At 51.6% G+C, this 144,179-nt stretch overlaps 2 protein-coding genes across 5 annotated transcripts in view; both read right to left on the bottom strand.

The window, feature by feature from the left end:
- LOC119973228 (histidine ammonia-lyase-like) overlaps nucleotides 1-46,863 on the bottom strand; it is a 68,559-nt gene extending 21,696 nt beyond the window's left edge. The window contains exons 1-14 of one of the 3 annotated variants that reach the window (XM_038810907.1): nucleotides 46,552-46,863; nucleotides 46,398-46,458; nucleotides 43,720-43,747; nucleotides 39,318-39,392; nucleotides 39,087-39,159; nucleotides 38,853-38,919; nucleotides 36,917-36,954; nucleotides 36,695-36,820; nucleotides 26,832-26,971; nucleotides 15,703-15,750; nucleotides 8,309-8,456; nucleotides 2,631-2,726; nucleotides 2,474-2,532; nucleotides 664-744 (exon numbers count right to left, since the gene is read on the bottom strand). In XM_038810907.1, the coding sequence (XP_038666835.1) occupies nucleotides 664-744; nucleotides 2,474-2,532; nucleotides 2,631-2,726; nucleotides 8,309-8,456; nucleotides 15,703-15,750; nucleotides 26,832-26,971; nucleotides 36,695-36,820; nucleotides 36,917-36,954; nucleotides 38,853-38,919; nucleotides 39,087-39,159; nucleotides 39,318-39,392; nucleotides 43,720-43,747; nucleotides 46,398-46,458; nucleotides 46,552-46,795 (1,284 nt within the window). In that variant the 5' untranslated portion in view covers nucleotides 46,796-46,863. The remainder of the gene's footprint in view (nucleotides 1-663; nucleotides 745-2,473; nucleotides 2,533-2,630; nucleotides 2,727-8,308; nucleotides 8,457-15,702; nucleotides 15,751-26,831; nucleotides 26,972-36,694; nucleotides 36,821-36,916; nucleotides 36,955-38,852; nucleotides 38,920-39,086; nucleotides 39,160-39,317; nucleotides 39,393-43,719; nucleotides 43,748-46,397; nucleotides 46,459-46,551) is intronic. The other 2 variants (XM_038810906.1, XM_038810908.1) reach the window with 2 other exon arrangements.
- Nucleotides 46,864-54,686: 7,823 nt separating this feature from the next.
- On the bottom strand, nucleotides 54,687-143,636 carry LOC119973227 (histidine ammonia-lyase-like). Of its 2 annotated transcripts, none has more exons than XM_038810904.1 (20): nucleotides 143,391-143,636; nucleotides 134,476-134,530; nucleotides 127,974-127,983; nucleotides 127,690-127,764; nucleotides 127,174-127,246; nucleotides 116,261-116,327; nucleotides 112,965-113,002; nucleotides 110,918-111,043; nucleotides 110,185-110,324; nucleotides 94,016-94,063; nucleotides 93,176-93,323; nucleotides 92,568-92,663; nucleotides 92,427-92,485; nucleotides 92,217-92,297; nucleotides 89,896-89,961; nucleotides 76,655-76,820; nucleotides 72,258-72,392; nucleotides 63,548-63,656; nucleotides 56,542-56,611; nucleotides 54,687-54,900 (listed from the first exon to the last, which is right to left on the bottom strand). In XM_038810904.1, the coding sequence occupies exons 2-20, from the start codon at nucleotides 134,484-134,486 to the stop codon at nucleotides 54,862-54,864; spliced, it is 1,557 nt and encodes a 518-aa protein (XP_038666832.1). In that variant the 5' UTR covers nucleotides 134,487-134,530; nucleotides 143,391-143,636; the 3' UTR covers nucleotides 54,687-54,861. The 2 variants fall into 2 exon arrangements, with proteins under 2 accessions (XP_038666832.1, XP_038666833.1); XM_038810905.1 differs by having other exon boundaries at nucleotides 143,415-143,636.
- Between the last annotated feature and the right edge of the window lie 543 nt (nucleotides 143,637-144,179).

The raw sequence follows: 144,179 nt of genomic DNA, 5'->3' as shown, positions 1-144,179 counted from the left end.
CGAGGAGTGGTGTGAACCACTCCGGCGTCAGGCCGCCCCGAAGGTGTGGAATCCTCCGCACCTTCAGGGGCTAGGCCGGCACCGGAGTGTTTGGCGCCGTGCCGGCCAGCACCGAAGGGCCCTCCGCCGTTCGGCGTGAGTTGGCGCATGCGCGGGAGCGCCAGCGTGTGCTGGCGTCATCCCAGCGCATGTGCAGGGGGGTTCTTTTCCGCACCAGCCATGGCGGAGGTTGACAGCGGCTGGTGGGGGGGGAAAGAGTGCCCCCACGGCACAGGCCCGCCCGCGGATCGGTGGGCACCCCCCGGGGCCAGATCCCCCCCCCCCCCCCCCCCCCCCCCCCCCCCGAGGACTCTGCAGGCCGCCTATGGAGCCAGGTCCCGCCGGTAAGGACCTGTTGTGATTTACGCCGGCGGGACTGGCTGAAAACGGGCGGCCACTCAGCCCATCGCGGGCCGGAGAATCGCCGGGGGGCCGCTGCCAACGGCTCCCCCGATCGGCGCGGCGCGATTCCCCCCCCCCCCCCAAAACCCCGGCGCCGGAGAATTCGGCAGCCGGCGGGGGCGGGATTCACGCCCCTTACCTCTGTGCCTCCTTTAGTGTTTCACTGGTAGACCCAGAGTTAACACTCTACAAAAAATTTCACACTAAAATCAGAAAGGATACTGGATTATCTGTGGCACTGTTAATCTCAGTCTCGATTATATTTTTCACAAATGCGATAGTGTCATTCACCACCCCATGCACCTGCAAAAAAACACAATTGTATCAAATCACACAAATGGCAGCAACGTTTTGTTTTACTTCACTGAGCAAGAATGTCCATACTCCCGTAGTCTTCAACCTGCTCAAATGAATGAAAATTTGTTACTGAGTTAATCCTGTACCGGCGGAACGGTGGTACAGTGGTTAGTCCTGCTGCTTCACAGCTCCGGGGACCCGGGTTCAATTCCAGCCTCAGGTGATTGTCTATGTGGAGTTTGCACGCTCTCCCCATGTCTGCAAGGGATCGTCCGGGTGCTCCGGTTTCCTCCCACAGTCCAAAGATGTTCAGGTTAGGTGGATTGGCCGTTATAAATTGCCCTTAGTGTCCAAAAGGGTAGGTAGAGTTACTGGGTAACGGGAATAGGGTGGGGACGTGGGATTAAGTAGGGTGCTCTTGCCAAGGGCCGGTGCAGACCCGATGGGCCGAATGGACTCTTTCTGCACTGTAAATTCTATGATTCTATGAAGTGTCTGCATCTTATCAGAGGAGCTTCTTTTATTCTGAAAATTGGTATCAGCCTTGGCTTAATGATGGAACTGAGCACATACTCCAGGCTGACACCCCAGTGCAGTACCGAGGGAGCTCAGAACCTTGGGAGGCGCCACCTTTCGGATGAGATCTTAAACTGAGGGTTTCAGATGGAAGTAAGAGATGGCATGATGCTGTTTTGAATAAGAGCAAGACAATTTAACCCTAATGTTCTGGCTAATATTTACCCCTCAACCAACATCATTAAACCAAATATCTGGGGCTGGATTCTCCGTTTCAGGGGCTATATCCCTACGCCATCGTGAAAACTGTGGGCTTTTACACCAAACAAACTGGCGACAAAAGTCCACATATTCACAGCCCTGCAGGGGGCAGCAGGGAGCCGTCGTGAAGCTCGCAGCTCCAGCTATGGCCCCCCAGCACTTCCGGGTCAGAGACCGCGCATGCGCCCGGCTGCGGCCTCCAGGGGCCACGGCGTGCTCCATGGCGGACTCAGACCGCAGAGCTGGACCGCGGAAATAGTGTCCCCGATTGGTCGTGCGCAATAAAGGCACTGTCCCGTATGAGGCCCGCCCTGCCCTCCGATTGGCCCGCCCCCTGACCATGGTGACCGCGGACTGAGTCTGCAGACACCTCGCGAGTTTCCTGAACGGCTGGGACCATATTAGGAATACACCGTCGGGACTTTGGCCGGTTGGGGGTGGGGAATAGCGAGGCGGGCCTGAAACAATGGTCGAAGGTCGGGGGTACGTGGCGCGATGGCTTTTCAGGGGCCGGAGAATCGAGGAACCGGCGCCGGTCCCGATTCCATGCAGGAAACTGGATTCTCCGCCCCAGCGCCGGACATGATTTCGGCGTCGGGGTGCGGAGAATCCAGACCCAATCATTATCTCACCATAAACATAGGGATTAGGACTGGGAGTAGGCCACTCGGCCCCTCAGGCCTGCTCTGCCATTCAATAAGATCATCTCTAGGTAGAGCACTCTTTCGGTGGGTTGATGCAGACTCGATGGGCAGAATGGCCTCCTTCTACACCTTAGGGATTCTATGAGTGTGAGGCTGTGAACAGGAAATAGAATGGGGTAATTAGCAGCATCACAGTACGTGTGATCCAGTTCATTAGGGTTTTAATGTGCCAATTATTAGTGTTTGCTGGCTGTAGCCTAGTCAGAAAGGGGTCTGAAACCGTCAGGTTCCAGAGAAGTGTTGGAAGTGCCTACCTGTGGGCAGCATCGTAGGGTATAGGCATCCTGAACACGGTCACAGAACCTGTGGCTTTCTGTGAAGGGAACACAACGTTACAGAAATGCCCAGAAGAAACCTCCAGAAGTGCACTCAAAATCGCCATTAATGGCTTCATACTTAAGAGGGGCTTACCTGCTATTTCCGAGGGATGGTGATCAGACCCCAGCAGTGATCGAAATCGAAAAGCTACCTCCACCTGGCCAGGATGAGGCCGTAACTCATGAATGTCTAAACAGTAATAACAGTGATGCACCATCAATTACACACGAGGCAAGTTGTAGAAAACAAAGTAATGGTTTTAATACTTTAAGATGTAGCCTGTCTGCTGCTGAACCCAGACTGGAGACAGGGCTACAGATCAGTTAACTATCTACAACACACACTGGGGTGGAGCCACGGAAGAACAACAATATATAACACAGTGAGTAACAATGGAACAAACAGTAACTGTAAGTAACAGTGGAACAGCAGTGGAACTACAATAACAGTGGTTCACCACATTCACCCCCTGTTAAAAAAAAGTCCAGCGGGAGTGAAGCAAACTTATAGATTAAGTCTATCAGGAGCTTTAACCATCGGCTGTGATCTCCTCAGTCCCGGCTGTGGTGTGGGCACTGGTGTTGAGACCTGCAACACCGGGAGCGTGTCGTCCACTTCTTCTTCTAGAAGCGTCGACAGAGAGGGAGACGATGTAGGCGCGGGGGCGATGGTAATGGATGTCTACAGTGGAGGGTCGGGTGGGGAACCAGCGGGTGCCAGGTCCCGGAGGGAGACTGTGTCTCGCCGTGGAGAAGCATAACCCGCTCGACCAGCGGATCGGTTTTGTGGTTCCTCACATGCTTCCGGAGGAGGACAGGCCCTGTGGCTGTCAGCCAGGACGGGAGCGAGACCCCCGAGGTGGACTGCCTGGGGAAGGCAAACATATGTTTGTGTGGGGTCTCGTTGGTGTCAGTGCACAGGAGCGACCGGATGGAGTGGAGCGCATCGGGAAGGACCTCCTGCCAGCGGGAGACTTGGAGACTTCTAGACCATAGGGCCAGGAGGACGGCCTTCCTGACCGTTGCGTTCTCCCTCTCCACCTGTCCATTTCCCTGGGGGTTGTAGCTGGTAGCCCTGCTTGAGGCAATGCCCTGGCTGAGCAGGAACTGACGCAGCTCATCACTCATGAACGAGGAGCCCCGATCACTGTGGTTTTGGTGGGGAAACCGAACAAGGTGAAGAGGCTGTGCAGGGCTTTGATGACAGTGGCCGAGGTCATGTCAGGGCATGGGATGGCGAAGGGAAAACGTCAGCACTCATCAACTATGTTGAGGAAGCACACGTTACGGTCATTGGAGCGGAGGGGCCCTTTGAAGTCGATGCTAAGGCGCTCAAAGGGGTGGGAAGCCTTCACCAGGTGCGCTCTGTCTGGCCGATAGAAGTGCGGTTTGCACTCTGTGCAGACCTGGCAGTCCCTGGTCATGGTCCTGACCTCCTCGATGGAGTAGGGCAGGTTGCGGGCCTCGACAAAATGAAAAAAAACGGGTGACTCCCGGGTGACAGAGGTCATTGTGGAGGGCCTGAAGTCGGTCTACTTGTGCGCTGGCACATGTACCGCGGGACAGGACATCTGGGGGCTCATTGACCTTCCCAGGACGTTACAAGATGTCGTAATTGTAGGTTGAGAGTTCGATCCTCCACCTCAGAATCTTGTCGTTCTTGATCTTGCCCCGCTGTGTATTATTGAACATGAAGGCTACTGACCGTTGGTCAGTGAGGAGAATGAATCGCCTGCCGGCCAGGTAATGCCTCCAATATCGCACAGCTTCCACAATGGCTTGGGCTTCTTTCTCGATGGAGGACTGTCGAATTTCGGAGCCCTAGAGGGTACGGGAAAACAAGGCCACGGGTCTGCCTGCTGAGTGAGGGGCTGTGTGAGGGGCTGTGTGCTAGGTGAGGGGCTGGGTGAGGGGCTGTGTGCTGGGTGAGGGGCTGTGTGAGGGGCTGGGTGAGGGGCTGGGTGAGGGGCTGGGTGCTGGGTGAGGGGCTGTGTGCTGGGTGAGGGGCTGGGTGCTAGGTGAGGGGCTGTGTGCTGGGTGAGGGGCTGTGTGCTGGGTGAGGGGCTGTGTGCTGGGTGAGGGGCTGGGTGAGGGGCTGGGTGAGGGGCTGGGTGAGGGGGCTGGGTGAGGGGGCTGGGTGAGGGGGCTGGGTGGGGGGCTGTGTGAGGGGCTGTGTGCTGGGTGGGGGGCTGTGTGAGGGGCTGGGTGAGGGGCTGTGTGAGGGGCTGTGTGCTGGGTGGGGGCTGGGTGCTGGGTGGGGGGCTGTGTGCTGGGTGAGGGGCTGTGTGGTGGGTGAGGGTCTGTGTGCTGGGTGGGGGGCTGTGTGCTGGGTGGGGGGCTGTGTGCTGGGTGAGGGGCTGTGTGCTGGGTGGGGGGCTGTGTGCTGGGTGAGGGGCTGTGTGAGGGGCTGTGTGCTGAGTGAGGGGCTGTGTGCTGGGTGAGGGGCTGTGTGCTGGGTGAGGGGCTGTGTGCTGGGTGAGGGGCTGGGTGCTGGGTGAGGGGCTGTGTGCTGGGTGAGGGGCTGTGTGCTGGGTGGGGGGCTGGGTGCTGAGTGAGGGGCTGTGTGCTGGGTGGGGGGCTGGGTGAGGGGCTGTGTGAGGGGCTGGGTGAGGGGCTGGGTGAGGGGCTGTGTGCTGGGTGAGGGGCTGTGTGCTGAGTGGGGGGCTGTGTGCTGAGTGGGGGGCTGTGTGCTGAGTGGGGGGCTGGGTGAGGGGCTGAGTGCTGGGTGGGGGGCTGTGTGCTGGGTGGGGGGCTGGGTGAGGGGCTGAGTGCTGGGTGGGGGGCTGTGTGCTGAGTGGGGGGCTGGGTGCTGGGCTGGGTGAGGGGCTGAGTGCTGGGTGGGGGGCTGTGTGCTGGGTGGGGGGCTGGGTGCTGGGGGAGGGGCTGGGTGAGGGGCTGTGTGCTGGGTGAGGGGCTGTGTGCTGGGTGGGGGGCTGTGTGCTGGGTGGGGGGCTGTGTGAGGAGCTGTGTGCTGGGTGGGGGGCTGTGTGCTGGGTGGGGGGCTGTGTGCTGGGTGAGGGTCTGTGTGCTGGGTGAGGGGCTGTGTGTTGGGTGGGGGGCTGAGTGCTGGGTGAGGGGCTGGGTGAGGGGATGGGTGCTGGGTGGGTGTCTGTGTGTTGGGTGAGGGGCTGTGTGAGGGGCTGTGTGCTGAGTGAGGGGCTGGGTGCTGGGTGGGGGGCTGAGTGAGGGGCTGGGTACTGGGTGAGGGGCTGTGTGCTGGGTGAGGGGCTGTGTGCTGGGTGAGGGGCTGTGTGCTGAGTGAGGGGCTGGGTGCTGGGTGAGGGGCTGGGTGCTGGGTGAGGGGCTGTGTGCTGGGTGAGGGGCTGTGTGCTGGGTGAGGGGCTGTGTGCTGGGTGGGGGGCTGAGTGGGGGGCTGAGTGAGGGGCTGGGTGGGGGGCTGTGTGCTGGGTGGGGGGCTGTGTGCTGGGTGGGGGGCTGAGTGAGGGGCTGGGTGGGGGGCTGTGTGCTGGGTGGGGAGCTGTGTGCTGGGTGGGGGGCTGTGTGCTGGGTGAGGGGCTGTGTGCTGGGTGGGGGGCTGTGTGCTGGGTGGGGGGCTGTGTGCTGGGTGGGGGGCTGTGTGCTGGGTGGAGGGCTGTGTGAGGGGTCTGTGAAATGGGTGAGAACAAAGAACAATACAGCACAGGAACAGGCCCTTCGGCCCTCCAAGCCATCATTGATCATGAAGCCTGTCTAAATTAAAACCTTTTGCACTACAGGGTCCGTATCACTGTATTCCCATCTGTGGAAACACCACTAGTAACACATTGCATGTATTATAGCACGGTGGCATTGTGGATAGCACAATCGCTTCACAGCTCCAGGGTCCCAGGTTTGATTCTGGCTTGGGTCACTGTCTGTGCGGAATCTGCACATCCTCCACGTGTGTGCGTGGGTTTCCTCCGGGTGCTCCGGTTTCCTCCCACAGTCCAAAGATGTGCATGTTAGGTGGAGTGGCCATGCCAAATTGCCCGTAGTGTCCAAAATTGCCTTTAGTGTTGGGTGGGGTTACTGGGTTATGGGGATAGGGTGGAGGTGTTGACCTTCGGTAGGGTGCTCTTTCCAAGAGCCGGTGCAGACTCGATGGGCTGAATGGCCTCCTTCTGCACTGTAAATTCTATGTAAGTCTATTACGGTAATGCCCATGTATTACAGGTACCATGGTAAGTCCCTGCCTGCTGGCTCCTCTCAGCGGTGTATAAAAGTGTGTTGACTGCTGCACTGCTCCCATTCTGCTGCCAACTACAGGAGGCACATCTTGTTCAATAAAGCCTCGATTGTTTCACCATTCTCGTCTCGTCGTCATTGACGATACATCACCATCCTAATTGTGTATTCGTCAAGCTCCGTGTGAGAGGCTGCGTGATGGGCTGCATGGTAGGTGAGGGGCCATGTGGTGGGTGAGGGGTCTGTGTGGTGGGTGAGGGTCTGTGTGGTGGGTGAGGAGTCTGTGTGGTGAGTGAGGAGTCTGTGCGGTGGGTGAGGGGTCTGTGCGGTGGGTGAGGGGTCTGTGCGGTGGGTGAGGGGTCTGTGCGATGGGTGAGGGGTCTGTGCGGTGGGTGAGGGGTCTGTGCGGTGGGTGAGGGGTCTGTGCGGTGGGTGAGGGGTCTGTGCGGTGGGTGAGGGGTCTGTGCGGTGGGTGAGGGGTCTGTGCGGTGGGTGAGGGGTCTGTGCGGTGGGTGAGGGGTCTGTGTGGTGGGTGAGGAGTCTGTGCGGTGGGTGAGGGGTCTGTGCGGTGGGTGAGAAGTCTGTGTGGTGGGTGAGGGGTCTGTGCGGTGGGTGAGGGGCCATGAGGTGGGTGAGTGGTCTGTGCGGTTGGTGAGGGGTCTGTGCAGTGGGTGAGGGGTCTGTGAGGTCGGTAAGGGGCCGTGTGCTGTGGGTGAGGGGTCTGTGTGGTGGGTGAGGGGTCTGTGAGGTGGGGGAGGGGCTATGTGAGGTGTGAAGGGTCTGTGCGGTGGGTGAGGGGTCTGTGCGGTGGGTGAGGGGTCTGTGCGGTGGGTGAGGGGTCTGTGCGGTGGGTGAGGGGTCTGTGCGGTGGGTGAGGGGTCTGTGCGGTGGGTGAGGGGTCTGTGCGGTGGGTGAGGGGTCTGTGCGGTGGGTGAGGGGTCTGTGCGGTGGGTGAGGGGTCTGTGCGGTGGGTGAGGGGTCTGTGTGGTGGGTGAGGGATCTGTGCGGTGGGTGAGGGGTCTGTGCGGTGAGTGAGGAGTCTGTGTGGTGGGTGAGGGGTCTGTGAGGTGGGGGAGGGGCTATGTGAGGTGTGAAGGGTCTGTGTGGTGGGTGAGGGGTCTGTGTGGTGGGTGAGGGGTCTGTGCGGTGGGTGAGGGGTCTGTGCGGTGAGTGAGGAGTCTGTGCGGTGGGTGAGGAGTCTGTGCGGTGGGTGAGGGGTATGTGCGGTGGGTGAGGGGTATGTGCGGTGGGTGAGGGGTCTGTGTGGGTTGTTAATAAGGGGGCTTTGTTTGGTAATATTTATGAATAGGTTGTGGCACGTGGCCTGATTAGTGCCTTTATGTTAACTCATTACGGGTTGTAGGTGACACTGGTAAAGCCAGCATTTACTGCCTATATCTAAGTGCCATGGAAGAGCAGATAGTCTCATTCTTTCATTCATCCAAACAATCTAATAAATAAATATTCTAGCAAAGATTAAATGCAATAGTTCAGTTTAAAAAGTTGGATTAGGATGGTGGTCAAGGTTATCTCCATGTGTGTACTGTGTGACCCAAGGAGTCAGACTCACCACAGTTGAATATGGAGTAGCCCCCAGTAAGCACTCACCACTGTCAAAGGCTCTGGTTGTGCCTTTCAGAACCTCCAGTGTTAGAGCTGCTATAATGTCTGCCTGTTGAGCAACCGCTGTTGCTCTCTCCACGGCCTCGGCTCCCATCGATGTGATCATCTGAGTCCCGTTGATCAAAGCTAGTCCCTGTGTGATCAAACAGAACACACAATACTCTAATACATACACCATCACTGGGGAATGTGGTTCAGCAACCTCACACCACAAGACAACCAATACAACATGAAAGAACAAATTGAGAATTGCTTGAATGGCCAGAGAATGGGGTGCACAATTTTTTTTTTTAAACAGACAATTTTATTGAGGTATTTTTTGGCATTGTAAACAGCAACAATATACATTAATGTGCAGATACCTATTACAAAAAACATAGCGCAAATAACAGTTCCTCTCTCGCAAATAGACCTGCCTATTCTTCCCCCCTACTCTACACGTTGGCCTTTATCCCCTCCTGGACTCCCAGGTGTTCCGACAGCCCAAACATCGCCACCTCTGGACTCATCACCACCCTTGTTTTCAGTACCTGGGATATGATGTCCGCAAATCCCTGCCAGTATCCCCTGAGTTTTGGACACGCCCAGAACGTGTGGACATGGTTTGCTGATCCTCCCCCACATCGAGCACACTTGTCCTCCAGCCAAAAGAATTTGCTTATCCGGGCCACCGTCATGTGGGCCCGGTGAACTACCTTGAACTGAATCAGGCCGAGCCTGGCACATGTTACGGTTGCAGTTACCGTCCTCAGAGCGTCTGCCCATACGCCTCCCTCCAACTCCCCACCAAGCTCCTCTTCCCATTTGAGTTTCAGTTCCTCGGTCCCTGTGTCCTCCGCTCCCATAAGCTCCTTATAACTATCTGAGACTCCCCCCCTCTCCCCTACCTCACCCCTGGAAATTACCCTGTCCTGGATCCCCCTTGGTGGAAGGTGTGGAAAGGATGGGACCTGTCTGCATACAAAATCCTGCACCTGCAAGTACTGAAAGTCATTCCCCCTCGCCAGCCCGAACTTCTCCTCCAGTGCCCTCATGTTCGCGAAGCTCCCTTCCAGGAACAAGTTGCCCATCCTTACCACCCCCGCCCTCCGCCACGCTCGAAACCCGCCATCCATCTTCCACAGGACAAATCGGTGGTTGTCACATATTGGGGACCAGACCGACACTCCCACTTCCCCCGCATGCTTCCTCCATTGGCCCCAAATCCGCAGAGCCGCCACCACTATAGGGCTGGAGTACCTGGCCGGCAGGAGCGGCAGGGGAGCCGTGACCAGGGCTGCCAAGCTGGTGCCCCTGCACGAAGCAGCCTCCACCCGCTCCCAAACCGACCCTGTACCCACCATCCATTTCCTTATCATGGCTATGTTAGCCGCCCAGTAGTAGTTGCTGATGTTCGGCAACGCCAGTCCCCACTCACTATGGTTCCATTCCAGCATCCCCCTCTTTACCCGCGGGGACTTCCCCGCCCAAACAAATCCCAGGATGGTTTTATTGATTCTTTTAAAGAAGGACCGCGGAATGAAAATAGGGAGACACTGAAAAATAAACAGGAATCTCGGGAGGATCGTCATCTTCATCGTCTGTACTCTCCCTGCTCCCTGCTAGTGACAGCGGGAGCGCATCCCACCTCCGAAACTCGTTCCTCATTTGCTCCACCAGCCTAGACAAGTTCAACTTATGCATCTTGCCCCAGTCACGCGCCACTTGTATCCCTAAATACCTAAAACTTTCCCCAACCAGCCTAAACGGTAGCTCCCTCAGCCTATTCTCCTGACCCCTCGCCTGCACCACAAACATCTCGCTTTTTGCCATGCTCAACTTGTAGCCCGAAAACCGGGCAAATTCCCCTAGGATTTCCATAACCCCGTCCATCCCTGCCGCTGGATCTGACACATACAAAAGCAGGTCATCCGCGTAGAGCGTGACCTTGTGTTCTATCCCCCCCCGACCATTCCCTTCCATCCCCTTGCCGCTCTCAGAGCAATTGCCAGCAGTTCTATGGCCAACGCAAACAGATGTTGTCCTGATCGTCCTTACACTAGCCTCCGGGGCCTGATATAGCAATTTAGCCCAGTCCACAAAGCCCTCTCCAAACCCAAACCGTCCCAGCACCTCCCATAAATAGTCCCACTCCACCCGGTCAAAAGTCTTTTCGGCATCCATTGCAACCACTACCTCCACCTCTCTGCCTTCCGGGGGCATCATAATCACATTGAGTATCCCGATCCGTTCTGTTCCTATGGGCTCGGATTGAGATCAGTTCCCCTCTCACCACCGCCTTCAGCGCCTCCCAGAGCACCGCTTATAGAACAGTACAGCACAGAACAGGCCCTTCGGCCCTCGATGTTGTGCCGAGCAATGATCACCCTTCTCAAACCCACATATCCACCCTATACCCATAACCTAACAACCCCCCCCCCCCCCCAACCTTACTTTTTAGGACACTACGGGCAATTTAGCATGGCCAATCCACCTAACCCGCACATCTTTGGACTGTGGGAGGAAACCGGAGCACCCGGAGGAAACCCACGCACACACGGGGAGGACGTGCAGACTCCGCACAGACAGTGAACCAGCCGGGAATCAAACCTGGGACCCTGGAGCTGTGAAGCGTTTATGCTAACCACCATGCTACCGTGCTGCCCACGCTGCTGAGACTTCCCCTGTATCGTTGACCTGCAGGTAGTCCTGCATGCATTTCCCCAATCTCTCACACACCCTCTCATCTGCCAACAATCCCACCTCTAACCTCCATTGTGGGCGCTGGTAACTTTCTTTGCTGATCTGCAGGTCGACCCAATGTGGAACATGGTCCGAAATAGTGATAGGCGAGTATTCTGTGTCCCTCACCCACTTCAAAAAGTCCCTACTCATAATAAAGAAGTCAATACAAGAATAAACCTTGTGAACATGTGAATAGAACGAGAACTCCTTCCCCGTCAGCCGGCTGATTCCCCAGTGGTTTACCCCCCCCCCCCCCCCCCCCCAATTTGTTCCATGAACCCTCTCAGTTCCATTGCCATTGCCGGCACCCTGCCCGTTCTGGAGCACGACCGGTCCAGGTCGGGATCGAGGGCTGTATTAAAGTCCCCACCCATATCAACTTGTGCGAATCCAAGTCGGGGATTTTCCCCAGCAGTTTGGAGCGTAACCATTCACTAGGACCACCCTCACCCCCTCAAGCTTGCCCCGGACCATGAGAAATCTACCACCCCCATCCGCAACTGTGCTGTCCGCCTCAACTCCGGCGCCACCATGTCTCCCATCTATTGTTCCCCCCCTTCAACACCACCTCCCCAGAATAGCCCTATTTGAGCAATTGCTCTGGGACTGAAACAGAGAGAAAACAAAGAACAAAGCTCGCCCCCGCAATAGTGCAATTCAAACTGTGTAATGAGGTGGGAGCTACCACCCACCCCCCTCCCACCATTCCCAGAAAAATAGCAAAAAGAACCTGAACAGCCCCCCACACCCAACAACTTAAACTTTAACTATAACTTTGGCTTTAACTTTAAAACTTTCAAACAGGCAAACACAAACACAAGAACACCCCCAATATGAAGTAAAAGAGCATGCCGAACGACATCGCTAACACGAAGGGCAATCTGTGAACAAATGCAAACATCCCTTAGTACACTCTGACTTGAGTCCATGGGTCCTCAGTTCGGCACCAGTCCATGCCCCTTAGCGAAGTCCATCGCTTCCTCCGGGTCGTCAAAATAATGTTGCTGTTCCCGGTATGTGACCCAAAGCCGCGCCGGGAAAAGTAGCCCGAACTTGACCTTTTTAAACAGGATCTCTTTAATTTGTCTGTAGTTCTGGCCATCTCCTGGCTCAGATCCTGGTAGATGCGCAGGACACTGTTGTTCCATGAGCAGCTCTTCGTGCTCTTGGCCCACTGTAGAACCCGCTCCTTGTCCACGAACCTATGGAACCTGACCACCATCGCGCCCCCCCCCCCTCGCGGCTGCCTCGCCTGCACTCTGTGTGCCCTGTCCAGCTCCAACGGACGCGGGAAGAAATCATCCCCCACCAGCTTCTGCAGCATGTCTGCCACATATGCCGGGGCATGCACTCCCTCGGGCCCCTCCGGGAGCCCAATGATTCTCAGATTCTGTCGGCGGGACCTGTTTTCCAGGTCCTCCAGCTTGTCCATCAGCCTTGCTTGCTGCTCCATCAACTTTCTAATTTCCACGTCCGCGACCATTTGGAAATCCGCCTGCTCTTCCACTGTCTTCTCCAGTGCCTGGACCTTCTTATCCTGAGCATCCAGCCTCTGGTCCAGTCGCTCCACCACTTTCTGGAGCGGTTCCAAATTATCCCGCTTCAGGGCTGCGAAGCTCTCTTTCATGACCTTCAGCATGTTGTCCAGTGCTGCCTGGACCGTCCTTTCCGTGGTCCGTTCATCGGCCATCTTTCCTCCCACTTGAGCTTCCATACCACCTTTGTTCAGCTCCTTCTTCGCCTGTTTTTGCTCCCTTCCGCTCCTTAAGTCGATACAACTCTGTATGGATTCAGATCTAGAGTGCTATTGCTTTTCACTCCAGCGCTCAAAAGTTCAAAAAAGTCGGGGGAAAAGGTCTTAAAGTCTGACCGGAGTGAGAGCCACCAAATGCGTGACTTACTCCCTCATAGCCGCCACCGGAAGTCATGGGCTGCACAATTTAATGGCCACGTCACGCTTGAGTGAGAGTACAAAGCAGGAATTAGATTGCGGGAGAGGCCAGAATTGGGAAGTGCACCGGGTGCCGATCGGTTTGCGACCTAACCGGCCCGTCCCGGTTGGTAAGAACCGAATCCTGCCACGGAGTGGTGAGAAATCAATAATCACCAATTAAAGCCAATCTATATAGTTATGTGTTATTGATAAACAGTTACTGCTTAACCAAACAATCCTCTAGGCCTCTACATTAGACAACTATAACACAACATGGCGGCATCTCACATCAACAAAACTTCAAAGGAGGTAGGCAGAAAGCAGGAAATTATAGGCCAGTGAGCTTAACTTCGTTAGTAGGGAAGATGCTGGAATCTATCATCAAGGAAGAAATAGCGAGGCATCTGGATAGAAATTGTCCCATTGGGCAGACGCAGCATGGGTTCGTAAAGGGCAGGTCATGCCTAACTAATTTAGTGGAATTTTTTGAGGACATTACCAGTGCAGTAGATAATGGGGAGCTGATGGATGTGGTATATCTGGATTTCCAGAAAGCCTTTGACAAGGTGCCATACAAAAGGTTGCTGCATAAGATAAAGATGCATGGCATTAAGGGTAAAGTAGTAGCATGGATAGAGGATTGGTTAATTAATAGAAAGCAAAGAGTTGGGATAAATGGGTATTTCTCTGGTTGGCAATTAGTAGCTAGTGGTGTCCCTCAGGGATCCGTGTTGGGCCCACAATTGTTCACAATTTACATAGATGATTTGGAGTTGGGGACCAAGGGCAATGTGTCCAAGTTTGCAGATGACACTAAGATGAGTGGTAAAGCGAAAAGTGCAGAGGATACTGGAAGTCTGCAGAGGGATTTGGATAGGTTAAGTGAATGGGCTAGGGTCTGGCAGATGGAATACAATGTTGACAAATGTGAGGTTATCCATTTTGGTAGGAATAACAGCAAACGGGATTATTATTTAAACGATAAAATATTAAAGCATGCCGCTGTTCAGAGAGACTTGGGTATGCTAGTGCATGAGTCACAGAAGGTTGGTTTACAAGTGCAACAGGTGATTAAGAAGGCAAATGGAATTTTGTCCTTCATTGCTAGAGGGATGGAGTTTAAGACTAGGGAGGTTATGTTGCAATTGTATAAGGTGTTAGTGCGGCCACACCTGGAGTATTGTGTTCAGTTTTGGTCTCCTTACTTGAGAAAGGACGTACTGGCGCTGGAGGGTGTGCAGAGGAGATTCACTAGGTTAATCCCAGAGCTGAAGGGGTTGGATTATGAGGAGAGGTTGAGTAGACTGGGACTGTACTCGTTGGAATTTAGAAGGATGAGGGGGGATCTTATAGAAACATTTAAAATTATGAAGGGAATAGATAGGATAGATGCGGGCAGGTTGTTTCCACTGGCGGGTGACAGCAGAACTAGGGGACATAGCCTCAAAATAACGGGAAGTAGATTTAGGACTGAGTTTAGGAGGAACGTCTTCACCCAAAGGGTTGTGAATCTATGGAATTCCTTGCCCAGTGAAGCAGTTGAGGCTCCTTCATTACATGTTTTTAAGGTAAAGATAGATAGTTTTTTGAAGAATAAAGGGATTAAGGGTTATGGTGTTCGGGCCGGAAAGTGGAGCTGAGTCCACAAAAGATCAGCCATGATCTCATTGAATGGCAGAGCAGGCTCGAGGGGCCAGATGGCCTACTCCTGCTCCTAGTTCTTATGTTCTTATTTCATTGCTGTAAAGTGCTTTGAGGTGCCCTGAATTTGTGAAAGGTGCTATATGAATGCAGCTTCTTTCTTTAAACAACCCAGAGCTGATCAGAAAAGACTTAAACACACAGATAGTGGGCTAAATTCTCCGCAGCCCCACGCCGAAATCGCATTTGGTGCGGATGCGGAGAATCGACTTTTAGGGACTGGTTTAGCTCACTGAGCTAAATCGCTGGCTTTTAAAGCAGACCAAGCTGGCCAGCAGTACGGTTCGATTCCCGTACCAGCCTCCCCGGACAGGCGCCGGAACGTGGCGACTAGGGGCTTTTCACAGTAACTTCATTGAAGCCTACTCGTGACAATAAGCGATTTTCATTTCATTTCATTTTCATTTTCAAGCCTGAATTGGGCCCGGCGCCCCTCCCACGATAGAATCGCTCGCCCGCAAATCACGCCGCGCGGCTGGGGGGCCATTGCCAGAGGTCCTCCCAGCGATGCTCCGGTCCCGACCGGCCGGGTTCCTGACGACGTGGTTCTAACCACGTCTGGCCGGTCAGGACTCTTGCGCAGTGGCTGCGGACTCAGTCCGCGGCCAACCTGATGGGGGTGGGGGATCCATCCCCAGGGGGCGGCCTTATGGGCGCCCAGGGCTGGGATCGGACAGGTCAGATGAAGCGGTGCAGGGCCGATCGGGGGGGACCTTCTTTCTTGCTGATGGTCCGTGTGCACCATGGCGCTTGGAGCAGCCGCTGGAGACTGCTATGCACAGACCCAGAACCAGAGGTGCGGGGGCCCGTATCTGCAGCCAAAGCTGCGTGAAGCTCCCCGGATCCCTACTAGCCCCCTGCAGGGAAGGGAACTGCTCTATATTTTTTTCAGGAAAGTCTGGAGTAAAACGCTAGCATGGGGACATAGTCCCACTTTTGGAGAATCCAGCCATGGTTGCTCACAAAAATAGTGCCAGTTATAGAAAGAAAGATCAGCTGGAGATACAAATGCTGGAATTACCTCTTTTGGTTTGAGTGATACAGGTTTCAGTCCATGAGCTTGTAAAACCTAAAGAGAAAATGTTCTATTATTGCACCAGATATTTCCAAGTGATATGTTAAACAGAATACAAATCAAAATTCATGGCGTGGAGGAATATTTAACAAGCTGCTGCTATTGAGTTGAATTCTGTACAATAATGCCTTAAATCCACACAAACTTGTGGAAAATGCAGATTTGATTCAGACTGAATATTTGTTCAGAAGAGGAGGTATCCTACATACTCACCAGGGTGGTTGGAAGTATGTCTACTTCAAGCGAGGAGCATCGGGAATAAGGTTAGTGAGCTTGAAGCATAGATTGGTACCTGGGACTACGATGCTGTGGCCATTATGGAGACGTGAATAGAACAGGGGCAGGAATGGTTGTTGGAGGTTCCGGGGTTTAGATGTTTCAGTAAGATTAGGGAAGTTGGTAAAAGCGGTGGAGGAGTAGCATTGTTAATCAAGGATAGTATAATGGCTGCAGAAAGGCAGTTTGAGGAGGATCTGTCTACTGAGGTGGTGTGTGCTGAAGTTAGAAATAGGAAAGGAGCGGTCACTTTATTAGGAGTTTTCTACAGGCCCTCCAAACAGTAACAGAGATGTGGAGGAAAAGATTGCAATGCAGATTTTGGATAGGTACGGTAATCACAGGGTAGTTGTCATGGGTGACTTTAACTTTCCAAATATTGATTGGAACCACTGTAATTCGAATAGTTTGAATGGGGCTGTTTTATCCAGTGTGTGCAGGAGGGTTTCCTCACACAATATGAGGACAGACCGACAAGAGGCGGGGCCACATTGGATTTGGTTCTGGGTAATGAACCGGGCCAAGTGTTAGATTTGGTTGTGGGAGAGCACTTTGGAGATAGTGACCACAATTCGGTGACTTTCACTACAGTAGTCCCCCGTTATACCGCGCTCCGCAATACCGCGGTTCGCGATATACCGCGGGGGGGGCTTATGGACCCCAACTGTCAGTTGTATCAATTTCAGCGGCCGGCTCACTTTGATCCGGAGAGGGAAGCTGCTCTCTCACTGAAGCAATCAGCCGGCCGCTGAAATTGACACTGCCCGCTGCTCTCTCCCTCCAATCCAACTTTTAAGTTTTAATGTTTCTGATTGGAGGGAGAGAGCAACCGGCAGTGTCAATTTCAGCGGCCGGCTGATTGCTTCAGTGAGAGCAGCTTCCCTCTCCGGATCAAAGTGGGCCGTCCGCTGAAATATGACACTGCCGGCTGCTCTCTCCCTCCAATCAGAAACATTAAAACTTAAAAGTTGGATTGGAGGGAGAGAGCAGCGGGCAGTGTCATATTTCAGCGGACGGCCCACTTTGATCCGGAGAGGGAAGCTGCTCTCACTGAAGCAATCAGCCGGCCGCTGAAATTGACACTGCCGGCTGCTCTCTCCCTCCAATCAGAAACATTAAAACTTAAAAGTTGGATTGGAGGGAGAGAGCAGCGGGCAGTGTCAATTTCAGCGGCCGGCTGATTGCTTCAGTGAGAGCAGCTTCCCTCTCCGGATCAAAGTGAGCCGGCTGCTGAAATTGACACTGTTTTAATTGGATCCACGATGGGGGTTTTAAATTTATTTAAAAATCTATGCTAGCGCTTCCCATTGTGAGTCTACGGGGGTCTGACCTCTCCCCCCGCCCCCCGTAGACTCACAATGGGAAGCGCTAGCATAGATTTTAAAATAAATTTAAAACCCCCATCATGGATATCCGCGGCTCGGATGCAACGCGGGTGGCTGTCTTGGACCCCAACACCCGCGTTATAAAGGGGGACTACTGTATAGCAATGGAGAGGGATAGGAACATACGGCAGGGCAAGATTTATAACTGGGGGAAGGGTAATTACGATGCAATTAGGCAAGAATGGGGGCGCATAATATGGAAACAGGAACTGTTCGGGATAGGCACAATTGAGATGTGGAGCTTTTTCAAGGAGCAAATACTGCGAGTCCTTGATATGTATGTCCCTGTCAGGCAGGGAGGAAATGGTCGAGTGAGGGAACCATGGTTTACAAAAGAGGTTGAATGTCTTGTCAAGAGGAAGAAGGGTGTTTATGTAAGGATGAGAAAACAAGGTTCAGTTAGGGCACTTGAGGGATACAAGATAGCTAGGAATCTGCTCAAGAATGGGCTTAGGAGAGCTAGGAGGAGGCATGAGAAGTCCTTGGCGGGTAGAATCAAGGAAAACCCCAAGGCTTTTTACACTTATGTGAAGAATAAAAGAATGACCAAGGTGAAGTTAGGGCCGGTCAAGGACAGTAGTGGGAGCGTGTGCATGGAGTCTGAAGATATAGGAGAAGCCCTAAATGAATACTTTTCTTTAGTGTTCACAAAGAAGAGGGCCATGTGGTTGAGAAGGATAGTGCGATACAGGCTGCAGGAAGTAGATATTCGGAAGATATGTTAGAAATTTTGAGAAGCCCGAGGATAGATAAGTCCCCTGGGCCTGATGGGATATATCCGAGGATTCTTTGGGAGGCGAGGGATGAGATTGCAGAGCCTTTGGCTTTAATCTTTGTGTCCTCACTGTCTACAGAAATAGTACCAGAAGACTGGAGAGAGGAGAATGTTGTCCCCTTGTTCAAGAAAGGGAATAGGTATAACCCTGGGAATTATAGGCTGGTTAGTCTCACTTCGGTCATAGGTAAATTATTGGAAAGGGTCCTGAGGGATAGGATTTATGACCATTTGGAAAGATACAGCTTAATCCAGAATAGTCAGCACGGATTTGTGAAGGGTAAGTCTTGCCTCACAATTTTGATTGTATTCTTTGAGGAGGTAACTAAGTACATAGATGAAGGTAGAGCAGTTGATGTCGTTAAACATGGATTTTAGTAAGGCTTTTGATAAGGTGTCCCATGGTCGGCTAATGCAGAAAGTAAGGAGGCATGGCATAGAGGGAAATTTGGCCGATTAGATCAGTAACTGGCTATCACATAGAAGACAGAGGGTGGTGGCAGATGGTAAATTTTCATCCTGGAGCCCAGTCACCAGCGGTGTACCACAGGGATCAGTGCTGGCTCCTCTGCTATTTGTGATTTTTATCAATGACTTGGATGATAGAGTTGAAGGTTGGGGTAGTAAATTTGCTGATTACACCAAGATTGGTGGAGTAGTGGATAATGTGGAGGGCTGTTGTAGGCTTAAAGAGAGGTTAATAGGATGCAGAGCTGGGCTGAAAAGTGTCAGATGGAGTTTAAACCTGATAAGTGTGAGGTGATTCATTTTGGTGGGACAAATTTGAATGTGGATTGCAGGGTGAACGGCAGGGTTCTGAAGAATGTGGAGGAGCAGAGAGTTCATTATCATAGATCATTGAAAGTTGCCACCCAAGTGGATAGAGCAATGCAGAAAGCCTATAGTGTGTTCGCATTTATTAACAGGGGGATTGAGTTTAAGAGCCATGAGGTTATGCTGCACCTGTACAAGACCTTGGTTTGACCACATTTGGAGTATTGTGTGCAGCTCTGGTTACCTCATTATAGGAAGGATGTGGAAGCTTTGGAAAAGGTGCAAAGGAGATTTACCAGGATGCTGCCTGGATTAGAGGGTAGGTCTTATGAGGAAAGGTTGAGGGAGCTAGGGCTTTTCTCATTGGAGCGAAGGAGGACGAGAGGTAGCTTAATTGAGGTGTGTAAAATGATGAGAGGGATAGAGTGGACATTCAGTGACTTTTTCCTCCGGTGGATGTAGCTTTTACAGGTGGGCATAACTATAAGGTTTATGGCGGAAGATATAGGAGGGATGTCAGAGGTAGGTTCTTTACTCAGAGTGGTTGGGGCGTGGAACGCAATCCCAGCTATGGTAGTGGAGTCGGACACTTTAGGAACTTTCGAGCGGTTATTGGATAGGCATATGGAGTGCACTAGAATGATTGGGAGTAGGTTGATTTGATCTTATTTTCAGACTAGTTCGGCACAGCATCGTGGGCCGAAGGGTCTGTAATGTGCTGTACAGTTCTATGTTCTATAACCAGTTCCTGAAGATGAAGGCAGTGATTCCAGTGATACGGAATAGTTTCATTGACTCGAGCCCCGCTCAGTTACCAAGGAGTCCAATCTAAGAGGGTCGAAGTCCATTTAATTATCTGCTCAGAACTCCCAGGAGTGTTGCAGGTGAGACTTTCTATTCCGAGTGTCACAGACCGGATTCTCTCTCGGGAATGTTGCAGGCCAGATTTTCTTCTGAGAATGTCGCAGGCCAGATTTTCTTCTGAGAATGTTGCAGGCCATATTTTCTTTTGGGAATGTTGCAGGCCAGATTCTCTGTTGGGAACGTTGCAGACCAGATTCTCTGTTGGGAAAGTTGCAGCTTAGATTCTCTTTTGGGAATGTCACAGACCAGATTGTCTGTTCGGAATGGCGCAGGCCAGACTCCTTTGGAAATATCTCAGGCCTGACTTTATTTTGGGAATGTCTCAGGCTAGATTCTCTTTTGGGAATGTCGCAGGCGAGACTTTCCTTCAGGAGTATCGCAATCCAGATTCTTTTTTGGGAATGTATCAGGCCAAATTCTATTTTGGGAATATCGTAGGTCTGATTTTATTTTGGGAATGTCTCAGTATAAATTTTCTTTTGGGAATGTCATAGGCCAGATTTTCTTTGGGGAACGTCTCAAGCCAAATTTTCTTTTGGGAATATCGCAGGCCAGCTATTTGTTTGAGTGTCACAGGCCAGATTTTCTTTGGGAATGTTGCAGGCCAGATATTCTTTTGGGAATGTCACAGGCCCGATTTTCTTTTGGGAACGTCACAGGTCAGATTTTCTTTTGCCATCTTATTTACTGAGGCACAAAGCACCGACTGCGGCACAAAGCACCGACTGCAGAAATGTTAACTTAGCCTCACTGAGGGGAATGGGGCCGTGGGCAGTTAAAATAGTCGCCCGGTCTTCCTGCCACATTCCTGCCACCATTTGAACAGCCATAATTTTGGCAGTGTCCGGTTGACCACCACAAGCAGTCAAGGGGCGTTGATAGTATTTAATTGTCAGTATCCTGTGATGTCATTCAGGCACCTGTGCATCTGCTGACCACAGAAGTAATGTTTGTAGGGGAAGACAAAAGAATATAGGTTTTTGACCAAAGGTACCTCCCCATCTCCCACCCTCCCACATGCACCCATCCCACCACCGCCACTACCTCCTTCACCCCCGCCAGCTTCCCCATCACCCTGAGATTAACACTGAGAATTCAATGACAACAAAGCACAGCATGTTTGAAGAGTGAAGGCGGTGGAGAAGTGTATTTGAAGAGTCTGAGATGTCTGAGATACAGAGTGAAGACTAGGGTTTCAGAATAAAAGGAGAAGTTAGGTTTCCTGGATACAGCCTCAGTAAGGGAGGAAGTGTGGAAGAAACACTAGTTCAGGTAGAAGTCATGAACATTAGCAGGTTAGATTCACTAGAAGTAAACTGTGATAGGGGCTGGCTACACGTGGGGGAGTCGTGAAGCTTTTCTTAATTCTTTCATGGGATGTGAGCTTTGCTGGCTAGGCCAGTATTTCATTACTATTCCTAATTGCCCGTTGAGGTGGTGGTGGTGGGCTGCCTTCTTGAACCACTGCAGTTCCTGGGATCTAGGTACACCCACAGTGCCATTAGGGAGAGTGTTCCAGGACATGTGACAGTGAAGGAACGACCGATATATTTCCAAGTCAGGATGACGAAACATAGAAAATAGGAGCAGGGTAGGCCAGTCAGCCCTATGAGCCTCCTCCGCCATTCAACATTTAACAGCAGAGCACATGAAAAACAGTGGCAGGATCTGACAGAGTCAGCATGGATTTACAATGGAAAATCGCGCTTGACAAATCAACTGGAATTTTCGAGGATGTAACTAGTAGAGTTGATGGGAAGAAGCCAGTGGATGTTGTTTATTTGGACTTTCAGAAGGGTTTTGACAGGTCCCATATTGAAGGTAGGTTAGCTCAGTTGGCTGGTTAGTGGTGCAGAGCAATGTCAACAACACGGGTTCAACCCCCATACCGGCTGAGGTTACCAATGAAGGCCTACCTTCTCAATCTTGTCCCTCACCTGAGGTGTGATGACCCTCAGGTTAAATCATCACCAGTCAGCTCTCCCCCTCAAAGGGGAAAACAGTCTTCTGGGACTATGGCGACTTTCACATAAGAGATCAGTGTGTAAAATTAAAGTCCATGGGATTGGGGAAGTGTATTGAGATGGAGAGAAAACTGGTTGGCAGACAGGAAACAAAGAGTAGGAATTAAAACAAAGAACAAAGAAAAGTACAGCACAGGACCAGGCCCTTTGGCCCTCCAAGCCTGTGCCTACCATGCTGCCCATCTAAACTAAAATCTTCTACACTTCCGGGGTCCGTATCCCTCCAATCCCATTCTATTTATGTATTTGTCAAGATGCCCCTTAAACATCATTATCGTCCCTGCTTCCACCACTTCCTCCGGCAGTGAGTTCCAGGCACCCACTACCCTCTGTGTAAAAAACTTGCCTCGTACATCTCCTCTAAACCTTGCCCCTCGCACCTTAAACCTATGCCCCCTAGTAATTGACCACTTTACCCCGGGAAAAAGTCTCTGACTATCCACCCTATCTATGCCCCCCATAATTTTGTAGACCTCTATCAGGTCGCCCCTCAACCTCCGTCGTTCCAGTGAGAACAAACAGAGTTTATTCAACCTCTCCTCATAGCTAATGCCCTCCATACCAGGCAACATCCTGGTAAATCTCTTCTGCACCCTCTCTAAATCCTCCACATCCTTCTGGTAATGTGGCGACCAGAATTGAACACTATACTCCAAGTGTGGCCTAAGGTTCTATACAGCTGCAACATGACTTGCCAATTCGTATACTCAATGCCCCGGGCAATGAAGGCAAGCATGCCGTATGCCTTCTTGACTAACTTCTCCACCTGTGTTGCCCCTTTCAGTGACTTGTGGACCTGTATACCTAGATCTCTCTGACTGTCAATACTCTTGAGGGTTCTCCCATTCACTGTATATTCCCTACCTGCATTAGACCTTCAAAAATGTATTACCTCACATTTGTCCGGATTAAACTCAACCTGCCATCTCTTCGCCCAAGTCTCCAAACGATCTAAATCCTGCTGTATCCTCTGACAGTCCTCAACGCTATCTGCAATTCCACCAACTTTTGTGTCATCCGCAAACTTACTAATCAGACTAGTTACATTTTCCTCCAAATCATTTATATATATCACGAACAGCAAAGGTCCCAGCACTGATCCCTGCGGAACACCACTAGTCACAGCCCTCCAATCAGAAAAGCACCCTTCCATTGCTACTCTCTGCCTTCTATGACCTAGCCAGTTCTGTATCCATCCTGCCAGCTCACCTCTGACCCCGTGCATTAACGGGTCTTTTTCAAATTGGTAGCCAGTGACTAGTGGACTACCGCAGGGATCGGTTACTGATTTAGATAAGGGAACTAATAAGATCTCCAAATTTGCAGATGACACAAAGCTGGGTGGGAGGGTGAGCTGTGAGGAGGATGCAGTGATTTGGACAAGTTGAGTGAGTGGGCAAATGAATGGCAGATGCAGTATAATGTGGATAAATGCCAGGTTATCCACTTTGGTAGCAAAAACAGGAAGGCAGATGATTATCTGAATGGCTATAAATTAAGAGAGGACAATGGCAATGAGACCTGGGTGTCCTTGTACACTAGTCACTGAAGGTAAGCAAGAGGATTTGAGTACAGGAGCAGAGATGTCTTGCTGCAATTATACAGAACCTTGGTGAGATCACACCCAGTATATTGTGTGCAGTTTTAGTCTTCTTATCTGAGGAAGGATGTTCTTGCTATAGAGGGAGCTCAGCGAAGGTTTACCAGGTTGATTCCTGGGATGGTGAGACTGGCCTATGAGGAGAGATTGAATCGGTTAGGATTGTATTCGCTGGAGTTCAGAAGAATGAGGGGGCATCTCATAAAAACCTATTAAATTCTAACAGGACTAGGCAGGGTAGTTGCAGGAAGGATGTTCCCGATGATGGGTATGTCCAGGACTAGGGGTTACAGTCTACGGATACAGGTTAGACCATTTAGGACTGAGATGAGGAGAAATTTATTCACCCAGAGAATGGTCGGCCTGTAAAATTTGTTACCACAGAAAGCAGATGAGGGCAAAAAATTGTATGTTTTCAAGAAGGATTTAGATATAGCACTTGGTTACTGGGTTATTTGATCAGCCATGATCATAATGAATGGGGGAGCATGCTGGAAGGGCCGAATGGCCGACTTCTGCTCCTATTTTCTATGATCATAGCTGATCCTCTGTCTCAACACTATACTCCAGGGTTCTCCCCATACCCATTGACATATTTGGAATCTAGAAATCCAGTGGCCTTGTGGGGATCTTTCAGGTGGTGGTATTTCCCTGTATCTGCTGCCCTTGTCCTTCTAGATGGTGGCATTTGTGGGTTTGGAAGATGCTGTCAAGGAGACTTGGTGAGACTTGTAGTGCACCTTGTAGATGGTACATACGCTGCCACTGTGTGTCAGTGGTGGAGGGAGTGAATGTTTAACATGGTGAATGGGATGGCAATCAAGTGGGGTGCTTTGCCCTGGATGGTTTCAAGTTTCATGAGTGTTGATAGAGGTACACAGCTTCAGTGGAGAGTATTCCTTCGCTCCTGACTTGTGCCTATTAGATGGTTGACAAATTTTCGGGCATCAATAGTGATTGTGTTTAGAAATGTTTTAATTCATTTTTAAGGGATGTGGACTCAGTTAGCTGAGCCAGCAGTTATTGCCCATCCATAATTGTCCTTGAGAAAGTACTGGTGAGCTACCTTCCTTACCTGCTGCAGTCCCTGTGTGCAGGTACATTCACTGTGCTGTCAGAGGGTGCTCCAGGATTTTGACCCAGCAACAGAGAAGGAACTGTGACATATTTCTAAGTAAGGATGGTGAGTGACTTGGAGGGGAACCTCTAGGGGGTTGTGTTCGCAAGCTGCCCTTGTCCTTCTAGATGTTAGGGGTCGAGGGTTTGGAAGGTACTGTCGAAGGAATCTTGGTGAATTCCGACAGTGCATCTTGTAGATGATACACACTGCTGCTACTATGGTGGTGGAGGGAGTGAATGTTGGTGGAAAGGCTAGCAATCAGTGAGCTGCTTTGTCCTGGATGGTATAGAGTTTCTTGGAGCTGCACTCATCCAGGTAAGTGGAGTATTCCATTGTGCCTTGTAGATGGTGGACAAGCTTTGGGTGCCCAGGAGGTGAGTTACCCGCAACAGGGGCCAGGGGTGGAGAATGGGGCGTCACACCCCATCACGGGTCTGACGCCTTCCCGCGATTCTCCGGGGACCGGTCGACGCGGTGCCGGTCGGGGGCCATTGAAAGAGGCCCCCGCGGCGATTCTCCGTGGCCAACTGGCGGGCACTCGGAGTCCGCGGCCGCCCTGGTGGGGGAGGGGGCATCAGTCACCGTGGGGTGCCTCCAGGATGGACAATCCGCGGCTGGAAATGCAGGGCCCGTATCGGCAGCTGCATGGACTACTCCTGGGATCTGCTAGTCCCCTTCAAAACGGAGAATCACCAGGAAAGTCCAGAGTGATTCGCGTCCATTTTCTCACGGGCGTGGGGACATAGCCTTATTATCAGAGAATTCCACCCAGGATTCCTAGCCTCTGACCTACAGTATGGCTAGACCAGTTCAGTTTCTAATCAATGGTATCCCCCAGGATGTTGATAGTGGAGGATTCAGTTATGGTAATGACATTGATTGTCAAGGTATGATGGTTTGATTCACTCCTATTGGAGATGGTCATTGCCTGGCACTTGTGTGACACGATGTAACTTGCCACTTGTCAACCCAAGCCTGGATATAGTCTAGGCCTTGCTGCATTTGGACATGGACTGCTTCATTATCTGAGGAATTGTGAGTTGTGCTGAATATTGTGCAGTCATCACTTCTGAACTTATGATTGAAGGAAGGGTATTGATGAAGCAGCTGGGCCTAGGGCATTCCCTTGACAAACTCCTGCAGCAATGTCTTGGGCTGAATGATCACAAAGAACCACAACCATCTTCTTTTGTTCCAGGTATGACTCCAGTTAGTGGAACCTTTTCCCCCTGATTCCCATTGACTCCAGTTTTGCCCGGACTCCTTGATGCCATACTCAGTCAAGTACTGCTTTGATGTCAAGGGCAGTCACTCTCACCTCACCTCTGGCGTTCAGCCCCTTTGTCCATGTTTGAACCAAGGTTGTAATGAGGTCAGGAGCTGAATCCAAACTGAATGCAAGTGAGAAGGTTATTGCTGAGTGTCACTTGGTAGCACTGTCGATGATACTACCATCACTTTGTTGATGATGGAGAGCAGACTGATAGGGCGGTAATTGGCCAGGTTGGATACGCCCTCTTTTGTGGACAGGAAATATTTGGGTAGTTTTCCACATTACCAGGTAGGTGCCCGAGTTGTAGTAGTACTGGAACAGCTTGGCTAGGGGCACGGCAAGATCTGGAGCACAAGTCTTCAGTGCTATTGCTGGAATATTGTCATGAACCATACGCGTTTCAGTATCCAGTGTCGTCAGTGTCCAGTGATATCATGTGGAGTGAATCGAATTAGCTGAAGACTAACATCTGTGATAATGGGGACCTCTGGAGGAGACCGAGATGGATCATCCATTTGGCACTTCTGCATGAAGATTGTTGCAAATGCTTCAGCCTTGCCTTTAGCATTGATGTTTGATTCCCCCACCATTGAGGATGGGGATATTTCTGGAGCCTCCTGCTCCAGTGAGTTGTTGACTACCATTCACGACTGAACATACCAGGACTGCAGAGCTTAGATCTGATCCGTTGGTTGTGGAATTGCTTAGCTCTGTCTATCACTTACTGCTTCCATTGTTTCCACGCAAGTATTCCCGTGTTGTAGCTTCACCCAGTTGCTGTTATGTCATGTTGTAACTCTACCTCTGTCTGAAGTAGTTTCACCTTTGCCGAATGACAAGGAATATGATTTTCTCTATCTGTTGTACATCAAACTATAATCATTCAGATATTGGTGCTGTGGGTCGCAACATGCCCACCAGATCCTAGTGTCATTAAATGCATTGTCAACCAATTTAATTTAAAGCAAGAAACAGGGAACTTACATATTTAGCATCAGCCCAGCCACTTTTCGGTGACCACATTTTGCCTTCGCCCATCAGTCCCAGGGCAAGGTGAGCGAGGGGAGCGAGGTCCCCACTCGCCCCAACTGTTCCCTTCTCTGGGACGTAGGATAGACAGGAAGCTACAGGAAACAGAATATGTCCATTTTAAAAAGGTGCGTGATCACATTTGTGATGTTCCTTGTATAGTTCTCCAAGATAGCTAAAAGTAGTAGGCTGGGATTCTCCCATTGGGTGGCTAAGTGCCGACGCCGGTGTAAAAACGGGAGTGTTTTACTCCGGCGTCAGCGCCCGTTCCGGGCCCCCATTCTGCAGCCCACAGGGGGCTAGCATACGCCGACCGGCGCCGCGCCGACCACGGCGGACCCAGTGGCACCGATTCTCCGCTCTGCGGAGAATTGTGTCCCGGCATCGGGGCGGCTTAGCGTGATTCGGGCGGCCCGCTGGCGATTCTCCGACCCGGCAGGGGGGTCGGAGAATTCCGCTCGTAGGGTTTACAAAGAACGTCAAGCTATGAATTTAAAACAAAGCTAGTAAAATTTTGCACTACTTTAAATGCTTCACACACTCTGCTGAGTAATAGCTAACAAAATAACAGTATTGAATCAATGTTACAGTAATCTATCATGTCTCTCTAATACAACCAACAATCTATCTCAACCTCACACTATCCTTCTCCATAAGCTTCTCCCAGAATGCTTCGAGACGCAGCCTTTTATAAGACTATTTAGTGATTCCATCTAGTGTTGAGATACATGAACATCATCTTGTTAACTCTTTACTCTCCTTAGTTAATACATATTATTACAACATTTACCCAAGAAGTACATTTAACCAATTAATCTCAAAAATAAAGTACATTATTTCAATACCATTCTCTTTAAAAATGCTACAGGTTATACCACATTTCCTTTTTTTTTGTTCTTGGGTTGTGGGTTTCAGTGGCAAGGCCAATAATCATTACCATTGAAAATTTCCCACAATGAGGGCAGCACAGTAGCACAAGGGTGGCACAGTGGTTAGCACTGCTGCCTCACAGCACTAGTGACCTGATTTCCATTCCGGCCTCTGGTGACTGTGTGGCGTTTGCACGTTTTCCTCGTGTGTGCGTGGGTTTCCTCCGGGTGCTCCGGTTTTCTCTCATAGTTCAAAGATGTGCTGGTTAGGTGGATTGACCATGATCAATGCTGTGGCTTTACGGAGATAGGGCTGAAGAGTGGGCCTAGGGTCGGTGCAGACTCGATGGGCCGAATGACTTCCTTCTGCACTGTAGGGATTTTATGGAAGTTGGAAAGGGTTGGATGACAGACTGCAAGAGAACATTACGCCCAATTTCACAATTACTTGTTCATAACCTACCATCATTTGGCATTTTCTAGTTGGAGTCCTACACAATCGTTAGGACAATTGTATACGTATTGAAGAGACACAAAAACACAGCACTAAAGGAGACCAGTCAGCCCATTGATTCCATGCTCTTTCCACGAGAAAGCCAATAAATTGCATTCCTGGTCCTCATCCCCCCCCTCATAGCGAAGCACCATTTTCTTCTTCAAGAGTGAATCCAATTCTCTTGATCAAATTTACAACTGACTCTACTCCAAGCTGGCTCGTGCATTCCAAATTCGAAGCCATTTATGTATAAAAGATTTTTCTTATGTAGCCTCTGGCTCTTTTGTGAGTCGTTATAAATCTTTTCCAACTGCCACTGGAGGCAGTTTCTCTTTATTTACTGTATCCAAATCTCTTCATGATTTTAAACACCTCTCACAAATTATCTCTTAGTCTGCACATCTCAATGGCATTTCCCATGTGATTAAATAACTGTAAACCCTCCCCCTAATAACCATTCTTGTATATCTCTTCTGCACCCTCTCTAAACCCTTCTTGTCCTGCTTACAATGTGCTGCCCAGAGTTGGACATGATATTCCTCACTCCTTACTACCTTTCTCGTGATACCACTGTAAACTGGACAACAATAGGAACTGCACTTACATCCTATCCTCAACAGCAATAGGAGCCAAAATATCAACACTCGACAATAACCCACAGAGTAGAGTTCCGGTGGCGTAATATAGGGGGAAGCCACGATCGAGGTGACTCCCACTGGAGTACTGCGCCTTTTGCCCCTTTCCTTGGTGCCATGGATCGTTTATTCTACTATACACCCATATAGTTATCAGATTGGAGGTCTTTTATTACTGAAACACCTCCAAAAAATCAAGGCAAAGAAAGCTGGGAGCAGAAACTCGTTGTCAGAGTCTGAGGCCTCTAGGGGCTCAACGGCAAGTAAAATGGCGGAGTCAGTTTCTGGTTCTCCATACACTCCAGAGTAACTTTTAAGGGAAAAGAAGGCTAGATTCTCCGTCGGCGGGATCCACCGCTTTGCCGACAGCACACTCATGTCCCCGGCTTTCCTGGTGGTTTGGGGGTGGCCACAATGGGAAACCCTATTGGTTGGCTGCTGGCACAGAGGATCCTACTGCCTGGCGGGGGAGCACCGTGCCAGAAAACAGGTCTGGCGGGACAGAGAAGACCTCCCCAACCCACCCCCCTCCTCCCCCACCCCACTTCTCCTCCCCGGTACGCACCACCCTCAACCCCCTCTGCCCTCCTCCCCAGCACGCACCCTCCCCAACCCCCCTCCTCCCCAGCACGCACCCTCCCCCACCCCCCCTCCTCCCCAGCACGCACCCTCCCCCACCCCACCCTCCTCCCCGGCACGCACCCTCCCCCACCCCACCCTCCTCCCCGGCACGCACCCTCCCCACCCCACCCTCCTCCCCAGCACGCACCCTCCCCCACCCCCCCCCCTCCTCCCCAGCACGCACCCTCCCCCACCCCACCCTCCTCCCCGGCACGCACCCTCCCCCACCCCACCCTCCTCCCCGGCACGCACCCTCCCCCACCCCACCCTCCTCCCCAGCACGCACCCTCCCCCACCCCACCCTCCTCCCCGGCACGCACCCTCCCCCACCCCACCCTCCTCCCCGGCACGCACCCTCCCCCACCCCACCCTCCTCCCCGGCACGCACCCTCCCCCACCCCACCCTCCTCCCCGGCACGCACCCTCCCCCACCCCACCCTCCTCCCCGACACGCACCCTCCCCCACCCCACCCTCCTCCCCGGCACGCACCCTCCCCCACCCCACCCTCCTCCCTGGCACGCACCCTCCCCAACCCCCTCTCCTTCCCGGCATGCACCCCAAACCCCCCTCCTCCCCGGCACCCACCCCACCCCCCCCCCCCCTCCCTGGCACGCACCCTCCTCCCCAGCACACACCCTCCCCAAACACACTCCCTCCCCAGCACGCACCCTCCCCCACCCCCCTCATCCCCGGCATGCACCCTCCCCAACCTCCCCCCCCTCCCCAGTACGCACCCTCCCGAACTCCCCCTCCTCTCCGACACCCTCCGCAACCCCCCTCTCTTCCCCAGCACCCTCCCCAACCCTCCCCCCCCCACCCCGGCACACTCCCCAAACCCCCTCCCCGGCACCCACTCAAAACCCCCCCTCCCCGGCACCCAGCCCAACCCCCCCCCCCCCCCCCCTCCCCGGCACCCACCCCAACCCCCCCCCCTCCCCGGCACCCACCCCAACCGACCCCCCTCCTCCCCGGCACCCTGCCCCCCTCCTCCCCGGCACGCACCCTCCCCAACCCCCCCCCCTCCCCGGCACCCTCCCCGCCCCCCCCCCTCCCCGGCACGCACCCTCCGCAACCACCCCTCCTCCCCAGCACGCACCCTCCGCAACCTCCCTTCCTCCCCGGCACGCACAATCCCCAACCCCCCCTCCCTCCCTGGCAGGCACCCTCCCCCACCCGCCCCTCCCCAGCACGCACCCTCCCCCACCCCCCTCCCCAGCGCGCACCCTCCCCAACCCCCCCTCCTCCACAGCACGTACACCCCCCATCCCACCCCCCACCAACGGTACGCACCCTCCCCCATCTCCCCCCTCCCCGGCACGCACCCTCCCCCCCCCCCCCCCCCCCACCCCTCCTGCCTGGCACGCACACTCTCCAACCGCCCCTCCCCCTCCTCCCCGGCACGCACCCGCCCCAACCTCCCTCCCCGGTACGCACCCTCCCCAACCCCTCCCCCCCCCCCCGGCACGCACCGTCCCCAACCTCCTACCCCTCCCCGGCACGCACCCTCACCAACCCCCCCCCCCCCCCCCCTCCCCGGCACGCACCCTTCCCCAGCCCCCCCCTCCTCCCCGGCACGCACCCTCCCCAAACTCTTCCCTCCTCCCCGGCACGCACCCTCCCCAGCCCCCCCCCTCCCCAGCAGGCACCCTCCCCAAACCCCCCCTCCTCCCCGGCACGCACCCTCCCCAAACTCTTCCCTCCTCCCCGGCACGCACCCTCCCCAACCGCCCCCCTCCTCCCCGGCACGCACCCTCCCCAAACCCCCGTCCACCCCGGTACGCACCCTCCCCAAACCCCCTCCTCCCCAACCCCCCTCCCCCTCCTCCCCGACGCGCACCCTCGCCAACCCCCCCTCCTCCCCAGCACGCACCCTCCACCCCCCCTCCTCCCCAGCACGCACCTTCCCCAAACCCCCCCCCCTCCTCCCGGGCACCCTCCACAAACCCCCCCCCCTCACCGGCACCTACCCCAACCCCCCCGCCCCCTCCACCTCCCCGGCACGCACCCTCCCCAACCGCCCCCCCCTCCTCCCCGGCACCCCCCACCCCCCCCCCCCCCCCGCACCTCCCCAACCCCCCCCCCTCCCCCACGCACCCTCCCCCACCCGCCCGTCACCCTCCCCACCCCCCTCCCCGGCACGCACCCTCCCCAACCACCCTCCCCAGCACGCACCATCCCCAACCCCCCCCCCCCTCCTCCCCGGCATGCACCCTGCCCACCCTCTCCCCCCCCCCCTCCCGGCACGCACCCTCCCCCCCCCCCCCCCCCCCCCCCCCCGGCACCCTCACCAAAACCCCTCCCCCTCCCCGGTACGCACCCTCCCAACCCCCCTCCTCCCCGTCACCCACCCTACCCTACCCAACCCCCCCCCCCGGCACGCACCCTCCCCAAACCCCCCCCCCCCCCCCCCCCTCCCCGGCACGCACCCTTCCCCATCCCCCCCTCCCCTCCTCCCCGACACCCTTCCCAACCCCCACCCTTTCACCCTCCCCAACTCCCCCTCCCCGGCACACACCCTCCCCAACCCTCCCTCCTCCCCAACCAACCCCCAGCCCTCCCCCACCAGCATGCACACTCCAACAGCTCCTGCGACCCCCCCCCCCCCCCACCACATGCAGCCATTCCGTCACTTCTGCGGCGGCGGCCGCACACCGAGACCTATCTCTGCGCTGGCCGGCGTCATCCAGCACGACTGATTGACGCCGTTAAAGAGGTGGTTTGATTTACGCCGGTGTGACCCATGGTCACGTCGGCGGGACTTCGGCCCATCCGGCCTGGAGAATTGGGGCGACCTCGGGGCCCATTGCCTCGCGCCGGTCCTCGACATTCTCCAAGGCGCGCGGCGCATCTCACGTCAATGGGATTTTTGGGGGGGGCCACAGAATCTCGCGAGGCAGCCGGGTGGGATTTACGATTCTCCGACCTGCCCGGGGGGGCCGGAAAATCCCGCCCGGTATTCTTTCATGGGATGTGGGCATCTCTGGCTAGGACAGCATTTGTTGCCCACCCCTAACTGCCCTCGTGGAGCTGATGATGAGCTGCCTTTTGGAAGCGCTACAGTTTATTTGGCCTGAGTACACCCATTGTGCCATTAGGCAGGGAGTTCCGGGATTTTGACCCAGTGAAAATGCCGAATCAGTGAAACTGTTCCAAGTGGGATCTTCAATTATCTTAATATAGACTGGGATAGTATTGGGTGTCGAGACGGAAACATTTCTGAAATGTATTCAGAAGAATTTTCTGGACCAACATATGTCTGGTTTATCAAAGAAGGAGGCATTGCTGGATCTAGTTCCAGGGAATGAGGTGGGTCAAGTGGATCAAGTGTCAGTTAGGGAAGGTTTAGGAGACAGTGATCATTGCATAGGTTTATGTTAATTATTGAAAAGGACAAGGAGAAATCTGGAAGAAAAAGAGATAATTGAAGGAGGACCGATTTCACTGGGATGAGAATGGATCTCTCCCAGGCGAATTGCAATCAAAGATTGGCGGCAGAACAGTAATGGAACAATGGGCTGCCTTTAACGAGGAGATGGTTCGGGTACAGGCAGCGTACATTCCTAAGAGGGACAAAGCTGGAGCTCCCTGGGTAATGAAAGGGTTCGCAAGTGAGAGGAATCAGAAAATGGGAGCTTATGATGGATGCCAGGTCGACAATACAAATGAGAAGGAGGCTAAATATAGAAAGTTCAGAGGGCAAACGGAAAAAGAAATATGAGGCAAAGGGAAGGTATGAAAAGAGACTGGCAACTAACATAAACGGGAATTCTAAAGTATTTTATAAATAAATAAAATGCACATGGGATCCTAAGCTTTATAAACAGGGACATAGAGTACAAAAGTAAGGAAATTAGTTAAATCTTTATAAGGCACTCATTCAGCCTCACTTGGAATATAGTGTGTGGTTCTGGGCACCACACCAGGAAGTATGAGCTTTGAGAGGATGCAGAAAAGATTCACGAGAATGGTTGCAGGCATAAGGCACACCTGTTCTACTCGCATTGGTTGAAGGATCAAGAACCAAAGGTTTAAGGTGATTGGCTAAAGAACCAGTATAGACATGATGAAATCCTTTTTTACACAGCGAGTGACTAGGATTTGTAATGTACTATCTGTGAGTGTGGTGGAGACAGATTCACACAGCAAATGGTTAGGATCTAGAATGTACTGTCTGTGAGTGTGGTGGAGGCAGATTCACACAGCGAGTGATTAGGATCTGGAATGTACTATCTGTGAGTGTGGTGGAGACAGATTCACACAGCAAATGGTTAGGATCTGGAATGTACTATCTGTGAGTGTGGTGGAGACAGATTCACACAGCGAGTGATTAGGATCTGGAATGTACTATCTGTGAGTGTGGTGGAGACAGATTCACACAGCGAGTGGTTAGGATCTAGAATGTACTGTCTGTGAGTGTGGTGGAGGCAGATTCACTCAGCGAATGGTTAGGATCTGGAATGTACTGTCTGTGAGTGTGGTGGAGGCAGATTCACTCAGCGAGTGATTAGGATCTGGAATGTACTGTCTGAGAGTGTGGTGGAGGCAGATTGAATTGCCTCTTTCAAAAAGAGACTGGATAAATACCGGAAGAAACAAAATTGCAGAGTTCCAGGACAAAGACAGAGGAGTGGGACTTGCTGAGTTGCTCTTTCATTGAGCCAACAGGAGCAGGATGAACCAAATGGCCTCTTCCCATGCTGTGACTATTCTAGAATTCTATCATTCTATGAAGTCAAAGTGGATTTTGACTTGGAGGGGAACTTGCAGGTGGTGGTGTTCGCATGCATCTGCTGCTCTCATCCTTCAAGGTGGTAGAGGTTGTGGGTTTGGAAGGCGCTGTTGAAGGAACCTTGGTGAGTTGCTGCAGTGCATTTTGTAGACGGTACACACAGCTGCCACTTTGCATTGCTGGTGAAGGGAATGAATGTTGAAATTGGTGGGTGGAGGAATGATCATCATCACCTCTTTTGACTCCTTCATTGACTATAAATTATCAGCAAGTATGCCAACATCCAGTACTGAAGGAGACACTAAACAACACCCTCCAACTGGTAATGGTCTTGACTAAACCAGACTGCTTGCAACTGTAGTGTCATATTTGACCTCGAGATGAGCTTGCAAAGACACATCTGCAGCATCAGTGGGACTGTCTGTTTCCACCTCAGTATAATACCCCACTCTGCCTACTCTCAGCTGATCTGCTGCTGAAACCCTCACCCTTATCTTTGTTACCTCTGGACTTGACAATTTTAAGGCACCCCTGACTTGCCTTGTCATCCTCTGTAAGCTTGAGCTCAAGCCAAGTTCTGCTGCCTGTGTCCTAACTCACACTCAGCCAACACTCCTGTGCCCACTGACCTACTATGTTAAAGCTTCAATGTTAAAATTCTCAATCTTGTTTTCACATCAATCCTCCCAACCTCTGTAATCTCCAACAGCTCTGCAACTCTCTCTGATATATTTTATCTCCTTGTATGACTCCGTGTCAAGGTCTGTTTGCTCACAGCTTGTGATGCATTTTGGGATTTTTTAAAACAACAAAGATTTGAGCATTGCTGAAAAAAAAAGAGACATATAGTTGAAGCTTTTTCTTTTGCACTCGTCTGGACAATTTGTAACAATGCCAATAATAAAGGGAACAACAATTTATGCTGCATGAGAAGAGAGTGCTGATTGATTGGCAGGTGGGCTGTGATTGGTAAAGGTGTTGCTATGGAGACTGCACAGGGGATACTGCCAAGCTTTTGTTCAGGTTCAACCAGGCAGGTTGACTCTGATTGGGCAAGGCATTGTCATGGGGAATGAGCCAGGGAATGGCTGTCCCCCAATGTTTTGTTTAGTTGAAAAATACACAGTGCAAAAAAAAGCTTTTCAGCAATGCTCATATCTTTGTTGTTTTAAAATCCCAAGGTGCTTTACAATGTGTAAGCAAACAAATCAACCTACCTCTTCATTCACCTGAGAAAGGAGCAGTGCTCCGAAAGCTAGTGATTGAAACAAATCTGTTGGACTTTAACCTGGTGTTGTAAGACTTCTTACTGTGCTCAACCCAGTCCAACACCGGCATCTCCGCATCAACAAATCTTGGCCATGTTCCTCTGTCTGTGTGTGTGTATATTTGTAACTTCTAGCATGCGTAAGTGAGCCCCACTGATAATCTTAAATTGGTTTTGTACTATCTGTGAGTGTGGTGGAGACAGATTCACACAGCGAATGGTTAGGATCTAGAATGTACTGTCTGAGAGTGTGGTGGAGACAGATTCACACAGCGAATGGTTAGGATCTAGACGGTACTGTCTGAGAGTGTGGTTGAGGTTTTTAGCACAATCAGGATTATTTAGCAAGTGCAGCCCAGCCACGAATCCCATCTAATGCTGGACACCATGGATGGGATTTCCTGCACATTGCCACTGAGGGCGACCCCCCCTCCCCCCCAACCCCCCCCTCTCCCCCCAACCCCCCCTCTCCCCCCAACCCCCCCCCTCTCCCCCAACCCCCCCCTCTCCCCCCAACCCCCCCCTCTCCCCCCAACCCCCCCCCTCTCCCCCCAACCCCCCCCCCTCTCCCCCCAACCCCCCCCCTCTCCCCCCAACCCCCCCCTCTCCCCCCAACCCCCCCCTCTCCCCCCAACCCCCCCTCTCCCCCCAACCCCCCCCCTCTCCCCCCAACCCCCCCCCCTCTCCCCCACCCCCCCCCTCTCCCCCCCAACCCCCCCCCCTCTCCCCCCAACCCCCCCCCCTCTCCCCCCAACTCCCCCCTCTCCCCCCAACCCCCCCCCCCTCTCCCCCCAACCCCCCCCCCCCTGCAGCAGGTTCCCTGTTGGCAGGACAGGCGAGCCATGTGAAATGCTGCAGACATCGGCGAGACTGGAAGACCCCACTGGTGGCCAATCGTGATCCGCCTCACCTGTTCAAAAACACTGGGTGATGGGAGGGGTCTGGAAAATTCTGCCTTATGTTTTGAGTTTTGCAAGCACGGGCTGGTTGGGGACAGTCAGTACTTTATAGATAAAGTTCAATAAACATTCTAAATAAATACAAGTTGTTGCTGCCTTCAACCACTGCAAAAGCAGTTCGACCTCTAGCCTATAACCTCGATCCACGTTAATGAAAGTTAAGTATACAGTATTTCTAATTAATATAGTTAATTAATTCATATTAATGCTGATTATATAAACGAGTAATGTTGTACATTACCATTAAATGCATGAATCATTTGATTGAGGGTCTCTAAGGAGATCCCACTGTAACCCTTGGCAAGAACATTGATCCTGAGAGCCAGTAGCATTCGGGACCTCGTTGGTGACAAGGGTTTACCCAGACCTGGAGAACAGACGGGAGCAACAGATCAATGAAGCAAATAGATTTGAAAAGGAAATATTGAACACTTGATACAACTTTGAGATAAGTGGATCATACCAGCTGAATGGGAACGGACAAGGTTTTCTTGGAGTTCCCTGGATGGAGAGGAGAAAAAGTATTACACATCGGAGAAATAATTTTTATTAATTGATCATTATTTCCTCATTTCGACACGGGTGGGGTGGAAGATATTTTGTGGAATATTGTTGAAGGGCAGCATGGTGGCACAGTGGTTAGCACTGCTGTTTAAAACAGCACAAGGGTCCCGGGTTCAATTATGGCCTTGGGTGACTGTCTGTATGGAGTTTGCACGTTCTCCCCGTGTCTGCGTGGGTTTCCTCCGGGTGCTCCGGTTACCTCTCTCAGTCCAAAGATGGGCAGGCTAGGCTTGCATCTACTAGAGTTTAGAAGGGTAAGAGGTAGCTTGATTGAAACATATAAGATCCTGAGGGCTATTGACAGGGTGGATGTGGAGAGGATGCTTCCTCTTGTGGGAGAATCCAGAATAAATGGTTCACTGAGGGCTTCACTCATTTTAGGCAGAAATTAGGAGAGACTTTTCTCTCAGAGTTGTGAGTCTCTGGAACTCTCTTCCTCAAAGGCAATGGAAGCAGAATATTTGAATATTTTAATCGCAGAATGTGGTGAATTATACTGCATTGTAATTCACACTGTATTGCCTTGCATGTATTATGTCCTTGTGGGCTCTGTATGTGAGCCGTTGCGTGGCTCTGCCCATGGGGGGGGGATGAGGAGCTTGTACAGGGCTTCACCCTTGGCTCCGCCCATGGCTCCTCCCACTAACCAGAAGTATAAAGTGCTGCAGCCGTAAGCCTGCTCTTAGTTCCTCTGGTCACAGGCTGGCTCAGTTATAAGACTATTAAAACCACAGTTTACTTCCAGTCGTGTGTCTAGTGAATTGATGGTCACATCACAGAGCTAGATAGATTCTTGATTACCAAGGGGGTGGAAGTATATCAGGAGTAGGTAGGAATGTGTTGAGGTTATATTCAGACCAGCTGTGATCTTTTTGTTTGGTGGAGCAGGCTCAGAGGCCTACTCCTGCCCCTAATGTTCTTTTGTACAAAATGTTTTCCCAAATTGCGGTGAGGCTCAGGGCTTGATCCGGCTATTTGGGCCTGATTCATGCTGAGATCAAGTTTGCTGCCACTGCCACACGAAACCACCATGACTCAGAATTCTGGCTCTTCATCACTTTCCTGTGCGTGTGGATGCTGGGTGAGGGCAGGCCCAGAACAGGAAGAGGCCATTCATCCCCTTGAGGGGTGAGGAGTGGCCCTCTGAGACTGATTGTCCAGTTAGAACAGGTGCATGGAGCAGATAGTCCAGGATGGAGCACACTGCAAAGAAAGGCAACACTATTGGAAATGGGTACGGGCAGATCAACATTCTAAATTTCATTGACAAAGTCAATGCTGTACAAGGGAACTTTTCTTGGAATTGTTCTTGAAAATATTCCCACTCTGCTTCATTAGAAATGAGGAAGATTAGGGGTGACACAGTGGTTAGCACTGCTGCCTCACAGCGCCAAGGACCTGGGTTCAATCCCGGCCTTGTGTCACTGTCTGTGTGGAGTTTGCACTTTCTCCCAGTGTCTGTGTGGGTTTCCTCCGGGTGCTCTGGTTTCCTCCCACAAACCAAAGATGTGTAGGTTAGGTAGACTGGCCATGCTAAATTGCCCTTTGGTGTCCAGGGTTGTGCGGGTCAGATGGGGTTACGAGGTTGCAGGAATAGAGTGGGGTTAGGGTGCCCTTTCAGAGCGTCGGTACAGACTCGATGGGTCAAATGGCCTCCTTCTGTACTGTAGGGATTGTATGATTGTATTCTATGACTAGTATTGCAGCCCATCCTGGTGTGTGCTGATTGGTAGGTTAGGCCGCACATGTTGAAAAGAAACGCAGAGAACTAGACCTATATGAACGACCGAAAATTAATGTGAGCAAATATCTAATCATAAAACAACACAACTTACTTGAGCTTATTGTGTGGGATAACAGTACGAGCAAATTTCCCAAAGCCTGTGGTTATTCCATAAACAACTGAAAGAAGAATGAAATATAAAGATAATTTCTCCTCATTGCCTTGGGCCTTTTTGTTGGCACAGAAATTTAATTGAAACTCATTTTGAGCTTCCACATTTAACTGATGTTGGGCTTACGAGTTCTCACATAGTTTCTCTGGCATGTCTTTCACTTTTCCAACGTACCTTTATGCTCTTTCACAATCTTTTCCAGAAGTAACCTTGACTGTATGATCTTCTCCTCTGCCGCTTCAGTCAGCTGTAGGGGGGAGGGGAGGAGGGGGGGGGGGGGGGGGGGGGGGGGGAGTAACATGCGTGTGGGGGAGGAAATGATAAACCACTGTCATTCAGCTATCCCTTTCTATACAATTCTAACACTCTTCGAGCAGCACTCAGAGGCTTTAGAAACACGCTCACCTTGATCTTGTAAAGTCCTCTTCCCAACCGAACTAGATCTTTGATTGTTAGGTGTCTTCCATCTAAAGAAATATACTAAAAGATTGTGTTTTCCTTTAGAATGTTTGATTGGCAACGAGCAAAGTATAAATACAACATCACATTGGGTTAATGTCAGCCTTCAGTTGGACACTTTCCAATGTTGACTTTCCAATGCACAATAGTATTTCTGCTCTGCTCAATATCTGGGTTCTCAGCCTTGGTTCTGAGCTCTCATTAAAATGTGAATAGATACTTGTTACCTGTTGATAGGAACAAATGTGTAATCGACTATTTTAAAGGTCCATTGCCTGTGTGATCATGTGTTAGATTTAAAAAGTGCGATCAGCCACAATTATATTATCACATCTTTTGAGCAAATGATCATTTGACATCTTGGTAGCCTGCAATTTTTAAAAATGCATCTTTTAAAAGTTTAATGCAGTGAAACCTATTGAAGCAAGTTCTGCCTTGGGCTGGCCTAGACTCCAATGGCTAGGATTGACGAGCAGGTAACACACAAGCGTTGGACAAATTAAAACGTCTCTAACTCAATGCCTGTAAGACTGACTCGTCATCTTACTCGTCTACCTGCTCAGGCTGAATCTCAATGTGGAACCGTAGCAAACCAGTTCACACCAAATTTAGAACATAGAACATACAGTGCAGAAGGAGGCCATTCGACCCATTGAGTCTGCACCGACCTACTTAAGCCCTCCCTTCCACCCTATCCCCGTAACCCAATAACCCCTCCTAACCATTTTGGTCACTAAGGACAATTTATCATGGACAATCCACCTAACCTGCACGTCTTTGGACTGTGGAGGAAACCGGAGCACCCGGAGGAAACCCACAGAGACACGGGGAGAATGTTCAGACTCCGCACAGACAGTGACCCAGAGGGGAGTAGAATCTGGGACCCTGGCGCTGTGAAGCCACAGGGCTATTCACTTCTGCTACCCTAAGTTGAGTTTTACATCCCTCCCCGTCACCGAGACTGCATCCACCTTTGCTGTGGTGACTCCTTCCACCCAATTGCAGGACCAACGTTCCCCAGCTTTCTGTCACCATGCTAGTCAATCTGTCCAAAGTCCTCTATAAACCATTTAGACTCTGGTGTCCATTTACGTACCATCCCACCGCAAACCTTGCTCTACACTGTCCCCTGAAAGAGCACCGTACCTAAGCCTACACCTCTACCCTATCTCCGTAACCCAGCAATCCCACTTAACTTTTGGACACTGTGGGGCAATTTAGCGTGACCAATCCACCTAACCCACACATCTTTGGACTTGTTGACATCAATGTTGAGTCAGACAGGCTGTAAAGTGCCCAATTGAAAGATGTGGTGGTGTTCTTCCAGTTTACATTGAGTTTCACTGGAACAGCGCAGCAGGCCGAGGACAGAGATGCCAGTGTCAGAGCAAGGTGGTGGCTTCAAATGGCAGACCAGGGGGAGTTCAGGATCATGCGTACGGACAGAGTGAAGGTGTTCCCAAAGCAGCCTCCCCGGCGTAGAGGAGACCACACTGTGAGAAGTGAATACAGAAGATCAAATTGAAGGAAGTGCAAATAAATCACTGCTTTGCCTGGGGGGAATGTTTGGGGTCCTGGTTGGTGAGGAGAGAGAAGATAAAAGGGGAGGTGTTACACTTCCTGTGTTTACCTGGGAAGATGCTGTGGGATGGGACAAGGTGTTGAGGGTGAATGAGGAATGAACTAGGGAATCACGGCAGGAATGCTGAAAGGGTTCCTGACTGACCTTCCATATTCTACCATCTGTAAAAGTCTGCTGCCATATCCTAACTCTCATCAAGTCTCATTCACCCATCACCCCTGTGCTCGCTGACGTACATTGGCCCCGGTTAATCAATGTCTCAATTTTAAAATTCTTCCATGGCCTCAGCCCTCTTTATCTCTCTGTAAATTCCGGCAGGCCTATGATCCTCTGAGATATCGGCATTCCTCCAATTCCAGCATTTTGAGCAGTCCTGATTTTAATTGTTCCTCCATTGGTAACTGTGCCTTAGAACATATAACATAGAATGATACAGCGCAGTACAGGCCCTTCGGCCCTCGATGTTGCACCGACATGGAAAAAAAAAACTAAAGGCCATCTAACCTACACTATGCCCTTATCATCCATATGCTTATCCAATAAATTTTTAAATGCCCTCAATGTTGGCGAGTTCACTACTGTTGCAGGTAGGGCATTCCACGGCCTCACCACTCTTTGCGTAAAAAACCCACCTCTGACCTCTGTCCTATATCTATTACCCCTCAATTTAAGGCTATGTCCCCTCGTGCTAGCCACCTCCATCCGCGGGAGAAGGCTCTCGCTGTCCACCCTATCTAACCCTCTGATCATTTTGTATGCCTCTATTAAGTCACCTCTTAACCTTCTTCTCTCTAACGAAAACAACCTCAAGTCCATCAGCCTTTCCTCATAAGATTTTCCCTCCAAACCAGGCAACATCCTGGTAAATCTCCTCTGCACCCGTTCCAAAGCTTCCACGTCCTTCCTATAATGAGGCGACCAGAACTGTACGCAATACTCCAAATGCGGCCGTACTAGAGTTTTGTACAACTGCAACATGACCTCATGGCTCCGGAACTCAATCCCTCTACCAATAAAGGCCAACACACCATAGGCCTTCTTCACAACCATATCAACCTGGGTGGCAACTTTCAGGGATCTATGTACATGGACACCGAGATCCCTCTGCTCATCCACACTACCAAGAATTTTACCATTAGCCAAATATTCCGCATTCCTGTTATTCTTTCCAAAGTGAATCACCTCACACTTCTCCACATTAAACTCCATTTGCCACCTCTCAGCCCAGCTCTGCAGCTTATCTATGTCCCTCTGTAACCTGCAACATCCTTCCGCACTGTCTACAACTCCACCGACTTTAGTGTCGTCTGCAAATTTACTCACCCATCCTTCTGCGCCCTCCTCTAGGTCATTTATAAAAATGACAAACAGCAACGGCCCCAGAATAGATCCTTGTGGTACGCCACTCGTAACTGAACTCCATTCTGAACATTTCCCATCAACTACCACTCTCTGTCTTCTTTCAACTAGCCAATTTCTGATCCACATCTCTAAATCACCCTCAATCCCCAGCCTCCGTATTTTCTGCAATAGCCGACCGTGGGGAACCTTATCAAACGCTTTACTGAAATCCATATACACCACATCAACTGCTCTACCCTCGTCTACCTGTTCAGTCACCTTCTCAAAGAACTCGATAAGGTTTGTGAGGCATGACCTACCCTTCACAAAACCATGCTGACTATCCCTAATCATATTATTCCTATCTAGATGATTATAAATCGTATCTTTTATAATCCTCTCCAAGACCTTACCCACCACAGACGTTAGGCTCACCGGCCTATAGTTACCGGGGTTATCTCTACTCCCCTTCTTGAACAAAGGGACCATATTTGCTATCCTCCAGTCCTCTGGCACTATTCCTGTAGCCAATGATGACCTAAAAATCAAAGCCAAAGGCTCAGCAATCTCTTCCCTGGCTTCCCAGAGAATCCTAGGATAAATCCCATCCGGCCCCGGGGACTTATCTATTTTCACCTTGTCCAGAATTGCCAACACTTCTTCCCTACGCACCTCAATGCCATCTATTCTAACTACCCAGCTCAAAACTTAAATTCCCCTCCTAGCTGTGAGCTGAATGATTTGCTCAGCCATTTCAAAGAGCATTTAAGCATCAACCATATTGCTGTGGTTCTGGAGTTACATGTGGTCCGACCGAGTAAGGACGGCAGGTTTCTTTTCTCAAATTGCCTTAGAGAACTCAATGGATTTTTACGACAATTGATGACAATTCATGGTCACCACTACTGAGATTAGTTTTCAATTCCATGTTTTTAGAAATAAATCAAACTTGATTCCCACCATGGGATTTGAACCCATGTCCCCAGCGCAATAGCTTGGGTGTCTACCTTGCTCGCCCAGATTACCACTCCACCACCGTCTCCCCACTTGACTTGGAGGGTTATGAGCAGCAATTTAAGCCAATTGACTTTTTTCCAAGTCAGTTCATCACACACATTCTAAGCCCAGCCCCTAGATACCAGTTTATCAGTGTTTCCTGGGCTGGTGAAAGGGTTACTCAAAAAACAAGCACAGAGATCGAGAAGACAGGGGCTGTTTAGCACACTGGGCTAAATCACTGGCTTTGAAAGCAGACCAAGGCAGGCCAGCAGCACGGTTCGATTCCTGTAACAGCCTCCCCGAACAGGTGCCGGAATGTGGCGACTAGGGGCTTTTCACAGTAACTTCATTGAAGCCTACTCGTGACAATAAGCGATTTTCATTTTCATTTCATTTCATTTTCAAGCGTCAAAGCCACATGTTTACCTCATTTGGTTCATGGTATGTGGAATATCTGGGTGAGTAGCTGGTTAAGGCATTTCTTTCTCTTTAAATATATTTTATTACAAACATGTATCAAAACATGTTACAACAAATAAACCCCGGGAAACATACTTCCCACCAATCAACTATACAGTCTGTACAAATTCTTCCTCCTGGCCCCCCGGCCCATCCCGCTGGTTCTCCTCTCTTGTTCCCCCCCCCTCCCCTCCCCCCCCAACCCCCCCCGTGGTTCGCCTTTCTTTCTTCCTCCCTCCCTCCCAGTCCCTCTCTCCCTTTCATGCCTTGGCTACCCTCCCCTGATTCTTGACTAATTTCCCCGATTCTTGGCTACCTGGCTTTCTTCCTCTTGCTTGTTGGCCACAAACAGGTCCCGGAACAGTTGCCTGAATGGCTCCCACGTTCTGTGGAAGCCGTCGTCTGACCCTCTGATGGAGAATTTGATTTTCTCCATTTGGAGAGATTCCGAGAGGTCGGACAGCCAGTCTGCAGCTCTGGGTGGTGCTGCTGACCGCCAGCCAAACAGGATTCTACGGCGGGCGATCAGGGAGGCAAAGGCAAGAGCGTCCGCCCTCCTCCCCAGGAATAGATCTGGCTGGTCCAAGACCCCGAAGACCGCCACTTTCGGGCATGGCCCCACCCTCACTCCCACCACTTTGGACATAGCCTCCAGTAATCCACAAGTCTGGGGCAAGACCAGAACATGTGGGCGTGGTTGGGCAGGCCTACTTGGCACCGTTCACATCTATCCTCCACCTCCGGGAAGAACCTACTCATACGGGTTCTTGTTAAGTGGGCTCTATGTACCACCTTTAACTGCGTCAGGCTGAGCCTTGCGCACGTGGCGGTGGGGTTGACCCTATGCAGTGCTTCGCTCCAGAGTCCCCATCCTATCTTAATCCCCAGGTCCTCCTCCCATTTCTTTCTTGTTGCGTCCAGTACGGTGTCGGCCCTTTCTGTCAGTCGGTCGTACATGTCACTACAGTTTCCCTTGTCTGGTATGCTTGCGTCCAGTAGTTCTTCCAGTCGTGTCTGTCGTGGCGGTTGTGGGTACGTCCTTGTCTCCTTTCGTAGGAAGTTTTTAAGCTGTAGATACCTTAGCTCGTTCCCCCTGGCTAGCCGAAATTTCTCTGTCAGTTCGTCCAGTGTTGCGATCCTGCCGTCCGTGTATATGTCCCTGACTGTCAATGTCCCTCCGTCCTGCCTCCACCTTTTGAAGGTGGCGTCAGTCAGTGCTGGTGTGAACCTATGGTTGTTGCAGATGGGAGCTTTGTCAGACATTTTGGTCAAGCTAAATTGCTGCCGCAGTTGGTTCCAGGATTGGAGGGTGGCTATCACCACCGGGCTGCTGGAGTGTTTTTTGGGTGGGGATGGGAGTGCTGCCGTGGCGAGGGCCCGGAGGGAGGTCCCCATGCAGGAGGCCTCCTCCGCGCGCACCCACTCGGCTTCTGGCTCCTGGATCCATCCCCTTACTCGCTCGGCTGTTGCCGCCCAATGGTAGAATTGTAGGTTTGGGAGGACTAGCCCCCCCCCCGGATTTTGTTTTTTGTAGGACCTTCTTTGGGATCCTAGCATTTTTACCCCCCCCATACAAACGCCATGATTAGTTTGTCCAGCGCTTTGAAAAAGGCCTTGGGGATGTAGATCGGGATGGATCTAAACAGGAAGAGGAACCTGGGCAGTACGTTCATTTTGAATGTCTGGACTCTCAAATGGAGAATGGGAGTGTGTTCCATCTTTTCAGGTCCTTTTTTACTTCCTCCGTCAGACTGGTGAGGTTCCATTTGTGGATCCCTTTCCAGTCATGGGCTATTTGGATCCCCAGGTAGCGGAATTTGTGTCGGGCTTGTTTAAACGGCAGCCCCTTTAATTCCCCCCCCCCCCCCCCTCCCCCCCCCCACTTGCGGGTGTACTGGGAAGATCTCGCTTTTGCTCATGTTGAGTTTGTAGCCCGAGAAGGCTCCAAACTCTTTCAGGAGCGCAATGATCCCGTCCAAGCTGCTCTGTGGGTCCGAAATGTAGAGGAGCAGGTCATCTGCATCGAGTGAGACTCTGTGCTCTCTGCCTCCCCTTCGGATCCCTCTCCAACTTTTTGTTGCCCTGAGCGCGATTGCTAGCGGTTCGATCGCTAGGGCAAACAGCAGCTGGGACAGTGGGCATCACAAATCCCTCATCTTGACCAGCCCCACTTTCCTCCACCTCCTGTATACGCTATTCATCCCCCCTGGCTCCAACCCATGATTCTCGCACAGCAGCGTTAACACCAACATCCCTTTGGTTAAGGATTTCATCTCAACTTCAATCTTCCTTGGAGCCTAAAGAATGGCAAATATATTCTCCATGCATTGCATTGTCCATGGTGCCACCTTTTGGATGCGATGTGAAAGTGAGGTTTCCACCTGTCCTCTGGGGTGGATCCCATGGCACCTTTTTTTGAAGAGGAGCGGGGGAGACGTCCCCAGTGACCTGGCAAATATATACCCCTCAATCAACATGGTAAAAACAGGTGATAGGGTGACTATCACATTACGTCCATGGGAGCTTACTCTGCACAAGTTGACTGCCACATTTTACACATTTCAACTTCAAAGATGCTACATTAAAAGTGCTATGGGGTGGCCTGACCTGGTGAAAGGCGCTATATAAATGCAAGTCAAGGATACAGATGAACCCTTTCCGGTTGAGACGGGATGAACTCTGAAGTCATCACATCGTCCTTCAGAACTGAGTTAAAAATATAAAAGCTGAGATGATTTCACTCATTCTTTACTTTATTATTTTTTATCTAAAGTAGACTGGGGAAGGATTTCCTCTTACCCACTTCAATGAAGTCATTATCCTCCAGGACATCCTCAATCGCATCATCAGGATCTAACAAGCTGGATCCCTGACACCTTCTTACCAGGAAGCCGCTGTTGCCGAGACTCACAGCCCCGCTATCCGGCTTGTTCTTCATGTATCTCCGCAGTGCCTCAGTGCCCAGCCACTGGACACTGGCCCGAGTGTCCTTACAGGGCACGGTCAGCCACTCCTCCCGGACATGTACCGTAAACCGAGACATCTCCACACAGCACACCCGCTCCCAGCGCCTGGAGCCCGGCTCACAGTGACCACAGGACTGAGTCCAGTAACCCCGCCCCCTCCCTCCCACTGACCACCCACAGACCAGCCCCTCCCACTGACCACTCACAGACCAGCCCCTCCATCCCACTGACCACCCACATACCAGCCCCTCCCACTGACCACCCACAGACCAGCCCCTCCCACTGACCACTCACAGACCAGCCCCTCCCACTGACCACTCACAGACCAGCCCCTCCATCCCACTGACCACCCACAGACCAGCCCCTCCCACTGACCACCCACAGACCAGCCCCTCCCACTGACCACCCACAGACCACACCCTCCCTCCCACTGACCACTCACAGACCAGCCCCTCCCACTGACTACCTACAGACCAGCCCCTCCCTCCCACTGACAACCCACAGACCAGCCCCTCCCTCAAACTGACCACTCACAGACCAGCCCCTCCCACTGACAACCCACAGACCACCCCCTCCCTCCCACTGACCACCCACAGACCAGCCCCTCCCACTGACAACCCACAGACCACACCCTCCCTCCCACTGACCACCCACAGACCAGCCCCTCCCACTGACCACTCACATACCAGCCCCTCCCACTGACAACCCACAGACCACCCTTCCCTCCCACTGACCACCCACAGCCCAGCCCCTCCCTCTGACCACCCACAGCCCAGCCCCTCCCTCCCACTGACCACCCACAGCCCAGCCCCTCCCTCCCACTGACCACCCACAGACCAGCCCCTCCCTCCCACTGACCACTCACAGACCAGCCCCTCCCTCCCACTGACCACCCACAGCCCAGCCCCTCCCTCTGACCACCCACAGCCCAGCCCCTCCCTCCCACTGACCACCCACAGCCCAGCCCCTCCCTCCCACTGACCACCCACAGATCAGCCCCTCCCTCCCACTGACCAGCCCCTCCCTCCCACTGACCACTCACAGACCAACCCCTCCCACTGACCACTCACAGACCAACCCCTCCCACTGACCACTCACAGACCAGCCCCTCCCACTGACCACCCCCAGACCAGCCCCTCCCTCCCACTGACCACCCACAGACCAGCCCCTCCCTCCCACTGACCACTCACAGACCAGCCCCTCCCTCCCACTGACCACCCACAGCCCAGCCCCTCCCTCTGACCACCCACAGCCCAGCCCCTCCCTCCCACTGACCACCCACAGCCCAGCCCCTCCCTCCCACTGACCACCCACAGATCAGCCCCTCCCTCCCACTGACCAGCCCCTCCCTCCCACTGACCACTCACAGACCAACCCCTCCCACTGACCACTCACAGACCAACCCCTCCCACTGACCACTCACAGACCAGCCCCTCCCACTGACCACCCCCAGACCAGCCCCTCCCTCCCACTGACCACCCACAGACCAGCCCCTCCCTCCCACTGACCAGCCCCTCCCTCCCACTGACCACTCACATACCAGCCCTTCCCACTGACCACTCACAGACCAGCCCCTCCCACTGACCACTCACATACCAGCCCCTCCCACTGACCACACAGACCAGCCCCGCCCACTGACCACCCACAGACCAGCCCCTCCCACTGACCACTCACAGACCAGCCCCTCCCTCCCACTGACCACACACAGACCAGCCCCCCCCCTCCCTCCCACTGACCACTCACAGGCCACTCCCTCCCTCCCACTGACCACCCACAGACAAGCCCCTCCCTCCCACTGACCACCCCCTCCCTCCCACTAACCACCCACAGGCCACCCCTCCCTCCCACTGACCAGTCACAGACCAGCCCCTCCCTCCCACTGACCAGTCACAGACCAGTCCCTCCCTCCCCCACTGACCACTCACAGACCAGCTCCTCCCTCCCCCACACCACCCACAGACCAGCCCCTCCCTCCCACTGACCACCCACAGACCTCCTGCTCCCTCCGACTGACCACCCACAGACCAGCCCATCCCTCCCCCAGACCAACCCCTCCCTCCCAGACCTCCCCCTCCCTCCCACTGACCACCCAGAGACCAGCCCCTCCCTCCCACTGACCACCCACAGACCAGCCCTTCCCTCCCACTGACCACCCACAGACCAGCCCCTCCCTCCCACTGACCACACAGACCAGCCCCTCCCTCCCACTGACCACCCACAGACCAGCCCCTCCCTCCCACTGACCACCCACAGGCCACTCCTCCCTCCCACTGACCACCCACAGACAACCCCCTCCCTCCCTCTGACCATCCACAGACCACCCTTCCCTCCCCAACCCTCCCACTAACCACTCACAGACGACCCTCTCCCTCCCGCGCTGACCCTCTCCCTCCCGCGCTGACCCTCTCCCTCCCGCGCTGACCCTCTCCCACCCGCACTGACCCTCTCCCTCCCGCGCTGACCCTCTCCCTCCCGCGCTGACCATCTCCCTCCCGCGCTGACCCTCTCCCTCCCGCGCTGACCATCTCCCTCCCGCGCTGACCATCTCCCTCCCGCGCTGACCATCTCCCTCCGCGCTGACCATCTCCCTCCCGCGTGACCATCTCCTCCCGCGCTGACCATCTCCCTCCCGCGCTGACCATCATCCCTCCCGCGCTGACCCTCTCCCTCCCGCGCTGACCCTCTCCTCCCGCGCTGACCCTCTCCCTCCGCGCTGCCATCTCACCTCCCGCGCTGACATCTCCCTCCCACTGACCATCTCCCGCACTGACCATCTCCCTCCCGCACTGACCATCTCCCTCCCGCGCTGACCATCTCCCTCCCGCGCTGACCATCTCCCTCCCGCGCTGACCATCTCCCTCCCGCGCTGACCATCTCCCTCCCGCGCTGACCATCTCCCTCCCGCGCTGACCATCTCCCTCCCGCGCTGACCATCTCCCTCCCGCGCTGACCCACTCCCTCCCGCGCTGACCCTCTCCCTCCCGCGCTGACCATCTCCCTCCCGCGCTGACCATCTCCCTCCCGCGCTGACCATCTCCTCCCGCGCTGACCCTCTCCCTCCCGCGCTGACCCTCTCCCTCCCGCGCTGACCCTCTCCCTCCCGCGCTGACCCTCTCCCTCCCGCGCTGACCCTCTCCCTCCCGCGCTGACCCTCTCCCTCCCGCGCTGACCCTCTCCCTCCCGCGCTGACCCTCTCCCTCCCGCGCTGACCATCTCCCTCCCGCGCTGACCATCTCCCTCCCGCGCTGACCATCTCCCTCCCGCGCTGACCATCTCCCTCCCGCGCTGACCCTCTCCCTCCCGCGCTGACCCTCTCCCTCCCGCGCTGACCCTCTCCCTCCCGCGCTGACCATCTCCCTCCCGCGCTGACCATCTCCCCTCCCGCGCTGACCATCTCCCTCCCGCGCTGACCATCTCCCTCCCGCGCTGACCATCTCCCTCCCGCGCTGACCATCTCCCTCCCGCGCTGACCATCTCCCTCCCGCGCTGACCATCTCCCTCCCGCGCTGACCATCTCCCTCCCGCGCTGACCATCTCCCTCCCGCGCTGACCATCTCCCTCCCGCGCTGACCATCTCCCTCCCGCGCTGACCCTCTCACACGCTGACCCTCTCCCTCCCGCACTGACCATCTCCCTCCCGCGCTGACCATCTCCCTCCCGCGCTGATCATCTCCCTCCCGCGCTGACCATCTCCCTCCAGCGCTGACCATCTCCCTCCAGCGCTGACCATCTCCCTCCCGCGCTGACCGTCTCCCTCCCGCGCTGACCGTCTCCCTCCCGCGCTGACCCTCTCATACGCTGACCCTCTCCCACGCTGACCCTCTCCCACGCTGACCATTCCTCATGCTGACCATCTCCATCACTGATATGGTGGGTGTTGTTTCTGTTGATGTATACCTCTGGGTCTGGACGAGAAACGCGCTCAGTGTCACCCTCCCTGTTTGCCATGTGGATGGCCGAATTGACAGCCCTGTATCTACCCTGTTTAGTGTTTTTTCATGGAGCAAATTGGTTGAGGTTACAAGTGTTCTCCCCAACATCTGGCTGGGAGGACGTAAGTGTGAAGGTTCAAGATTATGAAATCTTCGTCCATTACCTTTCTGAGGTAAGCAACACGTCTCTGATTGGCCAGCAACATGCTTGAAGGACAAGGAAGATTGGGCAATTGAATGAATCAAACATTGATTATCATTGATTATCATAGAATTTACAGTGCAGAAGGAGGCCATTTGGCCCATTAAGTCTGCACCGGCTCCTGGAAAGAGCACCCTACCCAAGGCCAACACCTCCACCCTATCCCCATAACCCAGTAACCCCACCCAACACTAACGTCAATCTTGGACACTAAGGGCAATTTATCATGGCCAATCCACCTAACCTGCACATCTTTGGACTGTGGGAGGAAACCGGAGCACCCGGAGGAAACCCACGCACACACGGGGAGGATGTGCAGACTCCGCACAGACAGTGACCCAAGCTGGAATCGAACCTGGGACCCTGGAGCTGTGGAGCAATTGTGCTATCCACAATGCTACCGTGCTGCCCGACATGGGGAACAAACATACAATCTAGCCCCAGAATGTTGTTGAAGGGGTCAGGGAGCATGACTCCAGTGAAATCACTGGGAGCTTGGATTATAAATATGGATTGCAATATGGACTGTGTGATTCCTGCCTTTAAACGGGACTATTGCTCTTCAAATTGATTCACAGAGAATATGGGGCACGATTCTCCCAACGGGAGACTAAGTGCCGACGCCTGAGTGAAAACCGGAGTGTTTCACTCCGGCGTGGAAGGCCGCTCCTCGTCCCCTATTCTCCCACCCCCAGGGAGCTAGGAGCGGCGCCGCATCAATTTCGCTCGCCGGTCCTTGGCGCCCGTGTCAAAGCGGCGCCGCCTAAGTGATGCGGCCGGCGGCGCCTGAATAACGTCACCCGCGCATGCGCGGTTGCTGTCCTCCCCGCGGGCTCCCCGCAAGACATGAGCATTGATCTTGCGGGGTGGCGGAGGGAAAAGAGTGCGTCTTTTAGAGACGCCGGCCCGCCGATCGGTGGGCACCGATCGCGGGCCAGACCCCCACTGAGCACCCCCCTGGTGCTCGATCCTCCCTTCCCCACCCCCCAAAGGCCGCACACACAGCATTCTCGCGCTGTTCACGCCGGCAGCGACCAGGTGTGGTTGGCACCGGCGTGAACCAGTCGTGTTGGGCAGGCTGCTCGGCCCATCTGGGCCGGAGAATCGCCGCTCGACCGTTAGAAACGGTGAGCGGCGATTTTCCGAGCGGCCTGTCGTAAAATCGGCACGCCGTTTTGGGGGGGGGGGGTGGGAGAATCGCGTGCAGGTGCCAGGGCAGCGTGGCGGGAATTGCCCTGCACTCCCATGATTCTCCCACCCGGCGTGGGGGTCGGAGAATCGTGCCCATGAAGTCTAAAAGAATACAGAAAATAAATGAATTTTAAGTCGTTATCTATAAATACTTAACATAAAAGTGATGTCTAATCATTGACATGATAATTAAATGGCACATGCCCATTGAGACACAGGCTCAAATAAATAAAGTCTTATATTTTTTATTTATAATCTTGTTACTCCGATTTCAGCACACAAATAAACACAGCAAATATTAAAATCATGTTGTAGGGGAAAAAATGTCAAATGCTGAGAATTTGAAATCAAACAGAAAAACAGAGAATCTGACAACCAGAGGAGAACGTTACCATTCAGGAGCAGACCTGTCATTACAAGGACTAAAAGCTCGGACCAATATTCGCAAATGTTTTTGAGGGGCGAGGAGAGGGAAGGCGAGAACTTTGGCAGCGCCATGTTGTAGTATTTCTAAACTTGCAGAAAGCATTTGAGAAAGTTCCACATGAAAGACTATTGGTCAAGCAGAAGGCTGTGTGTAAACAAATTGAGTTGGAGTTGTGGAAAGAATTGGGTTGGGGGGGGGGGGGGGAGAAGCACTGGGTTCAAGTGCTGGACTGAGACCAGACAAGAGATTGGTCTCAGGGCCCTACTGGTTCATCTAAATGGCCTGAATTGAGAAACGCAATTGACTTTGGCTAAAATCGATGATACAAAACCAGGTGGGGAGGTGAATAGGTCATTAAAATCAAATTAGGTTATAAAGAAGGAATTATACAAATGTTGCACTTATGGCAGGTGAAATTTAATTCATTACGAAGGAGGGTGAAATGTTGAGGGGGAGTGTGCGGGGCATGTTCACACAACAAAAGGTAGTAAGTTCTTCATAGATTCGACTGTCACTACGTCAAATCATCACAATCGTCAAATGCAAACATGCTGGGAAACCAAACTGGCAAAACCTACCTGTGTTTATATAGCGCCTTTAACATAGTAAAAAGACACAAGGCATTTCGACAGTGAGCTATCAAGTAACATTTGCCAATGAGCCACATAAGGGGATATTAAGGCAGGTGATCAAAAGCTTGGTCAAGGACATTGATTTTAAGGAGCACCTGGGAGGGAGAGAGGAAGTGGGGTGGTGAGATTTGAAGTGGAATCCAGAGCTGAAGGCCTGGACGGCTGAAGGCAGGCCCACTAATAGTGGATTGATTAAAATCGGGGGTGCTCCAGAGGCTGCAATTGCAGCAGATATCTCGAAGGTTTAAAGGTTGGAGGCGATTATGGGGATAGGGAGGGACGAGGGGAAGGCCTATAGGGATTTCAAAACAAGGATGAGTGTCTTAAAATCGAGGTGTTTTCTTTAAACAAAAGCCAATGTGGGTCCACAAACACAGGGATGACAAGGTGAGTGAAGTAGGATAAGAGGCAGCAGTTCTGGATGTTTATGGAGGAGACTGATGGGAGGGTAGCTCGGGGTACATGGGGATAGACAAATCTAAAGGTAACAAAGGCGTGGATGAGGTTTCAGCAGAAGATAAGCTGAGGCAGGGACAGGGTCGGGAGATGTGAAGGAGGTGGAAACAGATGGTCTCAATGATGGCAGCTTAGTAGAGTGTATGTGTGAGGCTGTATGGCGCTGGATCAGGTAACAACTTGAATATAAAGACAGTCAAAGGAAGACAAAGGGAAACAAAGGGGCAGCACGGTAGCATGGTGGTTAGCATAAATGCTTCACAGCTCCAGGGTCCCAGGTTCGATTCCCGGCTTGGGTCACAGTCTGTGTGAAGTCTGTACGTTCTCTCCCGTGTGTGCGTGGGTTTCCTCCGGGTGCTCCGGTTTCCTCCCACAGTCCAAAGATGTGCGGGTTAGGTGGATTGGCCATGCTAAATTGCCCGTAGTGTCCTAATAGTAAGGTTAAGGGGGGGGGGGGGGGGGGGGGGAGTTGTTGGGTTACGGGTATAGGGTGGATACATGGGTTTGAGTAGGGTGATCATTGCTCGGCACAACATCGAGGGCCGAAGGGCCTATTCTGTGCTGTACTGTTCTATGTTCTATACTGTCATAAGTCAAAATGACAAGGAAAGGTGGGAAAATCTCATGTGTCTTCAGCCTCCAAAGGTTAGTGATGAGAGAGGGGCTTCCTTGAACGCGAGATATTCAAACGATTGGGAACAAGGCGGATTGGCTTCAATTTGAATTGTGATCATGGGAGAGAGAATATTGGTACTAATGGGGAAACGGGAAGACCAGGAATGATGTCAAAAAGAGGTGTGGGCCCCATACGGACCTGCAGAGTTTCAGGTAAAAAGCCCATCACCATCTTCATGTACGTCTAGTGATGGGTAGTAGCTTTACCAGCAAATGCACCCATCCTGATAATGAATATTTAAAAACAATTCCGGAATCATTCCAGAGGTTGTTGCTGGGATGGGGAATTTACAGTTTCTAGGTGAGGTAAGGTATGGTGGCCATAGTCCCAAATGACCAGAGGCTGCTTTCCCCTTTGAGAGGGAGAGGTGACTGGTGGTGATTTAACCTAAGTGTCACCACACCTCGGGAGAGGGGCAAGTTTGAGAAGGAGCGGCCTTCATGAATTAACAATTTCTATGGTAATAGCAGCTAAATTAGGTGAATAATTTCATTTTACTTGTCCATTTCAGCGATTAACATCTCACTGATGGTTCTAATCACATTGTGGTTGATTGTAGAAGCTCAAAATTTTTGATGGAATTAATGTGCTCAGTAAAGCAGATATTTGCTCTAGTGTTTAGGGTCATCAGTCGTGTTCCATATAGGGTTGTACTGCTTGCCAAACCTGTGAACAGAAATCATAATGAATAGACAGACCAACAATGACAAATTAGTTAAGAATTACTTTGCCCTCCTCATCTCTGGGATGAAACTGAACACAAATCTCGCAGCAATTTGTCAGGCAATTGCTCAATCACTGCATATATCTGTATATATCGCTGTATATAATCGAAGATAGTGGGCTGCATTCTCTGATTTGGAGATGGTGCCCCCACGCCGGCGTGGGAACGGTTACGCCAGGAATACTGGCGCAAAACAGCCATTAATTCCATGTTTTGCTGGGGGCTAGCAGGAAGGTAGCGTAGAGCACCCAGCTCTAGCTGCCGATACAGCCTGGAGAATTGCCGTATCCTTGGCCGCGCATGCGCACAGCGACAGCCTGCAGCGGCCGCGCCGTGCTTCACAGCGACCGGCTTGTACGCCCCGGACCACCCCACTACCATGCCCCAGCCTCGAATATGTCCACGCCTGGTCACGGATCGGCCCTCCCCCGACATTGGCAGTGCTGGACTGAGTCCGCAGCCGCCATGTCGAGTTCCCGACGGGTGAGATCACACGTGTCCCCGCGCCATTGGGCACTCAGCCGGTCGGGGCCGTAGCATTGGGGGGCGCGTATCAGGCAATGGCCTGAGGCCATGGATACGTGGCGCGGCGTACTCACAGAGTACGCCCCTTTGGAGGGCGTGGAGCATCGCGGAAAGTGGTGCCACCTGCCATTCTGTTGGGAATTTGGATTCTCCGGCCCGTTGCTGAACGCGATTTCAGCGTCGGCGACCGGAGAATGCAACCCAATGCGTGTTGTCAGACTAGCCAGCTGAAGGAGGGTGAGACCTCATAACATTTAAGAAGTATTTAGATGTTCACTTGTGATCCCAGGGCATACAAGGGTATGAGCCAAGTGCTGGAAAATAAGGTTAGAATGGTTAAGTGGTTGTTTTTGACTGGCACAGACACAATGAGCTGAAGAGTCTTTTCTATGCTGTATGATTCTATATCTCCAATGTTACACAGTATGGAGCTATTATGGGCAGTTTAAGTGATTCTCTATGGGATGTGACATACCTATTCTCTCAATGTAAATTGTAATCTCCCTGCTACAACAAATCCAGTTATTCCCAACTCCAAAATCCACGTAGCTACAGTGGGAGGCAGATTAGGGGATTTTAACTCCTGTTATCAATTCCAGGTAAAGCTTGCTTCAAAATTAAGCAAAATTAATTCTCAATATGGCATTAACTGCAGACTGAAGAGCTGGGAAAATAGAAAATTAAAACACACACATGCACAGAAGCACACAAACAAACACGCAGCAAAAACATACACAAATATGCAGACATGCAGAGAAACACATATACACACAGAAATACACATCTAGGTAAGGTGGGATAGGAATTCAATGAATGATGTCAGTCACTGATGGAAAGAGCCAGCAGGTAGCCTGATGCCAGCTTAATACACAAGACGGGCTGTGACAATTAGTTATAGTTTTCTAACTCGCTGTTCAGACATATAAATATGGATTACACATATCTGGAAATGAAAATCAATCCACTCAGTCAGTACTAGACAATGGTAGAAATCTGCCCCATTGTATTTGACCAGTATTGTCTAGACGTTCCCGGGGTCTGTGACTGTGATAACTTACCTTCCCTTCAATCAGCAACTTCTGGACAATTTCAAAGTCTGAGGTCATAAATCGGTCTCTAACTAAGGGCCTGCAAAGGAGAAACAGTATAAATCAGGAAAGGGAAAGTGAGACTGAGCACTGGTGATAATACAGACATCTCTTGCTACTAACTTACATTTTTTATACTGGATTTATTCCTGAAGCATCACAGAATGTTTCTGTAAACCCTTTCATTTCACAATCATCATTGCAGATAGTCTGCGTGAATCTATTAAATAACTTCCTTAACTATCGAACGTGTGAGCAGTTAATGCTCCATAAACACTCCTGTCGGTGAGTTCAACCTCTGAGGGGCAATAATGAAAAGCATCATTGAGGATGCACTGGATAGGGTGATGGATCCTGGCATGAAAAAATGAAATGAAATGAAAATCACTTATTGTCACGAGTAGGCTTCAATGAAGTTACTTGTGAAAAGTCGCCACATTCCGGCGCCTGTCCGGGGAGGCTGGTACGGGAATCGAACCGTGCTGCTGGCCTGCTTGGTCTGCTTTAAAAGCCAGTGATTTAGCTCAGTGAGCTAAACCAGCCCCTGGCTCCTTGTGAGCCCCTTATGAGTAGGTACAAATTAACAAGGGAGGAGCCCTGCTAATGATCACTGATAGCTGAAGGTTCAAATCTAGTGTCAGGAATTGGCAGCCAAATTGAACAGGGCCCAGATTGTTTAGTACAAAACTAGGGCTGCAATAATATTGTTAGTCACCTACTTATGTGTGCCCTGCCTGAAGGTGAGTCCTTGGTTCATTGTTTGCTGATGCTTCATCCTGAGCCATTTTCTTAACCAATGTAATCAGAGGTGGTTTGTCTCCCACTTTCAGGACGGGCAGGGTAGGAAGGCAGCTTCCAAATCTACCTCAGCTGGAATGCACATCGAACCCACAATGTTGATGCTATTCTCAACCATCTAAGTTAGCCAGTTCCCTGAATATGGTTACGAGAATGCTTCATTTGGGGTACTGTTTAAAATTTCAGTATCTCCACCTCAAGAGGGAAATTATACATCAGAAAGTGGCAGAACGGAGTTGGACTTCTTGCCTTCATTTTTCATTTCATTTCAATTTGGGTTCACTTCAGTAAGAGACTTAAAGGAAATCAGATTCAGGTATGTGGACTTATTTAAGGAATCATCAACAGGTAAGGACGAGAATAGTTTGAGCTGATGGGGTCAGATTGAAAGCAGGAAGCAAGGAGTGCACTTTTCTCGGAGGGAGAGGATTTTGGGAATGTTAATGAGGATGGAAGCCGTGCCCCTACAAGGAGAACACGGCAAATGGGAGGGTCTGGGAGGCAAGGCTCAGTATTTCAGAACATAATTTAAAGAGTTTGGGTTGTGCCTGAATACCTGTGTGGGGCTGAAGAGGAACCTTTGATGGAAGTTTTCGGCATTGGCTAGTGATGTTTGTTTTTGTCTCTGGCAGTTGCTGGGGGCAAAGATGGGCAGCCTCATGGGCAAAGGATCAAGAAAAATATTGGGTAAACTTGTATGAGGCTGATGGCCGTTTCTTGTCCTCAGTTGAAAACACACAAAACTGTGCCTTAACTTTTGTTACAATCACAATAGAGACTGATAGAATCATATCATAGAATTTACAGTGCAGAAGGAAGCCTTTTGGCCCATCAGGTCTGCACCAGGCCATGGAAAGAGCACCCTACCTACCTCCATCCTATCCCCGTAACCCAGTAACCCCACCCAACCTTTTTGGACTCTGAGGTCAATTTAGCGTGACCAATCCACCTAATCTGCACATCTTTGGACTGTGGGAGGAAACCGGAGAACCCGGAGGAAACCCACGCAGACACAGGGAGAACGTGCAGACTCCACACAGACAGTGACCCAAGCCGGGATTCGAACCTGGGACCCTGGAGCTGTGAAGCAACAGTGCTACCCACTGTGCTACCGTGCTGCCCCAGCTTTTAAAAAGCTTTAAATAGCTTTAGAAAAAGAGATGTGAACTTCCAGTTACTCGCTGCAAGAACGACTCAAAAAGATGTTGTGTTTTAGAACTTTTACTGTAACAAATAGGGCGGCATCCTCCCACAGTCCAAAGGTGTGCAGGTTAGGTGGATTGGCCATGCTAAATTACTCTTAGTGTCCAAAAAGGTTGGGTGGGGTTGCTGGGTTACGGGGATAGGGTGAAGGTGTGGACTTAGGTGGAGTGCTCTTTCCATGGGCCAGTGCAGACTTGATGGACCGAATGGCCTCCTTCTGCACTGTAAATTCTATGATTGTATGATTATGAGGATAGATTGGAGAGGTTGGGACTGTTCTCCTTGGAGAGAAGAAGGCTCAGAGAATGTTTGATAGAGATGTTCAAAATAATGAGGGGGATGGACAGAGTAGATCGAAGAGAAACTGTTCCTACTCAATAAAGAATTGAGAATGAGAGGCACAGATTTAAGTGATTTGCAAAAAAAGCAAATGCGATGCGAGAATTTGTTTTTCATATAAATGGTTTGGGGTCTGGAATGCACTACCTGGAAGTTTGATAGAGGCAGGTTCAGTGGAGGCATTCCAGAGAGCATTAGATGATTATTTGAATAGAAACAATCTGCACGGGTACGGGGAAAAGGCAGGGGAATGGCACTAAATCATGATGCTTGTTTGGAGAACCAGTGCAAACACAATGGGTCGAATGGCCTCCTTGTGCACCATAACAATTCTGTGATTGTGAGTGCAGACATCTTGGAGTGTTGTGGGCCTGGAGAAAATTTACAGAGACAAGGAGAAGCGAGGGATTCGAAAACAAAGATGAGAATTTTGAAATCAGGATCTGTCTGGGAGTATGCATCAGGATGATGGGGGAGTTATTGCCTACTCCTGCTCCTGGTTCTGATATTCTAAGATAGAACTAATCCGTCGAATTCCACCTTCTAGCTTTTTGCCTGCAGCCGTGTAGGTAACAGCACCTCAAGCACAAATCCATGGTGTTCTTGATTAATAAGGGGATTTCTTGATTAAGAGGATCAGGGGTTCAGGGGAGAAGGCAATGAGGAACAGATCAGCCATGATCGAATAGTGGCGCAGACCCGAAGGGCCGAGTAGCCTAATTCTGCTCCTATATCTTACGGTCTTATGCACACAGGCAGCAGAGATTTGGATGATCTCAAATTTACAGAGTAGAATGTGGGAGACCAGCCAGGAATGTGTTGAAATAGTCACGTCTACAGGTAACAAAGGAAATGGATGAGAGTTTCAAAACAAAGAACAATACAGCACAGGAACAGGCCCTTCAGCCCTCCAAGCCTGTACCGGTCATGATACCAACCTTTGGCAAAACCCTCAGCACTTCCTTGTGCCGTATCCCTCTGTACCCATCCTGTCCATGTATTTGTCAAGATGCCTTTTGAACGCCGTTAATCTATCTGCTTCTGCAGCCTCATCGGCAATGCGTTCCAGGCACTCACCACCCTCTGCGTAAAACACCTGCCTCGCACATCGCCTCTAAACTTTGCCCCACTGACCTTAAACCTATGCCCCCTGGTGACTGACCCCTCCACCCTGGGAAAGAGTGCCTGCCCATCCACTCTATCCATGCCCCTCATAATCTTGCAGACTTCTATCAGGTCACCTTCAACCTCCATCTTTCTAATGAAAACAGTCCGAGGCTATTCAGCTTCTCTGCGTAGTTAACACCGTCCAGACCAGGCAACATCCTGGTAAACCTCCTCTGCACCCTCTCCAAAGTATCCACTTCCTTCTGATAGTGTGGCGACCAGAATTGTGCACAATAAAATAACTGCAGCCTTATCAAGATTCTATATAACTGTAGCATGACTTGCCAGTTTTTATACTCAATGCCCCGTCCAATGAAGGCAAGCATTCCGTATGCTTTCTTGACTACCTGGTCCACTTGTGTTGCCACCTTCAAAGATCTGTGGACCTGCACGCCCAGATATCTTTGACTTTCTATATTCCTAAGAATTTTACCATTTACGGTATATTTCCCCTCTATGTTGGACCTACCAAAATGTATCACCTCACATTTACATATTTGTCGAGATTAAACTCCATTTGCCATTTCTCTGCCCAAGTCTCCAACCTATCTATGTCCTGCTGTATCCTCTGACAATCCTCAACACTATCTGCCACTCCACCCACTTTGGTGTCATCCGCGAACTTACTAATCAGACCAGCTACATTTTCCTCCAAATTGTTTATGTACACTACAAACAACAGAGGCCAGCACAGATCCCTGTGGAACACCAATAGTCACAACCTTCCATTCAGAAATACACCCACCTACTGTTACCCTTTGCCTGCTGTGACTGAGCAGCAGTGGTGGAGGGTGGAGTCGGCATGGGGTTTAGAGTCAGGACTGAAAACAGTGGTTTCAATCTTCCCAATATTTAACTGGAGGAAATTTGAAGAACAGATCCCATGTTCTTAAATATATCCATGTACTGGACTGGGGGCTGGAGTATATTCTGTGATGTTATAAAGCCACATTCTTATCAAAACTGACTTTGTTTACTGAGTGGATGGAAACCACAGGATAGGTTTTAGTAAGACTGGCAGCTGTATTTGTAAGTGGCCTAAACAACGGTTCTTAACATGGCTGAACATTTGCAGGACTCCACCGACAAAGCTATCAGAAAGGAAACGACCACCAAAATAATCTGCTTAAATGATCTAAATTCCCTGAACTACACATGGACATCCAGACATAATTGGTTTATTTAGATGTGTACAGACCGATCAGTTAAACTCATCACTTTAGACAATAAACCCTGGCTGAGGAGAGTCTCCACCACGGATCATTCAGACAAACTCACTACAGTAAGCAATTAACACAAACAATGGACCGAGAGTGAGGGTTTCTCAGTTTGCTGTGACCATATTTAGCAACTGTCTAGATTGTGGCGGGAGGTCATGTGGCAGCAAGCCAAACCTTTATGTAAAAAGAAACTGCTTTTCAAGAGTGTGCCAGTCACAGAGTGTGAGTAAGGGCAAAAAGAGAACTTGTGACCCTCACTCTTTCTCCAGCCATTCTACAAGCGTGCCCTGCTTGTGTATAATCAGCCAAGCACCGCAGGGCCTATCTTCAATGTAAACCAAACAGCCAATAACTTCAGAGGAAAAGACAGAGATCGTCCGTCAAGACTTTAAATCAGAGCCACGAAAAATCATTTAAAAAGGCCTAAATGCACCAGACCTTCAAATGTCACCACACCAACCTACAAGATGCACGTATAACCAATTTTATTTTACGCACTCTTAAATAATTTAACCTACTTTGACTGCTTGTAATCTACCTCTGTGTGTGTGAGAGAGAGACTCTTGGGTATTAAAGACCAGAAACATTATTTTGTTTTCTTTTAAAACTTAACAGAAAGCATGTCTTGGTGCTTCTTTTACAGTCACAGCACACTTACTAAATTGACAAACAAATCCTTTTAAAAACACCTTTTGCGATCAACCGAGTGGCAGAGAAAGAAGTAATCCTCTTGGTTGGGCTGGATTCAGTGAGCTGCAACAATGGCTCATCCATTTCCTACGTGAGCCAGGATTGTTAACTCTTTGGGTGGGATTCTCCAACCTCCCGCCGGGTCGGAGAATCACCCGGGGCCGGCGTCAATCCCGCCCCCACTGTGCCCCGAATTCTCCGCCACCCAAGATTCGGCGGGGGCGGGAATCCCGCCACTGACAAGCCTCTCCCTCCGGCGTGGATGAAACCACCTATCTTACAGGCGGGAGCAGGCGGCGCGAGCGGGCACCGGGTCCTGGGGGGGGCCGCAGGGCGATCTAACCCCAGGGAGTGCCCCCACGGTGGCCTGGCCCGCGATCAGGGCCCACCGATCGGCAGGCGGGCCTGTGCCGTGGCGGCACTCTATTTATTCCGCCTTCACCATGGTCTTCACCATGGCGGAGGCGGAAGAGGGCAGCACGGTAGCATTGTGGATAGCACAATTGCTTCACAGCTCCAGGGTCCCAGGTTCGATTCCAGCTTGGGTCACTGTCTGTGTGGAGTCTGCACATCCTCCCAGTGTGTGCGTGGGTTTCCTCCGGATGCTCCGGTTTCCTCCCACAGTCCAAAGATGTGCAGGTTGCGTGGATTGGCAATGATAAATTGCCCTTAGTGTCCAAAATTCTATGATAATCTATGATTAACCTAGGACAACAGTTCGGCAACATCGTGGGCCGAAGGGCCTGTTCTGTGCTGTATTTCTCTATGTTCCCCTGCGCATGCGCCAGGTTGACGTCAGCAGCCGCTGACGCTCCGGCGCATGCGCGAACTTACGCCGGCCGGCGAAGTCCTTTCGGCCCCGGCTGGCATGGCGCCAAAGGCCGTTCACGCCAGCCGGCGGAGTGGGAGCCACTCCGGTGCGGGCCTAGCCCCTCAATGTGAGGGCTTGGCCCCTAAAGGTGCGGAGATTCCGCACCTTTGGGGCAGCCCGACGCCAGAGTGGTTCACGCCACTCCAACACGCCGTGACCCCCCGCCCCGCCGGGTAGGGCAGAATCCCGGCCTTTGTTCGCCACGTGTTTGACTCTGTGCTCAATTTTCGTTTCTATTTGTCGAAGACCATTTTCACTCTGTCTATCTATTCTGACCAGCAGAACACGGTGGCACAGTGGTTAGCACTGCTGCCTCACAGCGCAGCGCCAGGAACCCCAGTTCAATTCCAGCCTCTGGTGATTTATCTGTATGGAGTTTGTTTTCTCCACGTGTCTGCGTGAGTTTCCTCCGGATGCTGCAATTTACTCCCACAGTCCAAAGATGTGCGGCTTAGGCGGATTGCCCATTCTAAATTGCCCCTTAGTGTCCAAAAGTTAAGTGGGGTTATGGGGTTACAGGGATAGGGTGGGGGAGTGGGCCTAGGTAGGGTGCTCTGTTGGAGGGTCGGTGCAGACACGATGGGCTGAATGGCCTCCTTCTACACTGCAGGGATTCTATGAAATTCCATGAAAAAAGCGCTGATTCCTTATTCTGCAGATTTTAGTGTGAGTAGAATTTATAACTTACTTCACCATCGACCGAATCAGCTGATAAACCTTTTCCAGTGGTTCCGTTGTGTGCAGTGGTCGCAAAAACTCAAGACCCTGGCACGCAGCAAGGAGCTCAATAGTAAGCACTGGAAGAAAATGGTACCCACAGAGAGTTAACTTGGTAACTGGCATTCAAAATGTTAGCTAATCTAATGTTGCATTTATACCGCATCTTTAACTTTCCAAGAAATATTAGCAAGAACACTGAGCCTAAGGAGGAAATATAATGACAAGTGACCAAAAACTTGGTCAAAGAAATACGATTAAATGAGATCGTAGAAGAGAAACGGAAGATTTAGTTAGGGAATTCCAGCATGCCTGCAGCTGAAGGCATGGCTGTCAATGATGGGGTGAAGGAGATGGGGGTTGTGCAGCAAGTCAGAGTTGGGAAAGGACAGAAATCTCAGAGGGTTGGAGGATGACGATGGTTAGAGAGTTAGAGAAGGACAAGGCTGGAAAGGGATTTGAACTCAAGGATGGGGCACCACTGGACCGAGAGTCAGTGTTTTACTTCACCTCAGGATGAGGCCGATGCATTTATTGCCTATCTCTAGTTGCTCTGATAGGGCAGTGTTACAACTGAGGATTTTGCTGGAGAGCTCTGGGGACCCAGGTTCAAATCCCACCACAGCAGGTGGTGAAATTTGAATTCAATAAAAACATGGAATTTGGACTTCTGGTGGCGGCCGTGGAGTGAGTGGGCGCTTATTTGGTAGCTCCCGCTTGTGGTGGACCTTTGGGACCCTTTTCCCTGATTTACGGTGGATTTAATCAACAAACCCGAGTGGTGACCAAACAGGTGGATCAGGGTAAAGCTGTTGATGTGGTGCATATGGATTTCAGTAAGGCGTTTGATAAGGTTCCCCACGGTAGGCTATTGCAGAAAATACGGAAGTATGGAATTGAAGGTGATTTAGCGGTTTGGATCAGTAATTGGCTAGCTGAAAGAAGACAGAGGGTGGTGGTTGATGGCAAATGTTCATCCTGGAGTTCAATTACTAGTGGTGTACCGCAAGGATCTGTTTTGGGGCCACTGCTGTTTGTCATTTTTATAAATGACCTGGAAGAGGGTGTAGAAGGATGGGTTAGTAAATTTGCAGATGACACGAAGGTCAGTGGACTTGTGAATAGTGCTGAAGGATGTTATAGGTTACAGAGGGACATAGATAAGCTGCAGAGCTGGGCTGAGAGGTGGCAGATGGAGTTTAACGTGGAAAAGTGTGAGGTGGTTCACTTTGGAAGGAGTAACAGGAATGCAGAGTACTGGGCTAATGGCAAGATTCTTGGTAGTGTGGATGAGCAGAGAGATCTCGGCATCCAGGTACATAAATCCCTGAAAGTTGCCACCCAGGTTAATAGGGTTGTTAAGAAAGCATATGGTGTGCTAGCCTTTATCAGTAGGGGGATTGAGTTTCGGAGCTACGAGGTCATGCTGCAGCTGTACAAAACTCTGGTGCGGCCGCACCTGGAGTACTGCGTGCAGTTCTGGTCACCACATTATAGGAAGGATGTGGAAGCTTTGGAAAGGGTTCAGAGGAGATTTACTAGGATGTTGCCTGGTATGGAGGGAAGGTCTTACGAGGAAAGGCTCAGGGACTTGAGGTTGTTTTCGTTAGAGAGGAGAAGGCTGAGAGGTGACTTAATAGAGACATATAAGATAGTCAGAGGGTTAGATAGGGTGGACAGTGGGAGTCTTTTTCCTCGGATGGTGATGACCAACACGAGGGGACATAGCTTTAAATTGAGGGGTGGTAGATATAGGACAGATGTCAGAGGCAGTTTCTTTACTCAGAGAGTAGTAGGGGTGTGGAACGCCCTGCCTGCAACAGTAGTAGACTCGCCAACTTTAAGGGCATTTAAGTGGTCGCTGGATAGATATATGGATGAAAATGGAATAGTGTAGGTCAGATAGGCTTCAGATGGTTTCACGGGTCGGCGCAACATCGAGGGCCGAAGGGCCCGTACTGCGCTGTAATGTTCTATGTTCTAAACCAGGAGATTGGTGAAGTAGAGGAGAAGGATTCCCCACCAGTGTATGGATTTGTGGACCAGAAGTGATCTGAAAAGGAGACATTGTTGGCGGAAGTGGAGACTGCAGCACAGGAGAATATGGTGGAGGGTCAGAGGCCGAAACTGCCGGCCCAGTGGTCAACGTAGCAGCTGGTGGTCTTTCTCCAGGAGAACTTTGCTCAGCAAAGAAAGGAATACGTGGATCCGATTAAGATGGAGATTGATCTTGTGGAGCAGAGATTGGAAGCCCAGGGCCAGGTGATCCAGAAAGTGGGAGAGGCGGTTGCTGAGCACGATGAGCAGCTAGACTCGATGGCGGTGGAGATGGGGTTGATGAAGGACCACCAGAAGAGGCTGGAGGAGAAAGTGGAGGATTTGGAGAACAGGTCGCGCAGGCAGAACCTGAAGATTGTTGGCCTTCCAGAGGGCAACGAGGGATCGGATGCAGGGCCATATGTGGTACGTATGTTCGAGAAGCTGTTGGGGGAAGGTGCGTATGCTCGATCCTTGGAAGTGGTCAGCACAGTGCGCTGATGAGGAAGCCGCTGAGGAATGAGCCACCGAGGGCGATGGTGGTACAACCGGTTCCTGGACAAGGAACAGATCTTGAGGTGGGCCAGGCAGACGAGGAGCTGCATATGGGAAGGTAACGAGAGTTGCGTATTTACCAGGACTTGGGTGCAGAACTGGCCAAAAGATGGGCGAGCTACAACAAGGTGAAATCGGCCCTCTTTAAGGAGGGCGTGAAGTTCGGCATGCTGCACCCAGTGTGTTTGTGGGTAACTTACGAGGGCCAGGAACTTTATTTCAAATCACCAGATGAGGCGATGAACTTTGTTAAGGACAGGGGACTGGCAGGTGATGGGGGATATTGAACTTGGGGGCGAGTAGTTGTGTTCCTGATATGCTGCTAAATTTATTTTCTCTTTGGGTTTTGTATGTATTGTTTTACACTAAGTTTGGGGCCATTACTCAGTTTTGTTTCTGGGTTAACCTTGTTCTTAATGGGGATGGTGGGTGGAATTTTCTTCTTTGTGTTTGTTGGGGATGGATGTTCGAGCAGGGGGAGGGAGACCAGTTGGGGGGGGGGGGGGGGGGGGGGGTAGAATGCTTCGTGCCATGGGCGGGGGCTATCAGGCTAGCTGGGCGGGCTAGCTCACGGAAACGCAGTTGGGGGGGGGGGAGCAGGTGATCAGTTTGTTGAGGGGGGTTGTGATTGTTATTTTGGGGAGGGGTTATGGGGGAGGGAGGGAGGGGAGAGGGGTTATTGATCTGCTGGCAGGGAAGGGACTGGTGCTTGGAGACAGATTGGGGGTCGATGACGGTGGCTGCCCGAGGGCGGGGCTGAGGTGTCGCGGGACGTGGGCCGGAGGCTGGCCTAAGAAGGTTGATCGGGGGTGGGCGACCAGGCTGATCACATGGAGCATGAGGGGGCCGAATGGGCCGGTCAAGAGGGCTCGCATATTAGTGCATTTGAAGAGTTTGAAGGTGGCGCTACAGGAGACACACCCGAGGATAGTGGATCAGACTAGGCTGAGGAAGGGGTGGGTTGGGCAGGTAGTTCATTCAGGGCTGGATTCTAAAACTAGGGCGGTAGTGATCTTGATCAATTAGCGGGCGTCATTTGAGGTAGGGAGCATAGTGGCGGACTCGGGGGGTACGTTATGGTGAGTGGGAAGCTGGAGGGGATGTCAGTGGTATTAGTGAATATCTATGCACCAAGCTGGGACGACGTGGAGTTTATGAGGCGGGTGTTGGGGAGGAACCCGGACTGGACTCCCATAGGCTGATCATGGTGGGGGACGTTAATACGGTTATAGATCCGAGGTTGGATCAGTCGAGTTCAAGAACAGGGAGGGTGCCAACCGTGGTGAAGGAACTAAAGGGGTTTATGGAACAGATGGGAGGGGAAGATCCGTGGAGGTTCGGACAACCAAGAGCGAAGGAGTTTTCTTTTTTCTCCCATGTACACAAAGGGAACTCCCGGATCGTTTTTTTCATTTTGAACAGGGCTTTGCTGGCGGGTAGGTGCCGGGTATTCGGCGATTGTGTCGGACCATGCCCCACACTGGGTGGATTTACGGGTGAGCAAGGAGGGGGGTCAGCGCCCGCAATGGAGATTGGATATAGGACAGTTAGCGGATGAGGTGGTGTGCGGGCAAGTGAGGGAGGCCACCCAGAATTATTTGGAGATAAATGAAACAGGGGAGGTTTCAGCAGCAACAGTATGGGAGGCACTGAAGGCAGTAGTTAGGGGGGAGCTAATTTCGATACGGGCTCATAGGGAGAAAGTGGAGCGGGCAGAGATGGATAGGCTGGTTAGGGAGATCCTTCAGGTGGACAGAAGGTACTCTGAAGCCCTGGAGGCGGGAATGTTGAAGGAGCGGCAGAAGCTGCAGATGGAGTTTGGGCTGATATCCACAGGGAAGGCGGTGAGGCAGTTGAGGAAGGCGAGGGGGGTGATATATGAGCTTGGGGAGAAGGCCAGTAGGATGCTAGCACACCAGCTCAGGAAAAGGGAGGTGGCCAGGGAGATAGGAAGAGTGAAGGACAGAGTGGGGGGAACACTCTTGGACCCAGCGGGAGTGAATGGGGTGTTCAAGGAATTTTACAATCGGTTGTATGAGTCGGAGCCCCCAGCTGGGGTGGAGGGGATGAGGCAGATTTTGGAAGGGTTGGAGTTTCCGAAGGTGGAGGGAGGGTTGGTTGAGGGACTGGGAGCCCCGATCTGGATTGTGGAAGTAGTGGAGGGATTGGAGGTCATGCAGTCGGGCAAGGCCCCGGGACAGGACGAACAGCCAGTGGAATTTTATAAGAAGTTCTCTGGGGTGCTGGGTCTGCTGCTGGCGAGGGCATTTAATGAGGCAAAGAAGGGGGGGGTTCTTCCCCCAACAATTTCACAGGCTTCAATCCTTAAACTGGTGAAGGACCCAGAGTAATGTGGGTTATACAGACCAATCTCCCTACTAAATGTTGACAGCAAGTTGCTGGCCAAGCGTTTGGCCTCGAGAATAGAGGATTGTGTGCCGGGGGTGATAGGGGAAGACCAGATGGGGTTTGTTAAGGGTAGGCAGCTATCGGCCAATGTTAGAAGGCCCTTAAATGTCATCGTGATGCCCTCCGAGGGGAGGGAGGTGGAGGTGGTGGTCGCTATGGACGTGGAGAAGGCCTTTGGAGTGGTCGTATTTGTGGGAGGTCCTGGGGCGGTTTGGGTTTGGGCAGGGTCCGGTTGCTGTATCAGGCGCCGGTGGCGAGTGTGTGGATGAACCGGGTGAGCTCGGACTATTTCAGACTGAGCCGGGGGACGAGGCAGGGATGTCCACGCTCCCCACTGTTATTTGCCTTCGCTACAGAGCCATTGGCGATGGTGCTGAGATTGTCAAAGGACTGGAAGGGGCTAGTTCGGCAGGTGGGGGAGTGGAGCACAGGGCCTCATTATATGCGGACGACCTACGCCTACGCCTGTATATTTCTGACCCATTAGGGGGGATGAAATGAAATGAAATGAAAATGAAATGAAATGAAAATCGCTTATTGTCACGAGTAGGCTTCAATGAAGTTACTGTGAAAAGCCCCTAGTCGCCACATTCCGGCGCCTGTCCGGGGATGGTACGGGAATCGAACCGTGCTGCTGGCCTGCTTGGTCTGCTTTAAAAGCCAGCGATTTAGCCGAGTGAGCTAAACCAGGATGGGAGAGATTATGCAGATCTTAGGGGAATTTGGCCGGTTCTCGGGGTATAAATTGAATATAGGTTACAGCGAGGTGTTTATGATCCAGGCGAGGGAGCGGGAGAGGAGGCTGGGAGAATTTTCATTTCATTTCATTCAGTTGCCATTTAAAGTGGTGGGAGGGAGTTTTTGCTACTTGGGAATCCAGGTGGCACGGGGATGGAAGCAGTTACATGAATTAAATTTGACCCGGTTGGTTGAGCAAATGAAGGAGGGCTTCCAGAGGTGGGACATGCTCCCGTTGTCACTGGTGAGGAGCGTACAGACCGTACAGGTGACGGTTCTCCTGAGATCTTTGTTTGTTTTCCAGTGTCTCCCTATTTTTATACCAAAGGCCTTTTTTTAAGCGGGTAAATGCGGTGACCACTGGGTTTGTGTGGGTGGGAAAACCACGTGGGGTAGAGGGGGGGTGGGGATTCCCCGGCCTGGCGGGTGGTCGGATAATCTTGCCCATAGAATCCCAACAGTGCAGATGCAGATGGAGGCCATCATCACCCATGGCACCTTCCCATGCAATCGCAGAAGGTGTAACACCTGCCCCTTTACCTCTTCTATGCTTAACATCCCAAGCCCAAAACACTCATTCCAGGTTAAGCAGCGTTTCACTTGCACCTCTTTCAATTGGGTCTTTTGTATTCGCTGCTCCCAATGTGGTCTCCACTATATCGGAGAGGCCAAACGCAGACTGGGTGATCGCTTTCCTGAGCATCTTCGGTCTGTGCACATTCAGGACCCTGACCTTCACATTTTAACACAGGACCCTACTCCCATGCCCACATGTCTGTCCTTGGCCTGCTGCAATGTTCCAGTGAAGCTCAAAGCAAACTGGAGGAAACAGTATCTCATCTTCCAGTTAGGCACGCTACAGCCTTCCAGTCTCAACGTTGAATTCAACAACTTCAGATGATTAGCTCTACCCCACCTTGACCCATTTGTTTTCATCCCATTTCATTTTAACTGTATTTTACCATTTCTTTCTTTCTTGTCTTTCTTTATAAATATTTGCCCCCCCCATCTTATCTGCCTTTCCTTACCCTTTCTCCCCTTTGCTTTCCCCTTCCCCTCCCCCCACAAAAACATGTCACAGTTTACCCTCTGATGTTAGTTTGAAATTGAAAATGAAAATCGCTTATTGTCACAAGTAGGCTTCAATGAAGTTGCCGTGAAAAGCCCCTAGTCGCCACATTCTGGCGCCTGTTTGGGGAGGCTGGTACGGGAATTGAACCGTGCTGCTGGCTCTTTAGCTCTGTGCCAAATCAGCCCCAGCGATTTTCTCTGCTGTTCTCTGCTAGTTTCTCTGCTGTTTGGCCTTTCACACCTTTTGTTCTCTCTGGGGAATGCCATTATAAATAAAATAAATAATCTTTATAGTCACAAGTAGGCTTCCATTAACACTGCAATGAAGTTACTGTGAAAAGCCCCTAGTCGCTACATTCCGCGCATGTTTGGGTACACAGGGAGAATTCAGAATTCTCAGTTGGTACAGGAATTGAACCAGTGCTGCTGACCTTGTTCTGTATCACAAACCAGCTGTCCAGCCCACTGAGCTAAACCAGTCCCATTGAACTATTAGCACTCTTTCCCCATGGTTTCTGTGGCTATGACTCATCTTTCATTCTCACTCCACAGCATAAATATTTCCCACTTTCTCTGTCTGTTAGCTTTGACAAAGGGTCATCTGGACTCGAAACGTTAGCTCTTTTCTCTCCCTACAGATGCTGCCAGACCTGCTGAGATTTTCCAGCATTTTCTCTTTAGTTGACACTTAACTGCCCTCTGAAATGGCTGAGCAAACCATTCAGTTCAAGGGCAATAGGAATGGGCAATAAATGCTGGTCCAGCCAGGTCAACCATGAAAGAATAAATTCAAAAAAATAGAAATGTTGAAATGAATGAAAAGGTTTTGATGTTTTAAATAAGAATAAAGAATTTCCACTGTCAGGTGGGACAACAATCGCAACATACAGTTCTAAAATAATTGGCTAAAGCGACAGACAAATGGACCAAATATACTTGGTTATTGTTGGGACTCGGGTCCTCATGGCGTTATAGGCCGGGATTCTCCGCTACCCGGTGGGGCAGGTTTTACCGGCGCCCAGGGGTGGCGTGAACCACTCTGGCGTCGGGCCGCCCAGAAGGTATGGAATCCTCCACATCTTCAAGGGCTAGGCCGGTACCAGCAGGGTTGGCACTGCATCAACCGGCGCCAAAGGGCCTCTGCCAGCCAGCGCGAGTTGGCGCATGCGCGGGAAGGCCAGCGTGCTCTGGCATGATCCAGTGTATGCGCAGGGGGGTTCTGCTCCGCGCCGGCCATGGCGGTCCCTTACAACGGCCAGTGTGGAGGGAAAGAGTTCTAATACGGCACAGGCATGCCCACAGATCAGTGGGCCCCGATCTTGGGCCAGGCCACCGCGGGGGCCATCCCCGGAACCAGTCCCCCCCCTCGCGGTGGGGCGGGATTCACGCCGTCCCCGGAGATTCGCCGACCCGGCGGGTGGTCGGAGAATCCCACCCATAGAATCCCAACAGTGCAGATGGAGGCCATTCAGCCCATCGAGTCTGCACGACCCTCCTAAAGAGCATCCTACCTTGGCCAACTCCCCGTCCCTAGCCCCGCAACCCCAGTCGTTGGCCACGAAGGGGTAATTTAGCATGTCCAATCCACCCAACCTTCACATCTTTGGACTGTGGGAGGAAACCACAGCACCTGGAGGAAACCCACGCAGACACGGGGAGAACTTTCAAACTCCACACAGACAGTGACCCAAGGCCGGAATTGAACCTGGGTCCCTGGTGCTTTGCGGTAACATTGCTAACCATTATGCCATCGCATTCTGCTGGTCAGAATGGATTGAAACCGGGTGTTATTATTAGAAGAACTGACTATGAAGCATTTCTTCTTTCAGTACATCACATGATCTAATATTACTCCCTTCTATTGGGTTTACCTTGTTCCACATGTTCAACAACCCTCAATGCTTTCCTGGCAGCCCATCCACCCATGGAGACATGGTCCTCAGTGGCTGCACTGGTGGACAGCGAGTCAACTGATGACGGATGGCACAGCACCTTGTTCTCAGAGACTGGAGAGATGTTAAATTATATATCAGCAATGTTGAACTTCAGTGTTATATGTATAATTGCTAAACATCTCATGATTACAACAATTATAAAGGAAAATCATCAAAGATTTTATAAGAAAGAAATGTGGAAAAATGGTATTACTGTTGCACCTTTCACAGGTGGTATCACAGCTGGAATACTGTGTCCAATTTTGGTCACCTTATTTAAGGAGCGATATACTTGCAATGGAGGCAGTTTAGAGAAGGTTGATTAGCTTACTTCCAGAGGTGAGGGGCCTGTTTTATTGGAATAAGTCGGGCCTATACTTATCGGAGTTTCGAAGAATGAGAGGTGGGCTGGAATTCTTCGCCTGTTATGATTCACTTTTCCCCTGTCCGCTAAAGCAAAACATGGCCTATACTTTCTCAGGAATTAAGAAAATTCGGCAAGTCCCCATTGACTCTTACCAATTTTTACAGACGCAGCATAGAACGCACCCTATCTGGCTGCATCACAGCCTGGTATGGCAACTGCTTGGCCCAAGACTGTAAGAAACTACAGAGAGTCGTGAACACAGCCCAGTCCATCACGCGAACACACCTCCCATCTATTAACTCGGTCTACACCTCCCACTGCCTTGGGAGAACGGGCAGCATAATCAAAGAGCCCTCCCACCCGGGCTATTCTCTCTTCCAACCTCTTCCATTGAGCAGGAGATACACAAGTCTAAGAACACGCACTAACAGATTCAAAAACAGCTTCTCCCCCACTGTTACCAGACTCCTGAATGACCCTCTTACAGACTGAATTTATCTCTTCACACATTTTCTTAACTGAGTAGTACTACACTCCTGAATGCTTCACCCGATGTCTGTACATTAACATTGTGTATCGATCATATGTCCTGGGCTGGATTCTCCAATAATGGGGCTATGTCCCCATGGCAATGTCAAAACGTGGGGGTTTCACTCTGGACTTTCCTTAAGAAAGTCCAGAGTGATTTTCCAATCTGAAGGGGGCTGTCAGGGCCCCGGAGTGCTTCTCGCGGCTCTGGCTGCGGGTACGGGGCCACGCACTTCCGTTCAGGAGTCCGCACATGCGCACGGCGACGCCCGTGACATGGCGGACTCGCACCGCGGACCCTGATGCAAGAAGTAGGTCCCCACGACATTGTGCGCTCCCGCCCGATCGCTTTCCTGGCCGTCCACGAGGTCCCGAGGCCCCCCTCCCCTCGTTGAAGGATCCCCCCCCCCCCCCCCCCCCCCCCCCCCCCCCCCGCCGACTGAGTCCAAAGCCATCACCGGCCGATCCAGACAGGCAAAACGGGTTAGAACCACTCCGTCGGGCATGCGGCCAGTTTTCCCTCGGAAAATCACGGACAATCTGTCAATGGCCCCCTATCTGCGCCACGTAGACTGCACATGTGTGATTCGCAAGGATTCGCGCCGATTCTCCGGGGACCGGAGAATCGCGGGAGCAGCGTCGGACTGGTTTTCGCCGTAAACGGCCATTCTCCGCCCCCGCGCCGATTGAGATTTCGGCACGAAAGCTCGGAGATTCCAACCCCCTATGATTTTTCATGTATGGAATGATCTGTCTAGACTGTATGCAGAACATTACTTTTCACTGTACCTCAATACACGTGACAATAAATCCAATCCAATTTGGCTTCAATTGGGAATCCCATTGACAAGTGGCGGGAGTAGAGAATTTCCCCGCCAGCAAATGGCACGCCGCCAAGAAAGATGCGGTTGGGAAACAGGAGTATCCCATACGTGATCTGGTTGGAACATACAAGGTTCTGAGGGGGTTCAACACGGTGGACCCTGAGGGCATGTTTCACCTCGTGAGGGAATTTAGAACAGTTTGAAAATAAGAGGTCTCCCATTTAAGAGGGAGATGAGCAGGAATTTCTTCTCTCAGTGGGTCAGTGGGGTTTAGGATTCTGTTCCCCAGTGAGCAATGAAGGCTGGAGCTGCATTAGTCTGATTTTTAATTGACAAAGGGTGTCAAGGGTTATGGAGACAGGCAGGAAAATGGGCTTAAAGCCATAATCAGATCAGCCAAGATCTTATTCAACAGCAGAACAGGCTTGAGGGGCCGAATGGTCGACCCCTGCTCCTATTTTTTATATTCTGATGTTTTTTTATGACCTCACAACTCCCCAAAGCACCCCACAGCCAATGCGGTACTTTTCTGACGTGTTTTAATCTAGAAAACGCAGCAGCCAATTATCACATGGGAAGCTCCCACAGGCAGCAAAGTAGTATCAGCCTGGATTAAAACTGTGTTTACTGGGAATTTATCGGAAAACATAGACAGATGAGTGCAATATACTGCAGACTCTGAAAACACTCTCAGGATGGGCAATATCCAGAGATTAGAACGTCAGCTCACTGCTTCGAACAAAACATCATTGATCTGAAACATTAGCTCTCCTATATAGGGCTGGTTTAGGCTAGTGGGCTAGGCAGCTGGTTTGTGATGCAGAACAAGGCCAGCAGCGTGGGTTCAATTCCTGTACCAGCTTACCCGAACAGGCACCGGAATGTGGCGACTAGGGGCTTTTCATAGTGCCCTCATACCTGTGACAATAGAAGATTATTATTATTGTTATTATCCCCACTTCCTGCCTGGAACATAGAGTTTTACAGCCCTTCGGCCCATCGTGTCTGCGCTGGCCATCAAGCACCTATCTATTCTAATCCCATTTTCCAGCACTTGGCCCATAGACTTGTATGCGATGGTGTTTCAAGTGCACATCTAAATGTTTCTGAAAAGGTGTGAGGGTTTCCGCCTCTACCACACTTTCAGGCAGTGAGTTCCAGATTCCCACCACTCTCTGGGTGAAAAGATTTTTCCTCAAAACCCGTTTAAGCCTCTTGCCTGTTATCTTAAATTTATTCCCCCTGGTTATTGACCCGTCCACTAATTGGAAAAGCTCCTTCCTATCCACCTTATCTATGTCCCTCATAATATTGTACACCTCAATCTAGTACCTCTCAGCTTTCTCTGCTCTAAGAAATACAACCCCAGCCTATCCAGTCTCTTTGCCTAGCTGAAACGCTCCAGCCCAGGCAACATCCTGGTGAATCTCCTCTACATCCTCTCTGTTGCAATCACATCCTTCCTCCAGCATGGTCACCAGAACTGTACATAGTACACTAGCTGTGGCCTAACTACCGTTTTATACATCTCCATCATAACCTTCCTGCTCTTGTATTCTATGCATTGGCTAATAAAGACAAGTATCCCATATATCGTCTTAACCACCTAATCGACCTTCCCAGCCTGACCTACTGGCTGGAACTTTCTGCTTTTATTTCAGAACAAAGCATTTCAGAGAAAATGGGCTGAATTCTCCGATTTTGAGACTAAGTGCTGTCGCCGGCGTGGGAATGGTGGCGTTTTACGATCTTAGGAACGGCACAAAACGGCCACCGATCCTCCATCTAGTGGTGGACTAGCAGGCACGCAGCGTAGAGCCCTCGGTTCACCTTGCCAAAGCAGACCGCCCCACACCAGTGGCCCCAAACCCCACCAAAGCCCCCTTGCCTGTGGATCGGCTCCCACCCCTACTGTGGCAGTGCTGGGCTTAGTCAGCAGCTACCACGCCGAGTTCCCGAAAAATATACCACACACATCCCACGCCGTCGGGATCGCTGCCCATGGGGGGGGGGGGGGGGGGGGGGGGGTCAGGACTGAGGCGATAAGTTTCAATAAGATCCTCTCTCATCCTGCTAAACCCCAAGGAGTACAAACCCAGAGTCCTCAAACGTTCCTCATATGACAGGTTCTTCATTCCAGGGATCATTCTTGTGAACCTCCACTGGACCCTTTCCATAGGACCACTGCCCCCGAGGCTCAAAATGTGGTTGGTGGGTCGTTTACCCCACGATCATCACTCCTCCAAGTGCCTATTTTGAGGTACTGCATTCTCCTATCTGCCTCAGCAATGCCTCTCAGCGGAGCTGCCAAAAATCAGGGACTGTCGGCCCTTTGATTGGGCAATCATTAACAATCCTCATGAACAGCTAACATGGAGACAGCCCTCTGGACAAATAACCACCCCAGGTCTGGCTCCCAGAAAGCGTGGGTTAAGAACACTCATTGGATCCTTTGTTGGGGTCTGGCCTATGATTCAAATTATAGCATTTAGTTCAGCAATGGAAATAAATCATTCCCATGCTTCCACAATCTACAATTGTTCTATGTGAGTGGATTCATTAAATCTATTTGAGTTAGTGTCGGTCAAAACTCCACAGTAAATAAATGTTTGCACCTAATGCAGCTGCTGTACAGTGAGCCATCATAAAACCGCAATTCAGACCCCCGTCTTTGACCAGGAAGGCAGGCAGCTCACTCAGGGATGGGTTACACAGTCTTTCAATTCTCCTCTCACTGATTGATGCAAGTTCATGAACACCAATTGCCAGGTAGTCAAGGGCCTGCAGGAGCGACAAGGAGACAAGTGTCAGTCTGTAACATTGTAAATGTGATCGCAATTAGATTACAAACATTTCAAGATTATTGGAAGCTATCTCGACTGCTGATGAGACAACCCCAAAATATGGCCTACAAAGACTGTCAACAATAATATTAGATGTTATGAGGGGGGAGGTAGTTTAGTTCCCAAGTGGGACATTAATGTATCGCACAGTCCGTCCGCCCAGGAGTCTCTTGGTGTGATCTCCGGCCTTGTTAGGCTCTCGCTCAAGCGAAAAGAGGGCGGTGAATAGCGGGAGGTGCCAAAAACAAGAACCGGGCCAGGCCCCAAACAGTTTATGATGCAACTGGTCCGCTCCTGTCGGAGAAATTAAGATCTCGCCTTAGCGTGGCGAGAAATCAATTATCGCCACTTAAGCCCAATTTCAATACAATTAATGGGACCCACTCCATATCCAGTGGCCTCCTGTCATTCAGCGGTATCCTCAGCTGGCGCCGATTAGTACTCCTTTTGAAAAACGTGAACCTGACGGAAGGGCTTCTGTGGGGAGCCGAGGAGGTGAGTAGTCATCTTTGCTGACAGGCAAAGAGCCCCGGGGTGGTGGGCTTGCCACCCCAGTGCTCGGTAGTGGGTGAGGGTCCCTCAGCTGGCCCGGGGGGGGGGGGGGGGGGGGGGGGGCTCCGCAGGGGTGGCCGCCATGGGAGGGTGGGGGAGGAATGCCTGGAGAGATGGGCAAAGGGTCCAGAGGTCAGCCCACTCTGCAGAAGAAAATGACAGAGGCATCATACTGGTTGTGCACAAGGATGTTTAATGCGTTGTGCAATACCCCACTCTCGATGGTGCCACTCCCTCCCTGCCCCCTCCCCTACTGCCCTCAGTGATCCTCAACATGCTTGGCCCTCCTAGCTCTACCACTACGTCTAGGTGCCTCCCCAGGAAGCACATCAGAGGTGGAGGCAGTCAGCTGCTTACCTCATCCCGTGGCCTTCGGTGCCCCTGGCTGACGTCCTCTGGGGGCTCTGGGGCTGGAGAGCCCGACTCACTTGTCAGCGAGACGCAGCCTCATCAAGGAGCTGGAACTCAGGGGAGCTGGTGGCCACCGTCGCCACTCCATGGGAAGGGTCTGGGTTGGCACTCAGCGCCCCCTCCTCCCGCTTGGTTCCCAGAGGGCCCTGGGGTTCAACTTGGGAAGGAGACCAGCTAGTTCGGGCCCCGGCTGTTCCTGTATCATCTGGCACTGCCATCCCTGGTGGTGCCACATAGTCTGCACCAGCGACACCCTTAGCAATTCTCCTCAGTGACTGGGCCATGCTCTGCAGTGCCTCGGCCGTTCCCATCTGAGAGTGGGACATGTCCAGCAGCACCTCTTCAAGGTCGGCCTGGTACTGGGTGACATCTCCCAGCGAGTTGGACGTCCTGCCAACACCCTCAGCCATGGCCATCACCGACTGCGCAATGTCTTGGACACCTTCACTCATGGGGTCAACATAGTGCACCAGGCTCTCCACTGCGGTCGCCACCCTAGCAGTGTTGGCCTCAGTTCCAGGCATTGCCAATGCCAGGTCCTGCACCCATAGCCTCTGGGACTCCTCCAAGGGGTTATGGATCTGCTGGAGTGATGCTGATATCTCCCTCTGAATGTCCCGGCTGTTCCCTATCGTCTCAATCAGCTCCGGGTAACCCTGTACCACAGACTCAGCATCAGGCCGGGACCCAGCTGGGTCCTGAGATCTAGCTGCCCTCTGACTGCTGTCTTGCCTGAGGGTTCCTGCCTCCACCTGGTGTGCAACATCAGCAGTGTGGTGCTCACCAGATTGTGCCCCAGGAGCCTGACCACTGTCATGTCCCACTGAGGTGCGTGTGTCCGCGCTGGTGGAGAGATGACAACTGTGCTGTGACTATAATGGTTGCATTCTCAGAGCTCTCCTCTGAGGTGGCCTCCTCGGAGTCAGGAGATGGTGCCGCCCGGAATGGGAGTCGCTTGGGGAGTTGGGAGGTGGATACTCCTTTGGGGGGTTCGGAAGATAAAAGAGGAACAAGATACAACCATAAATCCATGTTCCTCCGGCATGCCCACCTTCAAAAGAACCAACCATGTGTCCGGCGCCAATCCCGTTACACCGGGTGTTAGGAGAAGCCAAAACGGGATTCGCTTCGGGCTCCAAACAGTTTGCCATTCTCCTGGCCTGCTCCTAATGGTGTGATCGGGATCTTGCCCAGAAAGGGCAAGTTCACACTTCATTTTACTTCATTTTAATCTCATTAGTGAGATTAAAGTCAAATGCAGCAGACTCCCAGAGTCATCAACTCCCCACCACGTGGTGGGAAGTCAAGCAGGCATCATTAAGGACTCCTCTACTAAAATATGGGCATGATGCAATGGATACCGAGGGTGAGCGTGGTGAGTAACCCTTTCCATTAACCTGCATGCAGCTCAAGGGCACCATAGCTGAATCCCCAGAGCTGTGGGGAGATGGGGGGCCCTTTCAAGGTGCTGGGGTTGTTTGGGGGTTGGAGGTGACCAGGTTGGCGCTCACCCCTGGGCCAGGGCAGGGTGGGGGGGAGGGGGGGTGGTTGCTTATGCCAGGCAGCACGGTAGCATTGTGGATAGCACAATCGCTTCACAGCTCCAGGGTCCCAGGTATGATTCCGGCTTGGGTCACTGTCTGTGCGGAATCTGCACGTCCTCCCCGTGTGTGCGTGGGTTTCCTCCGGGTGCTCCGGTTTCCTCCCACAGTCCAAAGATGTGCGGGTTAGGTGGATTGGCCATGATAAATTGCCCTTAGTGTCCAAAATTGCCCTTAGTGTTGGGTGGGGTTACTGGGTTATGGGGATAGGGTGGAGGTGTTAACCTTGGGTAGGATGCTCTTTCCAGGAGCCTGTGCAGACTCGGTGGGCTGAATGGCCTCCTTCTGCACTGTAAATTCTATGTAAATTCCAGCCATCTTTAAATAACAGGGCCAATCACAGCAGCAGCCTGTCCTACCAAACTCTCGCAGGACAGAGCCCTGCTGCGCCTTCTCTCATGAAAGGCCATTTCACCCCCTTTAACTGTCAGCAGCCACTAGCTTCACTGCTGAAGGCTAGCTCAAGGAGGGATTAATGTTGTTATTTGTGAGAGCAATTCACACTTCTGAGCGCTCAAGTGTCTCCTCAAAGGAACAGGTGGATGGCCTGTGCGAGAGGATGATTAGTGCACTGTATATCCTGCAACCGTTGATACCTGAACAAAGTGCCTGAACTGCAGGAGCATCAGCACCATAGAGGCAGTCGCCAACAATCAAACACTAAAGAGCCACTGAAGACCCTCTCGCAGCTAAAGGGTAAGTGTGTGGATGAGCAGGGGACAGCTGGCTGCAACCTCGCTAATGTTGCTGGCAGAGGTCTGGAGTCCATGCTTTGGCTGGGAGGGAGCGTGCAGAGTGCAGTCGGCACCACAACTGGTCCGCTGGATGGAACTCAGAGAGAAGGCACTACCGTTATGGCAAGGGTAGGGGAGGCTTGGGTGATTTGAGGGTCCTGGGATGGAGGAGTCAACTGATTATCTCTCCTCCAAATCCTTCCAGAGACAAAAATGAATGTTGGAGTTGATTCTGTGGAGGTTGCCATTATTTTGCTTGTCAGAGTCAAGGCGGGCAGACATCGCCAAAGACATCAAGGCCAACGAGGGCTGGAGCCTGTACCACATGTGCAAGAGGCCGCTGCACATCCTCAAGACCTGGCCATCTGTCGGACGGGGCGGGAAGGGGAGCCCAACAACAAGCAAGGGTTTACAGGAGTTTGTGGTCCTTCGATGGGCTGATGGACAGAAGACTGCATCTCAGCAGGGATAGAATGCATCACCTGTGTCACATCCTGACATACATGGAACCCCCTTGAAGAAGGACACCCGCTCCTGGTGGCCATGAAGGTTACGGCAGCCCTTACTTTCTACACCACTGGGGGCGGCGCAGTGGTTAGCACTGCAGACTCACGATGCGAAGGACGCAGATTCGATCCCGGACCCAGGTCACTGTCCATGTGATGTTTGCACATTCTCCCCACGTCTGTGTGGGTCTCACCCCCACAACCCAAAGATGTGCAGGGTAGGTGGATTGACCACGCTAAATTGCACCTTAATTGGAAAAAAATTATTGGGTACTTTAAATTTATAAAACAAAACATTTCTAACCACTGGGTCATTGCAGGGCTCAAGTGGGGACCTGTGTGGCATGGAGTCTTAAAGTCATAGATGTTTACAGCATGGAAATAGGCCCTTCGGCCCAGCATGTCCATGCTGCCCAGTTTCTGTCACTAAGCTAGTCCCACTTGCCTGCATTTGGCCCATATCCCTCTATACCCACCCTGCCCATGTAACTGTCTAACTGTTTCTTAAAAGGACAAAATTGTACCCACCTCTACCACTGCCGCTGGCAGCCCGTTCCAGATGCTCACCACCCTGTGTGTGAAGAAATTTCCCCTCTGGTCTCTTGTATCTCTCTCCTCTCACCTTAAGCCTATGCCCTTTAGTTCCAGACTCCTCTATCTTTGGGTAAATATGTCAACTATCTACCTTATCTATGCTCCTCATTATTTTGTAGACCTCTGTAAGATCACCCCTAAGCCTCCTACTCTCCAGGGATAAAAGTCCCAGCCTTTCCTTATAACTCAGGCCATCAAGTCCTGGTAGCATCCTCCTCTGCCCTCTGTCTAGTTTAACAATATCCTTCCTATAATAGGGTGACCAGAACTGAACACAGCATGTGTGATCTTACCAATGTCTTGTATAACTTCAACAAGATGTCCCAACTCCTGTATTCAATATTCTGACCAATAAACCCTAGCATGCTGAATGCCTTCTTCACTGGCCTGTCCACCTGTGACTCCACTTTCAAGGAGCTATGAACCTGTACCCCGAGATCTCCTTGTTCTGTTATTCTCTCCAACTCCCTACTATTAACTGAATAGGTCCTCTCTCAGTTGTCAGCTCACAGGTGCAGCCAGAGGATTGGATTGGATTTGTTTATTGTCACGTGTACCGAGGTACAGTGAAAAGTATTTTTCTGCAAGCAGCTCAAAAGATCATTCAGTACATGGGAAGAAAAGGGAATTAAACAGAATTCAAGAAATACAAGAAAATACATAATAGGGCAACACAAGATATACAATGTAACTACATAAGCATTGGCATCGGATGAAGCAGACATGGGTGTAGTGTTAATGAGGTCAGTCCATAAGAGGGTCATTTAGGAGTCTGGTGACAGTGGGGAAGAAGCTGTTTTTAAGTCTGTTCGTGCGTGTTCTCAGACTTCTGAATCTCCTGCCCGATGGAAGAAGTTGGAAAAGTGAGTAAGCCGGGTGGGAGGGATCCTTGATTATGCTGCCTGCTTTCCCCCGGCAGCGGGAGGTGTAGATGGAATCAATGGATGGGAGGCAGGTTCGTGTGATGGACTGGGCGGTATTCACGACTCTCTGAAGTTCCTTGCGGTCCTGGGCCGAGCAGTTGCCATACCAGGCTGTGATGCAGCCTGATAGGATGCTCTCTATAGTGCATCTGTAAAAGGTGGTAAGGGTTAATGTGGACATGCCGAATTTCCTTAGTTTCCTGAGGAAGTATAGGCGCTGTTGTGCTTTCTTGGTGATAGCGTCGACGTGAGTGTACCAGGATAGATTTTTGGTGATGTGCACCCCTAGGAATTTGAAACTACTCACCATCTCTACCTCGGCTCCGTTGATGCTGACAGGGGTGTGTACAGTACTTTGCTTCCTGAAGTCGATGACCAGCTCTTTAGTTTTGCTGGCATTGAGGGAGAGATTGTTGTCGTTACACCACTCCACTAGGTTCTCTATCTCCCTCCTGTATTCGGACTCGTCGTTATTCGAGACCCGGCCCACTATGGTCGTATCGTCAGCAAACTTGTAGATGGAGTTGGAACCAAGTTTTGCCATGCAGTCGTGTGTGTACAGGGAGTAGAGTAGGGGGCTAAGTACGCAGCCTTGCGGGGCACCGGTATTGAGGACTATTGTGGAGGAGGTGTTGGTGTTCATTCTTACTGACTGTGGTCTGTTGGTCAGAAAGTCAAGGATCCAGTTGCAGAGTGGAGAGCCAAGTCCTAGGTTTTGGAGCTTTGATATGAGCTTGGCTGGGATTATGGTGTTGAAGGCGGAGGGTGAGGGATGCTCTATGTGCCCGGGCATCTGACAACATCACTTTCAACCTGGACCAGGTCCACCAAGATGCTCGGGCTACAGGATTCGCTGCCATCACCAGATTGCCCCAGGTCCAGGGGGCCATCGATGGCACGCATGTCGCCCTGCGAGCACCGGGGCATCAGGGCATCCCTATATCGGCAGAAACGGGTTCCACTCACTGAATACAGCCCCTGTGGGGCTACCGCCTCAGGATCATGCACGTGTGTGCCTGCCATCCAGTGAGCGTGCGTGACAGCTACATCCTGGGGCACTCGGAGATCATGGTGTCTTTGAGGACCAACCCTGGATGACGAGTTGGCTCGTGGAGGGGGTGCAAGGGGAACCCGCCGAAGTCATGGCTGGTGAAACCACCGTGGAGGCCTGAGACCGAGGTAGAGACCTGTTACAATGAGGCCCACGTTGTCACCCGTGCTGTCGTTGAGTGGTGTATCGGGCTGCTCAAAATTGGCTCCGCTGCATGGAGCACTCTGGCAGTGCCTTGCAGTATACTATCCCCCAGAGGGTCTCTCACTTTCCACAACCTGAAACAGCAGCGGGGCGACATGCTGTACGAGGAGGAGCAGCAATGTACCACCTCACCTGAGGAGGAGGGGGAGCAGGAGGGGCTGAAGGATGAGTCTGAGAAGCATCCAGAGAATGGAAGGTAGCAGGCGGCAAGAGTCCAACATGGCATGAGGACCAGAGAGGCCCTCATAATCTGTGTGTCCGTTAGCTCTACACCACCATGCCCCATCTCACCACCCCTTCCCCAATCTCCCTGTTCCTCCTTCCCATTGAAGGGGTCCATAGATAAGACCCCTTAAAACTGAATAGCTAGGATAGGGCTAGAATGGGGCAGCACGGTGGCCTAGTGGTTAGCACAACTGCCTCACGGCGCTGAGGTCCCAGGTTCGACCCCGGCTCTGGGTCACTGTCCGTGTGGAGTTTGCACATTCTCCCTGTGTCTGCGTGGGTTTCACCCCCACAACCCAAAGATGTGCAGGGTAGGTGGGTTGGCCACGCTAAGTTGTCCCTTATTTGGAAAAAATAATTGGGTAATCTAAATTTATTTTAAAAAATTTTTTAAAAAAGGATAGGACTAGAATAGTTCTACATAAGTTAGTTCATTAAGGATTGAGATTAATCATAGACAGTATACCCAGTAATCAATATTAACCATTAAACATGTATTTTTGGAACATAGCAGTAATAAGTATTCAAACACTTGCTACAAGCAGTGGCCACAATGCATGATGGGATTTAAACTAGCCAATTTCCGTGTTTTTCAGACAAACGGGGATATACAGAAGTAGTGTGGTCAGCTATAACACTGTCAGCTCAGTAAACAGTTCTTATCAGTGCCCCCAATATCCTATCTTAGACAATCTCTGGTGTAAAGAGGAACCAAATTTGACATCCTGCCCCTGGATGAACAATGAGGTGTGTAAAGTAAAAATGGGAAAATATGGGAAACATGGAAGTCTGGCTAAACCTGACCTGAGGGTACATGAGAAAATGTAGGGAAAAATCCCACGAAAGGTTAACAGCAGCTGCAAAGGAAGGTTTTGAAATGCAGATAACCTTTATCAAACAGACGTTAAGAAAATAGCTTGTGACTGCTCAAGCTGTAAAACTGATGCCTGTTTTTCAAGTTAAAGTAGATTGAACTTTTAGTTACATGAAGAGAAACAATATTTTGCACCTTCTTTTCAGTTAATTATTTTAGTAAGCAGCTAAAAAAGAATTGCCAGGATCTTCAGTTGAATTGGGTGACAAATGTTTAGGTGTGAAATCCTGCTGACACCAGTTGAATATGGCAAGCCAGAGACAACGTGTCCACGAGAGCACAAGTTAACCACAAATCGGAGTCAGAGTTCTGACACGCTGAGGGTACTATTTGGTAATAAAGCAACATTAGAAGTGACAGGAACCAGATATAACATCCCTCGAGGATCAAAGCACTTTTGAACATTACAAGGGAAAAAATTTAATCAGAGTTCGATTAACTAAAGGCATGCTCAACATGAATACATAGTCGTGTTAGAAATATTTAAGATTAAAGGTACACTGAACAATCAAGAGCAAAACAAAGTTACTTTATGATAATGTCATATAAACTTAATAACTGCTAGAAGGGAAATATAAGCCCGAAATCGGTAACAGCCAGCAGAGACAGCTCTCATAGCTGCCCTCGGTCATGGAAAGGGTAGAACACAGAAACCGAGCAGAACAGCGAATCCATCAGGAGGAAACCAAAAGATAAAGAAGAGAGATTGTCAAGGTAGACCTGAAGGTCTTTTCAACCAACCAGGAGAATCCAGAAGCAAGATCGTTTTACTTTTCTGTAACAACAGTGATTTTATCTTTTAAAAGAAAAAATATAATAACAATAAAATAACTTAAAGTTTTAACCTGAAACAGTGGTTATTAACAAAGTCTACTTTACTTACTTAGCAACGCGGGACCCAGACTACCAAGTGGTAAGTAGATTAAATCTTCTATGAAGATATGGGTTATACCGGGGGATAACTTGAAAATATAGATTGACCCAAATAGCACCCACCAAAGTCTGCATAGGAGTCAGGGAGTGAGAATCCCTGTCACCTTTTAGAATGTCTTTTTGGTATTGGGGGAGTTCTAAGAATAGTGGTGATTTTGCACTTCAGGTGGGCAGGACTGACTGCGACACGTAGGATGGGAATGGACAAAAACAACTTTATAATGGACACAGTATCCCAGTAAACAACAAGTGACGGGATGGGGTTAAATCATGAGCTGATCAAAGTCATCATTTTGCTTCAAGGATTGAATCAAGTCCAACTGGGGTGGGCTATTGATTTCTGGGAAACTCTATAATCGGTGTGTTTGTACCAGTGTCAGACAGATTGATTTTGGCATTTATCCTGATCTCTCTCCGATGTACATGGACCAAGCTTGGAAGAATAAAGCTGCTTAACCGGGTCGATGTGTATCTAATGATCTCTGTTCAGCTGAGCTGTAACTAAGAGGGAGGAACCCCATGTAAAAGCTAGATCAATACTCAGGCCTTGGACACCCTCCTAAACCCGTATCTCCCATTCCCTCCCTCCCTATGGTCCATGACTCAAGGGTCACAGGCTTGTATTGGCACTGTCAACGGATTCCTTTTCAAGGGGCATGAAGGTGATGACAACTTGCTTTGAGGAAAGCTCTGATGCACCTCGGGTACTGATTAAATCTGCCTCTTGTCTTTCTGCTGACCAGCAGACGCACCACACCCCGGGGCGGGGACTTCTCCGACCTTCAGCTACACTGTTCTGTCAAAGTTACACCCGATTTCGGGTAAAAGAGCTCTTTTCTAAGCCTTCAAGCAGGACCTGCCCTGTGTGCACTCCCTCACACCATGGCCGCCACCGGAAGCCCGTCGATCTGCTGACAGTGCGCTCATACCCACCCTCATGATGGTGTCTGCATAGGTGGGCATTTATTTTCAACTATGTGTGGGGCGGGTGGGTGAGTGCGTTGTCCATGTCCAGTGAGTGATGCAGCTTGCGGTCCAGGATGTCAGTCACTATTGTCATGTGAGAGTACCTTTAAGAAATGGATGTTTAAGCAATGTACCTTTCAGAAATGGAGCAGCTTATATTACTGAAGTGATGTCAGAGGGTGGGGGGAGCTGAGCTCACTTCTGCTTTTAGTTTCAGTTTGAGAGAGAGCAGCTGAAAAGTGCCTGGCTGGTTTGCTGAGAGCTGGATGGAGGAAAAGAGCTTGGGTGTGTCTGTGTTTTTGCAGTGAGCTGGATTCTACCGTGATCTCTGCCATGAAAGACTATCTCTGAATCATTTGGGTGATTTAAACTCATTAAAGTAATGTCTTTAACCTGATGTGTTTCTGTTCAAAGGTGTTAAGTCTCTTGGATGTTTAAAGGAACAACTGAAGGATTATTTAGTGTTGTATTATTTTCGGGGTTATCTTTGAAGTAAGGGGTGTTAAGTGATCCTATGTTTATTTAAAAGGTTAAGTTGAGTTCATGGAATAAACATTGTTTTGTGTTTAAAAACCCACGTGTCCATAATTGTAATACCACACCTGGAGAACAAGCCGTGTGCTTCAAAAGCAACAATACATTAAAGGGGGAGGTTGATTGAACTCCATGATACATTTTGGGGTTCTGAAAACACCGCTCCCATAACACTATGGGTTTCCTATGCTCTCACCAATGCCGCTTCTTGGGTGGGGGGGGGGGGTCTATAGCAGGAAGCGACTCCAGGTGGAGAGAGAGACCCACCTTGTTGTGAGAAGATTACAATGACTGGGACGTTACATGTTTCAGGTGTGAATTGTTTTACTGGTGAACATTTTAATGTGACAATTATCCATTCCCCTTAGCTACGAATATTGACCTCACCATTAGGCGCTCCTAAAACCTCTTGTTCCTCTGTGGTCTGGTGCTATGTTTAGGTGTGTCTCCAGGATGCACATCAGGGGTGGAGGCAGTGTGCTGCTTAAGCAGCCTGTGGCCTTCTATGACCTTGGTGGTCATCCTCTGGAGGGCCTAGAGCTGGAGGGCCCGGTCGACTTACCGGTGCCACAGTGCCACCCTGTTCTACCTACTGCCCTTGAAATGTGCCAGTCTCAGGGGGTGAGGGGTCGAAGATTCAGAAGAACTAGAGGCTGCCGGAGTCTCCTTGGTGGAAGGCGATGGGTGAGCTCCAGTGCTTCCTCCACCCTGGAGCAGCTGGAGTGAGCACCAGAGGTCTCTGCCAGTCCTGGAGGCCCGCTGGTGTCTTCCCCATGTTGTTGATGCCCTCACCGATGGTCCTCAGTAACTGGGCAAAGCTCTGCAGTACCTTGGCACTGTCCACCTATGTCTGGGTCACGTCCCTCGGTGAATGGGACATGACGTCCAGACCCTCAGCCATGGTATTCAGAGACTGAGCCATGCCTTGGACACCACTACTCATAACTCGAACATTGTGATCCAGATTTTCCACTAGGCTCGCCACCCTAGCAGTGTTGGCCTCAGTGCCACTCATTGTCGGCAGCATCTCCTGCTCCTGGAGCTTTTGGGACTCCTCCAATCTGCTTTTCAGTCACTGGAATGTCACTAATGCCCCTTCTTGAATGTCACGGCTGTGTCCTATCATCTGCATCAGCTCTGGGAGAACCTTGTCCAGAGGCTCGACATCCATCTGGGACCCAGCTGTGTCTTGGGATCCAGCAGTCCTCCGACTGCTGTCTCCCTTGCTGCCTCCACCTGATGTGCATCAGCAGCTGTGCGGTGCTCATCAGATTGTGCCCCCAAAGCCTGACCATTAATGTCGCCCACCGAGGTGTGTCCCTCTGCGCTGGTTGAAGGTGGTGACAGCTGTGATGCCTCGATGGTGGTTTCCTCAGAGCTTTCCTCCGAGATGGTATCTTGGGTGGCAGGTGTAGGATACGGCCCAGGATGGCCCGGCCTCATCAGATGGTAATCCTGTGAGAAAATGGACATGTGGTCTGTGAGATGGAAGGGTCATTTTGTAGAACATCACTTGAGACAGGTCATCTGGTTGAAGAGGCAGTGGTCCATCCTCACCTCTCTGGCACAGGCCAGCCTCACCGCCGGTTACTGCTCTCTACTCGGGCAACCCCATGATCTCCAGGGCGTGTTCATCATAGGGGGTGAGTATTCGCAACCCTGGAATTCCATCTCCCAGCTTCGCCCTTTCCTGCTTATTATGGACTATCTTTTCCTGCGGGGAGAAAGAGAGGGCATCGTGAGGTCCATGCTTGATGGGTCAGGGTGACTATACCAGGGCAACTCAGCTCGACATTAAAGGGTTGTGGTGAGTGCCAGGGGGTTCTGAGGAACAAGCTTGGAGATTGGATGTGGAGAGGGTGCGAGGTGTCAGCCAGTCGATTGCTGGGGAGGAGGAGGGGTGCGGTTTGGGAATTTGAGGGGTGGCAGGCGGGACTGATGCCAGGAGACAAGTGACAACTTACCCTTGCAGCTCGTAAGGTGTTGTTCAGCTTCCTCCGGTATTGGACGGCCCTCCCCCTGGTCATGTTGCCTGCAGCTGCTACTGCATCCCAGACGATGCTGCTGGTTCTCCAACCCCCTTGGGGGTACTGGGTGCCCCATCTCTCATCCACACAGCCAGGTCTGCATCCAGATACTAAGGAGCAGGTCTCCATGCTACCATCCTGCTGGCCTGACTGGGAATGAGTGCTGAGGGAGCATTTAAATAATGCTCCCCTGTTGTTAGCAGTGAACAGCTCAGCTGTGGGTCAGACGAATCAGATGCCTGGGGACTCAGGCATGGCAAGTGGGGGATTGTTTCTTGCACAAAGTGTCGGTGAAAAATGAAATGAAAATTAAAATCGCTTATTGTCACGAGTAGGCTTCAATGAAGTTACTGTGAAAAGCCCCTAGTCGCCACATTCCGGCGCCTGTCTGGGGAGGCTGGTACGGGAATCGAACAGTGCTGCTGGCCTGCTTGGTCTGCTTTAAAAGCCAGCGATTTAGCCAAGTGAGCTAAACCAGCCCCTCAGGGTAAACCAGGCTCCTAAACCAGGGTGAATACCAATCTTGATTGCGTCATTACAGCCAGCGCAAAACACCCCGTTACTCCCGCTCAAAACGATGCTTAGTCATTTTTCAGGTGACTGGAATGTCCATTAGGATAAAACAAAATAAAAGATTAAAAGACGAGTGGAGATGGAGCTCACGAAAACACAGCCGCTCCTACGCTCACATCACGTGACCCCCCCGCAAGAGAGTTATTTTTAATGAGTGACGAACTATCAATCAATCAATCTTGATATTTTAGTGACTCTGTCACTCATATTTTCTGATGGTGGCATTTTTGTTCACTTAAAATTGTTTTAAACCAGGATATTTTTAGACAAAGTCCTGAAATGTCCTTTGCAGACAAAACACTGACCTTAGCGGGATACTCGCCATGGAAATTTCCACCTGAAATAATTTCTCCCCTTTCTGCAAACACAATCTGGAAACGGATTAAGGGAAAACTACCACCTGATTTTGAAGACTGCTAGCAAGCTCACATTGTAACTAAAGCCGGGTTAGGATGCTGATAATAAAAAAAAACTTTTCCCAATGGATGGGTTGACTGAAGATTAGTCAATCTCACATTTTAGAGATAATTTTCCTTCCTCCCCCCCCACCCTAAGACACTAAATACCTTCAAAATGGTAGAAACTTTGGAAAAATAGTTTAAAGCCACGGTCAAGTTTTGTTTCATAACAATGAAAATGAAAAATGAAATGAAAATCACTTATTGTCACAAGTAGGCTTCAATGAAGTTACTGTGAAAAGCCCCTAGTCGCCACATTCCGGCGCCTGTTCGGGGAGGCTGGTACGGGAATTGAACCGTGCTGCTGGCCTGCTTTGGTCTGCTTTAAAAGCCAGCGATTTAGCCCAGTGTGCTAAACCAGTGTGCTAAATCACCCGATCTTAAAGATATCCATTGTGTGTGTTAATTGTTACATCAGAATGATTCAGTCGTCCATCACGCAATATCACAATCTGATTAAACCCAGCCTTTGGAACGCAGTCAAGGAATGCAAAATATCTTCAACTGAACCCTCAACTTGTTAGAATTTCAAAGCTTCGAGCTTCTGTTTTTTCCAATCACATTAGTATTTACAAATAAACCTTTTAGATGTTTGTCAGTCTACGTGTCCAACTCTGAAATCCTGTTCAGCGAATATGTTGTCCGTGCAAACTAAGGTAAACATTGGCAAGAAAACCTGCCGTTTATATAGCATCTTTCATGGCTTCAGAATGTCTCAAAATACTTCACAGCCAGTGAACCACTTTTAAAAATAATCACTGTTGTCATGGGGATAAAACGGTAGCCAATTTGTGCACAGAAAGTCCCGATAACACCAATGAGATAACCAGATAATCTGTTGATGCATTATTATTGGTTAGAGGATACTGGGATCATTCCCCTGCTCATTTTTCAATAGTGCCATGGGACGTAACGGCCTTGCTTAAGCATCCCATCCAAAAGATGGCATTGTGATTAATGTAGAAATTTGTTACATATATTTTATATTTATGGCAGTAATGTTATTAAAAGTCTGGATTAAGGAACATATTTGTTGCAGTAATATTATTAAAGATATCCAGTTAAGATATCCAGACTTGTATGTCTGCTAAATCTATAATTAGGAATTCATAAAAGGTCATGATTGATTCTAACCATTTACTTGTTTACGTGTAGAGGGCTAATGCAGCATTGTTATGATTGCTGGAGATTCCGTAGAGAGCAGATCATTTATGAAGGGGTTGTATTTAGCCCTAGCTAAGCAGGTCATGTGACATCTTAGTGGGCTAGAGATGGGGTTATTAATGGGAGAAGCCAGGTTGGTCTGTAGTTTTACACTTTGTCATAGGATTTGAGTCTGACAAGCCAGAAGGATTTCAAGTTGAACAGAAAGTTTTGCCAAATTGAGCAAAAGTGTACTGGATCTGCTCTTGAAAGGAACTTTCTCCAAAAGTCTCTACACAGCGAAGCAAGTAAACCTGTTTTGTTAACTTTATTTATACGTGACATTTGAATTGTATTGTGTTGCTTAATTGGTGTTAGTAGCAGATTTAGATGGTAAGTTAAAATTTTTCATTGTGCTAAGCACTGTTTAACTGATAATTGTAAAACTATTTCAATTATGTTATTGTGGTTTATTCTGTTTTTAAATTAAAGTTTGTTTTTACATAAAAGATACCTATTGGTCAGAGTCATCGCTCCTAGGGTGAAGTATCCTTTTCTCGCAGTTTTAAAGAAATTGGTTGGGATCTGATCCGGGATACGAACAAATGTAATCTGGTCCAGTATCCCAACAAACTTTGGGCTCTTGTCCAGGATCCTAACAAACGTTGGGGTCTGGTCCGGGATCCTAACAAACGTTGGGGTCTGGTCCGGGATCCTAACAAACGTTGGGGTCTGGTCTGCGATTCTAACAGTAACTCCAACAAAACAGCATTCCTTTAGTACTGCACTGCAGTGTCAGGCTGGATTTGCACTCCAGTCTCTGGAGTGGGTCTTCAATGCATGACCTACAGTGGTTCAGGAGTAAATACTGACCCCTAAATAAACACCGGGGACAAGGTGAACAGTGCAGCATTGTCTGCAGTCATGTCACTGTTCATTAATGTTATTGTTTATTAACTGAATGTACTGAAATCATTCTGAGGACAACAGCCTGATTGTGAGGAGACTGTATCACTAAAGGATACTGGATTATCAGTGGCACTGTTCATCTCAGTCACCAAAATAGTCTTCACAAATGCAATCGTGTCGTTGACCACACCATGGACCTGGAAGAGAGAAGGTTCAGATCGGGCAAAATATGCGATATATCAAAACCTGGACGTTTGTCCACTTGCTTTACGCTGATGAAATATTTATAGAAATCTGTTGCAGTGTTTGTGCTTTGTAATATCTACCTGTGGGCAGCATCGTAGGCTGTAGGGATCCTGAACACGGTCACAGAACCGGTGGCTTCCTGTGAAAGTTTCACACGGTTACAGTCCCACACCACAGACTTTTCGAAAAAATGTGGAATTGTTACGAGACTAATGATTTACCTGCAATTTCAGATGGATGAACATCAGAATGTAAGAGTGATCGAAAACGTGCGGCTACTTCTACCTGACCCGGATGAGGTCGGAGGTCATGGATACCTGTTTAAATGGACAAAGTAACAGCACCACATTATCCACCAGTCAATGGTTCCAGCTCCTTGAGCTGGTTATTCATATAGAATTGCCAACTGTGATCAAATATCTTCCTGGAGGTATCATCACATGACTTCCTCCCAAGGTCCCAACCATTAGTTGACCAACCCACCCATCCTTGTGATGTACTGCCTTCCTACGCCAAATGGAAAGCAGAAAACCCATTTCCCAATTGGATAATGTTTCCCTGTCGGCCAAACAACCATTTCCACCCACCCCCATTTTCAAACATTTTGTATACCTGGTGAAGAGAAATGGTCAAAGAAAATTACAAAAGATCCAATGTTTTTTTTAATGTCCGGGTGATTTTTCTCCAGGGTTGCATTCAGCAGTGTCCTGTCGATGGAGACTCCAGGCCAATCCTGGAGGGTTGGCAATGCTACATTCATAGCATCAGGAGGAGGGAGCCCTTCACTTCAGTAAGGCAGGCTGGAGAGTGTGTTTAACATGCTACTCACCACTGTCAAAACCTCTGGTTGTGCCTTTCAGAACCTCCAGTGTAAGAGCTGCTATGATGTCTGCCTGTCGAGAAATCATTGTTGCTCTCTCCACGGCCTCAACACCCAGCGATGTGATCATCTGAGTCCCATTGATCAAGGCCAGTCCCTAAAAATTATACATCAATTGAATTGGATGAAAAATCCTCCCAATAATCACTAATTCCACAATTAAAAAACAAATCTGTCAGAAGGATATCTTAGCCTCAAGATATCGAGATATAAAATGCAATTTCTGGAGAGAGCAGTGAACTGAGTGTTAACCTTGCCAGCTAGCTTGTACATCTAAACAGGCAGTCACCCAGTAAGTGCCATAAACTATCAATTCATTCAGCAAATAAAGTGATTGGTAACTATGCAGACTCGCTGGGCCGAATGGCCTCCTTCTGCACTGTAAATTCTATGATAATCTATGATTAATCTAGGACAAAGGTTTGGCACAACATCGTGGGCCGAAGGGCCTGTTCTGTGCTGAATTTTTCTATGTTCTATAGTAACCTACAATATGGCTGATCCTGGAAAGGAAAACAATTTGTGTTTTTATGTTTTAACCCAACATCAAATTATTTGGCAAGATTGGGCATTCCGTGAAAGGGAGAGAAATCTTACAGAACTGCACAATGTGTTGACAAATTGTATGAACATGAATAACCAACATTGGAACAAAAAAAAACAATCGAAAATCAAGAATTGAGACAGATACAGTAAGTTGATCAAGGGCTTTTGCTTGATGAGATACGAGTTGCTAATACCTAGAAATTTGTTCAAATGTTGTTTATAAAAAGTGTACTGTTTTATTACCTCTTTAGCTTTGAGTGAAATCGGCTGGAGACCATGAGCTTGCAAAACCTGATGGATGAGCGAGAATTACTTGTCTGAACAATGTTAACATCAAGTTACAGAATCAGGGAATCAAATAGTGTCATATCTTCTTTCGTTGGCTGTCCGAAGACAGCTCTGACGCACAATGCCATGACCTCCACCATGGGTGGGTGAGCCAGCTTCCTAATCCACCCAGTCCTGTTGTCACCAATCTGATCCACACCAGCCATCCAACCAGCTGACACCCTAAGGTATCAGAGTTGCCGTGGCAATGTGCACTTTTCCATTCATGTTGCAGTCCGGAGATCTGGACAGCAATGGTAGAGGCTCCAATTTTCTTTCCATCGCCTGGAATGTCTCCTGCCAATGGTGTGTGTTGGAAAGATTTATAGGTTCATATTCAACCTGTTTGGCTGTGTTATGAACACCCCTTCCATGGCCATGAGGTCCTGGAGTGCGATTTGAATCTGAAGCTTCTGGGTCAGAGGCCGGGACACTACTCACAGGGCAACACAACCTCCACTTGAGGATCACATAGAATCACAATAGAGCCCCACTGTGAACTTACATAGTAACTTTAAGGTAATAAAACATCCCGAGATGCTGACACCGAGCCACATGAGGAGATATTCGCTCATGTGACCAAAAGCTTGGTCAAAGAGGGAGCTTTTAAGGAATGTCCCAAAGGAGAAAGTGAAGGACAAAGACAGTCTTTGGGAGGGAATTCCAGAGTTTAACACCCAGGCGACTAAAGGCAGCATTACTAAAGATAGAGCAGAGGTAATTAAAATCAGGGATGTTCAAGATGCTAGAATTAGATGGAGGCAGATATCTCGAGGGTTGTGAGGCTGGAGGAGATTACAGAAGGGACGTGGCCAGGGATGGGTCTGAAAATAAGGATGAGAATTTGAAAATGGAGGTGCTGTTTAACTGTGGAAGTCAATGTCAGTCATTAAGAATGGTGGGGGCGGGGGGGGGGGGGGGGTGTGTATTTGATGCGAGTTAGGACATGGGCAGCAGAGTTTTGGATGACCTCAAATTCAGAGAGGGTAGAATGTGGATGTCCAGCCAGGAGAATGCTGGAATAGTTGAATCTGGGAGGTAGGGAAGATGTGGATGAGGTTCACAGCAGGGGATGAGCTGAGGCAAGGTGGAGTTGGGTGATGGAAACAAGTGGTCTCAGTGATAGAAAACTCAGGATCTAACAGAACTGGGTTGTGTAGAGTCAGAATTAGCCTCAACTAGTTGCCAGGGAAAGGATGGGGGTGGTGGTGGGGAATGAAGAGCATGGCTTTAATCTTCCCCATATTTAATTGGATGCATTCTTTGCTCATCCAGTACTGGATGTCAGATAGGTAGTCTGACAATTTAAAGGCAGTGGAGGGGTTGAGAGAGTTGGGTGCTGTCAGTGCATAGGTAGAAATTAATGACATATTTTTCAGATAATGTAACCGAGAGGTAGCACGTAGATGAGAAAAGGAAGCGGCCAAGGATAGATTCTTGGGGACACCACAGAAAACTGTGCTGAAATGGGGAAGGAAGCCATTGATGTAAATTACCTGCCTGTGGTAAGGTCAGGTGAGATCAGTGTCACCCAACAGTGGGCTGGTGTGCTCAAAGGCTGAAGGCAGGTGCACAAGGATCAGGAGGAAAAGTTTAACTTGGTCACAGTCACAGAGATTAATGAGATCCATTTTGGTATTGTGGCATAGCAGAAATCTGATTGGAGAGATTCAAGCAAGGAGTTCAGGGAAAAATGGGGCCCAGATTTGGGAAACATCAACGCACTCAAGGGCTTCAGAGCGGAGAGGCAGATTGGAGTTGGGATAGTAATTTCCAAGGATGGAGGGCCAAGTGTTTTTTTTTCCCTGGATAATGGCACTGAATCACAGGCCGCACTGAACCACAGGCCGCACTGAACCACAGGCCGCACTGAGTCACAGGCCGCACTGAGTCACAGGCCGCACTGAGTCACAGGCCGCACTGAGTCACAGGCCGCACTGAGTCACAGGCCGCACTGAGTCACAGGCCGCACTGAGTCACAGACCGCACTGAATCACAGACCGCACTGAGTCACAGTCCGCACTGAGTCACAGTCCGCACTGAGTCACAGACCGCACTGAGTCACAGGCCGCACTGAGTCACAGGCCGCACTGAGTCACAGGCCGCACTGAGTCACAGGCCGCACTGAGTCACAGGCCGCACTGAGTCACAGGCCGCACTGAGTCACAGGCCGCACTGAGTCACAGGCCGCACTGAGTCACAGACCGCACTGAGTCACAGACCGCACTGAGTCACAGACCGCACTGAGTCACAGACCGCACTGAGTCACAGGCCGCACTGAGTCACAGACCGCACTGAGTCACAGGCCGCACTGAGTCACAGAACGCACTGAATCACAGTCCGCACTGAGTCACAGACCGCACTGAGTCACAGACCGCACCGAGTCACAGACCGCACCGAGTCACAGACCGCACCGAGTCACAGTCCGCACCGAGCCACAGGCCGCACCGAGTCACAGGCCGCACCGAGTCACAGGCCGCACCGAGCCACAGGCCGCACCGAGACACAGACCGCACTGAGTCACAGACCGCACCGAGACACAGACCGCACTGAGTCACAGGCCGCACTGAGACACAGACCGCACTGAGCCACAGGCCGCACTGAGTCACAGACCGCACTGAGTCACAGGCCGCACTGAGTCACAGGCCGCACTGAGTCACAGGCCGCACTGAGTCACAGACCGCACTGAGTCACAGACCGCACTGAATCACAGACCGCACTGAGACACAGGCCGCACTGAGTCACAGACCGCACTGAGTCACAGACCGCACTGAATCACAGACCGCACTGAGACACAGGCCGCACTGAGTCACAGACCGCACTGAATCACAGACCGCACTGAGTCACAGGCCGCACTGAGTCACAGGCCGCACTGAGTCACAGACCGCACTGAATCACAGACCGCACTGAGCCACAGACCGCACTGAGTCACAGGCCGCACTGAGCCACAGGCCGCACTGAGTCACAGGCCGCACTGAGTCACAGGCCGCACTGAGTCACAGGCCGCACTGAGTCACAGACCGCACTGAGTCACAGACCGCACCGAGTCACAGACCGCACTGAGTCACAGTCCGCACTGAGTCACAGGCCGCACTGAGTCACAGGCCGCACTGAGTCACAGACCGCACTGAGTCACAGGCCGCACCGAGTCACAGGCCGCACCGAGTTACAGACCGCACCGAGTCACAGACCGCACTGAGTCACAGACCGCACTGAGTCACAGGCCGCACTGAGCCACAGGCCGCACTGAGTCACAGACCGCACTGAGTCACAGGCCGCACTGAGACACAGACCGCACTGAATCACAGGCCGCACAGAGTCACAGGCTGCACTGAGTCACAGACCGCACTGAGTCACAGGCCGCACTGAGTCACAGAGCGCACTGAGTCACAGACCGCACTGAATCACAGACCGCACTGAGTCACAGGCCGCACTGAGTCACAGGCCGCACTGAGTCACAGGCCGCACTGAGTCACAGGCCGCACTGAGTCACAGGCCGCACTGAATCACAGACCGCACTGAGTCACAGGCCGCACCGAGTCACAGGCCGCACCGAGTCACAGGCCGCACCGAGTCACAGACCGCACTGAGTCACAGGCCGCACTGAGTCACAGACCGCACTGAATCACAGGCCGCACTGAGTCACAGACCGCACTGAGTCACAAACCGCACTGAATCACAGGCCGCACTGAGTCACAGGCCGCACTGAGTCACAGACCGCACTGAGTCACAGACCGCACTGAGTCACAGGCCGCACTGAGTCACAGGCCGCACTGAGACACAGGCCGCACTGAGCCACAGGCCGCACTGAGCCACAGGCCGCACTGAGTCACAGGCCGCACTGAGACACAGACCGCACTGAGTCACAGTCCGCACTGAGTCACAGGCCGCACTGAGCCACAGGCCGCACTGAGACACAGACCGCACTGAATCACAGACCGCACTGAGACACAGGCCGCACTGAGCCACAGGCCGCACTGAGTCACAGGCCGCACTGAGCCACAGGCCGCACTGAGCCACAGGCCGCACTGAGTCACAGGCCGCACTGAGACACGGGCCGCACTGAGCCAGGGGCCGCACTGAGCCACGGGCCGCACTGAGTCACAGGCCGCACTGAGTCACAGACCGCACTGAGTCACAGGCCGCACTGAGTCACAGGCCGCACTGAATCACAGTCCGCACTGAGTCACAGGCCGCACTGAGTCACAGGCCGCACTGAGTCACAGGCCGCACTGAGTCACAGGCCGCACTGAGTCACAGTCCGCACTGAGTCACAAACCGCACTGAATCACAGTCCGCACTGAGTCACAGACCGCACTGAATCACAGTCCGCACCGAGTCACAGACCGCACCGAGTCACAGACCGCACCGAGTCACAGACCGCACCGAGTCACAGGCCGCACTGAGTAACAGACCGCACTGAGTCACAGGCCGCACTGAGTCACAGACCGCACAGAGTCACAGACCGCACTGAGTCACAGGCCGCACTGAGTCACAGACCGCACAGAGTCACAGACCGCACTGAGTCACAGGCCGCACTGAGTCACAGGCCGCACTGAGTCACAGACCGCACTGAATCACAGGCCGCACTGAGTCACAGGCCGCACTGAGTCACAGGCCGCACTGAGTCACAGGCCGCACTGAGTCACAGGCCGCACTGAGTCACAGACCGCACTGAGTCACAGACCGCACTGAGTCACAGACCGCACTGAGTCACAGGCCGCACTGAGTCACAGACCGCACTGAGTCACAGGCCGCACTGAATCACAAACCGCACTGAGTCACAGACCGCACTGAATCACAGTCCGCACTGAGTCACAGACCGCACTGAGTCACAGGCCGCACTGAGTCACAGACCGCACTGAGTCACAGACCGCACTGAATCACAGTCCGCACTGAGTCACAGGCCGCACTGAGTCACAGACCGCACCGAGTTACAGACCGCACTGAGTCACAGACCGCACTGAGTCACAGACCGCACTGAGTCACAGGCCGCACTGAGCCACAGGCCGCACTGAGTCACAGGCCGCACTGAGTCACAGACCGCACTGAGTCACAGGCCGCACTGAGACACAGACCGCACTGAATCACAGGCCGCACAGAGTCACAGGCTGCACTGAGACACAGACCGCACTGAATCACAGGCCGCACAGAGTCACAGACCGCACTGAGTCACAGGCCGCACTGAATCACAGACCGCACTGAATCACAGTCCGCACTGAGTCACAGACCGCACTGAGTCACAGACCGCACTGAGTCACAGACCGCACTGAGTCACAGTCCGCACTGAGTCACAGTCCGCACTGAGTCACAGACCGCACTGAGTCACAGACCGCACCGAGTCACAGACCGCACCGAGTCACAGGCCGCACCGAGTCACAGGCCGCACTGAGTCACAGACCGCACTGAGTCACAGGCCGCACTGAGTCACAGACCGCACTGAATCACAGTCCGCACTGAGTTACAGACCGCACTGAGACACAGACCGCACTGAATCACAGGCCGCACTGAGTCACAGACCGCACTGAGTCACAAACCGCACTGAATCACAGGCCGCACTGAGTCACAGGCCGCACTGAATCACAGGCCGCACTGAGTCACAGGCCGCACTGAGTCACAGGCCGCACTGAGACACAGGCCGCACTGAGCCACAGGCCGCACTGAGCCACAGGCCGCACTGAGTCACAGGCCGCACTGAGACACAGACCGCACTGAATCACAGTCCGCACTGAGTCACAGGCCGCACTGAGCCACTGGCCGCACTGAGACACAGACCGCACTGAATCACAGACCGCACTGAGACACAGGCCGCACTGAGCCACAGGCCGCACTGAGCCACAGGCCGCACTGAGTCACAGGCCGCACTGAGCCACAGGCCGCACTGAGCCACAGGCCGCACTGAGTCACAGGCCGCACTGAGACACAGGCCGCACTGAGCCACGGGCCGCACTGAGCCACGGGCCGCACTGAGTCACAGGCCGCACTGAGTCACAGACCGCACTGAGTCACAGGCCGCACTGAGTCACAGTCCGCACTGAATCACAGTCCGCACTGAGTCACAGACCGCACTGAGTCACAGACCGCACTGAGTCACAGGCCGCACTGAGTCACAGGCCGCACTGAGTCACAGGCCGCACTGAGTCACAGTCCGCACTGAGTCACAAACCGCACTGAATCACAGTCCGCACTGAGTCACAGACCGCACTGAATCACAGTCCGCACTGAGTCACAGACCGCACCGAGTCACAGACCGCACCGAGTCACAGACCGCACCGAGTCACAGGCCGCACTGAGTCACAGACCGCACTGAGTCACAGGCCGCACTGAGTCACAGACCGCACTGAGTCACAGGCCGCACTGAGTCACAGACCGCACTGAGTCACAGGCCGCACTGAGTCACAGACCGCACTGAGTCACAGGCCGCACTGAGTCACAGACCGCACTGAATCACAGGCCGCACTGAGTCACAGGCCGCACTGAGTCACAGGCCGCACTGAGTCACAGGCCGCACTGAGTCACAGGCCGCACTGAGTCACAGACCGCACTGAGTCACAGACCGCACTGAGTCACAGACCGCACTGAGTCACAGGCCGCACTGAATCACAGACCGCACTGAGTCACAGACCGCACTGAATCACAGTCCGCACTGAGTCACAGACCGCACTGAGGCACAGGCCGCACTGAGTTACAGACCGCACTGAGTCACAGACCGCACTGAGTCACAGGCCGCACTGAGTCACAGGCCGCACTGAGTCACAGGCCGCACTGAGTCACAGACCGCACTGAGTCACAGGCCGCACTGAGTCACAGGCCGCACTGAGTCACAGACCGCACTGAATCACAGTCCGCACTGAGTCACAGGCCGCACTGAGTCACAGACCGCACCGAGTTACAGACCGCACTGAGTCACAGACCGCACCGATACACAGGCCGCACTGAGTCACAGACCGCACCGATACACAGACCGCACTGAGTCACAGACCGCACTGAGTCACAGACCGCACTGAGTCACAGGCCGCACTGAGTCACAGACCGCACTGAGTCACAGGCCGCACTGAGTCACAGACCGCACTGAGTCACAGACCGCACTGAGTCACAGACCGCACTGAGTCACAGGCCGCACTGAGTCACAGGCCGCACTGAGTCACAGACCGCACTGAGTCACAGGCCGCACTGAGTCACAGGCCGCACCGAGTCACAGACCGCACCGAGTCACAGGCCGCACTGAGTCACAGGCCGCACTGAGTCACAGTCCGCACTGAGTCACAGGCCGCACTGAGTCACAGACCGCACTGAACCACAGGCCGCACTGAATCACAGACCGCACTGAGTCACAGGCCGCACTGAGTCACAGACCGCACCGATACACAGACCGCACTGAGTCACAGACCGCACTGAGTCACAGACCGCACCGATACACAGACCGCACTGAGTCACAGGCCGCACTGAGTCACAGTCCGCACTGAGCCACAGGCTGCACTGAGTCACAGGCCGCACTGAGTCACAGGCTGCACTGAGTCACAGGCCGCACTGAGTCACAGACCGCACTGAACCACAGGCCGCACTGAGTCACAGGCCGCACCGAGTCACAGTCCGCACTGAGTCACAGGACCGCACTGAGTCACAGGCCGCACTGAGTCACAGACCGCACTGAGTCACAGACCGCACTGAGTCACAGACCGCACTGAGTCACAGGCCGCACTGAGTCACAGGCCGCACTGAGTCACAGGCCGCACTGAGTCACAGGCCTGCACTGAGTCACAGACCGCACTGAGTCACAGGCCGCACTGAGTCACAGGCCGCACTGAGTCACAGACCGCACTGAATCACAGGCCGCACTGAGCCACAGGCCGCACTGAGCCACAGGCCGCACTGAGTCACAGACCACACTGAATCACAGTCCGCACTGAGTCACAGACCGCACTGAGTCACAGGCCGCACTGAGTCACAGACCGCACTGAATCACAGGCCGCACTGAGCCACAGGCCGCACTGAGTCACAGACCGCACTGAGTCACAGACCGCACTGAGCCACAGGCCGCACTGAGTCACAGGCCGCACTGAGTCACAGGCCGCACCGAATCACAGACCGCACCGAGTCACAGGCCCACTGAGCCACAGGCCGCACTGAATCACAGGCCGCACCGAGTCACAGGCCGCACCGAGTCACAGACCGCACTGAATCACAGACCGCACCGAGTCACAGGCCGCACCGAGTCACAGGCCGCACCGAGTCACAGACCGCACTGAGTCACAGACCGCACTGAGTCACAGGCCGCACTGAGTCACAGACCGCACTGAGTCACAGACCGCACTGAGTCACAGGCCGCACTGAGTCACAGGCCGCACTGAATCACAGACCGCACTGAGTCACAGGCCGCACCGAGTCACAGGCCGCACCGAGTCACAGGCCGCACCGAGTCACAGGCCGCACTGAATCACAGGCCGCACTGAGTCACAGACCGCACTGAGTCACAGACCGCACTGAGTCACAGACCGCACTGAGTCACAGACCGCACTGAGTCACAGTCCGCACTGAGTCACAGACCGCACTGAGTCACAGACCGCACCGAGTCACAGACCGCACCGAGTCACAGGCCGCACCGAGTCACAGGCCGCACCGAGTCACAGACCGCACTGAGTCACAGGCCGCACTGAGTCACAGACCGCACTGAATCACAGGCCGCACTGAGTCACAGACCGCACTGAGTCACAAACCGCACTGAATCACAGGCCGCACTGAGTCACAGGCCGCACTGAGTCACAGACCGCACTGAGTCACAGACCGCACTGAGTCACAGGCCGCACTGAGTCACAGGCCGCACTGAGACACAGGCCGCACTGAGCCACAGGCCGCACTGAGCCACAGGCCGCACTGAGTCACAGGCCGCACTGAGACACAGACCGCACTGAATCACAGTCCGCACTGAGTCACAGGCCGCACTGAGCCACAGGCCGCACTGAGACACAGACCGCACTGAATCACAGACCGCACTGAGACACAGGCCGCACTGAGCCACAGGCCGCACTGAGTCACAGGCCGCACTGAGCCACAGGCCGCACTGAGCCACAGGCCGCACTGAGTCACAGGCCGCACTGAGACACGGGCCGCACTGAGCCAGGGGCCGCACTGAGCCACGGGCCGCACTGAGTCACAGGCCGCACTGAGTCACAGACCGCACTGAGTCACAGGCCGCACTGAGTCACAGTCCGCACTGAATCACAGTCCGCACTGAGTCACAGACCGCACTGAGTCACAGGCCGCACTGAGTCACAGGCCGCACTGAGTCACAGGCCGCACTGAGTCACAGTCCGCACTGAGTCACAAACCGCACTGAATCACAGTCCGCACTGAGTCACAGACCGCACTGAATCACAGTCCGCACCGAGTCACAGACCGCACCGAGTCACAGACCGCACCGAGTCACAGACCGCACCGAGTCACAGGCCGCACTGAGTAACAGACCGCACTGAGTCACAGGCCGCACTGAGTCACAGACCGCACAGAGTCACAGACCGCACTGAGTCACAGGCCGCACTGAGTCACAGACCGCACAGAGTCACAGACCGCACTGAGTCACAGGCCGCACTGAGTCACAGGCCGCACTGAGTCACAGACCGCACTGAATCACAGGCCGCACTGAGTCACAGGCCGCACTGAGTCACAGGCCGCACTGAGTCACAGGCCGCACTGAGTCACAGGCCGCACTGAGTCACAGACCGCACTGAGTCACAGACCGCACTGAGTCACAGACCGCACTGAGTCACAGGCCGCACTGAGTCACAGACCGCACTGAGTCACAGGCCGCACTGAATCACAAACCGCACTGAGTCACAGACCGCACTGAATCACAGTCCGCACTGAGTCACAGACCGCACTGAGTCACAGGCCGCACTGAGTTACAGACCGCACTGAGTCACAGACCGCACTGAATCACAGTCCGCACTGAGTCACAGGCCGCACTGAGTCACAGACCGCACCGAGTTACAGACCGCACTGAGTCACAGACCGCACTGAGTCACAGACCGCACTGAGTCACAGGCCGCACTGAGCCACAGGCCGCACTGAGTCACAGGCCGCACTGAGTCACAGACCGCACTGAGTCACAGGCCGCACTGAGACACAGACCGCACTGAATCACAGGCCGCACAGAGTCACAGGCTGCACTGAGACACAGACCGCACTGAATCACAGGCCGCACAGAGTCACAGACCGCACTGAGTCACAGGCCGCACTGAATCACAGACCGCACTGAATCACAGTCCGCACTGAGTCACAGACCGCACTGAGTCACAGACCGCACTGAGTCACAGACCGCACTGAGTCACAGTCCGCACTGAGTCACAGTCCGCACTGAGTCACAGACCGCACTGAGTCACAGACCGCACTGAGTCACAGACCGCACTGAGTCACAGACCGCACTGAGACACAGGCCGCACTGAGTCACAGGCCGCACCGAGTCACAGACCGCACCGAGTCACAGGCCGCACCGAGTCACAGGCCGCACTGAGTCACAGACCGCACTGAGTCACAGGCCGCACTGAGTCACAGACCGCACTGAATCACAGTCCGCACTGAGTTACAGACCGCACTGAGACACAGACCGCACTGAATCACAGGCCGCACTGAGTCACAGACCGCACTGAGTCACAAACCGCACTGAATCACAGGCCGCACTGAGTCACAGGCCGCACTGAATCACAGGCCGCACTGAGTCACAGGCCGCACTGAGTCACAGGCCGCACTGAGACACAGGCCGCACTGAGCCACAGGCCGCACTGAGCCACAGGCCGCACTGAGTCACAGGCCGCACTGAGACACAGACCGCACTGAATCACAGTCCGCACTGAGTCACAGGCCGCACTGAGCCACTGGCCGCACTGAGACACAGACCGCACTGAATCACAGACCGCACTGAGACACAGGCCGCACTGAGCCACAGGCCGCACTGAGTCACAGGCCGCACTGAGCCACAGGCCGCACTGAGCCACAGGCCGCACTGAGTCACAGGCCGCACTGAGACACAGGCCGCACTGAGCCACGGGCCGCACTGAGCCACGGGCCGCACTGAGTCACAGGCCGCACTGAGTCACAGACCGCACTGAGTCACAGGCCGCACTGAGTCACAGTCCGCACTGAATCACAGTCCGCACTGAGTCACAGACCGCACTGAGTCACAGACCGCACTGAGTCACAGGCCGCACTGAGTCACAGGCCGCACTGAGTCACAGGCCGCACTGAGTCACAGTCCGCACTGAGTCACAAACCGCACTGAATCACAGTCCGCACTGAGTCACAGACCGCACTGAATCACAGTCCGCACTGAGTCACAGACCGCACCGAGTCACAGACCGCACCGAGTCACAGACCGCACCGAGTCACAGGCCGCACTGAGTCACAGACCGCACTGAGTCACAGGCCGCACTGAGTCACAGGCCGCACTGAGTCACAGACCGCACTGAGTCACAGGCCGCACTGAGTCACAGACCGCACTGAATCACAGGCCGCACTGAGTCACAGGCCGCACTGAGTCACAGGCCGCACTGAGTCACAGGCCGCACTGAGTCACAGGCCGCACTGAGTCACAGACCGCACTGAGTCACAGACCGCACTGAGTCACAGACCGCACTGAGTCACAGGCCGCACTGAATCACAGACCGCACTGAGTCACAGACCGCACTGAATCACAGTCCGCACTGAGTCACAGACCGCACTGAGTCACAGGCCGCACTGAGTTACAGACCGCACTGAGTCACAGACCGCACTGAGTCACAGGCCGCACTGAGTCACAAACCGCACTGAGTCACAGGGCGCACTGAGTCACAGACCGCACTGAGTCACAGGCCGCACTGAGTCACAGGCCGCACTGAGTCACAGACCGCACTGAATCACAGTCCGCACTGAGTCACAGGCCGCACTGAGTCACAGACCGCACCGAGTTACAGACCGCACTGAGTCACAGACCGCACCGATACACAGGCCGCACTGAGTCACAGACCGCACCGATACACAGACCGCACTGAGTCACAGACCGCACTGAGTCACAGACCGCACTGAGTCACAGGCCGCACTGAGTCACAGACCGCACTGAGTCACAGGCCGCACTGAGTCACAGACCGCACTGAGTCACAGACCGCACTGAGTCACAGACCGCACTGAGTCACAGGCCGCACTGAGTCACAGGCCGCACTGAGTCACAGACCGCACTGAGTCACAGGCCGCACTGAGTCACAGGCCGCACCGAGTCACAGACCGCACTGAGTCACAGGCCGCACTGAGTCACAGGCCGCACTGAGTCACAGTCCGCACTGAGTCACAGGCCGCACTGAGTCACAGACCGCACTGAACCACAGGCCGCACTGAATCACAGACCGCACTGAGTCACAGGCCGCACTGAGTCACAGACCGCACCGATACACAGACCGCACTGAGTCACAGACCGCACTGAGTCACAGACCGCACCGATACACAGACCGCACTGAGTCACAGGCCGCACTGAGTCACAGTCCGCACTGAGCCACAGGCTGCACTGAGTCACAGGCCGCACTGAGTCACAGGCTGCACTGAGTCACAGGCCGCACTGAGTCACAGACCGCACTGAACCACAGGCCGCACTGAGTCACAGGCCGCACCGAGTCACAGTCCGCACTGAGTCACAGACCGCACTGAGTCACAGGCCGCACTGAGTCACAGACCGCACTGAGTCACAGACCGCACTGAGTCACAGACCGCACTGAGTCACAGGCCGCACTGAGTCACAGGCCGCACTGAGTCACAGGCCGCACTGAGTCACAGGCTGCACTGAGTCACAGACCGCACTGAGTCACAGGCCGCACTGAGTCACAGGCCGCACTGAGTCACAGACCGCACTGAATCACAGGCCGCACTGAGCCACAGGCCGCACTGAGCCACAGGCCGCACTGAGTCACAGACCACACTGAATCACAGTCCGCACTGAGTCACAGACCGCACTGAGTCACAGGCCGCACTGAGTCACAGACCGCACTGAATCACAGGCCGCACTGAGCCACAGGCCGCACTGAGTCACAGACCGCACTGAGTCACAGACCGCACTGAGCCACAGGCCGCACTGAGTCACAGGCCGCACTGAGTCACAGGCCGCACCGAATCACAGACCGCACCGAGTCACAGGCCCACTGAGCCACAGGCCGCACTGAATCACAGGCCGCACCGAATCACAGGCCGCACCGAGTCACAGACCGCACTGAATCACAGACCGCACCGAGTCACAGGCCGCACCGAGTCACAGGCCGCACCGAGTCACAGACCGCACTGAGTCACAGACCGCACTGAGTCACAGGCCGCACTGAGACACAGGCCGCACTGAGCCACAGGCCGCACTGAGCCACAGGCCGCACTGAGTCACAGGCCGCACTGAGACACAGACCGCACTGAATCACAGTCCGCACTGAGTCACAGGCCGCACTGAGCAAACAGGCCACACTGAGACACAGACCGCACTGAATCACAGACCGCACTGAGACACAGGCCGCACTGAGCCACAGGCCGCACTGAGCCACAGGCCGCACTGAGTCACAGGCCGCACTGAGCCACAGGCCGCACTGAGCCACAGGCCGCACTGAGTCACAGGCCGCACTGAGACACGGGCCGCACTGAGCCACGGGCCGCACTGAGCCACGGGCCGCACTGAGTCACAGGCCGCACTGAGTCACAGACCGCACTGAGTCACAGGCCGCACTGAGTCACAGTCCGCACTGAATCACAGTCCGCACTGAGTCACAGGCCGCACTGAGTCACAGGCCGCACTGAGTCACAGGCCGCACTGAGTCACAGGCCGCACTGAGTCACAGTCCGCACTGAGTCACAAACCGCACTGAATCACAGTCCGCACTGAGTCACAGACCGCACTGAATCACAGTCCGCACTGAGTCACAGACCGCACCGAGTCACAGACCGCACCGAACCACAGGCCGCACTGAGTCACAGGCCGCACTGAGTCACAGACCGCACTGAGTCACAGGCCGCACTGAGTCACAGACCGCACTGAGTCACAGGCCGCACTGAGTCACAGACCGCACTGAATCACAGGCCGCACTGAGTCACAGGCCGCACTGAGTCACAGGCCGCACTGAGTCACAGGCCGCACTGAGTCACAGGCCGCACTGAGTCACAGGCCGCACTGAGTCACAGACCGCACTGAGTCACAGACCGCACTGAGTCACAGACCGCACTGAGTCACAGGCCGCACTGAATCACAGACCGCACTGAGTCACAGACCGCACTGAATCACAGTCCGCACTGAGTCACAGACCGCACTGAGTCACAGGCCGCACTGAGTTACAGACTGCACTGAGTCACAGACCGCACTGAATCACAGTCCGCACTGAGTCACAGGCCGCACTGAGTCACAGACCGCACCGAGTTACAGACCGCACTGAGTCACAGGCCGCACCGATACACAGGCCGCACTGAGTCACAGACCGCACCGATACACAGACCGCACTGAGTCACAGACCGCACTGAGTCACAGGCCGCACTGAGTCACAGGCCGCACTGAGTCACAGGCCGCACTGAGTCACAGACCGCACTGAGTCACAGGCCGCACTGAGTCACAGACCGCACTGAGTCACAGGCCGCACTGAGTCACAGGCCGCACTGAGTCACAGGCCGCACTGAGTCACAGGCCGCACTGAGTCACAGGCCGCACTGAGTCACAGGCCGCACTGAATCACAGACCGCACTGAGTCACAGGCCGCACTGAGTCACAGGCCGCACTGAGTCACAGGCCGCACTGAGTCACAGACCGCACTGAGTCACAGACCGCACTGAGTCACAGGCCGCACTGAGTCACAGGCCGCACTGAGTCACAGACCGCACTGAGTCACAGGCCGCACTGAGTCACAGGCCGCACCGAGTCACAGTCCGCACTGAGTCACAGGCCGCACTGAGTCACAGACCGCACTGAACCACAGGCCGCACTGAATCACAGACCGCACTGAGTCACAGGCCGCACTGAGTCACAGACCGCACCGATACACAGACCGCACTGAGTCACAGACCGCACTGAGTCACAGACCGCACCGATACACAGACCGCACTGAGTCACAGACCGCACTGAGTCACAGGCCGCACTGAGTCACAGACCGCACCGAGTCACAGACCGCACTGAGCCACAGGCCGCACTGAGTCACAGGCCGCACTGAGTCACAGACCGCACTGAGTCACAGACCGCACTGAGTCACAGGCCGCACTGAGTCACAGGCCGCACTGAGTCACAGGCCGCACTGAGTCACAGGCCGCACTGAGCCACAGGCCGCACTGAGTCACAGACCGCACTGAGTCACAGACCGCACTGAGTCACAGGCCGCACTGAGTCACAGTCCGCACTGAGTCACAGGCCGCACTGAGTCACAGACCGCACTGAGTCACAGACCGCACAGAGTCACAGGCCGCACCGAGTCACAGGCCGCACTGAGTCACAGACCGCACTGAGTCACAGACCGCACTGAGTCACAGGCCGCACTGAGTCACAGACCGCTCTGAGTCACAGACCGCACTGAGTCACAGACCGCACTGAGTCACAGACCGCACTGAGCCACAGGCCGCACTGAGTCACAGACCGCACTGAGTCACAGACCGCACCGAACCACAGGCCGCACTGAGTCACAGACCGCACTGAGTCACAGGCCGCACTGAGTCACAGGCCGCACTGAGTCACAGGCCGCACTGAGTCACAGACCGCACTGAGTCACAGGCCGCACTGAGCCACAGACCGCACTGAATCACAGACCGCACTGAGTCACAGACCGCACTGAGTCACAGGCCGCACTGAGTCACAGGCCGCACTGAGTCACAGGCCGCACTGAGTCACAGACCGCACTGAGCCACAGACCGCACTGAGTCACAGACCGCACTGAGTCACAGACCGCACTGAGTCACAGGCCGCACTGAGTCACAGACCGCACTGAATGATAAACCACACAGGCTCATAGATCTCGCAGCATAGAAATCAGACTATCCGTGCATTGTGTTTATTTAAAAAAAAGTTTATAAATGGTTGAAATCCTCAAAAAAATGAAGAACAGGAATTGCAGAGAACTTACATATTTAGCATCAGCCCAGCCACTTTTCGGTGACCACATTTTGCCTTCGCCCATCAGTCCCAGGGCAAGGTGAGCGAGGGGAGCGAGATCCCCACTCGCCCCAACTGTTCCCTTCTCTGGGACGTAAGAGAGACAGGAAGCTACAGGAGGGAGTATAGAGTAAAGATTGATGATGTTAATGATGATGTAAGCATGATATCAGAGTCAAATGACCAAGAGGCAGATTGACAAAACTTAGGGCAGAATTTTAATGGGCCTCACAGTGGCAGGAACAGAGTTGGAGTGTAAGGGGGCCTGCCCTGAGGGGGCAGGAGGTGCACCCATTCCCCTGACAATAATGCAGTGTTCGGGGATCTGCAAAATCAGAGGGCCTGTGGCCTTTCCTGAATACCATCTACCCAGATGAGGGGGTGGGGCTAATCACCCTTTTCCTCGGAGTGCTGGGATGTAAATACTCCGGCCCGGGTGTGGGTGACCTTCGGAAAGTAGGAGGCCTGTACAGTAACCAGAATAAAACCGAACCTTTATACAGGCATTACTTCCTTGTGGTCACTTGCCTGAGACTTTACACAGAGGAAGTCCTGCCTCCTTCCCCAAAGTGCCAACCACCCATAAACCACTTCAACCACAGGATCTCCACTAATTTGCCAAAATCTCACCCATAACCTTTTACTAAATCAATAATATATGTAATATCTAGAAGACAGTAAGGTACAAAGTAAGGTTGCATTACCATTGAATGCCTGTATTATTTGATTGAGGGTCTTTAAGGAGATCCCACTGTAACCCTTGGCAAGAACATTGATCCTGAGAGCCAGTAGCATTCGGGATCTCTCTGGTGTCAAGGGATCGCCAACACCTGCAGGAAAAACACCATGAAAGCAAAGATTCATCTTCTGGTTCCCAACCAAGTTCATAGGAGCTTAGGCCTTCAAAGCAAGGGTAGGTTATTCAGCCCTTCAAGTCTGCTCTGCCATTCGATAAAAACATAGGTTGGTAAGATGTAGGAAAAGAATGAGACCATTTGACCCATCGAGTTTGCTACGCCATTTTATCATGGCTGATCTCATACTGGCCTTAACTCCACTGTCCTGCCCATTCTCCATAGCCCTTCAACCCATTACAAATTAAACATCTGCACATCTCCTCCTTCAATTTACTCACTATCTCAGCATCCACTGCACTTTGGGATAGCGAATTCCAGCGATTCACAACCCTTTGGGAGAAGTAGTTCAACTCTTATTTTACATTTGATACCTCTTATCCTAACACTATGACCTCTTGTTCCAGAATGCCCCACAAGAGGAAGCATCCACTCCATGTCTACTTTATCCATACCTTTTGTCATCTTTTATACTCAATTCGACCTCCCCTCATTCTTCTAAACTCGAGAGAGTGTCGGCCTAAACTGTGAATGTCTCTTCGTACGACAAACCCCTCATCTCTGGAATCAACCGGGTGAACCTCCTCCGAACTGCCCCCAGTGCCACTACATCTTTCCTCAAATAAGGCTGATCTGATTTTGGTCTCAGCTCCACTTTCCGGTCTGCCTCTCAATTATGTATTCTTGGTGAAGAGCCCAGACATCCAGTTGTCTGAAAATACCTGAGCCCCAGAGAAAGCATTGATTCTTTTACACTTATATCATTGGTTCCACACCGTGCATAATGGGTGGATAGGCATGAAGTGCAATATGTTGGCACGGTGGTGGGGGGGGAGCATGAGACACCATATGGAGTGAATGGGGAGCATACCTTGCCATGGGAGGCATGAGGAGAACCGCTTGAACTTATCTTTCATAGGTTTCCCCATGGAGAGTGAAGGGCTGTAAAGTGCAACTCATTGAAACCCGAGCCCGACTCCATGAAAATGGGGGTGGCACAGTGGCTAGCACTGCTGCATCCCAGCACCAGGGACCCGAGTTCAATTCTGGCCTTGGGTGACCGTCTGTGTGGAGGTTGCACATTGTCCCCACGTCTGCGTGGGTTTCCTCCCGGTGCTCCGGTTTCCTCCCACAATCCAAAGATATGCAAGTTAGGTGGATTGGTGTTGATCAATTGTCTCTTAGTGTTCCAAGGTTAGGTGGGGTTACAGGGTTAGGGGGATAGGTCAGAGATGTGGGCCTAGGAGGGTCAGTGCAAACTCGATGGGCCGATTGGCCTCCTTCTGTATTGTAGGGATTCCATGATTCGATGAAAATACAGGGGAGGAGGACATGCCGATTTCCACAATGGAGCCAGCCACGTCAGGAGTTCAGGGTGCAGGCGTTTGACCTGAGCCAGCCCTGGCCTTTCAAAGGCAATCCCAAAGATTGGAAGCTCCTGTAATGTGGTTGGGAATCCCAGAATAGGGTCCTGAATCATCCTGATTGTGGTCAAATACAGGCTTTCAGCTTTGGATTTGGCAAAGACTAATTGTTAGAGATCAATTGGTGTGATTAGTCAACAACTCCATTTGAATGTTGAGACCAGCAGGGATAGTGGTGGAGGATCTAGATTGGAGGAATGTGAGTTTTGTCTTTCTCAACTAGAAATTGAAATGTGTGAATTTAATGGTCATTATTTGTTTTTTATTCAATTAACACAGACAGATTTTCCTATTATCAGAACTATTTTAACTAAATGCTCAACATGTCACTTGATAACTTACATTTTGTTTGTTAATATGTTGAAGCAATGAGGGGAAAGGGACATTAGGACACAAGGAAAGGGGCAGTTCTCAAATGAAGTGTTAGCAAAGTGCTGGATAATGCAAATAGTAAAAGGCATTCTTTCTCTTACCTACTGCTGTGGAGTGTACAACGTTCTCCTGCAGTTCTCTGTGAAAACAGAAGGCTTCATAATAAAGGGAGCATTGGAAGGTAATGTGTTAGATGTTCGAAGTCTAACAAGGAATCTACCAAATGACTTGATTTGTCCAAATGCATGGCGTGTCTGAACTGCCACCTGCTGGTTGGAGGTCGTACCACCAGCCATCAGTCACACTGGGCGGTCTCAGGACAGTGGTCATGTGACAAAGCACTCCAATATAAGTGGGGGCACATCCAGCCATTGAGAGATGTTTGTAAGATCAGTCGTGCTCGGTATGGTTCCAGAGGAGTACAAAGAAACTCCATGATAACTTGCTCTGTAACAGATGGCTATCTTACCATGTGTGATTCAATAAAGATTCTGGTTTGGACAAGTCAAGCCGTTTGCTAGATTCCTTGCTAGACATCGCACACCAAACACAACATGGTACCAGGGCTGCTGAAGATTTGAAGATAACGACAGCAGTGACAAAGTTAAAAGTCGGCGGACAGACCGATCTGGTGAACTGCAGCTTGTGGCGACTCGGCGCAATGGAAGGACGGAGCTAGAGATGGACGGTATAAAGGGACCCCACCAACTTCAATTCACGGGTAACATAGAAAAACATTGGCGTGAGTTTAAGCAGCAATTCGGATTCTATACTGTAGCCCTAGGCCTGCAGGCACAACCTGACGACTGGCTTATTGCGTTGCTGCTCGCGACAGCAGGTCCTCAAGCAGCAGAACTACGTAATACCTTTGCCTATGGCAGCAAAGAGCAGAACAAGAGCTACGATGAAGCATTAAAGTACTTCAATCAATATTGCTCTATAAAAAATAATGAAGCACAGGAACGTGACACATTTAGTACGGGTACCCAGAAAGAAGGGCTTCAATCAGAAAGCCATATTAAGATGCGCTATGCGAGTGAGATGGTTGCACAGCAAAACACTGCACTCAGCTCGAAACAGTTTGGCACCAACTCAGAAGAAGAAGCCAGTGCCATTAGTGCTGTGACACTGTCATGAAGAAACGTGGTCTCAGTGCAGGTGGCCATTTTAAACGGCCGACAGGAGCTGCCGCCGCCACCTTGTGCAAAAAGTGTGGCACTCGGCATGGCCCACCACAATGTCCGGCCTTTGGAAAAGTTTATTCCAGGTGTGGCCGTGTTAGGAATTTTGCAAGACAATGTTTTGCGCACCTACAATGGACTATACAAGATCAGTAAATGTAGTTGATGAGATAAATACTGAAGAACAGTTTTTCATCAATCTCATTGCAATGAAGGGCCAGAAGTGTCCGAATAAAATTGAGGAAAGACTGATGCTCGTAAGAACTCTCCGGAAACCATTAAAACTAGATGGAAATCAATGGTGTTCCTGAATAACACCATTTCAATGCAACTTCAACACGATAACGAGACCAACCTCCTCTGTCGGTCTGCTTTGCCCTGGCTGAACACCCAGCTGAAAGTCGCCGATCAGCCAGGGCTGCCAGTGTACTTCAGAACAAGAACAATAAATACCTTTGGTGCATGTGAACGTGAGGTCTCCATGGATGGCATGAGGTACATGTTACTGTTTCATATTGTAGACAAGGACATTGACTCCATCATAGGAGCAGACTCATGTGAATCCCTGAATTTAGTTCAGTAACTGTGTGGCCCAGAAGATGGCTGCCAGCTGAATACTATTGATCCCTACAAAATATTAGAGTGTGCACGGTTGATGAGGATTCAGAAGAAATCCAGGTGGAGGTCGACAAATCAGACAAAAAGACGGAACAGCCAGCGAGCATTCCACAATTCTGGTTAACAGTCTTCAAGAAGGTCTATGTGCTCAGTGGCATGATACAGGAGCATGATGAGCCCGTATTAAAGCATCGACAAGATGTGAATGTTAAATGGACAGAGCATGAGAGGCCAAGGATCTTCACTCTGGAGCAAGTTCAAGCCCAATGACTATTTCACAAACGAGGTGATCACGAACTTATACCAGATGGACTAGCAGCCTGACAAGCTTGAATCTTCATTCTTCGATGAACCAGAAATCCTGGGGTGTGCAGGCTGTAAGATCGACTGGAGGGGGGGCAAAAATGTAATGATGAAAACAATTCAAACAAAACCGAAGCACAAAGGTTGAAGCACTCGTAGAACATTTGCGAAAACTGTACCAAATGAATCATTCTTTAATTTCTTCAGTCCTCCTGAAATTCCAGTGTGGAATGTTAAGCAAACGTTAAGCAGCCAAACCCAAGGCTGATTTTGAACTTGGCAGCTTACTGCATGACTTCCGTGTGCAATGTTATATTTTACAGGAGAAATCATTGCAGACAATGCTGAATCCGATAATGACTACTACGAATATATGTTTGAAGATTTTGAAGATGATGCACAAAGTAATGGTGTGGAAGGGGAGACAGATGAAGACCAGTATGAACTACTTGTAGATATTTTTCCCAGGAGCAAAGACTGGCTCAATGAAAAGGCTCAAGAAGTGCTAGTCCGGTGGTTTGGACAAAATGACAAGGTGGTCACACAACCCAGTGATGATGCATCGGCCCCTCAGGTTCCACCTGAAACTCCGCAGACCTCCGAGCACAGGGTGAAGACGAGCACTATACCAGAGGCTGCTAAAACTAAACACAAACACAAGAAACTTTGTAATTCCATTCTCAGAATAAAAAGAAGAGAAGACTGGGAGAGCTAGCTCATCCCACTGACAAACCAGAAACATAAACAAGATAACAAGCAAACAGTGTTATGGCAAGAAGAGGAAAAGGAAGCTGGTGACACAAGCATGGCAATCATGGACAGGGGCCTTCCAGAGGCACAGAGCAATGCGGAGAAGAAGCAAGAGACCAGCACGTTAACCAGTCTTCAAAAAGGCTGGCAACAGCCCAAATGATCACAAATGTGATCCCGTGAGGGAGGCACATTGACCTGTGCAAAAGAGACGGACAGTGGCCAGGCATATCATGCTTATGGACACCCTAGTTAAACTTATTCACATTGTTAGACATATCATGAATGTATAAAGTTAAAAGATCAATATTAGTTGTAAACAAATCTTAATGTTTTCTGAGGAAGGGGGATGTGGTGATATACCTGTAAGCAATATCAACTTCCAACCAGCAGGTGGTGGTATAGACACACCATGCAGTCTCAGGACAGTGGTCATGTCACAAGGCACTTCAATATAAGTGGGGCACATCCGGCCATCTATGATATTGCTTACAGGCATATCAGCACAGGTGAGATACAGCAGAAAGATATCAGAATGTACTCACTCAAGCTTATCATGAGGGATAACTGTCCTGGCAAATTTCCCAAAACCTGTGTTTATTCCGTACACCACTGTAAAACAGAACACCATTGTGTTGGCATCCACCGGACAGGCATGTTGGTTTTAAAGTTGATTCTTAAAACGGTGTTACTTATACAACAATTTCACACACTATGTTAAGCTCTAAGTCTGAATAAAGATTGTAGACTTCCAGTTAACACAAATACTTTATCCAATGGGTTTGTTCTATTTCCAGAGCTTAACTAGATATAATACAGTCAAGAGTTATGACCAGTGAAGCTAAGGTAATCTGCCTAGGCTGAGCTGTCTCTGTCTGCTGCTGCTCACTAACCCTGTGCTTCTGAAAGAGGCGGCTGCTCCCGTGGGCTGGACCCTTTATACCCGTCTCTGATGCTGCCCTCTAGTGATGCTGTGGCTGTTACATCTGTCTGCAGTCCCTGGTGTCTGTGCAGATGTATGTACCGATGTACAGATCACTCTCCCCCCCCCCTTTATTGGACATGTTTTCTAGGTTGGCCTCAAGAAAACTGTACAGAACAAGTGGTGAGAATATGCAGATCTGCACACTGTGAAAATGCTAAAAGTAATACAGAAACAATTAACTGTGTTGTGAGTCCATTGTGAGAAATGTCCATATTCGTCTTGTGTGTGTGTTGAAGTGTCGTTACAATCTAGGCTATCGAGTGCCTTACGGCTTCTGTTGGAGCGTCTTAATGGTGGTAGTTGGGATGATGGTTTGATGTCATCAAGAGTACTGTCTGGCGGGACTTCCGGTTGCGGCTATGACCAGCTAAGTCGCACGTTTGGCTGCTCCTGCTACAAAGGTGTTTTCGGGCCGATTGGAGGGCCCCAACGGCGCTGTAAGGACAAATCCCGGTGGGGGAAGGCTCCCTGAGGAGAACCAGACCAACTTTATGGTCGGTACCCGGAGTGGGGTGGTAAAGAAAGCAACAGCAGCTCCCCAAACAAAGCGGGGGAAGAAGACCAAAATGGCGGCCGGTGGCGCACCCGAGGAATGGAGGAAATGGGCGGAGGAGCAGCAGGCCGCTCTCCTGCGCTTCTTTACGGAGCTGAAAATGGAGCTCTTGGAGTCAATGAATGCGACGACCACCAGGCTGATGGGAGCCCAGGCGACCCAAGAGGCGTCGATTCGGGAGCTGCAGCAGGAGATGACTGTGAGGGAGGAGGAGGCCACGGTCCTCGTGGGAAAGGTAGAGGTGCACGAGGCACTCCACCTGAAATGGCAGAGCCGTTTGGAGGAGCTGGATACCCGAATGAGGCGGAAGAACCTGAGGATCTTGGGCCTGGCAGAAGGCCTGGAGGGATCAGACCTCCCGGGATACGTAGCAGAAATGCTGAGCTCCCTGATGGGGGCAGGGGCCGTCCCTTCGCCCCTGGAGCTGGAAGAGGCCTACAGGGTCATGGCTAGGAAGCCAAGAGCAAATGAGCCCCCGAGGGCGGTGCTGGTGCGGTTCCAGCGACTCACCGATCGTGAGAGAGTGCTGGAGTGGGCCAAGAGGGAAAGGAGCAGCAAGTGGGAGAATTTGACGGTGAGGGTCTACCAGGACTGGAGTGCGGAGGTGGCTAAGCGGCGGGCCCGGTACAACCGGACGAAGGCGGTGCTACATGCAAAACGGATCAGGTTCGGAATGCTGCAGCCAGCGCGCTTGTGGGTCACCTACAGGAACCAACACCACTATTTTGAGTCCCCAGAGGAGGCGTGGGCCTTTGTACAGGAAGAGAAACTGGACTCGAATTAGACCCAGGGGATACTTGGCGGCCGTAGCCGCTCGGGTACTTTCAGCTGAACAAGCGGGTTTTTTTTTTTTCCGGCTGGGTCGGAACTGTGCAACTCTTATTGGAACGGTTTCCTTTTTTTTTCTTCTTTCTTTGTTTGGATCTTGAACTCTTGCTTTGGGTTTTTCTTCTGATGTTTTTTCCCCCCTTTGCCAACTTCCCTTAATTATTGTTATTGTGGTTATTCATGGTTATTTATGGTTATTTATGCTGTTTGGTAGAGGGCGACTGTTAAGTACATTGTTATTTGTTATCTATCTGTTATTTATAATGTTAAGTTGGGGAGGCGGGACGGGGGGGAGAGCAGATCGGGGTTATGGGCTCCTAGGGGGGGTTCTTTACAGGCATGGACGGGGGCGGGGGTGGAACTGAAGATGGCGGGGTGGGGTGTGGCAGGGCGAAAGCGCGGGCTTTCCTCTGTTTTCCCGCGCGCGGGGCAGAGGAGGGGGGAGGGGAGGAGTGCGGGGCGTGGCTAGCAATGGCGACCTTTCCCGCGTTGGAGCGGGGCCAGGGAGGAGTGGCAAGGGGGGGGAGGCCCCCCCCCGAGCCGGGGGGAGTCGGAGTGTGGCAGGAGCAGCCGGGTCAGCGTGAACCAGCTGACTTACGGGAGTACGATGGAGGGTACATCGCGGCTAGGAGGGGTCCTAGCCTGGGGGGGGGGGTTAGGGAGGGGCACCGGGTTGCTGCTGGAAAGACCAGAAATGGGAAGTGGAGGACTGGAGGGGTGGGGGGAGGGGGCCATCGCCATGGGGAGCGGGTCAGAAGGGGAGGGTCGACCCGGGGCGAGCAGGGAACAGGACATGGCTAATCGGCAGGGGAAGGGGGCGGGTCGTCCCGCGACCCGGCTGATCACTTGGAATGTGAGGGGGCTGAATGGGCCGGTCAAGAGATCAAGGGTATTCTCACACCTGAAGGGACTGAAGGCTGATGTAGCAATGTTACAGGAGACCCATTTGAAGGTAGTGGACCAGGTTCGCCTGAGAAGGGGGTGGGTGGGACAGGTGTTCCACTCTGGATTGGACGCAAAGAACCGGGGGGTGGCGATTCTGGTGGGAAAGAGGGTGTCGTTCGTGGCGGAGGAGGTGGTGGCGGATAAGGAGGGTAGGTATGTGATGGTGAAGGGTAAGCTGCAGGGGGAGAAAGTGGTGATGGTCAACGTATATGCCCCGAACTGGGATGACGCGGGTTTTATGAGGCGCCTATTGGGCCTCATTCCGGGACTGGAGGCAGGGGGCTTGATCATGGGGGGGGACTTTAACACAGTGCTGGACCCCGGGCTAGACAGATCGAGCTCAAGGACCAATAGGAGGCCGGCAGCGGCAGAAGTGCTGAGGGGGTACATGGAGCAGATGGGAGGAGTAGACCCATGGAGGTTTGGTAGGCCGAGGGCGAGGGAGTATTCCTTTTTTTCCCACGTCCATAGAGTGTACTCCAGAATCGATTTCTTCGTGTTGAGCAGGGGGCTGATCCCGAGGGTACGGGAAGCTGAGTACTCGGCCATTGCGATCTCTGATCATGCACCACATTGGGTGGATGTGGAAATGGGGGAGGCGCGGGACCAGCGCCCGCTGTGGCGGCTGGATGTGGGGCTGTTAGCGGACGACGAGGTGTGTAAAAGGGTTCGGAAGAGCATTGAGAGCTATCTGGACTTGAATGACACGGGTGAGGTGCAGGTGGGGATGGTCTGGGAGGCCCTGAAGGCAGTGATCAGGGGAGAGCTGATCTCCATAAGGGCACACAGAGAAAGAAAGGAGAGGCAGGAGAGGGAGAGGCTGGTGGGGGAGCTATTGGAAGTGTATAGGAGATATGCGGAGGCACCAGAGGAGGGGCTGCTGGGAGAACGGCGCAGCCTGCAGGTCAAGTTCGACCTGCTGACCACCAGGAAGGCAGAGACGCAGTGGAGAAGGGCACAGGGCGCGGTCTATGAGTATGGGGAAAAGGCGAGCAGGATGCTGGCACACCAGCTTCGCAAACGAGATGCAGCTAGGGAGATTGGGGGAGTGAAGGAGAGGGGCGGGACGGTAGTGCAGAAGGGGCAAGAAGTGAATGGGGTCTTTAGGGATTTTTACAAGGAGTTGTATCGGTCTGAGCCGCCGACGAGGAGAGGGGGAATGGAGGACTTCCTAAACAAATTGAGGTTCCCAAGGGTCCAGGAGGGGCTGGTAGAAGGGCTGGGGGCGCCAATAGGGCTAGAGGAGCTAGTCAAGGGAATAGGTCAGATGCAAGCGGGGAAGGCGCCGGGGCCAGATGGGTTCCCGGTGGAATTCTATAAGAAAAATGTGGACTTGGTGGGACCGGTACTGGTACGAGCCTTTAATGAGGCGCGAGAGGGGGGGGTTCTGCCCCCGACAATGTCGCAGGCTCTGATCTCCCTGATATTGAAGCGGGATAAAGACCCCGTGCAGTGCGGGTCCTACAGGCCTATCTCGCTTCTGAACGTGGATGCCAAGTTGCTGGCAAAGATCCTGGCAGCTAGAATAGAGGATTGTGTGCCAGGGGTAATCCATGAGGACCAGACGGGGTTTGTGAAGGGGCGGCAGCTCAACACGAACGTGCGGAGATTGCTGAATGTAATTATGATGCCGGCAGTGGAGGGGGAGGCTGAGATAGTGGTAGCGCTGGACGCGGAGAAGGCATTTGATAGGGTGGAGTGGGAGTACCTGTGGGAGACGTTGGCACGGTTTGGGTTTGGGGAAGGGTTTATTAAGTGGGTGAAGTTGCTCTACTCGGCCCCGACGGCGAGTGTAGTGACAAACGGGAGGAGGTCGGAGTATTTCGGGCTCCACCGAGGGACCAGGCAGGGATGTCCCCTATCCCCCCTACTTTTCGCACTGGCGATTGAACCGTTGGCGATGGCACTGAGGGGTTCAGGGGGGTGGAGAGGACTGACTAGGGGAGGGGAGGAACATCGAGTATCGCTGTATGCGGATGATCTACTGCTGTATGTGGCAGACCCAGAAGGGGGAATGCCGGAGATAATGGAACTATTAGCAGAGTTTGGGGACTTTTCGGGGTACAAACTAAATTTGGGCAAAAGCGAGGTTTTTGTGATACACCCGGGGGACCAGGGAGAGGATATTGGGAGACTCCCCTTCAAGCGAGCAGGAAAGAGCTTTAGGTACTTAGGGGTGCAGGTGGCAAGGAACTGGGGGACCCTCCACAAGTTGAACTTTTCCAGGCTGGTGGAACAGATGGAGGAGGAATTTAAGAGGTGGGACATGGTACCGTTGTCGCTGGCGGGGAGGGTGCAGTCAATCAAAATGACGGTCCTCCCAAGGTTCTTGTTATTATTTCAGTGCTTGCCCATCTTCCTCCCTAGGGCCTTCTTCAAAAAGGTGACGAGTAGCATCATGAGCTACGTGTGGGCGCATGGCACCCCAAGGGTGAGGAGGGTCTTCTTGGAGCGGAGTAGGGACAGTGGAGGGCTGGCACTACCCAATCTCTCGGGGTACTACTGGGCGGCAAATGTGTCAATGGTGCGCAAGTGGATGATGGAAGGGGAGGGGGCAGCTTGGAAACGAATGGAGAGGGCGTCCTGTGGCAACACAAGCCTGGGGGCCCTAGTAACGGCACCATGGCCGCTCCCCCCCACGAGGTACACCATGAGCCCGGTGGTGGCGGCCACCCTCAAGATATGGGGGCAGTGGAGGCGACACAGGGGGGAAATGGGAGGTCTGTTGGCGGCGCCAATAAGAGGGAACCATAGATTTATCCCGGGGAACATCGACGGGGGATTTCAGAGCTGGTACAGGGTGGGCATACGGCAGCTGAAGGACCTGTTTATAGAGGGGAGGTTTGCGAGCCTGGGAGGGCTGGAGGAGAAGTTTGAGCTCCCCCCGGGAAACATGTTCAGATATTTACAAGTGAAGGCATTTGCTAGGCGGCAGGTGGAGGGGTTTCCCCTGCTCCCCAGTAAGGGGGCGAGTGATAGGGTGCTCTCGGGGGTCTGGGTCGGAGGGGGGAAGATATCAGACATCTACAAGATAATGCAGGAGGCGGAAGAAGCATCAGGGGAGGAGCTGAAAGCCAAGTGGGAAGGGGAGCTGGGAGAGCAGATAGAAGACGGGACGTGGGCGGATGCACTGGAGAAGGTCAATTCTTCCTCCTCGTGTGCGAGGCTGAGCCTCATTCAATTTAAGGTGCTGCATAGAGCTCACATGACGGGGACAAGGATGAGCCGGTTCTTTGGGGGTGAGGACAGGTGTGTCAGATGTCTGGGAAGCCCAGCGAACCATGTGCATATGTTCTGGGCATGTCCGGTGCTGGAAGGGTTCTGGAAGGGGGTGGCAAGGACGGTGTCGAAGGTGGTGGGGTCCAGGGTCAAACCAGGATGGGGGCTTGCGATCTTTGGGGTCGGGGTAGAACCGGGGGTACAGGAGGCTAGGGAGGCCGGAATACTGGCCTTTGCGTCCCTAGTGGCTCGACGAAGGATATTAATTCAATGGAAGGACGCGAGGCCTCCAAGCGTTGAAACTTGGATTAATGATATGGCTAGCTATATTCAGCTAGAAAGGATCAAATTTGCCCTGAGAGGGTCGGTACAGGGATTCTCCAGGCGGTGGCAACCTTTCCTTGACTTTTTAGATCAGAGATAGACGTCCGGGGTCGTGGCAGCAGCAACCCGGGGGGGGGGGGGGGGGGGGGGGGGGGGGGGGGGAGGGGGGGGGAGGGGAGGGGGGGGGCAGCAAGGGTCGTGGGGGGACATGCAGGACTGTAACGCGGGCAAGTCTGCTCGCTGCTCATGTCTGAAACTGAAGGCTGCCTTGTTTGTTAAGTTGTTGCCTGGGGGGGGGGGGGGGGGGGGGGGGAGGACTGGTGCGCGCGAGAGGGCGGGCGAGGGAGGGATATTTGCCTAGAGGGATTGTGTTGTAAATAATTTAAAAATTAGTAGGGGTAAATGTTTGTATGGAAAAACTCTTTCAATAAAAATTATTTAAAAAAAAAAAAGAGTACTGTCTGGCGTTGTGTGGCGAGGAACGTCCTGTGGACAAATGGACTTGGTCAAGTCCAGTGTGGGAAATACTGTCGTTGTAGGTCGAATCTCTAATAGATCCCAGCAGTTACGGTGAAGAAGTACTCCCGCAGACGATTTGACAATGTAGGACCGCGGTGCCTCCTGCCTGATCACCATGGCTGACTCAGACCATCCGCCTTCTGGGTCCCTGATTCTGATGGTGTCACCTATTGTCAGTGGCTTGAGTGGGATCACATGTTGACCATGGTATAGTGTTTGTTTGGAGCATAGTGCCCGCATATCATCGAGAACCGGTGCGTTGCCAAGGTCTCGGAATTGCTTTGCCGGTACGGTTGCCCGGATGTCTCTGCCGAAGTGCATTTGCGCTGGCGATAGTCCTGAGCTCAATGGGGTTGATTGGTACGATAACAGAGCTAGATTGATGTCGGAATGTGACTCGGCTGCTTTGCTGATGAGTCGTTTAATGATATGGACACCTTTCTCCCTGTTCCATTTGATTGCTGGTAGCGATTCTGTGTCTCACCGTTGTCTGACCTCGACTTTTTCCTGTGTTTGTGGTATTGGTTCTGTATGTCATCATTCGTGAAAGCTGTTTTGCTTGTTTGTTCTGGAGCAGATGCGAATTTGTGAGATTCTTTATCATGCCATGGCATGTTTGTAGTCTTGTCATTGTTTCGCAGTGTGCTGTGGCATTGTCCTTCACGTGCAGAGTTGTAGCATGTTGTACAGGTCATTGTTTCATTATTGTCGTTTCTGTCGTTTTCGTTGTCGTCCTTGTTGTTGTTTCGTCGTTTCTGTCTTGGTTGTTTTCGTTGGCGCTCCTGTTGTTGTCGTTCTTGTTTTTTTTTGTCACGCTTGTTGATTCTGTTTTCGTTGCTTTCTCTTTTATTCTTGTTCTTTTTCTTGTCGTCCTTGTTGTTTCTGGGATGCTTCTTGTTGCTTTTGTTGTTCTTGTTGCGCTGCATGTTGTTTTTGGTGTTGCTGTTGTTGTTCTTGTTTCTGCTGTGCTTCTTGCAGTTTTTGTTGTTCTTGTTGCGCTCAATGAGTGCGCCATGTGGATGATTTGAGTCATTGTCACAGTCATTGGTGTCAGTGTCCTTTGTGGTATCTGCGACATTGAGCGTTTCTTCTTGAGAATTGTGAGAATGATCTGATGTTGCATTGATGTTGGTGACATCAGCCATTTGTGGTGGATTTGATTCCTCTTCTTTGCTTACTTGGTAATCCTCTAGAGTCATTGCTGGTTCACTTGAATTATCATTGATTTCTAGGTGCTCCTCTTTTGGAATCATTTCAGGTTCATTTGAATCATCTTTGATCTCCTTGTGCTCCTTTTTTGGAGTCAAAATCTTCACAATTTCATTTTGTTGTGGGTCGTGGTGCTCCTTTTCTGGAGTCAAAATCTCCAGGATTTCAATTGACATGGTCTCTCTGGACTCATGGGTGACCGTCCTCTGATTATTGAGTGCTTCTGTGCAGACGAGCTGAGATATGTCAGTCACGCTGTGGTCCTGCACGTCTTGTATGGGAATTGTGATTTCTTCGTCATTTGTCTCACATACAGTGAGTAGACATTTAGTGTCTTCTTCTGGTGGCTCAAATATGCTTGATAGATCTTCATGGTCTTGTACATGCATGGCGTTCGCTATGGAGTATTTGCTTGCTTCCATTTTTGAGTCTGTCACCGGGCCTCTTTGTGGAGGCTTGCGTTGCTCTCTTTGTGGAATTTGTCATTGCTCTCTCTGTGGAGTCTGTCATCGTTCTCATTGTAGAGTCGTGCAATGTTCTCGCTGTAGAGTCGATCTCGCAACGGAGTTGTTCTGTGCTCTCTCTGTGGCGTCGTCCTCGTCTTGGGTATTGCTGTCATCCAATGTACCAACGATCTGCCATGGCACCATGGTGTTGGATTCATTTACCATGAGAAGAGTCGTATTGAGCTTTTCAACTGTGTTGCTGATGCTGTGATCAGGATCTCCGAATAACTCAGCCATGTCTGAGCAGTATTGTATGTATTGTTCGTTGGACAAATCATCTCTTTTTGTTTCAGAGTTGTGATCGTTCTCTTCATGTTCAATGAACAAATAATCTTCTTGTGTGGAGGCTGGGACCCTTCGTGGTGCTTGGACCACTCTCTGTTTCTTGGTGTCAGGCCGCAGCATAATCCTACACTCACGAGTCGGGATGTCATATATGCTGGGCTGAAGATTACCCATTCCGAAGAACTCATCGTCGGGGTCTTCATGGTACAACACCTCTAGTTGTGGGTCGGATTCGGTACTGGGGTAGCCATCTGCCAAGATGAAATCTTCGTCTGAGTTGTAGTCTACAAGGATCATATCATCTTCTAGGGAGGTGCTAACTGCTTGTTCCAGGGTGTTGTGAAAGTTATTTTCAACTGCTGGTGTAAGTTTGGGCATTGTTCTGTCTTTTGAGTCAAGAAAATTGGGTTTTGCAGCTTTAAATTTCTTTTTGTTCATCTTCATGCATTTCCCTTTTAAGTAGGCGTGGTCCTGATCCTCTGATGTCATGACGCTCATGACGTCATGCATAGGACTCGATTGCCCATGCGCACTCCGAGTTTCCTGTACTGTGCCTTCTTTTCGCAACTGAGCATGTGCAGCTCCTTTCCCAAGATGGCTGCCGCTCAGACCCTCCGTCTTCCTCCGATTCAACCCTGCCTCCGCCTCGTGGTGAGTGTTCGTGCCATTTTTACTGATTTTGTTTTTTTTTCATAGAATTTACAGTGCAGAAGGAGGCCATTCGGCCCATCGAGTCTGCACCTGCTCTTGGAAAGAGCACCCCACCCAAGGTCAACACCTCCACCCTATCCCCATAACCCAGTAACCCCACCCAACACCAAGGGCAATTTTGGACACTAAGGGCAATTTATCATGGCCAATCCACCTAACCTGCACATCTTTGGACTGTGGGAGGCAACCGGAGCACCCGGAGGAAACCCATGCACACACGGGGAGGATGTGCAGACTCCGCACAGACAGTGACCTAAGCTGGAATCGAACCTGGGACCCTGGAGCTGTGAAGTGATTGTGCTATCCACAATGCTACCATGCTGCCCTAAATGGTTTTCTAAATGATGATTCTGTATTAATTTGTTTTTGTTCATAAGCAAGGCTTTTTTGTATAGCAATTTCTGGAGTTAGATACTTATTTTGTGAAAGTTCTTCCCTCAAATTTTTATCAGAGTCCAGAAATTAATTGATGCATTATCACAGTGTCTCTGAAATCAGCATAATCACAGCAATATAACATCAGAGATGGGCCCTCCGTTTCTCTGACAAGAGTTAAATCTTTCCAGCATTTCACCAGATTGACTGCAACAGCGTTCAGCATATTTTTTGAGTATAACGTCTACTTTGGTGTTGTCCTCACCTTCTAAGTAATTAAAGCAATTATAGATTTCTCTAGCTTCATGCCCTGTTGAGAGTAGGAGGGCTATTTTTGTTGCGTCAGAAGCAGTGCTTAAATCATTAGCTGTAATAAATATTTGGAACAGCTGTTCAAATAATTTCCAGTTTATAACTTAAATTACCGGTTGTTCCCAGCTGCCATGGAGTTCTAACAAGTTCCATTGAATCAGTTAATCAAGGATCCATTTGCTGCAAAGTCTTCCACAGTTGAATATCCGGTTTAAGTTTTTCTTCTCTTGCTGGTGTCTAGCTAGCTTTCTGAAAAAATACTCCTGGTACCATATGTTATTCTCTAAGTCTGAACAAAGATTGTAGACTTCCAGTTAACACAAATACTTTATTCAATGCGTTTGTTCTGATTCCAGAGTTTAACTAGATATAATAGTCAAGAGGTATGACCAGTGAAGCTGAGGTAAACTGCCTATGCTGAGCTGTCTCTGTCTGCTGCTGCTCACTAGCCTGGTGCTTCTGAAAGAGGCGGATCCTCCCGTGGACTGGACCCTTTATACCCGTCTCTGATGCTGCCCTGTAGTGATGCTGTGGCTATTACATCTGTCTGTAGTCCCTGGTGTATGTGCAGATGTATGTATAGATGTACAGATCACTACACACACTGGATTGTAGAATGCAAATTAAAACTCAAATGAAGCTTTTGCATCTATTGCATAGAGATTTTTAGATTAAATAATATCTGACCTTGGCCTTCATCGATGATTTTTTCAACCAGGTCCCTCGATTTGTTGACCTTCGTTTCAACTTCTGGTGTAAGCTAACAAAAGATAAAGACGACAGGTACTTGTGTGTTGTCACACAGTTACATATTTTTTTGCACATTGACTCATAGAATTTACAGTGCAGAATGAGGCCATTCGGCCCATTGAGTTGACACCGTCCCTTGGAAAGAGCACCCCACTTAAGCCCACGCCCCCACCCTATCCCGGTAATGCAGTAACCCCAACTAATCTTTTTGGACACTAAAGGCAATTTATCATGTCAAATCCACCTAACCTCCACATCTTTGGACTGTGGGAGGAAACCGGAGCACCCGGAGGAAACCCACGCAGACATGGGGAGAATGTGCAGACTCCACACAGACAGTGACCCAAGCCGGGAATCGAACCTGGGACTCTGGAGCTGTGAAGCAACTGTGTTAGCAACTATGCTGCCGTGCTGCCCTACATCATTTGAAATGGAAGTGGACACTCATCTCACCTTGATTTTGTAGGTGCCATTACCGAGCTGGACAAGCTGTTCTGTTGTTAAGCTGTCTCCATCCAAGTAAATGTACTGTATAGGGGGGTGAAAGCATCACTCAGATAATGAATTGGAAACATTTGTTGTAAATTCATTATTGTTCCAGATTTGTCCTCATCAGAATTATTCATTCACAATCATTTAATCTAAATCAATAGTCATTCATTAGAAATCACCGCTTCAATCACAAACAGGCACATACTCAAAGGGAGAATTTGAATTCCACACCTGCCCTCACTCACCTGATGTTTTCTGTATTTAATTGTTAAGAATGTATATGATCAAATCGTAGCCTTAACTATTGACAATCTCTATCCATGAGTTAGACAAAGAGACCGAGAGCACTGTGTCAAAGTTTGTTGACAATCGTAGAATTCCAACAGTGCAGAAGGAGGCCAGTTGGCGCATCGACTCTGCACTGGCCCTTGGAAAGAGCACCCTACATAAGCCCACGCCTCCACCCTATCCCCGTAACCCCAACTAACCTTTTTGCACACCAAAGGCAATTTATCACGGCCAATCCACCTAACCTGCACATCTTTGGATTGTGGGAGGAAACCGGAACACCCAGAGGAACCCCATTTATGTCTTGAGGGGGGGGGGGTTTGAAGTTAGAGAGAGGTGGTAATGTAATTTGTTAATGCTAGTGTATAGTTATCAATGATATTTTAAAATAAACTCCCCTGCTCATTCCACTACTAGGCCCGTACAAAGCTATTGAGGGCGAGACAATTCCTTTTTTTAATATAAATTTAGAGTATCCAAATTTTGTTTTCCAATTAAACGATGATTTCGCTTGGCCAATTCACCTACCCTGCACATCTTTTTGGGTTGAGGACGAGACACTTCTGAACTTGGGGTTGAGTGTCTTTGGAATTCTCTACCTCAGCAGGTTGTTGAGGTGCCATCGTTAAATGTATTGACGGTTCAGACAGATTTTTGATCTCTCAGGGGATCCTGACAATCAGGAAAACAGAAGGTCTGCCATGATCAAAATGAACGGTGGAGCAGGCTTGTTGGGCCATATGGCTCACTCGTGCTCCTATTTCATTCACTCTTCATCTAGTTTTACAGCACAGCTAATCAGTTGTGAGGTTGCTAAAACAAGAGCAATGTGTGAAACAATGCAGACATCAACTTGATGTACTTTTTTGCAATGACATATTAATCAGATTTAAATGATTATCGAAAGTCTGCTATGGGAATTGGATCAAGGGCTGGAGGTAGAGGGTCATTGTCTGTGTTTGGTATTATGACGCACAGCAAACTGCGCTCAGCCTGATCGAGGATTCACAGGACTGTCTTTCACCTCAGTGACCACAATAATCAATGTTATAAACTCTCACAAATATCTTTAACGGTGCAGGACATGTTGAGAAGACTGTTAAAAGAAGCATTTCCAACCCATTGCTTTATTAATAGAGGAACAGAAATATAAAAGCAAAGAAAAGGTTATGCTAAATCTTTATGAAATATTGGTTAGACCTTGCCTGGAGTTTGATGTCCACTCTGGGTATCACACTTTAGGACGGATGTCAAGACTTCGGATAAAAATGCAGGGATTTACCGGAATGGTTGCAAGGTGACAGTTTAGACAGTTACGTGGAGAGACTGGAGGAGCTGGGTGATGCACTATCAATTACGACGAGATGAGAGTAGAATGTAATCGAGGCTTTATTACACAGAGATGTGTGGCCTCCTACAGCAGCTGATGAAATGGCTGCTGTACGGGGAGCACACATATTTATAATCCACCTAGTGGGCGGAGCCAGCAGTTAGGGATCTACCCCCGTACCTGTCTTACAGGAGCCTTACCGTAAAAACCATATATATATATATATATACAGTATAATACATCAGTGGTGACTACCACATTCACCCCCTGTTAAAAATGAGTCCAGCAGGGGGGTGGTGGAGAACTATATGCAGACAAGTTGCTTTTTAAAAATCACAGGGAATATTACAAATTCAGGTGGTCCAGTGCCTTGATCTGTCGTCGAGAGCGCCGCAGTGCTGGTGGCGTCTCAGGCACAGCTTGGTCTTCGGTGACTCCGGGAGTGTGTCGGAATCCTCTTCACTCCTGGCTGGGACCAAGGGGAGGATGGATTGTCCTGGATCGGGGGCTGCGGTGGGGTGCGCCGGGGGAAGGGAGGGTGGCGCCGGGGCAGAGGGGGGGGGGGTGTGTGGGGAACCAGCTGGTGCCAGGTCCCTGAGGGAGACTGTGTCTTGGTGGCCTTTGGGGTACGCTACGCAAGCGTACTGCGGGTTGGTGTGGAGTAGCTGTACCCTCTCAGCCAACAGGTCCGCCTTGTGGAGTCGCACGCGTCTACAAAGGAGAACGAGTCCTGGAGCTGCCAGCCACGTTGGGAGCGATTCCCTGGAGGTGGACTTCCTGGAGAAGACAAAGAGACGTTCATGGGGGGTTTTGTTAGTCGCGGTGCACAGGAGCGACTGAATGGAGTGGAGCACCTTGGGGAGGACCTCCTGCCAGCGGGAGGCCAGGAGATTTCTGGACCACAGGGCCAGCTGGATGGCCCTCCAGACCGTCCCATTCTCCCAGTCCACCTGCCCGTTGCCACTGGGGTTGCAGCTGGTTGTCCTGCTCGAGGCAATGCCCCTGTTGAGCGGGAACTGGCGCAGCTCATCGCTCATAAATGAGGATCCCCGGTCGCTGTGGATGTAGGCGGGGAAACCGAACAGAGCAAAGATGGTGTTGAGGGCTGTGATGACGGTGGCAGACGACATGTCAGGGCATGGGACGGCAAAGGGGAATCGGGAATATTCGTCGACCACACTGAGGAAGTACATGTTGCGGTCGGTGGAGGGTAGGGGCCCTTTGAAGTCCACGCTGAGGCGTTCAAAGGGGCGGGAGCCCTTCACCAGGTGCGCACGGTCTGGCTGGTAGAAGTGCAGTTTACACTCCGTGCAGACCTGGCAGTCTCTGGTGACAGCCCTGACTTCCTCGATGGAGTAGGGCAGATTGCGGGCCTTAATGAAGTGGTAAAAACGGGTGACTCCTGGGTGACAGAGGTTGTCGTGCAGGGTCCGGAGTCGGTCCACTTGCGCGCTGGCACATGTACCTCGGGATAGGGCATCGGGGGGCTCGTTGAGCTTACCGTGGCAGTACAAAATCTCGTAATTGTAGGTGGAGAGCTCGATCCTCCACCTCAAAATTTTGATCTTGCCCCGCTGTATGTTATTAAACATAAAGGCAACAGACCGTTGGTCAGTGAGGAGAGTGAATCTCCTGCCGGCCAGGTAATGCCTCCAATGTCGCACAGCTTCAACAATCGCTTGGGCCTCCTTTTCGACGGAGGAGTGTCAAATTTCAGAGGCATGGAGGGTGCAGAAAAAGAATGCCACGGGCCTGCCTATCTGGTTGAGGGTGGCGGCCAGAGCGACGTCTGATGCATCACTCTTGACTTGGAAGGGGAGCGTCTCGTTGACCGCGTGCATCGTGGCCGTGGCGATGTTGGCCTTGATACGGTTGAAGGGCTGGTGAGCCTCGGCCGGCAGTGGGAAAACAGTGGATTGAATGAGTGGGCGGGCCTTGTCTGCATAGTTTGGGACTCACTGGGCGTAATACGAAAAGAACCCCAGCCATCGTTTGAGGGCCGTGGGGGAGGGGGAGTTCCATGAGAGGGCGCATGCGGTTGGGGTCAGGCCCCAGAACTCCGTTCTGGACCACATAGCCGAGGATGGCTAATCGGTTCATGCTGAACACACACTTCTCCTTGTTGTAAGTGCGGTTGAGGAGTGTGGCGGTGTGGAGAAATTTGGAAAGGTTAGCGTCGTGGTCTTGTTGGTCGTGGCCGCAGATGGTGACGTTATCCAGGTACGGGAAAGTGGCCCACAATCCGTATCGGTCAACCATTCGGTCCATCTCCCGTTGGAAGACCGAGACCCCGCTGGTGACGCCGAAGGGAACCCTAAGGAAATGGTAAAGGTGGTCGTCTGCTTCGAACGCAGTGTACGGCCGGTCCGCCTTACGGATGGGGAGCTGGTGGTAGGCAGATTTCAGGTCCACTGTCGAGAAGACCCCGTATCGTGCAATCTGATTGACCATATCAGATATGCGGGGGAGGGGTACGCGTCGAGCTGCGTGTACCCATTGATGATATGACTGTAGTCAACGACCATCCTGTTTTTCTCCCCAGTTTTCACCACTACCACTTGGGTTCTTCAGGGGCTGTTGCTGGCCTCGATGATGCCTTCCCGAAGCAGCCGCTGGACCTCAGACCTGATGAAGGTCCTGTCCTGGGCGCTATACCGTCTGCTCCTGCTGCAATCCGGGGTTAGGTTTGCAAAAAGGGAAGGCGGGTCGACCTTAAGGGTTGCGAAGCCGCAAACGGTAAGGGGTGGTAAGGGCTCGCCAAATTACAAGGTTAGGCTCTGGAGGTTGCACTGGAAGTCCAGGCTGAGTAGCAAGGCAGCGCAGAGGTTGGAGAGGGCGCAGAGGTTGGGGAGGACGTAGAGGCAGAAGCCGCTAATGTCGTAATTGATAGTGCATCAATTTATTACACAGAGAGGTATGGCCTCCTACAGCAGCTGATGAAATGGCTGCTGTACAGAGAGCACACACATTTATACTCCACCTACTGGGCGGAGCCAGCAGGCAGGGATCTACCCCCGTACCTGTAGTACAGGGGCTTTACCGTGAAACCCATATATACAGAATAATACATCAGTGGTGACTACCACACTGGGTTTTCTTCGTTGGAGCAGAGAAGAACGAGAGGAGATTTGATAATGTTCAGAATACAGCTTTATAGAACATTTGGAATATTGCTTTCAATTCTGGTCGCCACACTACCAGAAGGATGTGGAGGCTTTGGAGAGGGTACAGAAGAGGTATACCAGGATATTACCTGATATGGAGGGCATTAGCTATGAGGAGAGGTAGGATAAACTCGGTTTGTTCTCACTTGAATGACGGAGTTTGAGGGGCGACCTGATAGAGGTCTACAAAATTATGAAGAACATGGACAGAGTGGATAGTCAGAAGCTTTTTCTCAGGGTGGAAGAGTCAATTACTAGGGGACATAGGTTTAAGGTGCGAGGGACAAAGTTTAGAGGAGACGTGTGAGGGAAGTTTTTTTTACACAGAGGGTAGTGGGTGCCTGGAACCCGCTGCTAGAGGAGGTGGTGAAAGCAGGGACGATAGTGACGTTTAAAGGGTGTCTTGACACATACATGAATAGGATGGGAATAGAGGGATACGGACCCTAGAAATGTAGACGGTTTTAGTTTAATGATCGGCCAGGCATTGGGAGGGGGGGGGGGGGGGGGGGGGGGGGGGGGGCGAAGGGCCTGTTTCTCTGCTGTACTTTTAAACAGTGAAAAATCATTTCCACTGACAGATGCCACAGATTGGATGTGATTGGGAAACAAACCTGTATTGGAATGAGGAGAATTAGTTTTTTTACTCAGTGGTTAGCACAGTTTTTGCACAGCTCCAAGATCCCAGGTTCGATTTCCTGCTTGGGTCACTGTCTGTGCAGAATTTGCACTTCCTACCCGTGTCTATGTGGGTTTCCTCCGGGTGCTCCGGTTTCCTCCCACAGTCCAAAGATGTGCAGGTTAGGTGGATTGGCCATGATAAATTGCCCTTCGTGTCCAAAAAAGATTGGGTGGGGCTACAAGGATAGGGTGAAGGTATGGGCTTGGTTAGGGTGCTCTTTCCAGGGCCAGTGCAGACTCGATGGGCCAAATGGCCTCCTTCTGATAATGATATATAATGATAATCACTTATTGTCACGAGTCGGCTTCAATGAAGTTACTGTGAAAAGCCCCTTAACACACTTAACAGAAACATAAATCAGTGTGAAACGCAGCTTCTTTTTTTATTCGTCCATGGGGCATGGGCGTCGCGGGTGTTTTGTTATACTCTTGACGTAGCATAAGCTGCTTCCTCGATGTGTACTCTGACAAAGGAAGGTTCAGACTTGGAGATAGCTTTAACACATTTATTAAACTGTTAACGATTCTCCTACTTGGATTGACTCTCCTGTTTATCTTGCTTTAGCTACTCAGACTGACGAACCAGTCTGCTACAATCCACGTGGTGGGTGTGATGTGTTTCAATCAACCCTGTGTACTCACTAAGTGTCTCCACTGGAAAGAGGAAGATCATGTGTGCTGCGTCATTTTATATGGGTTGGTGTAATGCCCCCTGTGGTAGTGTCACCTGTGTGTGTGTCTTGAATGCCCATTGGTCGTGTCCTATCTTACTGACCTATTGGTTGACTGTCTGTGTATCATGTCTCTGGTGCTCCCTCTAGTGTCTAGCTAGGTGTAGTGTGTTCACATTAACCCCTTGTGTATTTACAGTGATTCATATCACCACAGCGGGTTGTGCCAACATTATTGCCCATCCTGAATTGCCTTTGAGGGGCAGTTAAGAGTCAACCACACATTGATGTGGGCTTAGAGTCACATGTGGGCCAGACCAGGCAAGGACAGCAGATTTTCTTCCCTAAAGGTCATGAGTGTATGAGATGGGTTTTTAAGACAATCGGCAATGATTCCATGGTCATTAGATTTTTAAAAAAAATTAAATTCTAATTTCACCACCTGCAGTGGCAGGATTTGAACCTGGATCCCCAGAGCATTACTCTGGTTTAGTAGTCCAGTGACAATACCACTACACCACCACAAGAGCAAAGAAAAGCCAGACGAACATAGCCGTGAAGGATCTGGAGGAGTTCCCTGACTGTTCGAGATAAACTCAGTTAGAAAGGATACAGAGAGGCCATGTCAGATTTCAGCAGCTGGAATTTCACTCTTTCCCCATGGATTACTGTGACAAAGAAGATCAGAACACCACAATTAATGATGCTAAAACAGTTCGATTGAGGGAGGAACCGCAGTCACTTTCATGCTGCTTGGATCTCAGCAAGTGAACGGAATTTGCAAATGACCAAACTGCTCTTTATTCTGAGCTGGAGACTTAAGGAAAATTTAATTACGCCAGGCAACCAGACCCTTACCCATCTGGTAAAAGCATGGTTTTCCAGGACATCCCTAATGGGATCTTCAGGATCCAGTCCCTGACAACGTCTCACTGAGAACCTACAGAGCCCAGATCACCAATTCCTCAGGGCTTCTTGGCCCAACTAATGAATATTAAAGGAAGGGTCTTTACAGAGAAGGTTCAGCCAATCCACCCCCCCCCCCCCCCCCCCCCTCACCCTCACATACAGTGAAACTAAACACTTCTGAAAAGATAGTCAGGGAGTTCCTGGAAAGGATTGTTAAACATACCGCTTCTTCAATCAGAATGTAGTTCATTTAAAATTACCAGTGTCATAAACACAAAATCTTTCTTCATTCACATCAAATATTCATTTCCACGTAAACTGCCACCAACTGTTGGAAAAAATCAGTCTGGAACTAGTTTACTTTTAAGCTATTCCAAATTTGGTTAACACCTAAATTATTATATTTTGGTTGCATCATTGATAAGGTTACAGCTTACAATTAAACAGGCAGAGGTTTTAGGGGTGCTTCTGGTCAGAGGTTACCCAGTGAGGGGCTCTAATGTTGGGCTGTGGGAGTGCTGAAGGATTGTACTCTGTAGTAATGGGTTAATAGCTATGCATGGGAGTATGGCCTCTTTAAGGGGCCGGGCTTTGCAGTACACGTGACCAGCTCGAACCCCGACCAATAGAGAGAAAGCACAGGGCCCTGGGCCCGGGCAGGATGTATCTCGGAGCTGGGTAGTCAAGACCTAGCCAGCATCACTCTGTGCCTGTGTTATAACCGCAATGGAGGTCCTGTGATCAGGACTATACGATTACCCGTGACCTTCACGGAATATGAACTTTCCCTTTAAGACAGTCAGGCCTTCCCCTTTAAGGGGGCGGGTTTTCCCTTTACCAGGAGAGCGCCAGTTATCTAAAAACCCCGGCTTAGCTGCAGGTCGGGGAAGGAGACCTTTAGGGGAGTGGAGGAACCTTGTAAGTGTATCGAAATAAACCTTGTTCTGTATTTTCTACTTCCGTCTATGTGTTCTACTTACTGCGGATTCAACACTAGCAGCGAGGATTCAGTGGAGCTGCAGTCGACACCGGTTGTTTCGTGCCAGGCCCACCGAGTCTAGGCTTCGGCAGGCCCACTACTAACCACTGAAATGCTGGAACCTTTTAATGCAGGAACCTTTTAATGCAGGTCCAGGCAATCGGGGGCAGTGTGCTGAACGCATGGACTACTTTTTCAAATGAATGATATTACTGAGGGCTTGCGGAGGGCCCACCTACAGTGTGATAAAGAGCTTGACTCACCCAGATGCCCCAGATTCCCGGTCGTTCTCCGCCCTGGTGACCTTGGTGGGGAAGATCTGAAACACCTCACATCGTACGTCATTTCTGGTTCCACATGGCTGCTCAAGTTTAAGCTGAGTCAGTGATTGACTTCCTGGCCCGCCTCCGAAAACAGGCCGAGACTTGCGAATTTGGAGTGACACTGAATGAGACACACGGGGATCGTTTGGTGTGTGGACTCCACGATGCGACCATGCAACAGAATTTACTGGCTGAGGCCCACCTGGACCTGCCACGCATAGTGGCAGTAACTATTTCCAGAGAAAGCACCAAACACAGGATCCAGGAACTCTCAGTGGTTAGTCTGGGACACAATCACAAACACTTATTGTGGTGGATGTACATTGCTTAATTCACACTGTATAGCATTGCGTCCTTGTGGGCTCGGCCTGTGAGCCGTTTCGCAGCTCTGCCCACAGGGGGAGATGAGGAGCTTGTACAGGGCTCCACTAATTGGCTCCGACCATGGCCCCTCCCACTATCAGAAGTATTAAGTGCTGCAGCCTTGTGAGTCTGCCCTCGGTTCTTCTGGTCGCAGGCAGGTTCAGTTGTAAGTCTATTAAAGCCACAGTTTACTTCCTATCGTGTCTCGAGTGAATTGATGGTCACATCAATTTAATAGACTTAAGAAAACCACTATGGAATCAGCCCTCAAACCTGATCGACTAGAACTCGACTCGCAGGCTGCAGAAGCGAAGGAAATCTGCTCAGACGAGCAGGAGTGTAATAGACATCTACAGGCACTGAAAGACGCCCTCATACGAACGGGATATGGCGCTCAACTCATCGATCGACAGTTCCAACGCGCCACAGCAAAAAACCGCACCGACCTCCTCAGAAGACAAATACGGGACACAACCGACAGAGTATCCTTTGTCGTCCAGTACTTTCCCGGAGCGGAGAAACTACAACATCTTCTTCGCAGCCTTCAACACGTCATCGATGAAGATGAACATCTTGCCAAGGTCATCCCCACAACCCCACTACTTGCCTTCAAACAACTGCGCAACCTCAAACAAACCATTGTTTGCAGCAAACTACCCAGTCTTCAGAACAGCGATCACGATACCACACAACCCTGCCATGGCAATTTCTGCAAGACGTGCCAGATCATAGACATGGGTACCACCATTACACGTGAGAACACCACCCAGCAGGTATGAAGTACATACTCGTGCGACTCGGCCAACGTTGTCTATCTGATACACTGCAGGAAAGGATGTCCCGAAGCGTGGTACATTGGCGAGACCATGCAGACGCTGCGACAACGAATGAACGGACATCGCGCGACAATCACCAGGCAGGAATGTTCCCTTCCAGTCAGGGAACACTTCAGCAGTCAAGGGCATTCAGCCTCTGATCGCCGAGTAAGCGTTCTCCAAGGCGGCCTTCAGGACACGCGCCAATGCAGAATCGCCGAGCAGAAACCTATAGCCAAGTTCCGCACACATGAATACGGCCTCAACAGGGACCTGGGATTCATGTTGCATTACATTCACCCCCCACCATCTGGCCTGGGCTTGCAAAATCCTACCAACTGTCCTGGCTTGAGACAATTCACACTTCTTTAACCTGGGATCACCCCCTATCTCTGGATCTGTAAAGACTTAATTACCTGCAAATGCTCGCATTCTAAGCATTGTCTGGCATCTTTGAATGAACATACCTCTTCATTCACCTGAGGAAGGAGCAGTGCTCCGAAAGCTAGTGTTTAAAACAAACTTGTTGGACTTTAACCTGGTGTGGTAAGACTTCTTACTGTGTTGAGGAGGGAGCAACACTGGGAGTGGGGCCGAGAGCAGCAAGCGGCTTTCACGGAGGTGAAGCAACAACTCTCATCAAGACTTCTAACCCACTTCAACCCATCCTGGCCAATCTTATTGACCTGCGATGCTTCTCTGTACGGTGTCGGGGCCATGCTGGCCCATGAAATGGATGACGGATCTGAACGTCCCATCGCCATTTCCTCAAGAACGTTGGCTGATGCAGAGAAGCGGTATACCCAGATTGAGAAGGTTTGGCTGTCGTATTCAGGGTCAAGAAATTCCATCGATATGTCTACGGGCATCGATTCACTGTTCTCACAAACCCCTCCTAGGGAACTTCAAGGAGGATCGGACAATTTTTCCCCCATTGCTTCAGCCTTATCCAGCGATGGACATTGCTGCTCGCAGCGTATGACAATGTGTTGGAGAACTGCTCTGGGACCATGATTCCCCACGCCGAGGCGTTAAGTCGTTTGCCTCTGCTGACCAGGCACCTACATCAGCAACGGCTGGCGAAGCCATTGCCGCCCTCCGTTTCATGGACTCGCGACCGGTTACAGCATCCAGCGTCTGGGTGTGAACCCAGACTGACCCTCAGATATCCCGTCTGTCACATGGTGCAGTGTGGGGCTCAGCACAGAACTGAACCGCAGGATCTAAAGGCCTTCGCCACAAAGATGCAGTAGCTTAGCTTAGAGGATGCCACGCTTCTTTGGGTGACCTGCGTGGCGATCCTCAAACATGGAAGCGGCCCACGACTGATGGACCTCCACAATGGACACCCAGCCGTGTCCAAGATGAAAACGTTAGCTCAAAGCTACGTCTGGTGCCCCGGCACCATTGAGCGGGTGATCCAGCGCCGCATCTAGTGACAGGCACATCAGATGTTGCCTCCTGCAGCCCCACTCCACCCATGGGATTGGCCAGGTTGTCCGTGGTCCCGCCTCCACATAGACTTTGCGGGACCTTTTCAAGGGGCGATGTTCCTCGTCCTCATCAATGTCCACTCAAAGTGGCTGGAGGCCCTTAAGATACATGCAACGACTGCCCGGACCACAATAGAGAAACCCCAGCACACTTTCAGGACGCATGGCAGTCCCGAGGTGCTCGTATCGGACAATGGTGCAGCATTTGAGTACGGAACGTACGGCTTTCATGTCTGCCAACGGGATCAGTCACGTGATGACCACCCCATACCACCCAGCTTCGAATGGGTTGGCCAAGCAGGCAGTGCAAACTTTTAAGCTTGGCACGAATAAACAAACATTGGGATCCTGGGAGATCAGCTTTGTAAGGTTCTTATTCTGCGACTGGATAACACTGCATGCCACAATGGGTATCGTGCTCGCCGAGATGTTGATGGATCACCATCTCCACATCCAATTGAGCTTTGTTCTTCCGGAGATTGGCGGAATGGTCCGCCGTGCTCAGGGTCAAACCAGGGGGTGGCCCAATGGGGGATAGAACAGTACAGCACAGAACAGGCCCCCCGGCCCCCAATGTTGTGCCGAGCCATGACCACCCCATATAGATAGATGTGGGGTTATTGGTGGATGAACGGGTGAGTACTGCCATTCAGCATTATGTGGAGTTGAATGACACGGGGGAAGTCACGGCTGCTATGCTGTGGGAGGCACTTAAGGCGGTAGTTAGAGGGGAATTTATTTTGATCTGGGCGCATAGTGAGAGGATGGACTGAGAGGAGAGGGTGAGGCTGGTAGAGGAGATTCAGAGGGTGGATCGGAGGCACTCAGATATCGGAGGAGGGGCTGTTGAAGGAGAGGCAGAGGCACCAGATGGAGTTTAGGATGGCATGCAGAGGGCCAGTGTATAAGTACAGGGAAAAGGCAAGCAGAATGCTAGCCCATCAGTTGAGGAAGCAGGCAGCAGCGAGGGAGATTTGGGGGGGGAGGGTGGTGGGGGCTAAGGTGGTGATGGATCCAGGGGGGGGGGGTTGAATGGGGTATTTGTGTCCTTTTATAGGAGTCTGAGTCAAAGCCTCTGCCTGGGGAGGAGATTAGACGGTTCTTGGATGGGTTGGGGTTCCCTAAGCTGGAGGGGGAGAGGGTGCAGCGGCTGGGTTAAGGGAGGTGATGGACAGCAAAGATCCAGGGTTAGACGAGTTCCTCTTGCATTTTATAAGAGGCTTGGTGCAGAGCTGGGCCCGTGGTTGGTGAGAATGTACAACGAGGCAAGGGATAGGGGGGAGCCTTCCCTCCACATTGTTGCAGGCATCCATCTCCCTGATCTTAAAGAAAGATTGACTTGGAGCAGTACGAGTCGGACAGCCTGATATCATTGCTGAACGTTGATGCAAAGCTATAGGCAAAGGCGCTGGCATTGCGAATTTAGGACTGTGTGCTGGGGGTGATAGGGGAGGACCAGACGGGGTTTGTGAAGGGGGGGCAGTTGTCGGCAAATGTGCGCAGGCTGCTTAATGTTATTATGATACCCTCAGAGGGGCAGGAGGTAGAATTAGCAGTGTTAATGGATGCAGAGGCCTTTGATCAGGTGGAGTTGGCGTATTTGTTGGAGGTCATGGGACGGTTCGGGTTTGGGCATGGGTTTGTGGATTGGGTTTGGCTGCTGTACAGGGCGCCGGTGGCGAGTGTTCGGACGAACAGGACGAGTTTGGGGTACTTTGGGCTACAACAGGGGACAAGGCAGCAATGTCCACACTCTCCGTTGCTTTTCGCCTTGGCGATAGAGCCATTGGCAATAGCACTTAGGACGTCGAAGGGTTGGAAAGGAATTGAGTGGGGAGGGGTTGCTGAGCATAGTCTCGCTATATGCAGACGATTTGTTATATTTCTCAGATGATATGGGCTGCATTCGAAATGTCATGGAGATATTGGCAAGTTCTTGGGGTACAAATTGAACATGGGGAAGAGTGAGGTGTTCTCGATCAATGCTAGAGGGCAAAAGAGATTAGCGGAGTTGCCATTCCGGGTGGTGGGGGCAAGTTTTCGCTATTTAGGAATCCAGGTGGCGTGGAACTGGACCCAGCTACACAAATTGAACTTGGCACAACTGACAGAGGGAAAGGTGGCGGAATTCATGAGGTGGGATGTTTTGCCGCTGTCACTGGCTGGGCACAGGGCAGAAGGTGAAAGTTGCCCAGGTTCTTGTTCTTTGTCCAGACCCTATCTTTGTTCCCAAGTCCATTTTCAGGATGGGATAATTTGGGGGTTTGTGTGGGTGGGGAAGATCCCACGGGGGAGGTGGGAAAGGGGGAAAGGTTGGGGGAAAGAGGGGGGCTGGCATTGACAAATTATTATTGGACAGCGAATATTGCGATGGTGAGGAAACGGGAGGTGGAGGGAACGGTTTTAGGCACCTGCAGGAGAGAGATTTCATAAAGAGAAAGGTGCAGCCCTTCCCGGGGCTGCTGCCTCTGCTGTTGCAGGATAAGTTGTTGTCCAAGGAAGATATAGGGTAGGGGTGTTGGATATTTACAAGGAATTGATTTGGAGGGAGGGCACCCCAGGGATTAAGTGCAAATTGGAGGTGGAGCCAAGAGTGGAGGTGCAGGCCGTGACATGGGTAGAGGCCTTGTGGAGAGTGAACGCATCCTCGTCATGTGAGCTAGAACCGCATCTAGTTTAAGGTGGTGCATAGGGTTCACAAGACTGGGGCGAGGATGAGCTGGGTCATTGCGGGGGTAGGGGTTAGGTGTGGGCGATGTAAGGGGGGGTGGACACAAATCACATCCATGTGTTTTGGGCCTTTTCAAGACGGAGGGAGTTCGGCAGGAGTTTTCAGATGTTACATCCAAGATTCTGGGTGCATCGGGGTGTCGGAGTCCAGATGGGGAGCAAGGCAGAGGTGTTGGCCTTTGCCTCCCTGGTAGCCCAGAGACGGATTTTGTTGTGCTGGTTGGACTCGGAGCTGCCAAAGGGAAGTTGGAGTATGGGTGAGTGACCTGGTAGGATTCCTGTGGCTGGAGAAGGTCAAGTTCACTTTGCGGGGGCTGAAGAAGTGGTTCACCCGGAGGTGGAAACCATTCATCAAGTTCAAGTTGGATTGAGGGTTGGGTGGGGGAGGGGATAAAAATTGGGAAGGTGAGAGGTGGTGAGGTGTTGGTACCGGGGTGGTTGGGGATTTGTGTTTTTTTTTAATATCAGGTTCCAACCATAGAGTCCTGCCAACCCTGAATGTCCCCCTTCTACCACCTTCCTAACACCCACAAAGAGGACTGCCCAGTTAGAACAATTATTTCAGCCTGTTCCTGTCTCATTTCTCCCCTTATCTGGCCTTTTTATACCAAACACCTGCTTCCTATGATCACTTTAATAAGAGTCTCCAACTTCCTGACCCTAACCATGTCTTCACCAAGGTGTCCAATTCACCTCTTCTGTGCACCCCCCCCCCCCCAACCCCCCACACACACACATGCCAAGTATTCAACATTTCTTCATTGCAGAGAGGCCCAACCTGTCTCCATCCACCGCACTCCTCCACCTGACTGACCTTATTCTTGCATTGAACTACTCAACAACACTCACCTCTTCCTTGCAATGGGCATCAGGTCCTAGTTATGCCTAACTTTCTGTGGGACACAAAATATTGCTTGTTCCAGCCCTGGTGGTGACACCACCTCCCCCTCCACACCTCTTTCTGGTACATTCATCATTGTGGTGCCATTTCCTCTTCTGAAATTTGAAAATTCCATCAACTTTATTTCCAATTTCCATTTTTCTCTCACCTTCACCTGGTCCATCACGACTTTTTCCCTTCCTTGACTCCTTTTCTGGGATAGAATGTCAATTAATATTCATTAAAAGTCCACCAATGTCCGCAGCTACACTTCCTTGCACCCTGCTTCCAGGAAGAATTCTATTCTATTTTCCTCCATTTTGTTTCTGAATTATCAGCTATTCTGATCATGCAACCTTCCTCACCATTGTTTCTGGCACATCTTCCTGTTTCCTCACCCATTATGGTCGACAGGGTCCATTCTGTTGCCTGCTCTCTCCCCTTCCCCTAACCCCACGAACCATAATTGGGTTCCCCTTGTCCTCTTCCATCTCACCAATCTCCATATTTAACAGAACATCCTCCGCCATTCCCTCTACCTCCAGTGCCATGCCACCACCAACTCATCATCCTCTCCCAGTTCAGCATTCCGAAGGAATAATTCCCTCCACGATTCCTTGGCCTACTCCTCAGTTACCCCAACACCCCTCCACACTGACCCTGAGATTTCTGTTGCCAATCATTTTTATTCTGTAACCCACTCCCTCTCACTGTGACCTCCTGCAGCATCCAATGAAACTCAACACAAGCACCTCATCTTTCGACTGGGGATTTTACAGACTTCCCCAACAAAAAAATTCAACAACTTCTGTTTCCACGGATTATTTTCTTTGCTGGTGATGATGCTGCTTTTGCCAGTCCCACCTCCTCAAGAGCCCTCTCCACTTTTACCTACTATTGCCTTGCACCATCATTCTTATTGTCATTTCATCTCTGCCTTCCACTTTATTGCACTTTCCCTTTTGTTCCTCCCCATTTCCCTGCCTCCGCACATCACAGCGCTAATTTTATACCAGTTCAGATGAAGGTCACTGACCTGAAACGTTAAATGCCACCTGACCTGCAGAGTTTGGGCACTTCAGCACTGTTCCTGAGGCGTTTGAAGAGGAAGAAGGAGAACCTTGGGTCCTGCGATGGCTGTCGAATGCAAGAGTGCAGCAAAGGGGAAGATTGGTTTGTGTTGAAGAAAACTAAAGATATGGTCAGGGTCAGATATCTCCCAGATCTCTCACAAGCCGTTAAGACAGAGCAGAGTGGGAGCCTAAGCCTCTTGCAGCCGTCAGCATAACTAGCCACGAATAATGCTTACACAAGCTAATTCTAGTAACATTAAAGGGCATAATGTTTGATTACACAATCGGCTTCAAAGGCCTTTCCACTATGCAAACTATGATATCTTTGCAAAAATCCATGCTCCCAGTGGTGATCGAATATTGGCCAGAGAGCAAAGTTAGCAAACCTCAACAGTCAATGGTAAATAATGCCATTTATGCAGACTGATGGCTGTGGTGAGACCACAATCTAAAAACACCCATCCTGAAAAATATACATGGTTTAGGATTGCCACCTCAAGTAGCAATACAACTTAGATAATAGTCAACAAATCTCAACAAGCTGTATATTGAATATCCTGGAGTCATTAGAGAGCTGTATAGGTGGAGATCTTCTTGAATGCTACCAAACCAGCTGTTGGAACACGCAAAATATTTTTCAAGTTATCTCATTACCACAGGACTTCTCAGGAAGGCTGGAGCAAGTCATTCTCTCATTGGAGCAAGGGTGCATGAGGGAGAAATGTAAAACCTCACAAGAACCAGTTTAATAT

Source organism: Scyliorhinus canicula, chromosome 11, assembly GCF_902713615.1.
Source record: "Scyliorhinus canicula chromosome 11, sScyCan1.1, whole genome shotgun sequence".
Lineage (NCBI taxonomy): Eukaryota > Metazoa > Chordata > Chondrichthyes > Carcharhiniformes > Scyliorhinidae > Scyliorhinus > Scyliorhinus canicula.
The sequence above is the reverse complement of the archived record's forward strand: the minus strand, read 5'-3'. Positions and strand labels throughout refer to the sequence as shown.

Coding starts and splice junctions, on each gene's coding strand:
- LOC119973227 (XM_038810904.1), bottom strand. Junction 94,064..110,184: donor GCTGGGCTGATGCTAAATAT/GTAAGTTCTCTG, acceptor CTCATCCATCAG/GTTTTGCAAGCTCATGGTCT. Junction 72,393..76,654: donor CTGTACAGCAGCTGCATTAG/GTGCAAACATTT, acceptor ACATCTCTCCAG/TCTCTGAGAACAAGGTGCTG.